This window comes from Pristiophorus japonicus, chromosome 4 (assembly GCF_044704955.1).
Source record: "Pristiophorus japonicus isolate sPriJap1 chromosome 4, sPriJap1.hap1, whole genome shotgun sequence".
NCBI classification, from domain to species: Eukaryota; Metazoa; Chordata; class Chondrichthyes; family Pristiophoridae; genus Pristiophorus; species Pristiophorus japonicus.
The window spans coordinates 9,954,228-10,079,906 of NC_091980.1; the positions used below are offsets into that span (position 1 = coordinate 9,954,228).

General features: G+C 47.8%; 2 protein-coding genes and 1 non-coding gene across 3 annotated transcripts; 2 read left to right on the forward strand and 1 right to left on the reverse strand.

Annotated features, from left to right (window-relative positions):
* Positions 1 to 12,091: 12,091 nt before the first annotated feature.
* ndufa2 (NADH:ubiquinone oxidoreductase subunit A2) lies at positions 12,092 to 36,742 on the reverse strand. Its single transcript, XM_070877163.1, has 3 exons — positions 36,609 to 36,742; positions 24,066 to 24,172; positions 12,092 to 12,308 (listed from the first exon to the last, which is right to left on the reverse strand). Exons 1-3 carry the CDS (start codon positions 36,719 to 36,721, stop codon positions 12,220 to 12,222), a joined length of 309 nt encoding a protein of 102 aa, XP_070733264.1. The 5' UTR covers positions 36,722 to 36,742; the 3' UTR covers positions 12,092 to 12,219.
* Positions 36,743 to 37,099: 357 nt separating this feature from the next.
* Positions 37,100 to 106,895, forward strand: ik (IK cytokine). Its single transcript, XM_070878010.1, has 20 exons — positions 37,100 to 37,263; positions 42,547 to 42,613; positions 46,330 to 46,422; positions 50,159 to 50,218; positions 55,116 to 55,283; positions 55,966 to 56,080; positions 58,846 to 58,916; positions 61,409 to 61,455; positions 63,848 to 64,011; positions 66,241 to 66,349; positions 68,097 to 68,142; positions 73,707 to 73,923; positions 82,616 to 82,634; positions 85,304 to 85,382; positions 90,622 to 90,702; positions 91,840 to 91,897; positions 97,351 to 97,439; positions 103,311 to 103,419; positions 104,885 to 104,919; positions 106,428 to 106,895. The coding sequence occupies exons 1-20, from the start codon at positions 37,248 to 37,250 to the stop codon at positions 106,453 to 106,455; spliced, it is 1,671 nt and encodes a 556-aa protein (XP_070734111.1). The 5' UTR covers positions 37,100 to 37,247; the 3' UTR covers positions 106,456 to 106,895.
* trnas-uga (transfer RNA serine (anticodon UGA)) lies at positions 71,485 to 71,565 on the forward strand. Its single transcript has one exon. It is a non-coding gene; the product is annotated as a tRNA-Ser (tRNA).
* Positions 106,896 to 125,679: the final 18,784 nt, after the last annotated feature.

Here is a 125,679-nt window from a genome sequence, read left to right on the forward strand (position 1 = left end):
GCACTCCGAGTGCGGCTGCCAAATTTAGATAAGAGTACCATTTCAGACTGCCATTTCAACTTGATGATGATGTTGACAACAAAATTTGCATTTATATAGCTCCTTCAATGCAGAACAATGCTCCAAGGTGATTCGCCGAGCTGTACAGAGAACCGAGTGCACAAATTTCCTGGCTGACCCCCAAATTTGACACGGTTGAAATGCTAAAACTAGCAGCAGAGACTGCTGATTGTCGCTCTGATTTTTGCACAGTGCAGTAACATTTCAGACTCCCTTCGGTGTAACAATCATCAGACTATAGAGTGGCATTTAGGGACTTGCCAAAACAGCTTTTTAAGGCAAGTGTTTGCAATTTTTTTTATTACAGGCACCAAAATGCACAGATGTGAGAATGTTCTTAAATTCATCACTTTCTTTTCCCATTCGGCCAATGTTGGACTCCTAGGGTCTCCTGTCGTCCATACCATACAATGGCCATTGTTCCGCACTGAGGCTAAGGAGTTACATTTATAATAGCGATTTTCACAGAACACAATGTCCCAAGGCCTTTTAGTGCAGCTGCAATGGATACTGAACAGAAAGGAGAGAAATAAGGACCATACATTTATGCAACGCCTTTGACAGCCTCGGGGTGCACCAAAGCACTTTACGCCCAATGCATTACTTTATGAAGTGTAGGCACTGTTGTAATTTAGGGAATCGTGGCAGCCAATTTGCACAAAGCAAGGTTCAACAAACAGCAATGTGATAATGTTCAGCTAATGTTTGCTGAGTTGGTGGAGGGATAAATGTCGACCAGGACACTGGAGGGAACTCTTCTGCTCTTCGAAATAGAGCAATGGGAATTTTTACATCTATCCATGAGGACATACAGAGCCACGGTTTAACAACAGCACTTCCGGTAGTGCACCGCTCCCTCAGTACTGCGCTGGTCTCCAGTCACCCTGGTTAACCCTTGCCACTGGACCAAGACCTAGCTCTGTTGAGCCTGTGCGGTGGCTGGTGTGCAACGGTCACCACATGCTAAAAAAAAAAATCCACGCACAGGCATCTTTTACCCTTCGGGTCCTTCATCGAAACACCTGTGAATTCGTGGAAGCAAGTCATCCTCGTTCGAGGGACCGCCTATCATGACTGCACTGGAACGTCGGCCTAGATTTTTGAGCGCAAGTTTCCACTGTGGCACTTGAACCCAGAACCTTCTGACTCAGAGGCTTGGGATGCCGACTTGAGTCACAGACACAAAAAGATACAGAGATAGGCTTTGAGAAGCATTATGAAGGTAGGCAGAAAGGGAGACAGAGAGAGAGAGTTCCAGAGTGCAGAGGCTGAAGACTGCTACCAATAGTGGAGAAGAGGGTGCATGCTAGGATGCAGGATGAGGAACCAACAACTTGCAATTATACTGTGCCCTTAATGTAGTAAGCCATAAAGGAGCAGCAAGCGACGGCCATGGGCAGCTTGGAGACATACCACGGCAAGGTACAGCGCAAGCTGGTGCAGGAGGGCGACGGCATCAAGATCCAGGTCGGTAATTGGAGCGTGAGCAGATAAACATAAGAACATAAGAATTAGGAACAGGAGTAGGCCATCGAGCCCCTCGAGCCTGCTCCGCCATTCAACAGGATCATGGCTGATCTGGCCGTGGACTCAACTCCACTTACCCGCCCTCTCCCCGTAACCCTTAATTCCCTTATTGGTTAAACATAGAAACATAGAAAATAGGTGCAGGAGTAGGCCATTCGGCCCTTCTAGCCTGCACCGCCATTCAATGAGTTCATGGCTGAACATTCAACTTCAGTACCCCATTCCTGCTTTCTCGCCATACCCCTTGATCCCCCGAGTAGTAAGGACCTCATCTAACTCCTTTTTGAATATATTTATTGGCCTCAACAACTTTCTGTGGTAGAGAATTCCACAGGTTCACCACTCTCTGGGTGAAGAAGTTCCTCCGCATCTCGGTCCTAAATGGCTTACCCCTTATCCTTAGACTGTGACCCCTGGTTCTGGACTTCCCCAACATTGGGAACATTCTTCCTGCATCTAACCTGTCTAACCCCGTCAGAATTTTATATGTTTCTATGAGGTCCCCTCTCATTCTTCTGAACTCCAGTGAATACAAGCCCAGTTGATCCAGTCTTTCTTGATAGGTCAGTCCCGCCATCCCGGGAATCAGTCTGGTGAACCTTCGCTGCACTCCCAAAATCTATCTATCTGTGACTTGAATACATTCAATGAGCTAGCCTCAACTGCTTCCTTGGGCAGAGAATTCCACAGATTCACAACCCTCTGGGAGAACAAATTCCCTCTCAACTCGGTTTTAAATTGGCTCCCCCCGTATTTTGAGGCTGTGCCCCCTAGTTCTAGTCTCCCTGACCAGTGGAAACAACCTCTCTGCCTCTATCTTGTCTATCCCTTTCATTATTTTAAATGTTTCCATAAGATCACCCCTCATCCTTCTGAACTCCAACGAGTAAAGACCCAGTCTACTCAATCTATTATCATAAGTTAACCCCCTCATCTCCGGAATCAGCCTCGTGAATCGTCTCTGTACCCCCTCCAAAGCCAGTATATCCTTCCTTAAGTAAGGTGACCAAAACTGCACGCAGTACTCCAGGTGCGGCCTCACCAATACCCTGTACAGTTGCAGCAGGACCTCCCTGCTTTTGTACTCCATCCCTCTCACAATGAAGGCCAACATTCCATTCGCCTTCCTGATTACCTGCTGCACCTGCAAACTAACCTTTTGAGATTCATGCACAAGGACCCCCAGGTCCCTCTGCACCGCAGCATGTTGTAATTTCTCCCCATTCAAATAATATTCCCATTTTCTGGGTTTTTTTCCAAGGTGGAGAGCGTCCGATCGAAAAGAAGGCGCGGAAGAAGACGAGACATCTAGAGGCGGGTCCCCTCAGTGCGCCAGAAAGTTTGACCACCGCGCTCAGCCCAACCCAGTCACCGGCGAGCGCGGGGTGCCCTGAGCCCGTGCCCGAGCCCTTGACCAATACCGCAGAGGGGCTCGGGCTCGGGCAAGATAAGGAAAAGGGGGGGGGGCGGAGCGGGAGGCCTCGGCAGACATGGAGGTCTCCCTGCCTCCGCGCACCCCCAGGAACAAAAGGAGGCACCGCCCCAATGAGGCGGAGGGGGAACAACATCCCTCCGCGGAGGAGGCGGTGCCCGCCGCGTGTCCCGCGTCCCCCACCAGCGCCCCCAAACTGCGCTGTTGGCGCGAGGAATCTGTCCCCGGGGAGGGTGAGGCAGTCGAGGCTGCCCAGCCGCTGCCTCCTGGGGATGGCGTGGAAGATGCCCGTCGTGGGGGGCGTGGGGCCAGCGGAAGAATGCGTAGCCGCCGGGTCGAGCGTCCCGGGGACTGAGGCGGGCGGGGCCGAAAAGGCCGAACCTGAGCCCGCCCAGCCAATACCCAACTTCCCCCGGGATTTGCTCGACTCGGCAGAAACTGAAAATGCCAATTTTATTGAATCCGTACACGCTGGGCTGGGGGGTGGCGGCGGGGAGGGGGAAGAACAACAACCCTCGCCCCCTACTGTGGAGCTGGGGGAATTGGAGGACCTGGAACATTACTTTGACCAGGTCTCTCCCTGTTCCCCGGTTCCTGGGGCAGAGGGGGAACCCCTTCCGCTGTCGCTTCCCGACCCAGCACCAATTTTAAAAGAGCCCAGTGGGGACTCCTCTGCCGACGATCCTGGGGGTGGGATCGGGGCAGAGCCAGGGCCAGATGGAGCGGCCGGGCCGTTTGCCGTATCTCATGCGGTCGACGGGCCGGCTGCTAGCGGCGACCTCCCGGAGGGGGACGGGGACTCGGTGGAGGACGCGGGTGAAGATCTCGAGTCCATCGCCAGTGAGGCGGTGGATCTGCTCGCGGCCGCCACTGAGACCCTCCTCATTCCCGTAGAGGAACTCCGGGACTTTTTGGTCCAGTGCCGGGGTCGCCGTGACCAAGCCCATCTGGCCCTGGAAAGATGGTCCGAGCCGGGGCTGCTCGTCGCGTCCGTCCGCGCTACCGCTAAAACCATGGCTGCGGGCGGCCCTTATCAAAGGCTCAGGGCCTTGAGCTGCGCCGGCTCAAAAAGTTCCTCGCTGGGCTGCTGAAGGAGTGGAGGTCAACAAACGACTCCACTCCTCCCCCACAATAGGTTAGGTAGAGGTTGCACTATGCTCTAGTCATGAAGATAACCATAGCCAGCCTCAACATCAACGGCAGCAGAGAGGCACGCCGTAGATTTAACAATTTTTCGCTCCTGCGGGAAGGGAAATATGCGGTGTGCTTCCTGCAAGAAACCCACAACGTTCCGGGAGACGAAGCCACGTGGCTCCTGGAATGGCAAGGAGAGGTCCGCATGAGCCACCTCACCGCCACTTCTAGTGGGGTGGCCATCTTGCTGGGCCCGCATTTTCAGCCAGAGATCTTGGGGGTCGAGGAGCCCGTGCCAGGCCGCTTGCTGCACGTAACGGTTCGCCTGGGGGACGTGACGCTCCATCTCGTGAACGTGTACGCCCCTCAGCCCGGCCCGCAGCAGACGCGCTTCTTTGAAGAGGTGTCCGCTTTTCTTGGCTCCGTCGACGTCGGCGACTGCATTGTCCTCGGGGGGGGGGATTTTAACTGCACCCTCGATGGGAGGGACCGCTCCGGTGCCCCGCAGTGCATGACGGCGATGGAGAAGTTGAGGGACCTGGTCGGGTCCTTCGACTTGGTGGACGTCTGGCGAAATCTCCACCCCGACTCCAACGCCTTTACTTGGGTGAGGCCTGGAGTAGGATGGTCTAGAGTCGACCGCCTTTACGTGTCTCGGGCGTACGTTTCCTGCGTCCCGGCGGCCTCCATGCGGCCGGTGCCGTGTTCGGACCACCACCTGGTGTGGGCGGAGCTCGCTTCGCTCCGCGCGAGGACGGGGTCCGCGTACTGGCACTTTAACAACCGGCTGCTGGAGGACGTGCGGTTCCAGGACTCGTTCCGTCGATTCTGGTCCTACTGGAGAAGGAAGCAGGGGGGCTTCCCCTCCTTGAGGCTATGGTGGGACGTGGGCAAGGCTCACGTCCGCGTCTTCTGTCAAGAGTACGCGAGGGGGTCGACCAAGAGGCGGGCGGCCAGGGTCGGGCGCCTAGAAAAAGAGGTGCTCGACCTGGAATCCCGTCTCGGTCAAGTCGTCCAGGACCCGGCCCTGCGGACGGTGTACGAAGCGAAGAAGGCCGCGCTGAAGGACCTGCAGCTCGTCGGGTCCCGAGGCGCGTTCGTGAGGTCGCGGATCCGGTTCCTGCGGGATCTGGACCGCGGCTCCCCCTTCTTCTACTCGCTGGAAAAAAGGCAGAGTGTCCGTAAGCAGCTCTTGACGCTGCTGGCCGACGACGGCTCTCTCGTCTCGGATCCGGAGGGCGTCAACAACAGGGCCCGTGAATATTACGGGGCTCTGTTCTCTCCGGATCCGTCCAGCGAGGAAGCGCGTAGAGTTTTGTGGGAGGACCTGCCGAAGGTCAGCCCGGAGGGCGCCGAAAATCTGGAAGCTCCGCTAAGCCTGGCGGAGCTGACCGGTGCCCTCGACCGGCTCTCGAGGGGAAAATCCCCGGGGCTGGACGGGCTGACCGTGGAGTTCCACAGGGCGTTCTGGGACGTCCTGGGGGGCGACTACGCGCAGGTCCTGGGGGAAAGTCTGGCGACCGGGGAGATGCCCCTCTCTTGGCGCAGGGCAGTCATCGTCCTGCTGCCTAAGAAGGGCGATCTCCGCCTCCTTAAGAACTGGCGCCCGGTATCCCTCCTCAGCACGGACTACAAAATTTTCGCCAGGGCGATGTCTTGCTCGCCTTGGTGCCGTGCAGGACCACATGATCCACCCCCACCAGTCCTACACGGTCCCGGGCCGGACAATCCACGACAACATCCATCTGGTCCGGGACCTCATCCATTGTTCCCAGGAGGCTGGTCTGTCGGTCGCATTCCTATCCCTCGACCAAGAGAAGGCGTTCGACAGGGTGGATCACGACTATCTGCTCGGAACTCTGCGCGCTTTCGGGTTCGGGACGCATTTCGTCGCCCGGATCCAACTTTTGTACGCCGCCGCGGAGTGTCTGATTAAGGTTAACGGGTCCTTGACGGCGCCCCTTCGCTTTAGGAGAGGGGTGCGCCAGGGATGCCCCATGTCCGGCCAGTTATACGCCGTTTGCGTGGAGCCTTTCCTGCGCCTCTTGCGGACGAGGTTGACGGGACTGGCTCTGCAAGGGCCAGGCGTGGAGGTCGTCCTCTCGGCTTACGCCGATGACGTGCTCCTCGCGGTAGAGGATCCCGCTGACCTGCGGAGGATGCGTGAGTGCCAGGAGATTTACTCGGCCGCGTCCTCCGCCAGGATCAACTGGGAGAAATGTTCCGGACTCCTGGTGGGTCAGTGGCGGGTGGACTCCCTGCCGGAGGAGCTCAGGCCTTTTGCCTGGAGCACGACCCATCTCCTCTATCTGGGAGTCTACCTTAGCCCCGACGAGGGAGCCAGGCCGGCGAACTGGCAGGAGCTGGAGGCCAAGGTCGCCGCTCGCCTAGGGCGCTGGACAGGACTGCTCTGAGTGCTGTCCTACAGGGGTCGAGCGCTAGTCATAAACCAGCTGGTGGCCGCAATGTTGTGGTACCGGCTGGTCACTTTGACCCCTCCCCCTGCGTTTGTCGCCAAGATACAGAAGAAGCTGGTGGACTTCTTCTGGAACAACAGGAAGCACTGGGTCTCTGTTGCGGTCTTGAGTCTCCCGCTTGAGGAGGGCGGTCAGTCGTTGGTGTGCGTCAACACCCAGCTCGCGACTTTCCGTCTTCAGACCCTGCAGAGATACCTTTACGTCGAGCCCCTTCCTAGGTGGTGCGCTCTGGCGACGTATTTCTTCCGCCAGCAGCGCGACCTCAACTACGACACGCAGCTCCTGTTTGTGAACTTGGGGGGTGTCAGGACCGCCCTCCGGGAGCTGCCTGTCTTTTACAGGGACCTCATCAGGGTCTGGAACAAAGTCTCCACCAAGCGCAGCTCTCCGCCGGCTGGAGTGGCGGCTGTCCTGCAGGATCCGCTGCTCGGGAATCCGTACCTCCACGACCGAGGTTTTATGTGGCGGTCGGAAGAGAGGGCTGTGGCTGGTGAGGTGACCAGGGTCAGGGACCTGCTCGATGGCGGAGGAGCGGGCTGGATGGCGCCAGAAACGCTGGCGCGGCGCCTAAATTCTGCCAACGTCCGCCACCCGGCCGATGCCATCGAGTCGCTAAAAACAGCTCTGGGCCCTGACTCCGTTAGGTGCATCGAGGAGGCTCAAGCACGTGGGGAGATCCCGTCCAAACTGACCCCCGTCCGGACGGAATTCCTCATCGGCGCCAAACCCCGGAACCTCCCTCGGGGGCCGGCGCCTCACAACTTGAGCTGCCTCGGGGAAATCCCCTCCGTGCCTTTCAGTTCCGCGCGGAGGGGTTTCTTGTACGGGCTGCTCCTGCACACTCTCAACTTTGCCATCCTCGCCTGCCGTCCGGACACGCCATGGCGTACCATCTTGCCATCCGGAGGAGGCGGGGGTCCCCGATGGAGGGCACTCTACGCAGGGGTCCTCCCACTATTCGTCGGGGACTTGGCCTGGAGGGTGGTGCACGGAGCAGTGCCGTGCAACAAATTTTTAAGCCGGTTCACGGACTCCCAGGCCGCCTGCAATTTCTGCGGTCTGGAGGAGTCCGAGTTCCATGTTTTTATTGAGTGCACGAGGTTGCAGCCCCTGTTCCATTATTTGAAGGGGCTGCTCCTGAAATTCTGGCTGCACTTCAGTCCCACTCTCCTGATCTTTGGGCACCCTGTGCGGAGGGGAGCGGGTAGGTCCGAGGGCCTCCTCGTAGGACTGCTCCTGGGCACGGCCAAGGGTGCCATCAGCCGGTCCAGGCAGCGGGCGGTCGAGGGGGTCGTTCAACCTGACTGCCTGCCTCTCTTCCGCTCTTACATCCGGTCCAGGGTGTCCTTGGAGATGGAGCACGCGGTGTCCACCGGTACGCTCGCGGCCTTCCGCGAGAAGTGGGCACCGGAGGGACTGGAGTGCATCATCACGCCCGGCAACCAAATTTTAATTTGATTTTACGTTTTAAAGTTTAATTTGTTTTAATTGCCGGTGCTTTTAGTGTCCCCTTCCCTTTTATAGGAGGCACTAGGGAAAAATTGTGATTTTAGTGCCCAAAGAAAAACCAAAAAAAAAAGAAAAACACAAAAAAAAACCAAAAAAAAGGAAAAAAAAGGGCCTTGTAAATGTCTGGTGTGTCACCCAGGTCGGGTGGCACGGTTTAATGTTTTATGTTTTGCAGGTAGACTCTAAAAGAGTTTCATGCACAAGGACCTAAAAGAGTTTCATGCACAAGGATCCCCAGGTCCTTCTGCACCTCAGCATGTTGTAATTTCTCCCCATTCAAATAATATTCCCTTTTACTGTTTTTTTTTCCCAAGGTGGATGACCTCACACTTTCCGACATTGTATTCCATCTGCCAAATCTTAGCCCATTCGCTTAACCTATCCAAATCTCTTTGCAGCCTCTCTGTGTCCTCTACACAACCCGCTTTCCCACTAATCTTAGTGTCATCTGCAAATTTTGTTACACTACACTCTGTCCCCTCTTCCAGGTCATCTATGTATATTGTAAACAGTTGTGGTCCCAGCACCGATCCCTGTGGCACACCACTAACCACCGATTTCCAACCCGAAATGGACCCATTTATCCCGACTCTCTGCTTTCTGTTCGCCAGCCAATTCTCTATCCATGCTAATACATTTCCTCTGACTCTGCGTGCCTTTATCTTCTGCAGTAACCTTTTGTGTGGCACCTTATCGAATGCCTTTTGGAAATCTAAATACACCACATCCATCAGTACACCTCTATCCACCATGCTCGTTATATCCTCAAAGAATTCCAATAAATTAGTTAAACATGATTTCCCCTTCATGAATCGATGCTGCGTCTGCTTGATTGCACTATTCCTATCCAGATGTCCCGCTATTTCTTCCTTAATGATAGTTTCAAGCATTTTTCCCACTACAGATGTTAAACTAACCGGCCTATAGTTGCCTGCCTTTTGTCTGCCCCCCTTTTTAAACAGAGGCATTACATTAGCTGCTTTCCAATCCGCTGGTACCTCCCCAGAGTCCAGAGAATTTTGGTAGATTATAATGAATGCATCTGCTATAACTTCCGTCATCTCTTTTAATACCCTGGGATGCATTTCATCAGGACCAGGGGACTTGTCTACCTTGAGTCCCATTAGCCTGTCCAGCACTACCCCGCTAGTGATAGTGATTGTCTCAAGGTCCTCCCTTCCCACATTCCTGTGACCAGCAATTTTTGGCATGGTTTTTGTGTCTTCCACTGTGAAGACCGAAGCAAAATAATTGTTTAAGGTCTCAGCCATTTCCACATTTCCCATTATTAAATCCCCCTTCTCATCTTCTAAGGGACCAACATTTACTTTAGTCACTCTTTTCCGTTTTATATATCTGTAAAAGCTTTTACTATCAATTTTTATGTTTTGTGCAAGTTTACCTTCGTAATCTATCTTTCCTTTCTTTATTGCTTTTTTAGTCATTCTTTACTGTTGTTTAAAATTTTCCCAATCCTCTAGTTTCCCACTAACCTTGGCTACCTTATACGCATTGGTCTTTGATTTGATACTCTCCTTTATTTCCTTGATTATCCACGGCTGGTTATCCCTTCTCTTACCGCCCTTCTTTTTCACTGGAATATATTTTTGTTGCGCACTATGAAAGAGCTCCTTAAAAGTCCTCCACTGTTCCTCAATTGTGCCACCGTTTAGTCTGTGTTCCCAGTCAACTTTTATCCAACTCTGCCCGCATCCCACTGTAGTCCCCTTTGTTTAAGCATAGTACGCTCGTTTCTGACACAACTTCCTCACCCTCAATCTGTATTACAAATTCAACCATACTGTGATCACTCATTCCGAGAGGATCTTTTACTGGATCATCGTTTATTTTTCCTGTCTCATTACACAGGACCAGATCTAAGATAGCTTGCTCCCTTGTAGGTTCTGTTACATACTGTTCTAAGAAACAATCCCGTATGCATTCTATGAATTCCTCCTCCAGGCTAACCCGTGCGATTTGAGGTGACCAATCGATATGTAGGTTAAAATCCCCCATGACGACTGCCATTCCTTTTTCACATGCCTCCATTATTCCCTTGATTATTGCCCGCCCCACCGTGAAGTTATTATTTGGGGGCCTATAAACTACACCCACCAGTGACTTTTTCCCCTTACTATCTCTAATCTCCACCCACAATGATTCAACATTTTGTTCATTAGAGCCAATATTGTCTCTCACAACTGCTCTGATATCATCCTTTATTAACAGAGCTACCCCACCTCCTTTCCCTTCTTGTCTATCTTTCCGAATTGTCAGATACCCCTGTATGTTTAATTCCCAGTCTTGGCCACCCTGCAACCATGTTTCTGTAATGGCCACCAAATCATACCCATTTGTAATGATTTGTGCCATCAACTCATTTACTTTATTTCGAATGCTCCGTGCATTTAGGTAGTGTTTTAATCCTAGTTTTTAAACCATGATTTTTAGTTTTGACCCCTCCTGCAGCCCCTTTATATTCAGTGGCCCTTTTTGTTTTTTGCCTTGGGTTTCTCTGCCCTCCACTTTTACTCATCTCCTTTCTGTCTTTTGCTTTTGTCTCCATTTTGTTTCCCTCTGTCTCCCTGCATTGGTTCCCATCCCCCTGCCTTATTAGTTTAACTCCCCCTCGGACATTGGCTCCGGTCCTGCCCAGGTGCAGACCGTCCGGTTTGTACTGGTCCCACCTCCCCCAGAACCAGTTCCAATACCCCAGGAATTTGAATCCCTCCTTGCTGCACCACTGCTCAAGCCACGTATTCATCTGCGCTATCCTGCGACTCCTACTCTGACTAGCACGTGGCACTGGTAGCAATCCCGAGATTACTACTTTTGAGGTACAGCAGGATCAGCGAGGTCGGGCCGAAGGAGCAGCGAGAGATTGTGGAGGGACGTGATCGGGGCTCGGGGGAGGAGCGAGTTCGGGCCCGGGGCAGCCCACACTGCGATATGTGCGCGCACTAGGTCTGTGCAGCAGAGCAGGTCTCCAGTTCTCTTGGTTAATCCTTGCCACTGGACCAAGACCTAGCTCTGTCAAGCCCATGTGGTGACTGGTATGCAATGGCCACCCCACGTTAAAAAAATGCATGCACAGGCATCTTCCACCCTTCAGGATGTAGTTCGGGTCCTTCATTGAAACACCTGTGAACTCGTCTTTTTTTGGGCATGGAAGCAAGTCCTCCTCGTTTCGCGGGACCACCTATGATGATGATGAAGCCATCCCAAGGCACTCCACAGGAGTGTTACCAATTTGAAACCAAGTGATCAAAAACTTGGTCAAACATAGGAAATAGGTGAAGTAGGCCATTCGGCCCTTCGAACTGCACCACCACTCAACATGATCGTGGCTGATCATGCAACTTCAGTACCCCATTCCTGCTTTCTCTCCATACCCCTTGATCCCTTTAGCTGTAACAGCCACATCTAACTCCCTCTTGAATATATCTAACGAACTGGCCTCAACAACTTTCTGCGGTCGAGAATTCCACAGGTTCACAATTCTCTGAGTGAAGAAGTTTCTCCTCATCTCGGTCCTAAATTACTTACTCCTTTCCTGAGACTGTAACCCCTGGTTCTGGACTTCCCCAACATCGGGAACATTCTTCCTGCATCTAACTTGTCCAATCCCGTCAGAATGTTATATATTTCTATGAGATCCCCTCTCATCCTTCTAAATTCCAGTGAATATAAGCCTAGTCGATTCAGTCTTCATATGTCAGTCCTGCCATCCCAGGAATCAGTCTGGTGAACCTTCGCTGCACTCTTTCAACAGCAAGAATGTCCTTTGTTTTAATGTGCTATGTTTTAAAGAGGAGAGCTGGAGAGTTTTAGGGAGGCCATTCCTGAGCTGAGGGTTCAGGCAACTGAAGGGACGGCCGCCATTGGTGGAGCGATGGAAACCGAGGATGCACAAGAGGCCAGGCAAGTGGAAGATGAGCACACAGCACACAAATCCATGTTAAATTAGATTTATTTTACAGTTGCATTTGGGAAATCAGACAAGGCCAACAGAAGCATTCCCGCGCCACTATATATTTTTTTAATTTAACTTTGTCCTTCACGGTCCGTTTGCTCTGCAGTTCACGGCTTGCTAACTAGAGACTCCAGTGCCTTTGCCACTTGCTCGGCGTTCAAATTATCCAACGGTAAACTTCTCTCTCTTCCAAACTCTGAAACAAGAGGGAAATAAAGGAAAACAGGCAGCACAAGCAGATTAATAATGCTCCGTCTCATTTACTGCAGAGTTCAGTCTCCAGTCAAGTGTCGTGCCTGGGGAAAATAAAAATAACATGACAGATTTTGCCTTGGCTTGTGCTTTCCCTCCTCCCCCCCAGTCGAGGGGGGAGGAGGGAGAGATGGAAAAAGAACATATTTCTATAGCCTCAAGATGCTCAAAGCGCTTTGCAGCCAATGAAGTATCTTAAAAACAATACACTTCAAATGTAGGAAACATGACAAGGACTTTGCGCACAGCAAGCTCCCACAAACAGCAATGTGATAATGACCAGATAATCAGGTCAGTGGAGTGGTGGTTATGTTACTGGGCTAGTAATCCAGAGGCCTGGACAAATGATTTGGGGGCATGAGTTCAAATCCCACCATCGGAGCTGGGGAATTTAAATTCAGAGGGCGACAAAGGAGAACAGGGCGACTACATTCGACATCACAGGAAAGCAGAGAAGTGAGTTTTTCTCTCTTTTCTTGCTTTAAATTAAGGGCCTTAAATTAGGGGTCAGGATTAAAAACAATCTAATTAATTAAATACATTATAGATGGTAGGGCAGGCAATGTGTCACTGCTGCAACATGTGGGAACTGGTGGACACCATAAAGGTCCACGACGACCACATAAAAACAGAGAAATTTACAGCGCAGGAGGCCATCCAGCCCATCATGTCCGCTCCGGCCGGCAAAAAGCCACACGGCCCTTGGTCAGCAGCCCTAAAGGTTACATATGAACAGTGACGGAAAGGCAAAGAGCACCCAGCCCAACCAGTCCGCCTCACACAACTGCGACACCCCTTATACTGAAACATTCTACATTCCACCCCAACCGGAGCCATGTGATCTCCTGGGAGAGGCAAAAACCAGATAAACACCCATGCCAATTTAGGGAGAAAAAATCTGGGAAAATTCCTCTCCAACCCATCCAGGTGATCGAAATTAGTCCAGAAGATCACCCTGGCCTTATTCGATTCCCTACAGTACTTACCATTATATCTGCGTCGTCCAACAAAAGGTCATCCAGTCTAATCCCAATTACCAGCTCTAGGTCCATAACCCTGCAGGTTACGGCACTTTAAGTGCCCATCCAACCATCTCTTAAAAGTGGTGAGGGTTTCTGCATCCACCACTCTTCCAGGCAGCGAGTTCCAGATCCCCACAACCCTCTGCGTAAAGAAGCCCCCCCTCAAATCCCCTCTAAACCTTCCACCAACCACCTTAAAACTATGCCCCCTTGTAATTGACCCCTCCACCAAGGGAAATAGACCCTTACTATCCACTATGTCAGGCCCCTCAATATTTTGTACACCCCAATGAGGTTTCCTCTCAACCTCCTCTGTTCCAATGAGAACAAACCCAGCTGATTCAATCTGTTCTCATAGCTAAGATTCCCCATTTCAGGCAGCATCCTAGTAAATCTCCTCTTCACCCTCTCTAATGCAATCACGTCCTTCCTATAATACAGCGACCAGAGCTGCATGCAATATTCTAGCTGTGGCCTAACCAAAGTATTATACAATTTAAGCATAACCTCCCTGCTCTTATATTCTATACCTCGGCCAATGAAGGCAAGCATTCCGTATACCTTCTGAGCCACCTAGCCTGCTACTTTCAGGGATCTGTGGACAAGCACTCCAAGGTCCCTTTGTGGCCGACCGCTTAATGTGTATACCCTTTCCTTATTAGCCCTCCCAAAGTGCATCACCTCACACTTCTCTGAATTAAATTCCATTTGCCACTGCTCTACCCACCTGACCAGTAGATTGATATCCTCCCACAGCCCACGACTTTCCTCTTCATTATCAACCACACAGCCAATTTTAGTGTCGTCTGCAAACTTCTTAATCATACTTCCTATATTCAAATCTAAATCGTTGATATATACCACAAAAAGCAAAGGGCCCAGTACTGAGCCCTGCAGAACCCCACTGGAAACATCCTTCCAGTCACAAAAACATCCATCAATCATTACCTTGGCTTCCTACCTCCAAGCCAATTTTGGATACAACTTGCCCTGGATCCCATGGGCTTTAACCTTCATGACCAGTCAACCATGTGGGACCCGAACAAAACCTTTGCTAAAGTCCATATATACTACATCGTACGCACTACCCTCATCGAACCTCTTGGTTACCTCCTCAAAAAATTCAATCAGGTTAGTCAAACATGATCTTCCCTTTACAGATCTGTGCTGACGGTCCTTAATTAATTCTTGCCTTTGTAGCACATCTGCCTGCAGCAAGTGTCTGCAGCTCGAGGCACTTCGGCTCCGCATTAATGAGCTGGAATCCGAGCTGCAGACACTTCGACACATCAGGGAGGAAGAGTTACCTGGACGTCCCGATCCAGGAGCTAGTCACACCAATTAGAGTAATTAATTCAAATTCGTTGCGTGGTCAGGGACAGGAGGGTGTGACTACAAATGAGGAAGGTATGGAGACTCAGGATGGAGGAGCCTCAGCCCTTGCTCGTGTCCCGCAGTTTCGAGACTCTTACTCTCTGTGTGGACGAGAGCAGGGAGGATGAGCAAACTGACCACATCACCGTGGTACAGGGGGCCATTCAAGTGAGAGGAGTAAAAGGAACCATAGTGGTAGGAGACAGTATAGTTAGGGGGACAGATACCGTTCTCTGCAGCCGAGAGCGTGAATCCCGAAGGCTATATTGCCTACCCGGTGCCAAGGTTAAAGACATCTCCTCTGGGCTGCAGAGGAACTTGGGAGTGGGAGGGGGAAGATCCAGTTGTCGTGGTCCACTGACATAGGTAGGACAAAGAGAGCGGTTCTGCTGAGGGATTATGAGCAGCTACGGGCCAAATTAAAAAGCAAAACCACAAAGGTAATAAGCCACGAGCAAATTTGCATAGGGTAAATAAGATCAGAGAGTTAAACACACGGCTCAAAGACTGGTGTGGGAGACATGGGTTTTGGTTCGTGGGTCACTGACACCAGTACTGGGGTAAGAGGGAGCTGTTCTGTTCGGACTGCTCCACTTAGATCGTGCTGGGACTAGGGTCCTGGTGAATCGAATAACTAGGGCTGTAGAGAGGGCTTTAAACTAAATAGTCGTGGGGAGGGTTCAACTGAGCGAAAATTTTAAAAGTCAAAAAATAAGGCGGCAATAGAACAGGATAGCACTGGGGGAATTGAAAACCAAAGCGTGCCAGCGAGAGACAGAATGTACAAACATAAAAGTGTATCAGAAAGTGGGGTCAAAGCAGGAAAAAAATGGTTAAAAAAAAAAAATTTAAAAGCTCTTTATCTGAATGCACGCAGCATTCATAACAAAATAGATGAGTTGACGGCACAAAGAGATACAAATGGTGATGAGCTGATAGCCATTCCAGAGACATGGTTGCAAGGTGACCAAGGCTTGGAACTAAATATTCAGTTTTATTTGACAATTACGAAGGACAGACAGAAAGGAAAAGGAGGTGGGGTAGCTCTGTTAATAAAGGATGAGATCATTGTGTTAGTGAGAAATGATACTGGCTCAGAAGATCAAGATGTTCAATCAGTTTGGGTGGAGATAAGGAATAATAAAGGGAAAAAGTCACTGGTGGGCATAGTCTATAGGCCCCCTAACAGTAGCTACACTGTTGGACGGAGTATAAATCAAGAAATAATGGAGGCTTATAAAAAAGGAACAGCAATAATCATGGGCGATTTTAATCTTCATATTGATTGGACAAATCAAATTGGCCAGAGTAGCCTTGAGGAAGAGTTCGTAGAGTGTATCCGGGATAGTTTCCTTGAACAGTACGTTGCGGAACCAACCAACGAGCAGGCTATCTTAGATCTGGTACTGTGTAATGAGACAGGATTAATAAACAATCTCCCAGTAAAGGATCCCCGAGGAATGAGTGACCATAACATGGTTTAATTTCAAATTCAGTTGGAGGGTGAGAAAGTTGGATCTCAAACCAGTAATAAGACTATAAAGGTATGAGGCAGAGTTGGCTAAAGTGGACGGGGAAAATAGATTAAAGTGTTGATGAGCAGTGGCAGACATTTAAGGAGCTATTTCATAACTCTCAACATAAATATATCCCAATGAGAAGGAAAGACTGTAAGAGAAGGGATAACCATCGTGGCTAACTACGGAAATAAGGGATGGTATCAAATTGAAAACAAGGGCATACAATGTGGTCAAGACTAGTGGGAGGCCAGAGGATTGGGAAACTTAAAAGCCAGCAAACAACGACTAAAAAAAAAAATGAGAAGGAAGATAGATTATGAAAGTAAATTAGCACAAAATATAAAAACAGAAAGTAAGAGTTTCTGCAGGTACATAAAAAGGAAAAGAGTGGCTAAAGTAAATGTTCGTCCCCCACAGGATGAGACTGGGGAATTAATAATGGGGAACAGGGAAATGGCAGAGACTTTGAACAAATATTTTGTATCAGTCTTCACAGTAGAAGACACTAAAAACATCCCAATAGTGGGTAATCAAGGGGCTATAGGGAGGGAGGAACTTAATACAATCACTATCACTAAAAAGAGGTAGTACTCAGTAAAATAATGGGACTAAAGGTGGACAAGTCCCCTGGACCTGATGGCTTACATCCTAGGGTCTTAAAAGAAGTGGCTGCAGAGATAGTGGATGCATTGGTTGTAATTTACCAAAATTCCCTGGATTCTGGGGAGGTCGCAGCAGATTGGAAAACGCAAATGTAACGCCCCTATTTAAAAAAAGGAGGCAGACAGAAAGCAGGAAACTATAGACCAGTTAGCCTAACATCTGTCACTGGGAAAATGCTGGAGTCCACTATTAAGGAATCAGTAGTAGGACATTTGGAAAAACATAATTCAATCAAGCAGAGTCAGCATGGTTTTATGAAAGGGAAATCATGTTTGATAAATCTGCTGCAGTTCTTTGAGGATGTAATGAGCAAGATGGATAAGGGGGACCAGTGGATGTGGTGTATTTGGATTTCCAGAAGGCATTCGATAAGGTGCCACATAAAAGGTTACTGCACAAGATAAAAGCTCACTGGGTTGGGAGTAATACATTAGCATGGAGAGAGGATTGGTTAACAAAACAGAGAGTTGGCATAAATGGGTAATTTTCCGGTTGGCAAGCAGTAAGTGGTGGCGTGCCATGGGGATCAGTGCTGGGGCCTCAACTATTTACCTCAATCTATGTTAATGACTTCGATGAAGGGACCGAGCGCAATTTGCTGATGATACAAAAATGCGGCAAACCTGCCCCACCCACCTTTCCCACAACGACTATCTGTCCCACCTGTGACTGGAACTGTTCAACTACCCAAGGACTCATTTTTAGAGTGGAAACAAGTCTTCCTCGATTCCGAGGGACTGCCTATGATAATGGGGTGGGAAAGCAAATTGTGAGGAGGACACATAGAAACATAGAAAATAGGTGCAGGAGTAGGCCATTCGGCCCTTTGAGCCTGCACCACCATTCAATAAGATCATTCACCTCAGTACCCCTTTCCTGCTTTCTCTCCATACCCCTTGATCCCTTTAGCAGTAAAGGCCATATCTAACTCCCTCTTGAATATATCCAACGAACTGGCATCAACAACTCTCTGTGGTAGGGAATTCCACAGGTTAACAACTCTCTGAGTGAAGAAGTTTCTCCTCATCTCAGTCCTAAATGGCTTACCCCTTATCCTTAGACTGTGACCCCTAGTTCTGGACTTCCCTAACATCGGGAACATTCTTCCTGCATCTAACCTGTCCAGTCCCGTCAGAATTTTGTACGTTTCTATGAGATCCCCTCTCATCCTTCTAAACTCCAGTGAATAAAGGCCCAGTCGATCCAGTCTCTCCTCATATGTCAGTCCTGCCATCCTGGGAATCAGTCTGGTGAACCTTGACTGCACTCCCTCAATAGCAAGAACGTCCTTCCTCAGATTAGGAGACCAAAATTGAACACAATATTCCAGGTGAGGCCTCACCAAGGCCCTGTACAATTGCAGTAAGACCTCCCTGCTCCTATACTCAAAACCCCTAGCTATGAAGGCCAACAAACCATTCTTCACCGCCTGCTGTACCTGTATGCCAACTTTCAATGACTGATGTACCATGCCACCCAGGTCTCGTTGCACCTCCCCTTTTCCTGATCAGCCGCCATTCAGATAATATTCTGCCTTCGTGTTTTTGCCCCCAAAGTGGATAACCTCACATTTATCCACATTATACTGCATCTGCCATGCATTTGCCCACTCACCTAACCTATCCAAGTCACCCTGCAGCCTTTTAGCGTCCTCCTCACAGCTCACACCGCCACCCAGCTCAGTGTCATCCGCAAACTTGGAGATATTACACTCAATTCCTTCATCTAAATCATTAATGTATATTGTAAATAGCTGGGGTCCCAGCACGGAGCCCTGCGGCACCCCACTTGTCGCTGCCTGCCATTCTGTAAAGGACCCGTTTATCCAGACTTTCTGCTTCCTGTCTGCCAACCAGTTCTCTATCCATGTCAGTACATTACCCACAATACCATATGCTTTAATTTTGCACACCAATCTCGTGTGTGGGACCTTGTCAAAAGCCTTTTGAAAGTCTAAATACACCACATCCACTGGTTCTCCCTTGTCCACCCTGCTAGTTACATCCTCAAAAAATTCTAGAAGATTTGTCAAGCATGATTTCCCTTTCATAAATCCATGCTGACTTGGATTGATTCTGTCACTGCTTTCCAAATGCGCTGCTATTTCATCTTTAATAATTGATTCCAACATTTTCCCCACTACCGATGTCAGGTTAACCGGTCTATAATTACCCGTTTTCTCTCTTCCTCCTTTTTTTAAAAAGTGGCGTTACATTAGCTATCCTCCAGTCCATAGGAACTGATCCAGAGTCGATAGACTGTTGGAAAATGATCACCAATGCATCCACTATTTCTAGGTCCACTTCCGTAAGTACTCTGTGATGCAGACTATCAGGCCCCAGGGATTTATCGGCCTTCAATCCCATCAATTTCCCGCCTAATAAGGATTTCCTTCAGTTCCTCCTTCTACTAGACCCTCGGTCCCCTAGTATTTCCGGAAGGTTATTTGTGTCTTCCTTCGTGAAGACAGAACCAAAGTATTTGTTCAACTGGTCTGCCATTTCTTTGATCCTCATTATAAATTCACCTGAATCTGACAGCAAGGGACCTATGTTTGTCTTCACTAATCTCTTTCTCTTCACATATCTATAGAAGCTTTTGCAGTCAGTTTTTATTTTCCCAGCAAGCTTCCTCTCATACTCTATTTTCCCCTTCCTAATTAAACCCTTTGTCCTCCTCTGCTGAATTCTAAATTTCTCCCAGTCCTCGTGTTTGCTGCTTTTTCTGGCCAATTTATATGCCTCTTCCTTGCATTTAACACTATCCTTAGTTTCCCTTGTTAGCCACGGTTGAGCCACCTTCCCCGTGTTATTTTTACTCCAGACAGGAATGTACAATTGTTGAAGTTCATCCATGTGATCTTTAAATGTTTGCCATTGCCTATCCACCGTCAACCTTTAAGTATCATTCGCCAGTCTATTCTAGTCAATTCACGTCTCATACCATCGAAGTTACCTTTCCTTAAGTTCAGAACCCTAGTCTCTGAATTAACTGTCACTCTCCATCTTAATAAAGAATTCTACCATATTATGGGCCTCGCACAAGATTGCTAATTAGTCCTTTCTCATTACACATCACCCAGTCTAGGATGGCCAGCCCTCTCGTTGGTTCTTCAACATATTGGTCTAGAAAACCATCCCTAATACAGTTCAGGAAATCCTTCTCCGCTGTATTGCTACCAGTTTGGTTAGCCCAATCTATATGCAGATTAAAGAAGGAGCGGCGAGAGATTGTGGAGGGATGATCAGGGCTCAGGGGAGGAGCGAGTTCAGGCCCGGGGCAGCACGGGCCAGCCCACACTGCGATATGTGCACGCACTAGGTCTGTGCAGCAGAGCAGTCTCCAGTCGTCTTGGTTAATCCTTGCCACCAAGCCCGTGTGGTGGCTGGTGTGCAACGGTCACCCCATGTTAAAAAAATCCACGCACAGGCATCTTCCACCTTTCAACATGTAGTTCAGGACCTGGAATATTAGGTCCTTCATTGAAGCACCTGTGAACTCATCGCTTTTTGGCCTGGAAGCAAGTCATCCTCGATACAAGGGACCGCCTATGATGAAGATGATGGATGAGCGGGTCTTGGTGCGAGTTAGGACACGGGCAGCCATGTTTTGGAGGATTTCAAGTTTACGTAGGGTAGAACATGGGAGGCCAGCCAGGAGTGCGTTGGAATAGTCAAGTCTAGAGGTAACAAAGGCATGGTCGGGGGATTACACAGCGGATGAGCTGAGGCAAGGGTGGAGACGGGCAATGTTAGAGGTGGAAGTAGGCAGACTTAGTTATGCTACGGATATGTGGTCGGAAGCTCAGTTCAGGGTCAAATATGTCGCCAAGGTTGCAAACAGTGTCGTTCAGCCTCAGACAGATGTTAGGGAGAGGCATAGAGTCAGTGGCTAGGGGATGGAGTTTGTGGTGGGGACCGAAAACAATGGCTTCGGTCTTCCCAAAATTTCTGCTTATTCACTGAATCCCACAATGTTATTTTTGAAAGAAATCATATCTAATTTGCATTGGGATGAATCAACACCTGCTGCTTCCACCATGCTGGGCTGGGTTTTCCGTTAATGCGTCTGGATCCGTCTCGATGTTTGTGATGATAGAAACATAGAAAATAGGTGCAGGAGTAGGCCATTCAGCCCTTCGAGCCTGCACCACCATTCAATAAGATCATGGCTGATCATGCATTTCAGTACCTTATTCCTGCTTTCTCTCTATACCCCTTGATCCCTTTAGCGGTGAGGGCCACATCTAACTCTAAATGAAGTGGAGGTCGGACAAGCAATGACAATTTAGAGACCGTCTGTAATTTGTGTTTTCCAGTTTGTTGATTTATTTTCTCTCCCACACAGAACAGGGCAGCGAGGAGCTTTCTGTAGTATTTGCACGTTTGCTTTTAATTAGGTTGGACCTTACATTGCCCCCAGCCCCCTAACCCGCTAAAGATTATTTACACCTTTACTGTTGCATTGCAGCTAAAAGCTGTACGGGACAAGACATTTTCCCCAAGCGGTTATTGGCAACACTTTAAACAGAATAATATGTCATAACAACAAGTATTTATATCACATCTTTAATGTAGTAAGACATCCCAAGGCGCTTCACAGGAGCGACTACCAAACAGAATTTGACACCAAACCACACAAGATGATGCTGGGACAAGTGACTAAAAGCTTGGTCAATGACGTCGGTTTTAAGGAGCATCTTAAAAAGGAGAGAGAGGTAGAGAGGTTTAGGGAAGGAACTGCAGAGCTTGGGACCTAAGCAGCTGAAGGCACGGCCGCCAATAATGAAGTAATTAAAATCAGGGATGCGTAAGAGGCCAGAGACGGAGAAAGATTACAAAGTGCTGCAGTACAGCGGGACCTGGTTGGCAGACAGGAAGCAGAGAGTCGGGATAAACGGGTCTTTTTCAGAATGGCAGGCAGTGACTAGTGGGGTGCTACAGGGTTCAGTGCTGGGACCCCAGCTATTTACAATATATATTAATGATTTAGACGAAGGAATTGAATGTAATATCTCCAAGTTTTCATATGCCACTAAACTGGGTGGCGGTGTGAGCTGTGAGGTGGATGCTAAGAGGCTGCAGGGGGACTTGGACAGATTAGGTGAATGGGCAAATGCATGACAGATGCAGTTTAATATGGATAAGTGTGAGGTTATCCACTTTGGTTGCAAAAACAGGAAGGTAGATTATCTGAATGGTGACAGATTAGGAAAAGGGGAGGTGCAACGAGACCTGGGTGGCATGGTACATCAGTCATTGAAGGTAGGCATGCAGGTACAGCAGGAAGTAAAAAAGGCAAATGGCATGTTGACATTCATAGCGAGGGGATTTGAGTAGAGGAGTAGGGAAGTCTTACTGCAGTTGTACAGGGCCTTGGTGAGACCACACCTTGAGTATTGTGTGCAGTTTTGGTCTCCTAATCTGAGGAAGGACATTCTTGCTATTGAGGACTGACATATGAAGAAAGACTGGATCGACTAAGCTTATATTCACTGGAATTTAGAAGAATGAGAGGGGATTTCATAGAAACATATAAAATTCTGACGGGACTGGACAGGTTAGATGCAGGAAGAATGTTCCCAATGTTGGGGAAGTCCAGAACTAGGGGTCACAGTCTAAGGATAAGGGGTAAGCCATTTAGGACCGAGATGAGGAGAAACTTCTTCACTCAGAGAATTGTGAACCTGTGGAATTCTCTACCAAAGAAAGTTGTTGAAGCCAGTCCGTTAGATATATTCAAAAGGGAGTTAGATGTGGCCCTTACGACTAAAGGGATCAAGGGGCATGGAGAGAAAGCAGGTATGGGGTACCGAAGTTGCATGATCAGCCATGATCATATTGAATGGTGGTGCAGGCTCGAAGGGCCGAATGGCCTACTCCTACACCTACTTTCTATGTTTCTATGACCTGGGGGTACTTGTGCATGAAACACAAAAGGATAGTATGCAGGTACAGCAAGTGATCAATGGAATCTTGGCCTTCATTGCAAAGGGGATGGAGTATAAAAGCAGGGAAGTCTTGCTACAGTTATACAGGCTATTGGTGAGGCCACACCTGGAATACTGTGTGCAGTTTTGGTTTCCATATTTAAGAAAGGATATACTTGCTGTGGAGGTAGTTCAGAGAAGGTTCACTCGGTTGATCCCGGGAATGAGGGGGTTGACTTATGAGGAACGGTTGAGTAGGTTGGGCCTCTACTCATTGGAATTCAGAAGAATGAGAGGTGAGCTTATCGAAATGTATAAGATTATGAGGGGGCTTGACAAGGTGGATGCAGAGAGGATGTTGCCACTGATGGGGGAGACTAGAACTAGAGGGCACGATCTTAGAATAAGGGGCCGCCCATTTAGAACTGAGATGAGGAGAAATTTCTTCTCTCAGAGAGTTGTAAATCTGTGGAATTCGCTGCCTCAGAGAGCTGTGGAAGATGGGACATTAAATAAGTTTAAGACAGAAATAGAGTTTCTTAAACGATAAGGTTATGGGGGAGTGGGCGGGGAAGTGGAGCTGAGTCCATGATCAGATCAGCCATGATCGTATTAAATGGCAAAGCAGGCTCGAGGGGCCTTGTGGCCGACTCCTGCTCCTATTTCTTATGTCTGGGAGAGTTGTAGGGCTGGAGGAGGACAGAGATAAGGAGGGGCCGAGGCTATAGAGGGATGAAACGGTGGGGGGGGGGGGGGGGGGGGTGACGGGGTGACAGGGGCTTCAGAGGGGGTGGCATCGTAGGCGGACAGGAGGTGGGGGGGGGGGGGGGGTGACAGCCATCAGAGGTGGGGGTGGGGGATGATAGAGGACATCGGAGGAAGTGCAAAATAAAATTACCGAGCCAGGACGAACATTCCTTCCATGTCTTGACAGGATCGTTTCTCAGCACCAGCAACAATTTTCATATTAAAGGTAAAACAAAAACATTTTTTAATTGTATAACTAAGTTTTAGACAGGAAAAGTACTTGTGCAGTGCTACAGGGCGGCCGTGGAATTTTGATAACATGAGGGGGGGCGGGCCTCAGAAGCGAAGGAAAGGTTAGAAGCCCTGGTCTAAGCCACATCACTCCGTTCTCCCGATTTAATGTGCTATTGGTGCTGTGACCCGAGTACATGCAGTTGGTTACTCACCGTATCGAGCCCACACTTTAGCCTGTATCCCAGAACATTCTCGGATCAGAATGGGAAAATCTGGATTCGCCTTCTTCAGCGTGACATAGTGCTGCTCGACAAAATCCCTGATTGAACCAAAACACCGACAATAACTCCACAGTTTTATAGAATCACAGAACGATGCAGAACTGGAGGCCATTCAGCCCGCCGTGCCTGTGCCTCTTTGAAAGAGCTGTCGAGTTAGTCCCACTCCCCCGCTCTCTCCCCATAGCCCTGTAAATTTCCCCCCACTTCAAGTATTTATTCAATTCCCTTTTGAAAGTTACTATTGAATCTGCTTCTACCTCCCATTAAGGTAGCGCGTTCAGATTGTAACAGCACGCTGCATAAATGTTTTCCTCACGTCGTCCCTGGTTCCTTTGCCAATTACCTTAAATATGTGACACCCTTCTGCCACTGGAAACAGTTTTTCCTTAGTTACTCTATCATAACCCTTATGTTGAAAATTCAATCAATAGCGATGGATAGACATGGATGAACTGCAGCACACCGGGTAACATCAGCACCATCAGCTTTTCAGTATTGCGCCTGCGAAAGTCTGCAATTTACCTCACCTATTTTATTGTTAATTCTCAGGATGTGGGTGTCGCTGGCAAGGCCGGCATTTATTGCCCATCCCCAGTTGCTCAGAGAAGGTGTGGTGCGGTGCCGGCGGACAGCTAATGTTGTACATTTGTTTAAAAAGGGAGAAAGGGATAGACTGAGTAATTACAGGCCAGTCAGCCTAACCTCAGTGGTGGGAAAATTAATGGAAAAAATTCTGAGGGACAGGCTAAATCTTCATTTGGAAAGACACGGATTAATCAAGGACAGTCAGCATGGATTTGTTAAGGGAAGGTCGGGTCTGACTAACTTGATTGAATTTTTCGAGGAGATAACCAGGAGGGTCAATGAGGGCAGTGCGTATGATGTAGTCTATATGGATTTTTGTAAAGCTTTTGATAAGGTCCCGCATGGCAGACTGGTCACGATCCAGTAAAAGCCCATGGGATCCAGGGCAAAGTGACAAGTTGGATCCAAAATTGGCTCAGTGGCAGGAAACAAAGGGTAATGGTTGATGGGTGTTTTTGTGTTTCCAGTGAGGTTCCGCAGGGCTCAGTGCTGGGTCCCTTGCTTTTTGTGGTATGTATCAATGACCTGGACTTGAATGTTGGGGGTATGATTAAGACGTTTGCAAATTAAACTAAAATAGACTGTGGTTGATAATAATGAAGAAGAAAGCTATAGATTGCAGGAAGATATCAATGTACTGGTCAGGTGGGCAGAACAGTGGCAAATGGAATTCAATCGGATAAGTGTGAGTTAATGCATTTGGGGAGGTCTAACAAGGCAAGGGAAGACACATTAAATGGTACAACACTGAAATGTGTAGAGGATAAAGGGACCTTGGAGTGCAGGTCCACAGATCCCTCAAGGTACAGGCCACGTAGATAAGATGGTTAAGAAGGCATATGGAAAGATGTGATTGCACTGGAAAGATGCAGAGGAGCTTTACAGGAATGTTGCCTGAACTGGAGAATTTTAGCTATGAGGAAAGATTGAAGGTGCTGGGTCTATTTTCTTTGGAACAGAGGAGGCTGAGAGGAGACCAGATTGAGGTGTATAAAATTATGAGGGGCCTGGATAGAGTGGATAAGAAGGACCTGTTTCCCTTGGCTAAGGGGTCAACAATCAGGGGGCATAGATTTAAAGTAATCGGTAGGAGGTATAGAGGAGATATGAGGGGAAATGTCTTCACCCAGAGGGTGGTGGGGGTCTGGAACTCACGGCCTGAAAGGGTGGTAGAGGCAGAAAGCCTCAACACATTTAAAAAGTACTTGGATGTGCACTCGAAGTGCCGTATCCTACAGGGCTACGGACCAAGAGCTGGAAAGTGGGATTCGGCTGGGTAGCTCTTGGTCGGCCGGCGTGGACACGATGGGCCGAAATGGCCTCCTTCCGTGCTGTAAATTTCTGTGATTCTATGACTCTAAGGTGGTGGTGGGCCTTCTCCTTGAAAGCTTTCTCGGCCAATTCAGAGAACAGTGAAGAATCAAACATTGGTGTGGGACTGGAATCACATATACTGGGTCAGAGTTCTTTTCCGAAAGCGACTTCAGTGAACCCGTTGGGTTTTTTTTTAAATGACAATCTGACAGCTTCATGGTCACTTTTACTGAGACCAACTTTTTTATTTCCAGCTTTTTTTTTTTAAAACTGAAAATTCTCAAACTGCGATGATGGGAGTTGTAATCACATACCCTGCATTACTAGTCCACTAACATAACCATTGCACTGCCATAGCCCACAAACCTTGGTGGTGCCCTGCACTGCAAACCGAGACCAATCATGGGCGTTACGCGAACAAAACGAGTTACTCAAAAATACAGCATTCCTTTAACTTATTTTTACAAAAGGTTTTAAAATACCAAAGGACTGCATTGTGCTAAAAAGTACATCACAATGTTGTCTTCTGAGACGATTATAAAGAATTTATATAGCCCCGTTAATGACCTCAGGACATCCCAAAGCTCTTTAGAGCCAATTAAGGCTTTTGATCTGTTGTAACGTTAGAAACCCGGAAGCCAATTTGTGCACTGCAAGATCTCACAGCAATGAGATAAATGACAAGATCAGCTATTTTAGGTCATGGCTGATGAATAAATATTGGCCTCGACTATTTACAATCTATATTAATGACTTGGATGAAGGGACCGAGTGTAATGTAGCCAAGTTTGCCGATGATACAAAGATGGGTGGGAAAGCAAGTTGTGAAGAGGACGCAAAGAATCTACAAAGGGATATAGGCAGGCTAAGTGAGTGGGCAAAAATTGTCAGATGGAGTATAATGTGGGAAAATGTGAGGTTATCCACTTTGGTAGGAAAAATAAAAAAGCAAATGATTATTTAAATGGGGAAGAGATTACAAAATGCTGCGGTACAGCGGTACAGAGGGACCTGGGAGTCCTTGTACATGAAACACAGAGATTACCATGCAGGTACAGCAAGTAATCAGGAAGGCAAATGGACTATTGGCCTTTATTGCAAGGGGGATAGAGTATAAAAGCAGAGAAGTCCTGCTACAACTGTACAGGGTATTGGTGAGGCCACACCTGGAGTGCTGCGTACAGTTTTGGTCTCCGTATTTAAGGAGGGATATACTTGCATTGCAGGCAGTTCAGAGGAGAAGGTTCACGAGGTTGATTGCTGAGATGAGGGCGTTGTCATATGAGTTGAGCAGGTTGGGCCTATACTCATTGCAGTTTAGAACAATGAGAGGTGATTTTACTGAAACATAAAGGCTTTTGATCTGTTGTAACGTTAGAAACCCAGAAGCCAATTTATGCACTGCAAAATCTCACAGCAATGAGATAAATGACAAGATCAGCTATTTTAGGCCAACATTCCATTTGACTTCCTGATTACTTGCTGTACCTGCATACTCACTTTTTGTGTTTCATGCACAAGGACCCCCAGGTCCCTCTGTACCGCAGCATGTTGTAATTGCTCCCCATTTAAATAATATTTTGCTTTTTTATTTTTCCTACCAAAGTGGATAACCTCACAAACAACCTTCTGGATATAAAAGTGGTCAGAGGGTCTAGTAAGGAGGAGGAACTGAGGGAAATCCTTATTAGTCGGGAAATTGTGTTGGGGAAATTGATGGAATGGAAGGCCGATAAATCCCCAGGGCCTGATGGACTGCATCCCAGAGTACTTAAGGAGGTGGCCTTGGAAATAGCGGATGCATTGACAGTCATTTTCCAACATTCCATTGACTCTGGATCAGTTCCTATCGAGTGGAATGTAGCCAATGTAACCCCACTTTTTAAAAAAGGAGGGAGAGAGAAAACAGGGAATTATAGACCGGTCAGCCTGACCTCAGTAGTGGGTAAAATGATGGAATCAATTATTAAGGATGTCATAGCAGTGCATTTGGAAAGAGGTGACATGATAGGTCCAAGTCAGCATGGATTTGTGAAAGGGAAATCATGCTTGACAAATCTTCTGGAATTTTTTGAGGATGTTTCCAGTAGAGTGGGCAAGGGAGAACCAGTTGATGTGGTATATTTGGACTTTCAGAAGGCTTTCGACAAGGTCCCACACAAGAGATTAATGTGCAAAGTTAAAGCACATGGGATTGGGGGTAGTGTGCTGACATGGATTGAGAACTGGTTGTCAGACAGGAAGCAAAGAGTAGGAGTAAATGGGTACTTTTCAGAATGGCAGGCAGTGACTAGTGGGGTACCGCAAGGTTCTGTGCTGGGGCCCCAGCTGTTTACATTGTACATTAATGATTTAGACGAGGGGATTAAATGTAGAATCTCCAAATTTGCGGATGACGCTAAGTTGGGTGGCAGTGTGAGCTGCGAGGAGGATGCTATGAGGCTGCAGAGTGACTTGGATGGGTTAGGTGAGTGGGCAAATGCATGGCAGATGAAGTATAATGTGGATAAATGTGAGGTTATCCACTTTGGTGGTAAAAACAGAGAGACAGACTATTATCTGAATGGTGACAGATTAGGAAAAGGGGAGGTACAACGAGACCTGGGTGTCATGGTACATCAGTCATTGAAGGTTGGCATGCAGGTACAGCAGGCGGTTAAGAAAGCAAATGGCATGTTTGCCTTCATAGCGAGGGGATTTGAGTACAGGGGCAGGGAGGTGTTGCTACAGTTGTACAGGGACTTGGTGAGACCACACCTGGAGTATTGTGTACAGTTTTGGTCTCCTAACTTGAGGAAGGACATTTTTGCTATTGAGGGAGTGCAGCGAAGGTTCACCAGACTGATTCCCGGGATGGCGGGACTGACATATCAAGAAAGACTGGATCAACTGGGCTTGTATTCACTGGAGTTCAGAAGAATGAGAGGGGATCTCATAGAAACGTTTAAAATTCTGACGGGTTTAGACAGGTTAGATGCAGGAAGAATGTTCCCAATGTTGGGGAAGTCCAGAACCAGGGGTCACAGTCTAAGGATAAGGGGTAAGCCATTTAGGACCGAGATGAGAAGAAACATCTTCACCCAGAGAGTGGTGAACCTGTGGAATTCTCTACCACAGAAAGTTGTTGAGGCCAATTCACTAAATATATTCAAAAAGGAGTTCGATGTAGTTCTTACTACTAGGGGAATCAAGGGGTATGGCGAGAAAGCAGGAATAGGGTACTGAAGTTGCATGTTCAGCCATGAACTCATTGAATGGCGGTGCAGGCTAGAAGGGCCGAATGGCCTACTCCTGCACCTATTTTTTTTGTTTTTATATAAGATTCTGAGGGGGAAGCTATAACAAGGGAGCATAGTCTCAGAATAAGGGGTCGCCCAGTTAAAACGGAGATGAGGAGGAATTTCTTCTCTCAGAGGGTCCTGAATCTTTGGAATTCCCTGCCCCAGAGAGCTGTGGAGGCTGGGTCATTGAATACATTTAAGGTGGAGTCAAGGGTTGTGCGGAGAGGCAGGGAAGTGGAGCTGAGGCCAAGATCAGATCAGCCGTGATCTTATTGAATGGTGGAGCAGGCTCGAGGGGCCAAATGGCTGACTCCTGCTCCTATTTCTTATTAGGACACCGGGGAGAAGTTCCCAGCTTTTCTTCGAAATAGTGCCATGGGATCTTTTACGTTCACCCGAGAGAGCAGACTTTAACGTCTCATCCGAATGACTGCCCCTCCGACAGTGCAGCACTCCCTCAGCACTGCACTGGAGTGTCAGCCTGGATTATGTACTCCAAGGCATGGAACGGAACGTGAACCCGAACCCGCAACCTTCTAACTCAGAGGGGAAGTGCCACCGACTGAGCTACGACTGACACCTGTGAGTATTTTAAGACTATCTTGCTGGAAGGCTACGCGCTGCCCAATCTTGTCCACCCTTTTCCCGTAGTAGGTTTAAACTTGCAAACAATTTATCCTTTCTGTAACTGGCAGAGCAGCTGACATCACGCCACTGCAGTATTACCTGCAAAGCTGTCACAAGAAAATATCAGACCAAAAGTGCATGGACAAAAACATTTGCTCAATCGCTTTTACCCTGTGCTCGCTGACCTACATTGGCTTCCTGTCACGCAACGCCTCGACTTCAAAATTCTCATCCTCGTTTTCAAATCCCTCCATGGCCTCGCCCCTCCCCATCTCTGTAACCTCCTTTAGCCTCACAACCCCCGAGATCTCTGCGCTCCTCTAATTCTGGCCTCTTGATCATCCCCAATTTCAATCGCTCCACCAAATGGCGGCCATGCCTTCAGCTGCCTGGGCCCCAAGCTCTGGAATTCCCTCCCAAAAGCTGTCCGCCTCTCTACCTTGTTTTCCTCCTTTAAGATGCTCTTCGACCAAGCTTTAGGTCGGTCTTCTTCCCTAATGGCTCCTTATGTGGCTCACGGTCCAATTTTCTTCGATAATGTTTCTGTGAAGTTCCTTGGGATGTTTTACTACATTAAAGACGCCATATAAATGCAAGTTGTTGTTGTTGCTGTGTTGGTTAAGTGCAGCATGTGGATCATTTATCCCAACAGCCAGTTTCTTACACTACATCTCTGCTTCTCGTCGTTCCTCTCTGGATCTCCCTTCTCTTCAGTCCCTCTTTCACAGACAGTCCTCCACACCGCCTATAGAACAGCCATGGCCCAACCAGAGCTGGCTCATAATTTCCCCAAGGAAGGCAGTGCAGCAAAACCGCAAGGTAGTAGGAATGGTTATTAAATTAGTACTGCCCACTTTAAACACGAGGAAAGAACATGGTAAAAGGTTACTTATAAATCAGAAATGAGTTGTAATAAGGGTAAAGTTATGGGAGAGATTACACAAATTTAGAGTTGGATTTCCTAGAATTTAGAAAGTTAAGGGGCGATTTGATCAAAGTTTTCAGGATATTAAGGGGAACAGAGAGGGTAGATAGAGAGAAACTATTCCCTCTGGTTGGAGAGTCTAGGACCTGGGGGCATAGTTTTAAAATTAGAACCAGACCTTTCAGGAGTGAAATTAGGAAACACTTCTACACACAAAGGGTGGTAGAGGTTTGGAACTCTCTTCCACAAATGGCAATTGGTGTTAGATCAATTGTTAATTTAAAAAGATTCATAGTTTTTTGTTAACCAAAAGTATTAAGGGATATGGGCCAACGGCAGGTATATGGAGTTAGGTCACAGATCAGCCATGATCTCATTGAATGGCAGATTAGGCTCGAAGGGCTGAATGGCCTCCTCTTGTTCCTATATCCTATGTTCCTATAAATTCATGACCTTAAGTTATGTGCATCAGCTTGGTTCTGAATCTCTGGATTATCTTACAACAGTGACTACACTTCAAAAGTACTTCATTGGCTGTAAAGCGCTTTGGGACGTCCAGTGGTTGTGAAAGACACCATATAAATGCAAGTTCTTTCTAAGCCTATCACACCAGAACTAGAGCTGATAATCTTGGCTGAAACTCCAGTGCTACACTGCGGAGATGCCACACTTCAAATTATACATTAACCGGAGGCTCCATCTGCCTGTTCCGGTGGACATAAAACCTCCAACATAAGAGCTGGCAGTTCAGTCAATGTCCGATCAACATACCTCCCTCAACCAATCCCTCAAGGAATGAGATTAACTGATCGTTTGAGGGTCATTGCTGGTATAGAATGGCTGCTGTGTTTGTCTATGTAACAATTACAGCACTTCAAAAATAATTCCTCGTGTGAAGCACTTTGAGAAATGTTGATAAAATGTGATATGACTCTATCTAAATCATTTTTTTTTCAAAAACAAGTTAACTTGATTCCATCTCTTCTACCGCAATTTAGACAATACGAATGGGCATATATATATATATTTATAGAGCACCATATCACATTTGCAAAAATCCCAAAATGCGTCAAAAGGAACCAGTTACTTTTGAAGTGTAGTCACTGTGTAGTCACCTGGAATACTGCGCGCAGTTTTGGTTTCCATATTTACGAAAGGATATACTTGCTTTGGAGGCAGTTCAGAGAAGGTTCACTCGGTTGATCCAGAGATGAGGGGGTTGACTTATGAGGAAAGGTTGAGTAGTTTGGGCCTCTACTCATTGGAATTCAGAAGAACGAGAGGTGATCTCATCGAAACGTATAAGATTATGAGGGGGCTTGACAAGGTGGATGCAGAGAGAATGTTTCCACTGATGGGGAGGACTAGAACTAGAGGGCATGATCTTAGAATAAGGGGCCGCCTGTTTAAAACAGAGATGAGGAGGAATTTCTTCTCTCAGAGGGTTGTAAATCTGTGGAATTCGCTGCCTGAGAGAGCTGTGGAAGCTGGGACATTGAATAAATTTAAGACAGAAATAGACAGTTTCTTGAGCGATAAGGGGATAGGGGGTTATGGGGAGCGGGCAGGGAAGTGGAGCTGAGTCCATGATCTGATCAGATCAGCCATGATCTTACTGAATGGTGGAGCAGACTCGAGGGGCTGTATAGCCTACTCCTGCTCCTATTTCTTATGTTCTTATGTTATACAATCTTACAGCACAGGAGGAGGCCATTCGGCCCATCGTGCCTGTGCCAACTCTGTGAAAGAGCGATCCAACTCCCCCGCTCTTTCCCCAAAGCCCTGCAAATGTTTGCTTTTCAAGCATATATCCAATTCTCTTTTGAAAGTTCCTACTGAATCTGCTCCCACTGCCCTTTCAGGCAGTGCATTCCAGAACACAACAGTTGTTATATAGCCAATTGCAGCAGCCAATTTACAGACAGCAAGATCCCACAACCAGAATACAAATGAATGATCAGTTAATCTGTTTTTGATGCTGTTGTTTGAGGGATGCACATTGGTCAGGACACCTGGAGAGCTCCCCGCTCTTCTTTGAAGTAGTGCCACAGGATCTTTTCTGTCCACCTTAGCATCCCATCCATAAGACAACATCCCCGGCAATGCAGCACTCACTTGGTGCTGCATCATGGTTGCTTCACACACGGGCTGTGAGCTTTTACAGCCCTTATCTACATGGGTGCTGAGGATTTAGATAACCCTGGGAACCTTAAAATGACCTCCCACAAACCTCTACGACTTCACACCCCTCACCCAATCCCCATTCACCCAAACCTTCACCTTAACACGATAACCCCACCGCTTCAGCCAAATCCCTTCACAAGACTTTCCCTCTTTATCCCAACTTCCCGACCCTAACCTACACTCACTCCCGCCCTTTAAAATCCCTCGTCCTTCACTCAGAGCACCTCACCATTCCCCAGTCATCAAGATTCACAGCGCGGCCCTGGACAACGTGGACCACTTCCCATATCTCGGGAGCCACCTATCAGTAAGAGCAGGTATTGACGCCGAGATCCAACACCGTCTCCAGCGCGCCATTGCAGCCTTCGGCCACCTGAGGAAAAGCGTGTTTGAAGACCAGGCCCTCAAAACTGTTACCAAACTCATGGTCTACAGGGCCGTAATAATACCCGCCCTCCTGTATGGCTCAGAGACGTGGACCACATACAGTAAACACCTCAAGTTGCTGGAGAAATACCACCAGCGATGTCTCCACAAGATCCTACAAATCCCCTGGGAGGACAGACGCACCAACGTTAGCGTCCTCGTCCAGGCCAACATCCCCAGCATTGAAGCACCGACCACACTTGATCAGCTCCGCTGGGCAGGCCACATTGTCCACATGCAGACACGAGATTCCCAAAGCAAGCGTTCTACGCAGAACTCATCCACGGCAAACGAGCCTAAGGTGGGCAGCGGAAACAATACAAGGACACCCTCAAAGCCTCCCAGATAAATTGCGACATCCCCACTGACACCTGGAAGTCGCTGACCAAAGACCGCCCTAAGTGGAGGAAGTGCATGCGGGAGGGCGCTGAGCTCGAGTCTCGTCACCGAGAGCATGCAGAAATCAAGCGCAGGCAGCGGAAGGAGCGTGCGGCAAACCAGTCCCACCCACCCCTTCACTCAACGACTATCTGTCCCACCTGTGACAGGGACTGTGGTTCTCGTATTGGACTGTTCAGCCACCTAAGATCTCATTTTAAGAGTGAAAGCAAGTCTTCCTCGATTGCAAGGGACTGCCTATGATGATGAGAATGGCTGCTGTGTTTGTCTATGTAACAATTACTGCACTTCAAAAATAATTCCTCATGTGAAGCAATTTGAGAAATGTTGATAAAATGTGATCGGGCTCTATCTAAATCACCTTTTTTTTCAAAAACAAGTTATGATGTTGTACAAGACAGCAGTTAACTTGACTCCATTTCTTTTACCGCGATCTGAACAATACGAATGGGCATATATATTTATACAGCACCATATCACATTTGCAAGACATCCCAAAGTGCGTCAAAAGGAACCGGTTACTTTTGAAGTGTAGTCACTGTTATACAATCTTACAGCACAAGAGGAGGTCATTCGGCCCATCGTGCCTGTGACGACTCTGTGAAAGAACAATCCAACTCCCCCGCTCTTTCCCCAAAACCCTGCAAATATTTGCTTTTCAAGCATGTATCCAATTCTCTTTTGAAAGTTCCTATTGAATCTGCTCCCACCGCACTTTCAGGCAGTGCATTCCAGAACACAACAGTTGTTATATAGCCAATTGCAGCAGCCAATTTACAGACAGCAAGATCCCACAACCAGAATACAAGATGAATGATCAGTTAATCTGTTTTTGGTGCTGTTGTTTGAGGGATGAACATTGGTCAGGACACCTGGCGAGCTCCCCGCTCTTAGAAACATAGAAAATAGGCGGAGGAGTAGGCCATTCAGCCCTTCGATCCTGCACCACCATTCAATATGATCATGGCTGATCATTCACCTCAGTACCCCTTTCCTGCTTTCTCTCCATACCCCTTGATTCCTTTAGCCATAAGGGCCATATCTAACTCCCTCTTGAATATATCCAATCAATTGGCATCAACAACTCTCTGCGGTAGGGAACTCCACAGGTTAACAACTCTCTGAGTGAAGAAGTTTCTCCTCATCTCAGTCCTAAATGGCCTGCCCCTTATCCTTAGACTATGTCCCCTGGTTCTGGACTTCCCCAACATCGGGAACGTTCTTCCTGCATCTAACGTGTCCAGTCCCATCAGAATTTTATATGTTTCTATGAGATCCCCTCTCATCTTTCTAAACTCCAGTGAGTACAGGCCCAGTAGATCCAGTCTCTCCTCATATGTCAGTCCTGCTGGCCCAGGAATCAGTCTGGTGAACCTTCGCTGCACTCCCTCAATAGCAAGAACGTCCTTCCTCAGATTAGGAGACCAAAACTGAACACAATATTCCAGGTGAGGCCTCATTCTTTGAAGTAGTGCCATAGTATCTTTTCTATCCACCTTAGCATCCCATCCATAAGACAACATCTTCGGCAATGCAGCACTCACTTGGTGCTGCACCATGGTTGCTTCACACACGGGCTGTTAGCACCCGTGTGGATAAGGGCTGTAAAAGCTGTTGATTTAGATAACCCTGGGAACCTTAAAATGACCTTTCACACCCCTCTACGACTTCACACCCCTCACCCAACCCTTATTCATCCTAACCTTCGCCGTTACACGATAACCCCACCGCTTAAGCCAAGTCCCTTCACAAGACTTTCCCTCTTCATCCCACCCTCCCTACCCTCACCCCAACCCCTCCCTTGCAAACCCCTCAACCTTCACTCAGAGAGCCCCTCGCCCTTCCCCCAATTCCCTAACCCTTCACCCCCCCCTCGCCCTTCACACCCGACGACCCCCCTCGGCCTTCACACCCGACGACCCCCCTCGCTCTTCACCCCGACGACCCCCCTCGCCCTTCACCCTTCACCCCGACGACCCCCCTCACCCTTCACCCCGACGACCCTAACCATTCACACCCGACGACCCCCTTCACCCCGACGACCCCCCTCACCCCGACGACCCCCCTCACCCCGACGACCCCCCTCGCCCTTCATCCCGAGACCCTAACCATTCACCCCCGACGACCCCCCCTCGCCCTTCACCCCGATGACTCCCCTCGCCCTTCACCCCGACGACTCCCCTCGCCCTTCACCCCGACGACCCCCCTCGCCCTTCACCCCGACGACCCCCCTCGCCCTTCACCCCGACGACCCTAACCATTCACACCCGACGACCCCCTTCACCCCGACGACCCCCCTCACCCCGACGACCCCCCTCGCCCTTCATCCCGAGACCCTAACCATTCACCCCCGACGACCCCCCCCTCGCCCTTCACCCCGATGACTCCCCTCGCCCTTCACCCCGACGACTCCCCTCGCCCTTCACCCCGAGACCCTAACCATTCAACGACGACCCCCCCTTGCCCTTCACCCCGACGATTCCCCTCGCCCTTCACCCCGACGACCCCCCTCACCCTGAGACCCTAACCATTCACCGACGACCCTCGCCCTTCACACCACATCGCCCCCAATACCTCTGACCCTTCACCCCAGGTGCCTGTGTGTGTGTGTGGGTGGGTGGGTGGGTGGGAAGCCCTGAGGTAGTCCGCCCTTCACTGGGACTGCCGCCCTTGGGACCGCTGCCCCCGGCAGTGCCCTCCCCGGTCGTTTCCCCCGCCCGCGCTGTCACCCACCTGGCCCCCTGGCTGGCCGCTGAGCTCTGGCACAGGTGGATCCGTACCTCCCGCAGCCTCTGGCTCAGTTTGGAGCCCAGCCCTCTCACCACAGCAGCCGCCGCCGCCGCCATCTTACCCCAGCTCTGCCACCTCGCCCCGCCCCCACCAATCACAACTGGCCGCCTCGTGATGGACTACGGGCACCGGCCAATCAGCGGCGAGGCGACCCGCCCACCACCCAATGGCGGGGGAGATGAAGAATGATTAACGTGGCAGCGGACCAATCGCCAAGGGGAACGGCGACGGCGCAATCACCAATCGGAGCTGTGGAAGGACGGGATGATTGATGTGAAGCCTGACCAATTGTAATTGAGATATTGGAAGGAGCCAGACCAATGGGAGCAGTTGGAGGGCGGGAGCTAAGGGGAAAGGTCACCCGCGATGATTGACATGCCTGCTGACCAATGGAAATTGAGACTATTGACGGGGCTTCACCAATCATATTGGAGAGGCGGGATCGAGCGAAGTGTCGGGGGTTAGTTGGATAGGCGCTGAGCTGGGAGGAGTCGCCGAGTTTGTGTTTGCATTGTTTTTTGGAGCAATAATAAAATAAATCGTCTTGTGCTGCTCACTGAGCGGATCGGGAAGGTGGGCACCATGCCGGAGAGAGACAGTAAGTGGCCGGCGCTGCGCTGCGTCCCCGCGGCCGGGTGCTGTAGGCCCGAGGCTGTGGCTCGGAGTTTGGAGAGCGGGCCCGTGTGGTTCCCTCAGCCGCGGCTCAGTGGGCAGCGCTCCCGCCTCTGTGTCAGAAGGTCGTGGGTACACGTCCCGCTCCAGGGATCTAGGCTGACACTTCCTCAGCACTGCCCCTCCGACAGTGCGGCGCTCCCTCAGTACTGCCCCTCCGAAAGTGCGGCACTCCCCCAGTACTGCCCCTCCGACAGTGCGGCACTCCCTCAGTACTGCCCCTCCGACAGTGCGGCGCTCCCTCAGTACTGCCCCTCCGACAGTGCGGCACTCCCTCAGTACTGCCCCTCCGACAGTGCGGCACTCCCCCAGTACTGCCCCTCCGACAGTGCGGCGCTCCCCCAGTACTGCCCCTCTGACAGTGCGGCGCTCCCTCCGTACTGCCCCTCCGACAGTGCGGCGCTCCCCCAGTACTGCCCCTCCGACAGTGCAGCACTCCCTCAGTACTGCCCCTCCGACAGTGCGGCGCTCCCTCAGTACTGCCCCTCCGACAGTGCGGCGCTCCCTCAGTACTGCCCCTCCGACAGTGCCGCGTTCCCTCAGCCTTGCACTGGAGTGTCGGCCTGTATTTTTGTGCTCAAGTCTCTGGAGTGGGAGACGAGAGTGCTACCCACTGAGCCACAGCTGACACTAAAGAGACATTAAGCCGAGTCCCTGTCTGCCCTTTCAGGTTCCAAAACCGTGAGAGAGGTGGTCTGCATCTCCACCCTGGATCATAAGATGACAATGTTTAGTTTTTATAACAACAACTTATATTTATATAGTGCCTTTTGATGTAGTCAAACGTCCCAAGGTGCTTTACAGGAGTATTATGGGATAAAAAATTTGTCACCGAGCTGCATAGCGCAGGTGCCCAAAAGCTTGGTCAAAGAGGTATGTTTGAAAGAGAGGTAGAGAAGCGGAGTGACTTAAGCGGGAGCTCCAGAGCTTGGGACCGAGGCAACAAAAGCTTCTATTGTATATTTAGTTTTTTTTTTCTCTCATTCCCATCTTTTTTACACTGATACTGAGATGCCACTATTGAGCATAACATTTTTTGTGATTTTAGTAGGTTTTTTTCCCCTTATTATTTTCTCTCTCTCATTTTTACTAATCGTGATTTTGTTTGAACAGTGTAGCTTAGGGGGTGATATAGAAGTGTTTAAAATTGTGAAAGGATGGTGTAGTATAGATTGCAACAGAGTTCTTCCGATAGTTTAGGGTCAAGAATGAGAGATTGTAGGTTTAAGATTAAGTGTTAAGGAAATTGATGGGATTGAAGGCCGATAAATCCCCAGGGCCTGATAGTCTGCATCCCAGAATAATTAAGGAAGTGGCTCTAGAAATAGTGGATGCATTGGTGATCATTTTCCATCAGTCTATCGACTCTGGATCAGTTCCTATGGACTGGAGGGTAGCTAATGTAACACCACTTTTTAAGAAAGGAGGGAGAGAGAAAACGTGGAATTGTAGATGGGTTAGCCTGACATGAGTGGTGGGGAAAATGTTGGAATCAATTATTAAAGATGAAATAGCAGCGCATTTGGAAAGCAGTGATTTATGAAAGTCAGCATGGATTTATGAAAGGGAAATCATGTTTGACAAATCTTCTGAAATTTTTTGAGGATGTAACTAGTAGAGTGGACAGGGGAGAACCAGTGGATGTGGTGTATTTGGACTTTCAGAAGGCTTTTGACAAGGTCCCACACAAGAGATTGGTGTGCAAAATCAAAGCACATGGTGTTGGGGGTAATGTATTGACGTGGATAGAGAACTGGTTCGCAGACAGAAAGCAGAGAGTCGGGATAAAAGGGTCCTTTTCAGAATGGCAGACAGTGACTAGTGGGGTGCCGCAGCGCTCAGTGCTGGTACCCCAGCTATTTACAATATACATCAATGATTTAGATGAAGGAGTTGAGTGTAATATCTCCAAGTTTGCAGATGACACTAAGCTGGGTGGTGATGTGAGCTGCGAGGAGGATGCTAAGAGGCTGCAGGGTGACTTGGACAGGTTGGTGAGTGGGCAAATGCATGGCAGATGCAGTATAATGTGGATAAATGTGAGGTTATTCACTTTCATGGCAAAAACACAAGGGCAGAATATTATTTGAATGGTGGCAGATTAGGAAAAGGGGAAGTGCAACGAGACCTGTGTGTCATGGTACCTCAGTCATTGAAAGTTGGCATGCAGGTACAGCAGGCAGTGAAGAAGGCAAATGGTATGTTGGACTTCATAGCTAGGGGATTTGTGTATAGGAGCAGGGAGGTCTTACTGCAGTGTTCAGGGCCTTAGTGAGGCCTCACCTGGAATATTGTGTTCAGTTTTGGTCTCCTAATCTGAGGAAGGACGTTCTTGCTATTGAGGGAGTGCAGCGAAGGTTCACCAGACTGATTCCTGGGATGGCAGGACTGACATATGAGGAGAGACTGGATCGACTGGAGTTTAGAAGAATGAGAGAGGATCTCATAGAAACATCTAAAATACTGACGGGATTGGACAGGTTAGATGCAAGAAGAATGTTCCCGATGTTGGGGAAGTCCAGAACCAGGGGACACAGTTTAAGGATAAGGGGTAAGCCATTTAGGACTGAGATGTGGAGGAACTTCTTCACTCAGAGAGTTGTTAACCTGTGGAATTCCCTGCCACAGAGAGTTGTTGATGCCAGTTCGTTGGATATATTCAAGAGGGAGTTAGATATGGCCCTTACGGCTAAAGGGATCAAGGGGTATGGAGAGAAAGCAGGAAAGGGATACTGAGGTGAATGATCAGCCATGATCTTATTGAATGGTGGTACAGGTTCGAAGGGCCGAATTGCCTACTCCTGCACCTATTTTCTATGTTTCTGTGTAAGTGAAATATATTTTAGAAGAATGCAGGATAAACCACTTTTGCACAGAGAATTTAGAAGCTATGGAATTCATTTCCAGGTTTAATGTTAGAGGTGGAAAATTAAAGAAAGACTTGCATTTATATCCTGACTTTCGCAACCTCAGGACGTCCCAATGTTCTTCACAGCCAATGAAGTTGTACTGAAGTGTAGTCACTATTGTAATGTAGGTAACACGGCAGCCAATTTGTGCACAGCAAGCTTCCCCCCCCCCCCCCCAAACAGTATAAGAACATAAGAAATAGGAGCACGAGTAGGCCATATGGTTGCTTGAGCCTGTTCCGCCGTTCAATAAGATCGTAGATAATCCGATCATGGACTCAGCTCTACTTCCTCGCCCGCTCCCCATCTCCCCTTATTCCATCCTTTAAGAAATTGTCTTTTCTGTCTTAAATTTATTCAATGACCCAGCCTCCACAGCTCTATGAGGCAGCGAATTCCACAAATTTACAATACTCTCAGAGAAGAAATTTCTCCTCATCTCAGTTTTAAATGGGCGACCCCTTATTCTAAGGTCATGCCCTCTAGTTCTAGTCTTCCCCCATCAGTGGAAACATCCTCTCTGCATCCACCTTGTCAAGCCCCCTAGAGGCCCAACCTACTCAACCTTTCCTCATAAGTCAACCCCTTCATCTCTGGAATCAACCATGTGAACCTTCTCTGAACTGCCTCCATAGCAAGTATATCCTTTCATAAATATGGAAACCAAAACTGCACGCAGTATTTCAGGTGTAGCTTCGCCAATACCCTATACAACTGTAGCAAGACTTCCCTGCTTTTGTACTCCATCCCCTTTGCAAGAAAGGCCAAGATACCATTGGCCTTCCTGATCACCTGCTGTACCTGCATACCATCCTTTTGTGTTTCATGCACATGTACCCCCAGGCCCTGCTGTACTGCAGCACTTTGCAATCTTTCTCGATTGAAATAATAACTTGCTCTTTGATTTTTTTCTGCCAAAGTGCATGACCTCACACTTTCCAACATTATACTCCATCTGCCAGATTTTTGCCCACTCACTTAGCCTGTCTATGTCCTTTTGCAGATTTTTTGTGTCCTCCTCACGCATTGCTTTTCCTCCCATCTTTGTATCGTCGGCAAACTTGGCAATGTGATAGTGACCAGATAATTTGGTTGAGTGATGTTGGTTGAGGGATAAATATTGGCCAGAACACCAGGGGGAACTCCCCTGTTCTTCTTCCAAGTAGTACCTTAGGATCTTTTGCAGCCACCTGAGAGGGCAGACAGGGCCTCAATTTAATGTTTGTATTAAAGACATTAATGCAATTGGACTCAACAGCAAGAAATACCGCACAGAAGGAGGCCATTCGGCCCATCGTGCCTGTGCCGGCTCTTTGAAAGAGCGATCCGATTAGTCCCACTGCCCTGCTCTGTCCCTGTAGCGCTGCAGATCTTTCCTTTTCAAGTATTTATCCAATTACCTTTTCAAAGTTACTCTTGAATCTGCTTCTGGGCAGTGCATTACAGATCTTAATTCGCTGTGTTAAAAAAAAATAGCAATAGTAATTCTTCTCTTCCCACTGGTTCTTTTGCCAATTACATTAAATCTGCGTCCTCTGGTTACTGACCCTTCTGCTACTGGAAACCGTTTCTCTTTATTTGCTCTATCTAAACCCTTAACAAAAGAAGAGCTTTTATTTTACTACTCTCTGGAGTTTAGAAGAATGAGAGGTGGTCTTATTAAACCACACAAGATTCTGAGGGGTAGATGCTGAGAGGTTGTTTCCCCCCGGGCTGGAGAGTCTAGAACCAGGGGTCACAGTCTCAGGATAATACTGAGATGCGGAGAAATTTCTTCACTCAGGGTGGTGAATGTTTGGAATTCTCTGCCCCAGCGGGCTGTGGATGCTGAATCGTTGAGTGCATTCAAGACAGAGGTCAATAGATTTTTGGATACTCGGGGAATCAAAGGATCTGGTGATCGGGTGGGAAAGTGGAGTTGATCTTATTGAATGGCAGAGCAGGCTCGAAGAGGCTGTATGGCCTACTCCTGCTCCTAATTCTAATATTCTCATTTGGGGTTAATCTGAGGCCAGATTCTCGAGGTGAAAGGTAGTTGTTTAAGTATTTTTGCCTCCCAATGCCCCTCTGTGTGTTGGTATTTGAAATGTTGTCTAATGTAAACATAGAAACATAGAAAATACGTGCAGGAAAGGATGTTTTTAACCCTCTCAGCTCATGTCCAGCTGGGCTGTACGCAGTCAACCCTCATCCCCAGAAAACCTTCACTTCTCCTCCAGTTGGGATTTAAATTTAGTGTGTCTATAAGCAGAACCAGGGTGAATTTTCTTTAAACAGCTTTTCTCGGTTTCTTTCTACAGGTGAACCGTTTTCGAATCCTCTGGCACCGGATTCACACGAGGTGGAGGATGCCCGGTCGCTGAATCAGTGAGTGTTGCCCACAGCTGGGGAAAAGGAGGTCTCGGTGCTTTAATAGAATCGTACAGCACAGCAGAGGCTCTTCAGCCCATCGTGCCTGTGCTGGCTCTTTGAAAGAGCTGTACAATTAGTCTCGCCCCCCCATTGCTCTTACCACATAGCCCTGCAAATTTCTCCTTTTTAATGTGTACATTTCCAATTCTCTTTTGAAAGCTACAATTGAATCTGCTTCCTCCACCTTTTTGGGCAGCGCATCTTAAGCGTCAACATCGAAAAATTCTCCTCATCTCCCCTCTGGTGTCTTTAATCTGTGTCCGCTGGTTACTGACCCTCCTGCCACTGGAAACACTTTCTCCTTTGCAATCGCAGTGTGATGTGTCCGACACTGCACGCTACGCTGTTCATTTGTAGTCTGGTCTAGAGGGTATTGATTTGAAATGAACTAACCTGAGGCAAGATTAAAAGGAATATTAGCGGGTGCAGTGGCGTAGTGGTTATATTAACTGGGCTAGTAATCCCATGACGCAAAATCGAAATACTGTGGATGCTGGAAATCTGAAATAAAAGCAGAAAATGCTGGGAACACTCAGCAGGTCAGGCAGCGACTGCGGAGAGAGAACCAGAGTTAACGTTTCAGATCAATGACCTTTCATCAGAACTGGAAAAAGAGATGTAACAGGTGCAGGGGAAAAATAAACATGCCCCCTATATTCAAATCGAGATCATTGATGTGTATCACAAAGCAAGGGACCTAGTACTGAGCCCTGCGGAACCCCACTGGAAACATCCTTCCAGTCGCAAGTTGATCAAGAACTCCAAGGCCACAATGGTGCTGGATTTCAATGACGTGCAGAATCCCTTTATAATGTTTGTAATTCATTCAGGAAACTCAAAACGTGTAGAATGCAAAGTTTAAGTATTCCACATGAATTGTAGAATTTTAAAAACAGTCAAGTTCCAAGATGTGTGTGTGGCAATAGGACCCGGGTCTCGCTCACGAGCTGCATTGATTTTCCAAACTCATCTGGTGCATAGATGGGCGGTATTCAATAGGGGCCAAGATGTGCCCCTAAGGCTTCTCTTTAACATAGAGGGCCAGCTCTAATGGGTCAGTTTATGTTGGATTTTACAGAGCCTAGTAGGGTTTGCCATGATGTGGCAGACCTAGAGGGTAGAGGAAGTAGTCACCTTGGATGATGATGATGAAATTTATGAACTAGGAGCATGAGTAGACCATACGGCCCCTCAAGCCTGCTCCGCCATTCAATAAGATCATGGCTGATCTTTGACCTCAACGCCCGATCTCAATATCCCTTGATTTCCCCTAGAGTCCAAAAATCTATTGATCTCAGCCGTGAATATACTCAACGACTGAGCATCCACAGCCCTTTGCGATAGATAATTCCAATATTCACAACCCTTTGAGTCAAGAAATCTCTCCTCATCTCAGTCCTAAATGGCTGACCCCTTCTCCTGAGACTGACCCCTAGCTCTAGACTCTCGTCATCTACCCTATTTAGCCCCCTAGTTGCTGGAAGGGCATGATTTTTCCCTGATGAAGCAGCCTGCCCAACCAACCAATGCCCCTTTTATACTACATGTTGATGCCACTGGTGGGGAGACAGACCCCTCAGGAACTTTACTGCTGTGCCAAAGCAGAGAGGGAGCCAACATGCCCACTGGCACCTTCAGTGCAGCGCAGGGTTCCCTCCAGATCACCAGAGTCAGGGGTACTACTGTTTGATTCCCTTGGGGAGGGCGGTGGGGAGTGTGTGTGTGTGAACTGGTAGGGCGACGCCTCACCCCATGCTCGACCAGAGGTTGGGGGGTGGGGGGGCATTCTTGTTTTCGGCAGTGATACCCTCGAGGTGGCGTTCTCAGTAGGAGCATACGCAGTTCGGGAGACACGGCCTGATGCCTCTATAGGGAGCGGTAGCATAGTGATTGTTACTGGACGATGTAATCCAGAGGCCTGGACTAATGATCTGGAGTACGTGAGTTCAAATCGCCACCATAGTGAATTTAAATATCGTTAATAAATCTGGAATAAAAAACTGGTATCAGTAATGGTGACCATGTAACTACCGGATTGCTGTAAAAACCCATCTGGTTCACTAATGCCCCTTTAGGGAAGGAAATCTGCCGCCCTTACCCGGTCTGGGCCTATATGTGACTCCAGACCCACAGCAATGTGGTTAACTCTTAACAGTCCACTGAAATGGCCCAGAAAACCACTCATATTTAAGTGCAGTTATGGACGGGCAATAAATGTTGGCCTACATCCAGCTACGCCCACATCCCGTTTTAAATCAAGATTTCGGAACAGTTTCAAGTGTATTCTTGGGTCACCTTCCTGCCCAGAGGGATCTAGTAATCTGTTTTTTTTTTTATTCATTCATGGGATGTGGGTGTAGTATCAAAAGTTTGATTGAAATATTCACAAAATATATGCTCATTTTATACCAAAGGGAGATGATTATAAAACATGACAGATACAATTATGATTAGGAATTATGCAGGTGCCTTTGTATATGCTATACAAAGATTGCACTGAAGTATCATTCTCATCTCTGACCATGCCAGTGTCACCTAGATGCGCATTTTCATTCATGTTTCTGACAATAACCTGTCACCGGACCCCACCAGTCACCATCTCATTCCACCTTCATGTCTTCATCCATTTTATTTATGGCCCATCCCCAGTTGCCCATGAGAAGGTGGTGGTGAGCCGCCTTCTCGAACCGCTGCAGTCCGTGTGTTGAAGGTGCTCCCACAGTGCTGTTAGGGAGGGAGTTCCAGGACTCTGACCCAGCGACGATGATGGAACAGTATATGTCCAAGTCAGGTTGGTATGTGAGTTGGAGGTGATGGTGCTCCCAAGCGCCTGCTGCCCTCGTCCTTCTATGTGGCAGAGGTCGCGGGTTTGGGAGGTTCTGCCGAAGTCGTCCTTTGTTGAGGTCCCAGACCTGCTGAGCCTGGGATGCGAATGGGCAGCACCTGTAACACAGAGGGGGAAGAAGAGACAACGTTATGATGCTTCCCCCTACCCAGCAGTGAGATGGGGAGGCTATTCACCTGACCGCTCATATTCTGGGAGGGGAGGCGAGGCGGTTCCCCTAAAGGGCCGCGAGTTTAAGCATAATTAATAACGAAAGGTTCTGATAGCATGGATAATAAAATGCTAATTCTTCTGGTTGGAGACTCCATGACAGTGGGCCATCGCTCGTTTAGTAGCAGTTTTTAATTGAAGATAAGGTTAGTGGAAATTTCTTTACGCAGGATTCATTGGAGCATGGAATGTGCTTTGCCACAGGCGAGGGACCATTGTATCCTTTAAGGGAAAGTTGGATACGTAGTTTAAGCAGAGGAAGATACAGGGCTATGGGGAGAGAGCTGGGCGGTGGGATTAGTTTTGGTTTGCTCTGCTCTAGCAAAGAGCTGGCACAGGCACACTGGGCTGAATGGCTTCTCTCCCTGCAGTGGATTTCTGTGGTTTTATGGCTGAGGTACCTAAAGGCTGTCTTTGGAGATGATGGGGTAGTTCACTTGTTTGGGGATTTACAGATCGAGAGCTCTGTCCTCTATTTTCCAATTATCGAGCATGCAATCGGATCGATCTGTATGTGTGTCTCCGGTGGTGCAGTTGGTGATGTAGCTGCAGAATGTCAGCCGTATGGAGGAATGTTGTCACACCGTCATTTAAATTGCAATGTTGCTTTCCACAGATCCAAGCTGACCAATGAGGACTTCCGAAAGTTGTTGATGACCCCAAGGTCGACACCATCATCAGCCCCACCTTCAAAAACCCGCCAACATGAGTGAGTATAATTGGATGGTCAGTGGTTTGAAGAAGTTTTCATTTGGGTTGACTTTGAGATTAAACAAAACAATTGTTGGTTTACAGTTAACTTCCAGCAAAATTTGTTTTACGTGGCCTCCTTTAGTTGCCATAATTGTTTTAAAACCGACACAAAGCTCGGGTTTAATCTTTTTTGTTTTACTTTTTTTGGGTTCAAGTCCCACTCCAGGGACTTGTACACATAAATCTAGGCTGACACTCCCAGTGCAGTCCTGAGGGAGCGCTGCACTGTCAGAGGTGCCGTCTTTCGGATGAGCCGTTCGACCGAAGTCCGTCTGCTCTCTCGGGTGGATGTAAAAGATCCCACGGCACTATTTTTGAAAAAGAGCAGGGGAGTTATCTCCGGTGTCCTGGGGCCAATATTTATCCCTCAATCAACGTAACAAAATCAACTATCTGGTCATTATCACATTGCTGATTGTGGGAGCTTGCTGTGCGCAAATTGGCTGCCGCGTTTCCTACATTACTACAGTGACTACACCCCAAAAGTACTTACTTGGATGTAAAGCGCTTTGAGACATCCGGTGGTCGTGAAAGGCGCTATATAAATCCAAGTCTTTCTAAAAATATTGGTCCCGTAGGTTTTTTTTCCCTCTTGTGAGGAAGTGCCAGACCTCCGAGGGGTGGGTGGGCGGACTGGGTGTTTGGGTAGGTGGTTGATTTTGCAACTGGAGGCTGAAGCAGCCAATGTGACTACTAGAGGTATCTTCACCTGATGCCTGGGATGATGTTCTCCACAGACCTTAAGGAAGGATATACTTGCCATTGAGGGAGTGCAACGAAGGATCACCTTGCTGATTCCTGGGATGGGTGAATTGTCCTATGAGGAGAAATCAAGTAGACTCGGCCTACGTGGCGTATTAAGTTGGAAAGTGTGAGGTCATGCACTTTGGCAGAAAAAAAATCAAAGAGCAAGTTATTATTTAAATGGAGAAAGATTGCAAAGTGCTGCAGTACAGCAGGACCTGGGGGTACTTGTGCTTGAAACACACAAGGATAGTATACAGGTACAGCAAGTGATCAGGAATGCCAATGGAATCTTGACCTTTATTGCAAAGGGGATGGAGTATAAAAACATGGAAGTCTTACTACAGTTGTACAGGGTATTGGTGAGGCCACACCTGGAATACTGTGCATACATTTTGGTTTCCATATTTACGAAAGGATATACTTGCTATGGAGGCAGTTCAGAGAAGGTTCACTAGGTTGATTCCGGAGATGAGGGGGTTGACTTATGAGGAAAGGTTGTGTAGGTTGGGCCTCACTTAATGGAATTCAGAAGAATGAGAGGTGATCTTATCGAAATGTATAAGATTATGAGGGTGCTTGACAAGATAGATGCAGAGAGGATGTTTCCACTGATGGGGGAAGACTAGAAGTAGAGGGCATGATCTTAGAATAAGGGGCCGCCCATTTAAAACTGAGATGAGGAGAAATTTCTTCTGAGGGTTGTTAATCTGTGGAATTTTCTATCTCATAGAGAGCTGTGGAACCTGGGACATTGAATAAATTTAAGACAGAAATAGACAGTTTCTTAAACGATAAGGGGTTATGGGGAACGGGCAGGGAAGTAGACCCGAGTCCATGATCCGATCAGCCACGGTCTGATTGAATGGCAAAGCAGGCTCGAGGGGCCGTATGGCCTACTCCTGTTCCTATTTCTTATGTTCTTATGCTCGTATGTTCTCTCGAGTTTAGAAGACTGGGAGGTGACCTCATTGAAACACAACATTTCCAGGACTTGACAGGATAGATGCATGGAGGGTGTTTCTTCTGGCTGAGGAGTCAAGAACCAGGGGTCACAGTCTCAGGATAAGGGGTCGGCTATTTAGGACTGAGATGAGGAGAAACCTCTTAACTCAGAGGGTGGTGAATCTTTGGAATTCTCCCCCAGAGGGCTGTGCAGGGTGAGTCGTTGAGTATATTCAAGACAGAGATCGCTAGATTTTTGGATATTAAGAGAATCAACAAATATAGGGATAGTGCAGGAAAGTGGAGTTGAGGTAGAAGATCAGCCATGATCTTATTGAATGGCCTAATGCTATGTCTGATCTTATAATCACTCTCACCTCCTCAAGATAAAGCTTCTCAATCTGTGACTGGGTGTTCCTAAGGGAATACCAATCATGAGAGATTGCCAACCTGTTACGGGGAGGGTGGGAGGGAGAGCGAGAGAGAGGAAAAGGGACAACAGTACACATCCTTCCCCCCCCATCCCCCCCCCCCCCCCCCCCCCCCCCCCAAGTGTAGAACCCCTTCAGTTTCTCAGTCCCAGTATCCCTAGAGCGCATTTGGGCATTCGGACTATGGTAGGTGAATTTTGCATATAAAGAAAGACTTGCATTTCTATAGTGCCTTTCACGACCACCAGATGTCCCAAAGCGCTTTACAGCCAATGAATGTACAATGTAGTCACTGTTGTAATGTGGGAAATGTGGCAGCCAATTTGCGCACAGCAAGCTCCCACAAACAGCAATGTGATAATGACCAGATAATCTGTTAAATTTTGTTAAACAGTTTTGATTAGGTGTTTAAACATAATTTGAGAGTGCCATCCAATTTAGTGGGTAATCCCACCCAGATATTAATATAAAATTCAGCAGCGTCTAATATTTAAAAAGCAGGGCAAGCTCTGCGAGGATCCCAGGCAAAATTCCCTCTTTTTTTTTTCCCGGCACGGGCCCTTTAAATTTGCTGCGCAGCATCTTCTCCGGCATCGACAGCTAGTGAGTGGCAACACGACCACGTAGCTATGGGGGAAACTTTGATCCCAGGGTATAATCACAGGCAACCCTAGCGAGCAGTGCAGTGGACTCCCATTAAATTGTGACCTGCGCTATCGTCATTACCTCTCTCGGAGTAGCTGGCCAGGAAGGCTGAATCAATTGGCAGGTCCAGAAGTTATGTACAAGATTCCAAGCATGTCCATGGTGTGTGCTAGATGGCAAGATAGTAGTGCAGCCACTTAAGATTATAGTAACTGAAGGAATTGAGGAGAAACTTCTTTTTCCAGAGGTTGGTTAGATTTTGGAACTCTCGAGGAGTAGTTGAGACGAATAGCATAGAGCCATTTATGTAAATGAGGGAGAAAGGAATAAGAATTAAGAGCAGGAGTAGGCCGTGCGGACCCTCAAGCCTGTTCTGCCATTCAGTAAGATCATGGCTGATCTTCTACCTCAACTCCACTTTCCTGCACTATCCCTATATCACTTGATTCCCTTAAAATTCAAAAATCTATCGATCTCTGTCTTGAATATACTCAAAGACTGAGCCTCCACAGTTCTCTGGGGGTAGAGAATTCCAAAGATTCACCACCCTCTGTGTGAAGAAATTTCTCCTCATCTCGATCCTAAATGGTTGACCCCTTATTCTGAGACTGTGACCCCTGGTTCTAGACTCCCCAGCCCGGGGGAAACATCCTCCCTGCATCGACCCTGTAAGAATTTTAGGAAAGATGTGATTGTACTAGAGGTGGTTATGCTGATGGGGTGAGATGAAGTAGGTTGGGAGGAGGCTGGCATGGAGCATAAACACCGGCACGGACCTGTTGGGCCGCTTTGAACATTCTATGTAATATGTGATGTATTGCAGGATCTTAATCTGACCATTTCCCATTGCGGTTTAATGGTTCTCTGATGGGGAAGGTGGGCAGGTTGTACGTTTGTAATCTAATGTTTGGTACTGTCTTTCCCCAGGATGCCAAGGGAATACAACGAGGAGGATGATCCCGCTGCCCGCAGGAGGAAAAAGAAAAGGTATGCTTGACGGGATTGGCTTCAAATAGCAAAATGGTCGTCCAGTCTCCGTGGTCAGGAATTACCTGTAGAATGGAGAAAGTCGTTTGCGAAGATTCATATTAGACACATTATTCTGATCAAGTGGTCTTTTATTTTTCCTCACCCCTCCCCTCCTAATTGAGCAACATAGGTGAAGGGTCAAAGGCCAGAGTGCAGGACACCACGAAGAGTAAGAGGGATGCAGACATTAATTGAGAGGCATTGGTTAGAAAATGGCAAGCTTGGGTTTTAGAATTGGATCTTAGGAGGAAATGAGGGAGGCAAGAAGTTCTGCAGTGCTCAGAATTACAGGAAAGATGTGATTCCACGCGAGAGGGTCCAGAGGAGATTTCCGAGGATGTTGCCTGGACTGGAGAATTTTAGCTATGAGTAAAGATCGGCTGGGGATGTTTTCTTTGGAACAGAGGCGGCTGAGGGGAGATTTAATTGAGGTGTATAAATTAATGATCGAGTGGATAGGAAGGGCCTCTAGTGTGCCAGCGCAGCCTTCGGCCACCTGAGGAAGAGTGAGTGTGTTTGAAGACCAGGACCTCAAATCTGGCACCAAGCTTATGGTCTACAGGGCAGTAGTGATACCCGCCCTCCTATATGACTCAGACGTGGACCATATACAGTAGACACCTCAAAGCGCTGGAGAAATACCACCAGTGCTGCCTCCGCAAGATCCTGCAAATCCACTTGGGGGATAAACGCACCAACGTCAGTGTTCTCGATCGGGCCAGCATCGAAGCACTGACCGCACTCGATCAGCTCCGCTGGGCGGGCCACATCGTCCGCATGCCCAACACAAGACTCCCAAAGCAAGCGCTCTACTCGGAACTCCTACACGGCAAGTGAGCCGCAGGTGCGCAGAGAAAACGTTTCAAGGACACCCTCAAAGCCTCCTTGATAAAGTGCAACATCCCCACCGACACCTGGGAATCCCTGGCCCAAGACTGCCTTAAGTGGAGGAAGAGCATCCGGGAGGGCGTTGAGCACCTCGAGTCTCATCGCCAAGAGCATGCAGAAACCAAGCGTAGGCAGCGGAAGGAGCGTGTGGCAAACCGATCCCACCCACCCCTTCCCTCAACTACTGTCCGTCCCACCTGTGACAGAGACTTTAATTCGGCGTAGGCAGTTAGGCTCCTACAGCAGTGCCTGGTCTCCAGTCGTCTAGGACCCCCTTGCCACTGGATCAAGACCTTGCTCAGCTAAGCCCGTGTGCAGCGACCACCCCACGTTAAAAGAACTTGCGCACAGACATCTTCCACTTCGTTAATATGAAGTTCGGGACCTGGAACGTCAGGACCCTCGTGGACAACTCCAACAGCGACAGGTCAGAACGCTGCACTGCCATAGTTGCCCAGGAACTTAGCCGTTTTGACATAAGACATCGCCGCCTTAAGCGAGACCCGGCGGGCAGGGGAAGGCCAGAAGGCCAGCTCAAGGAACATGGTGGAGGCTACACCTTTTTCTGGAAAGGAAAGCCAGAGGAAGAATGCTGCCTTCATGGGGTCAGCTTTGCCGTCAAAAATGAATTCGCCACCTGAACTCACTTTTAAAGTGGAAGCAAATCTTCCTTGATTCGAGGGACTGCCTATGATGATGATGATGGATAGGAAGGACCTATTTCCCTCAGCAGAAGGGTCAATAACCAGGGGGCATAGATTTAAAGTAAGGACACGACTGCTGCCAACAAAATAAAGTAGTTGCACATGCACAGTTCCAATAGTTTCTTGGCTGTTCTCACGGACTTCAGCAGTCACTGTGATATATTCATGTGGTTTGTGAAATAACAACAACTTGTATTTATATAGCGCCTTTAACATAGTGAAACGTCCCAAGGCGCTTCACAGGGGTATAATGTGATAAAAAAATTGACACCAAGCCGCATAAGTAGAAATTAGCGCAGGTGACCAAAAGATTGGTCATAGAGGTATGTTTTAAGGAATGTCGAGGGAGGAAAGAAACCTAGAGAGGCGGAGAGGTTTAGGGAGAGAGTTCCAGAGCTTGGGGCCAGGCAACAGAAGGCACGGCCACCGATGGTTGAGCGATTATAATCAGGGATGCTCAGGGGGGCAGAATTGGAGGAGCGCAGATATCTCTGGGGGGGTTGTGGGGCTGGAGGAGATTAGAGATAGGGTGGGGCGAGGCCATGAAAGGATTTGTGAACAAGGATGACATTCTTGAAATCGAGGCGTTGCTTAACCAGGAGCCAATGTAGGTCAGCGAGCACAGGGAGTGATGGGTGAGCGGGACTTGCTGCGAGTTAGGACATGGGGCAGCCGAGTTTTGAATCACCTCTAGTTTACGTAGGGTAGATTGTGGTAGGCCAGCCAGGAGTGTGTTGGAAGAGTCGCGTCTAGAGGTAAGAAAGGCACGGATGAGGGCTTCAGCAGCGAATGTAATTATTAGAAGTAAAGATACTTGCTGATTCCAGTAATTTCGAACGGGTTTCTGGTGGGCGATGTGGTGATTTGAAGGTGGGATTTGGCTCGGATCCAAATTTCACGCGTGGCGCTGATGCGTTCGAGACGCCAAAGCTTCAGGAGCTTGCCAACGGTCAGCATCCACCCAGCTTTAAATTTAAGTCATAACAGACGTGGCTGATGGTAATATTTAACATTAAACTAACAGTAGGGAGAGGGGGTGGGGCAAAGAGATCGCTGCCGTCGAACTGAACCTGGGGAGAAAGTTAACATTCATGCGCTGCTGTCTGAGCCGAAAAGAAAATTAAAATTAAAATTTGAGTTGTTTCTGTCAGCTTATGTCGAATTGGTGTTTCTTGTTTGGAACTGGTGTTTCTATCGGATTTATGAAAGTTGACATTTATGCGAGGATTCAGCACAGCTTCTGGTAGCTTTTGGTTCATTGGCAGCAGTCACTCTGTTAAAGTTATTGGTAGAAGGATGAGAGGGGAGTTGAGGAGAACTTTTTTCACCCAGAGGGCGGTCGGGGTCTGGAACTCACTGTCTGAAAGGGTGGTAGAGGCAGAAACCCTCATAGCATTTAGAAAATACATGGATATTCACCTGAAGTGCCGTGACCTACGGGGTTACAAACCAAGAGCTGGAAAGTGGGATCAGGCTGGGTAGCTTGTCGGCTGGCGCGGACACGATAGGCCGAAATGGCCTCCTTCTGTGCTGTACATTTCTATGAATTGGAAGACTGGGCAATAACATTTTGATTTCAATATAATAAGGAGGCAGAGACTGTGTAGGGCGGTGTTTTTTGGAGGTTGGGAAAAAGAAGAGAGGAAAGTTCAGAGAAGCCAGGATCATAGTAGTATCAGACACGGGAGAAATAATGATGGACAGAAATAAGTTTTACACGATGGGCGAGAGCATGGTCGTCTATCAGAAAAGTCCTCTTCTGTTCTAGACCAATGTACGGAAGAGGTGTCGGAAGAAACTTTCACTTTGTAATATCCTGGCCGTGGCTTCTATATTCAGCATGTGCCACAGGATGAAACTTGTATTAAAGGAAACTGCATTGTAGAGCAGCATTGCAAGCCTTGATTCGTAATTGAACATCCTGGACATGATAAAGTTTATAGTGGCGAGCTTTGCTCAATCTCTTCTATTTAAAAATATAAATCTATTTTTGTTAGTTTTGTGAGTAAAGTGTTCATGTTGGAGAAGGAACAACTTTCCATTTCAGGCACCCAATGGCTGCACCGAGCCAGGTCCAGTCCAATTAGATCGTAGAATCATACAGCACAGGAGGATGCTGTTTACCCCGTTGTGTCTGTGCCGGCTCTTTGAAAGAGCTATCCATTAGGCCCACTGCATTTCCCCTGCAATTTTATCCCCTTCAAATATTTATCCAATTCTCTTTTGACGTTACTATTGAATCTGCATCCACCAACCTTTCAGCAGTGAATTCCAGATCAAAATTTCGTCCATCAGCTTTCGATGTAGACTAAAGCTTCCTCTACTGTGCCCCTTGTCACGTGCCTCAGGTGCAGTCTTCCACTGCGCCCCTCTATGCTTCCAGTTTTTAATTTCCCACACTCGGCACCCTATTGACCCTCTGAGTGAAATTTAAGGGCAGGTTTAGGCTGTGGCTCCTTGTCCACTAAAAACTAGATAGAGGCTGTCTGAACACGCTTCGTTAAGACCCCTCTAGCTAGCAGACGGAGGAAGGATATTGTAATGTATTTGCTTCATGGGTCCTTTGCTTAAGAATTCATAGCAACACATTGCTATTAAGAACAAGGTGGTTTATTAGCAAATGGTTTAACAATCACACTACACATTACCAGTTCATCCACCAGGCTCACAACCACCTGTCTCATCGTGGATCCACTGAACCCAACAGGCTGGGGTTTTATTGAGTCTTGTGGACATCACGTGACTGGCTAAGCCACTCCCAACTCAACAGCTCTACAACTATTTTTGTTGTATCTGTAAAACAAATGTAAATCAAATGCCCCCTTATTAAACAGGCACAAAAACCAACAATTTAAACAAATGAAACTTTAAACGGTCAAATAAAAATTTTGTTGCCAGGGGTGACGATGCACTCCAGTCCCTCCGGCGCCCACCTCTCGCGGAAGTACGCGAGCATACCGGTGAACACCGCGTGCTCCATCTCCAGGGACACCCTGGCTCGGATGTAACCGCAGAAGAGAGGCAGGCAGTCGGGCTGAACGAGCCACTTTGGCCATCAACAGCTCTCTACAACTATTTTATTGTAATACTTTAATCAAGTGCCCTCAACAGCTCTACAAACCTGTGAGCATACTCACAGGTGCATATATTGCAGATACTTTCACCCCCTGTGTACTGAGCTGGGTTTGAACCCGGGTCCAAGAGACGGAAATCTCGGCGCCTGCCGTCATTCAACTGACCTTTTCCTCAATTTCACATTTCAGCTATTACGCGAAGCTACGGCAGCAGGAGCTGGAACGAGAGCGCGAGCTGGCGGAGAAGTACCGCGACCGAGCGAGGGAGAGGCGAGACGGCGTGAACAAAGATTACGAGGAAACCGAGCTCATCAGCACGACGGCAAACTACAGAGCAGTCGGGCCGACGGCAGAGGCGTAAGTAATTGAAGCGAGATGGGGGTTCATTTACCCTTCCGAGACACTGGCCCTGTCGCCACCACTTCCAGCGTCTGTGTCTAAAACGGGCAGTCGCTTTATATCGTCCAGAAAGCGACAACCATTCTCCATTTCAAAGTTGACTGTTGTAGCGTCTTAGGTGCTCTCTGTGCATTAAGGGCAGCAACAGCGGTGCGGGTACGCACTGGTTCGCACCCTGTTAAGGTGCACTGAATGCAAGAGCAATCGTAATTAAATAGCAACTCGCTAATGTTCACTTACCTCGTGTGTACACCAGCCCTTCTAATTCCCATCTTAAGTGGCGTGGGGTTGCCGTTTGTTCTAAGCACTGACTAATTTAAATAAAAACTGCAGGTCCGAGTGGAGCTGGAAACAAGAACTTGTATCTATATAGGGCTTTAACATAGTAACACGTCCCAACGTAACTTCCGACGGTCGCTGTGGCTGCTATAAAATCGTCTTTTTTTTTTTAAAGTCACAAATTTCTACTAAGGCAATTATTTTCTTGATTTGAAAGGGAAATCACTTTGACCGAACATCATGCCTGTAATCTTGTTTGTTTTTTATTCTGAGAGAGGCCAGGAGTTTCCACCGTTGCCTGCAGCTCATTCTTTCTTTCTTTCTTTCTTTCTTTCTTTCTTTTTGTTTCTGTTCGCCGCAGGGACAAGTCTGCAGCGGAGAAACGGCGTCAGCTGATCCAGGAATCCAAGTTCTTGGGTGGTGACATGGAGCACACTCACTTGGTGAAAGGGTTGGACTTCGCCCTGCTGCAAAAGGTCGGCACTTGTCCGTTTGAGATGGGGAAAGAGGGCTAAAGTCCATGAGGAGGAATTGCATCAAAGGTTGCCTGAGTGCAAAAGAAAGAAAGACGTGCATTTATATGACGCCTTTCACAACCACCGGACGTCTTTGCAGCCAACGAAGTACTTTTAGAGTGTAGTCACTGTTGTAATGTAGGAAACGCGGCAGCCAATTTGCACATAAGCAAGCTCCCACAAACAGCGATGTGATGATTGATCTGCTTTTTTGGTTATGTTGACTTGAGGGATAAATATTGGCCCAGGCCATTGGGGATAACTCCCCTGCTCCTCTTCGAAATAGTGCCATGGGATCTTTTACATCCACCTGAGAGAGCAGAAAGGGTCTCGGTTTAACGTCTCAGCCGAAAGACAGCATCTCCGACAGTGCAGCACTCCCTCAGCACTGCACTGGGAGTGTCAGCCTAGATTTATGTGCTCCAGTCCCTGGAGTAGGACTTGAACCTCCAACCTTCTGACTCCAAGGCGAGAGAGCGAGAGAGCCATGGGATCTTTTACATCCACCTGAGAGAGCAGACTGAGCCACAGCTGATACTGTGTAGCTGAAGTACAAGGCACAGTTTTCCTGCCATCAGCTCCCTTGGAATCACTTTGTTCCTTAAATGTCAGCCGTGGCTTGGTGGGTAGCCCTCCTGCCTCTTCAGTTGGAAATTGGCTGCCGCGTTTCCTACACTACAACAGTAACTACAACTTCAAAAGTACTTCATTAGTTGTAAGGCACTTTGGGACATCCTGAGGTCATGAAAGGAGCTACATAACCGCAATCCACTTTGTTTCTGTAGCAGTGAGTTGCCACAAGACCCAGTGGGTCCACCCCTGGCTGGGACCATGCCTGGTGAGAATATAGCGGCGCACTCCCAAAACCAGAGCTGCAAAGGGGGTCGGATTGTGGGGAAATGGTTTTGACAAAAAGTGTGATGAGAAATTGGGCAATGCGAATGTACATGTGTTAAGTTATTAATAGCGGCAGTCTGGGCTGGGAGGGTGGGAAGGGAGGTCAGCAGGGAGAGAGGCAGTCGGCGGGCCGAGGGGGTCGGCGAGGGAGGGGATGAGGAGGGGACGACGGGGAGAGGGAGGGAAGGAGGGAGGGGGGTCGACGGGGAGAGGGAGGGAGGGGGGTTCAGCGGGGAGAGGGAGGGGGGGGTTCAGCAGGGAGAGGGAGGGTTCAGCGGGGGGGAGGGAGGTTCAGCGGGGAGAGGGAGGGAGGGGGGTTCAGCGGGGAGAGGGAGGGAGGGGGGTTCAGCGGGGAGAGGGAGGGAGGGGGGTTCAGCGGGGAGAGGGAGGGAGGGGGGGTTCAGCGGGGAGAGGGAGGGAGGGGGGGTTCGGGGGAGGGAGGGGGGTTCAGCGGGGAGGGGGAGGGAGGGGGGTTCAGCGGGGAGAGGGAGGGAGGGGGGTTCAGCGGGGAGAGGGAGGGAGGGGGGTTCAGCGGGGAGAGGGAGGGAGGGGGGTTCAGCGGGGAGAGGGAGGGGGGTTCAGCGGGGAGAGGGAGGGAGGGGGGTTCAGCAGGGAGAGGGGGTTCAGCGGGGAGAGGGAGGGAGGGGGGTTCAGCGGGGAGAGGGAGGGAGGGGGGTTCAGCGGGGAGAGGGAGGGAGGGGGGTTCAGCGGGGAGAGGGAGGGAGGGGGGTTCAGCGGGGAGAGGGAGGGAGGGGGGTTCAGCGGGGAGAGGGAGGAGGGGGTTCAGCGGGGAGAGGGAGGGAGGGGGGGGTTCAGCGGGGGAGAGGGAGGGAGGGGGGTTCAGCAGGGAGAGGGAGGGAGGGGGGTTCAGCGGGGAGAGGGAGGGAGGGGGGTTCAGCGGGGAGAGGGAGGGAGGAGGGTTCAGCGGGGAGGTGGGGGGGTTCAGCAGTGAGGGGGGTGGGGGCGGGTCAGTCGTGAGAGGGGGCGGGGGCAAGAAGAGGCGGAAAGAGGAGCGGGAAGGTGAAGAGGAGAGGCGAGATTGCACATCATCCACCTCCATGGAGAAGTGAGATGACTGGAAGCAAGAAACACAACACACAGCCACCTCCGAGGGCTGCATTACTCCTCCCCTCTGCCGTCTGTCTGTGACCCTTTGCTCTATCTCCCATCCAATGCACACAGGCTCTTGCAGCACCAGGTGCTCTCAATCCTGGCCCTTATCTCTGGTTCTTATTTTGAATTCTTCAACCACCGCCACTGAGGTGCCATGTTTCCATGAGCTCGGCTGCCCAAGTTGGGTGCTGGGAGCTCCAGGCGTCGGCTGTTGGCGATGCCGTGGATTCTGCAGAAGCTCGTGCGTCAAACCTTCCCGCATCATTCGCTTCAGTGCTATAGCTCATCGGCTGAAGGATCACTTTTTAGCTGATTTGTCAAGTTCATTGCGCCAATCTGGGCCCCATCTTCAGTGTGGACAGTGGGATTTAGCAACCAGAAAAAAGCCTTAAAATGGGAAGAGAAAGGAAAGACGGGCTAGAGCAGAAGTTGGGTTTTGAAACTTCATAAACAATCTTAAAAGGGACCTTTTAACTCGTTGTGTTACAATAATAATTAACTCCTGACATCTCTCTTAACTTTTCATTGGGAGAGGGATTCTTTGTTTTGATGGAGCTGAGTTTCTCCAGCTGCTGGCCGTGTAAGGGTTAATGCTGTTGTTCACCAACATTTTCACCCTTTGGTGCATCTGACTCAAGTTTGTTTCTTGTGAGCAAATCGTATTCGGGCAAGATTTCAGAGTCTTAACTAATTCCTCCTGATTTTTTAAAAATTAGGTCCGTGCGGAAATCACCAGCAAAGAGAGAGAAGAAGAAGATATGATTGAGAAAGTTCAGAAGGAAGTGAAGTAAGTGATTTGAAATGATGTTATGACAGTAGAGAAAGGAAGCAGTTTGGTAGGGTTGAAGACCAATATCACACTTTATTTAAATCTTAAAGCTGTGTACAGTTTTAGTCTCCTTACCTAAGGAAGAATATATTTGCCTTTGGGGAGTTGCAACGAAGGTTCACCAGACTGATTCCTGGGTTGGGGCAGGTTGTCCTATGAGTAGAGATTGAGCTGACTAGGCCTCTATTCCCACGAGTTTAGAAGAATGAGAGGAAATCTCATTGAAACGGATAAAAAAGGGGCTTGACTGGGTAGACGCTGGGAGGATGTTTCCCTGGCTGGAAAGTCGAGAACTAGAGGGTCACAGTTTCAGTATAAAGATGTCGGCCATTTTGGACTGATATAAGCGGAAATTTCTTCACTGAGAGGGTGGTGAATCTTTGGAATTCTCTATCCCAGAGGGCTGTGGAGGCTCTGTTTTTGAGTATATTCAAGACGGATCAATAGATTTTTGGATATTAAGAGAACCAAAGGATATGGGGATAGGGCGGGAAAGTGGAGCTGAGGTCAAAGATCCGCACGATCTTATTGATTGGTGGAGCAGGCTCGAGGGGCCGTATGGCCTACTCCTGCTCCTATTTCTTATGTTATTATGTTAATATTTAAAGGAATAAGGAAACAACTAAGCAAATTGAATGGAAGAAATTCACAAACACTGAAGTGGAGGACAAGTAGAACACTTTTAAAGGCACAATGTTGAGCATGCGGGATAAACACATAGCCTAGCATCAACAAGCTCAGACTAAACAAGCAGGACCCTAAATGGATTAACCAAGACAAAGTGAATTGGGAGAATAATTTCACATTTTAACTGGGAGAACTGGGGAAGGGGTTCACTGGGATGAATGTAGCAACATGCAGAAACATGTTAAAGGGTCGATTGGAAGAGCAAAGAGGGACCCAGAGAAAACACAGAGCTACAGAGGCAAAATGGAAGTAACAGCAAGAGGGCAGTGGGAGAAGTGGTTAGAGCCACAAATGGATGGCAATTGAGTTGAAACTTAGGATAAGCAGAAGGTGGTAAATATTTTGTACCAAGTGTTCACATGTGAGTGGCTTAGCCAGTCACATAATGTTCACAAGACTCAATAAAACCCCAGTCAGTTGGGCCCAGGTCATCCACGATGAGGTATGCAGTTGTGAGCCTAGTGGATGAACTGGTAATGTGTAGTGTGATTGTTAAACCTTTGTTAATAAACTAACTAGTTCTTAATAGCAATGTGTTGCTATTAATTCTTAAGTAAAGAACCGATGAAGCAAGGGAAGATATGCCAAAATTTCATGTCAACCGACACTTTAAACAGCTGATTGATCAGGGGATCAATTTCTCTACCCCATGTGCTGATCGGATCCTTGGCCCCCTTAATTCTGCTTACTTTTTAAAAATGTATTTCATTTTTACTCGCTACCGAACTCTGAACAGAATGGTGTGACTGGTGCTCATTGACACTTTAAATAGTTGAATCACCAACACCATATTGAGGGGAGAGACTGAACTAAAAGGGCTAAATTAAGAGGACAGGTTGCATAGACTAGATTTGTATTCCCTTGAGAACAGAAGATTAAGAGGGGGTCTAATTGAGGTATTTAAAGGATTTGATGGGGTAGATAGAGAGCAACTAATTCCACTGGTGGGAGAATCCAGAACAAGGGGGCATAACCTTAAAATTTGAGCCAGGCCGCTCAGGGGTGATGACAGGAAGCACTTCTTCACACACAGGGCTGTGGAAATCTGGGACTCTCTCCGTCAAAAAGCTGTTGAGGCTGGGGGTCAGCTGAAAATGTAATGGTTGATGGATTATTTTGTTGCGTAATATTATTGAGGAATATGAAACCAGGGTGCGTAGATGGAGTTAAACATAGAAACGTAGAGAATAGGTGCAGGAGTAGGACATTCGGCCCTTCGAGCCTGCACCACCATTCAATATGATCATGGCTGATCATGCAACTTCAGTATCCCATTCCTGCTTTCTCTCCATACCCCTTGATCCCTTTAGCCGTAAGGGCCACATCTAACTCCCTCTTGAATATAGCTAACAAACTGGCCTCAACAACTTTCTGTGGTAGAGAATTCCTCAGGTTCACAATTCTTTTAGTGAAGAAGTTTCTCCTTAAGATAGAGAATGGCCATGATCTCATTGAATGTCAGAACAGGCACAAGGGGCGGAATGGCCTGCTCCTGATCCTATGACACTACACATCAGGAATTGCCCACACTGATCAGTCAGGGCTGCATATAAGTTTTAGTTTCACAATAAGTGGACCCCACCCGCTGCTATAAACATGAGCAGACCCAAGGGAGAGCTGGCTGGAATTTGAATGTTTTAGTCATGCCTTTCGGTGGGAGCCAGATTTGTCTTGATCTTTGAAGTGAAATCATCCCTTTTTGGAAGAATTACCGCAGAGAACTTTCAATACGAATGTTAATATTTTTTTTAATTCTCTTTCAGAAAAGATGAAGACCCGGAAAACAAAATCGAATTTAAGACTCGTTTAGGTAAGCCGCAATAGTTTTGGACATCTTGGGGAATGTGTATTATTAGTGCTCCTAATAATTTCAGTAATGACCTTGCATGGTACAAAAGCTGCTTGCCGGATCACCAAGCTGCCAACATCTGAGCCCGTTTTAAAGAGGGTGGCCTGGGTTTTCTGACTGCATTGCCAACACTACTATACAAGACCCTAAGAAATAGGAGCAAGAGTAGTCGGCCATACAGCCCCTCGACCCTGCTCCACCCTTCAATAAGATCATACCTGATATACTACCTCATCTCCACCTTCTGCCTCACCCCCCCTTGATTGCCTCAGTGTCCAAAAATCTAGCGATCTCCGTCTTGAAGAGAGTTCCGAAGATTCGCAGCCCTCTAAGTGAAGAAATGTCTTCTCGTCTCAGTCCGAAATGGCCGCCCTCATATCCCGAGACTATGGTCCTTAATTCTAGACTCCCCGGCCAGAGGAAACAGGTCCTCAGCATCCGCCCTTTCACCCCTCTCAGAACCTTGTACGTTTCAATGAGATCATCTCTAATTCTCCTAAACTCGAGAGAGTATAGGCCCATTCTACTCCATCTTTCCTCATGGGACAACCCTTTCATCACAGGAATCAATCTAGATAGTGTATATGGGACTAAAAGGCAACTGGAATGTTGGCCTTTATTGCAAGTGGGATGGAATATAAAAGCAGAGGAGTCCTGCTACAACTGTACAGGGTATTGGTGAGACCACACCTGGAGTACTGTGTACAGTTTTGGTCTCCGTATTTAAGGAAATATATACTTGCTTTGGAGGCAGTTCAGAGAAGGTTCACGAGGTAGATGAGGGGGTTGACTTATGAAGATAGGTTGGGCCTATACTCATTGGAGTTCAGAAGAATGAGAGGTGATCTTATTGAAACATATAAGATAATGAGAGGGCTCGACAAGGTGGATGCAGAGAGGATATTTCCACTCATAAGGGAAACGAAAACTAGGGGTCATAATCTCAGAATAAGGGGCCGCCCATTTCAAACGGAGATGAGGAGGAATTTCTTCTCTCAGAGGGTTGTAAATCTGTGGAATTCTCTGCCCCAGAGAGCTGTGGAGGCTGGGTCATTGAATATATTTAAGGCGGAGATAGACAGGTTTTTGAGCGATAAGGGAGTAAAGGGTTATGGGGAGCGGGCGGGGAAGTGGAGCCGAGTCCATGATCGGATCAGCCATGATCTTATTGAATGGTGGAGCAGGCTTGAGGGGCCAAATGGCCTACTCCTGCTCCTATTTATGTTCTTAAAATAATTCAATTATGGGGACAGGTTGCATAGACTAGGCTTGAGTATAGAAGATTAATGGGTGAACTAATCAAGGTGTTTAAGATTAAAGGATTTGATAGATTAGATCGAGAGAAACTTTCCTCTGGTGGGGTGAGTCCAAAACAAGGGGACATAACCTTAAAATTAGAGCCAGGCCACTCGGGTGATGTCCGAAAGCACTTCTTCACACAAAGAGCAGTGGGAATCTGGAAGACTCTTTCCCCCAAATTGAAATTTGATGGATTTTTGTTGGGCAAGGGTATCCAAGGTGGGAAGCTGGAGTTAAGAGACAGATCAGTCATGATCGCATTGAATGGGGGAACAGGCTCGGGGGGGCTGAACGGCCTCCTCCTGTTTCTAACAGCAACCCATTCGTTTTCAAGTAGGTCGCCATGGGCGTTCTGATCAGAAAACCCAGGCCGGTGTCTCGACATCGGGCACAGCACATCAATCCACGGCAAACTCTGTTTATTCCCTATTCGCCAATATTCCTGTTAATTTTTCTTTGGGTGCGTGGCCACTTTCTGGTCCGGGATTCTCTGGTCCGGAAAGATCCGTGGTTCGGCATCGGTTTCCCGAGCATCCTGGCTCTCGGTGATCAGAGCGCAACTGCCGCTTTGCGTGGGTGGCGTCCCGGTTTCCCGGCTCTCGGTGTTCATTGCTGTGGAGAGAGAGAGAGCGCGCGAGGTCCAAGCTTCGCAGCCTGAGCCGGAGCGCGGCAGAGGCGTTCAGGAGCCCGGGCGCTGACTAACCGGTACCGGTATGCCGAGGCTCGGCGTGACCTCCCATGGTTTGGAAAATTCTCTGTTCAGGTCCCAAGGGTGCCGGACCAGAGAGGTCCAACCGGAACTGCGAACGCGCGGTTTTTCTCATCGAAGAGCCGGCTGCGTGGGAGGTGCAGAGAACATTATAGGGAACATTGCAGGTCACGTATAATACTGCCCGAGTACAATCCCCCACCACTTACCCAGTCCGTGCTAATCTCAGACAGCCATCGCCATCGGAGTCACTTACAAAGGCCCCGTTTAAACCCCGTGCTATTTTGTGCTGCTCAGTATTTAACTGATTGAGGAGCTCATTCGCGACCTTGTGTTTCTCTCCAGGACGTAACGCATACCGTATCCTGTTTAAAATTAAGCCCCAGGAGCGCAACGAGCTGTTTTTGCCGGGGCGCATGGCGTACGTCGTGGATCTGGACGATGAATACGCGGACACTGATGTACCGACCACGCTAATCAGGAGCAAAGCCGACTGCCCGACAATGGAGGTGAAGCTTAGCCGTGCGACAACGGGCATTTGCAATTGGTCTGGAGGGGCTTTAAAGGGGCTTTGAAACTTTAGGCAGTTTTAAGTTTGTGCTGGGTTTTGAGAGAATGTTGTCCGGAATGCGTCTGAATCGCTCCCCCCACCCACCCCATGTACGTGGAGCCCTGTGTCTCCTGTAGGTTGATGTCAAATCTGGAGTCCCGGTGTTGTGCTGTGTAAACATAAACGGTAGAGACAGAAAGTACCTGATAGATGTATCCGATATCATTTCATAGCACCTGAAATATTATGGGTCAAATCTTCTGGGAAGAATAACAGTGTGTTAGTGACGCACGGCATTATTAATGCACAAATCGGCCAGAAGGTTCAGAGGATGAAGAGATATGCGTGAGTTGCCAATCTCCAGAACTTCCTGGACGATTTACGCTGCTCCACCGTTGCCTCGCACAAACGGCATCTCACCATCAACCCCCCCTGATACTTTTAAGAACTTGCTGGGTTTGCCCCTTAACTGCCCATTAAACGCGCCACAGAAACTTAGAAAAAGGAAGACTTGCATTTATTTAGCGCCTTTCACAACCACCGGATGTTTCAAAGTGCTTTACAGCCAATGAAGTACTTTTGGAGTGCAGTGACTGTTGGAATGTGGGAAACACGGCAGGAAATTTGTGCACAGCAAGCTCTCACAAACAGCAATGTGATAATGACCCAGATAATCTGTGGGTTTTTTGGTTTGAGGGATAAATATTGGCCCCAGGACACCGGGGATAACTCCCTTGCTCTTCTTCAAAATCGTGCCGTGGGATCTTTTACGTCCACCTGTGAGTAGGCTGTGCCTCGGTTTAACATCTCATCCGAAAGACGGCTCGTCTGACAGTGCAGCGTTCCCTCAGCGCTGCACTGGAGTATCAGTCTAGATTTTTTTTTGTGTGCTCAAGTCCCTGGAGTGGGACTTGGACCCACAACCTTCCAACTCAGGCAAGAGTGCTACCCACTGAGCCACAGCTGACACTTGGGGCTCACCATTAACAGTGCAAATATCCTTTTAATGACATGATAAATGTTCATGCAATCCCAATCAATCTCTCCAGCCCAGAAAGGAACAATTGAAACCATTGAGTCTCATTCCTGCACGTAGTAAATTGTTGGAGATTTTTAAGTTTTTACGTTATTTTATTTATTTTCCTTCCTGCCTCATTTCTCTTTCTGTACCTGATTTGACTCATGTTCGCCCTCCTTTTCAGTCGTCACTCTGTTTCTTTCTCAATCCTTGGTTAAGGAGATACACTGTCTGTCCCGTCATTCACTGAGGTCCCAGATGCCCTGTCGCCTGCTACCAGCTTACACTTCCTGCACATTACGGCACAATTTATATAATAAAAGATAAGAACATAAGAAATAGGAGCAGGAGAAGGCCATACGGCCCCGCGAGCCTGTTCCACCATTTAATACGATCATGGCTGATCTGATCATGGACTCGGCTCCACTTCCCCGCCCGCTCCCCATAACCCCTTATTCCCTTATTATTTAAGAAACTGTCTATCTCTGTCTTAAATTTATTCAATGTCCCAGCTTCCACAACAGCTCTCTAAGGCAGTGAATTCCACAGATTCTGAGAAGAAATTCCTCCTCATCTCAGCTTTAAATGGGCGACCCCTTATTCTAAGATCATGCCCTCTAGTTCTGGTCTCCTCTATCAGTGGAAACATCCTCTCTGCATCCACCTTGTCAAGCCCCCTCATAATCTTATATGTCTCGATAAGATCACCCCTCATTCTTCTAAATTCCAATGAGCAGAGGCCCAACCTCCTCAACCTTTCCTCATAAGTCAACCGCCTCATCTCCAGAATCAACCTAGTGAACCTTCTCTGAACTGCCTCCAAAGCAAGTATATCCTTTCGTAAATATGGAAACCAAAACTGCACGCAGTACTCCAGGTGTGGCCTCACCAATACCCTGTATAACTGTCGCAAGACTTCCCTGCTTTTATACTCCATCCCCTTTGCAATAAAGGCCAAAATTCCATTGGCCTTTCTGATCACTTGCTGTACCTGCACACTAACCTTTCTCATTAAGATGCGGGGAATAAATCGGTGCATGGCCGCAAGATGCCCCGCTTGAACAAGATTTGGCCCCATTGGGATTGTGCACTGCGTTGATTTTTGCGTGGCTTGTGCCATCTTTGAACTTTGTGTCGCCTTGCCATGATCAATCTGTACTTTGTCTTCAGGCACAGACAACCTTGACCACGAATGACATTGTGATCAATAAGCTGACTCAGATCCTGTCCTACCTGCGCCAGGGAACTCGTAACAAGAAGTTGAAGAAGAAGGATAAAGGTAACGTCACAACAAAATGCAGGATACCGCGGGAAGGCTTTTAAAACCAACCTTCCCGTTTAGCCGCGCGACTGTCTCGAGGTCCCGCGCAGCCGGTAAGCCGGCTTCCCGATGTACTAAACCGCGCACGGCGGAAGTTTGAATGGGCTGTGCGGCCCGTTAAAGGGGCCTCGTGGCCCCCAAAAAATTAGTGGGAACGGTAGTGCGTTTGATGTACAAGTACAACGTCTCCAGTCCAATCCCGGGACTGAGACCATGCCAATTTTCAGATTTTAACGGATTTCGGACAAGAAAATCAAGAGCACGTACGTATGCTACCGAGACAGGCAAAGTACTAATGTTGGTGTGGGTCGGGCCAGGTCAAGGGTCACTTGGCAAGGCTCGGACCGCCGCACGCCATTTAAAACATAGCGGCGAAGTCGATAACTAGTCCGCCCCGATGGTTTTTGGACAATAATTCCGTATTTTATTTTACTGATTATCAAAAGGGATTTTCTCAAAAATGTTCGGACAATTGCGATTTTCGGACAGCCGGATTTGAGACGTTGTCCCTGTAGTCTATGTGGATTTTAGCAAGTCGTTTTGATAAGGTCCCACATGGCAGACTGGTCACGAAATTTGTGATTCAGGTCAAAGTGGCATGTTGGATCCAAAATTGTCTGAGGCAGGAAGCAAAGGATAATGGTTGATGGGTGGTTTTGTGACTGGAAGGCTGGTTCTAGTGGAGTTCCACAGGGCTCAGTACTAGGTTCTTTGCTTTTTGTGGTATAAATGATTTAGACTTGAATGTAGGGGTATGATTTTACCAGGCACAATAATTTCACGGATATTTGCTGTCAGAAGTTGGGCCCAACTCTATGTCCGCGGAGGCCCATTTTTTCGGATTCGTACAATTTGTCAAGAGAATCCTTGTGCAGCCCCTACAGGCGTGTACAAACCTCGTACGCACCCGTAGGGGCCGCAAATTTAGCCCCACTATGCAGAGCTAACACTGATCTGCGATAAGTTGTGATGTAGAGCTAACACTGATCTGCGAAAAGTTGTGATGCAGAGCTAGCACTGATTTACACAGAGTATAATCGCAGGTTAGGACAACGTCTGAATCTCTACATTGTGGAACTGATCATTATCATTTTACTAATGTGTATTTATGCCATCCTGCTGCAGCTGAATTTCTAATTATTCAGTGTTGCCAGGATTTTAGTCAACGGTAATGGTCCGTGAGTGTGAGAGGCCTGCTTTTACCGGCTTAAGAGTTTTAAAAAAACATAAACAACATTTTTTCATTCACTTGGACATTAAAACCCTGTGCAATTTATTTTTAGCCCTGCTTAAACATGTAAATGTATTTTTCAAAAAATTTTATTTTTGTTTTAAATATTTAATTAAATTTAAATGTTTATTTTATTTATTTGATGTGTAGAGGTATTTTTTTATGTGGTCCCCATTCATACTTATGGGAGTTCTGTACATACGGAATCCCCATAAGCATGAATGGGGATTACCTTCTTTGGTTGGGCTGGCCCACGTGATCTCGGGGGCGTTTGCGAACCGCGTGTTCCCCTGGGATACGCAGGCCTACACGAAGAGGCCCAGGAGCGCAAGTCGCCGGGAAGCCTCCGACCACAAATTCGGCCCAATAATGCTCCTAAATAGATGCAAAATGGGAAAATAAATTCTGATCCTCAGGTTCATAATCGATATAATAATGCACTACTAATTTTTTTTTACCTGCTTTATATCCCAGGTAAATTGGGAGCTGATGAAAAGAGACCACCAGAGGCGGATATAAGGTAATTTTTATTTATATTAAAAAAACATGGGACAGTTCTTTCTGTTGGGAGGGAGAGCATGTGAGAGGGCTCCTTTAAGTGGTTGAGGGCCAGATATTTTAAAGTTCCCAAAGACTAACTACCAGCATCAAAGGTGTGCGTTTGTGCCACAAAAGTGACTGCCGAACGTTGAATATGATATCTGTGGGCGCAATCCTACAACAGGGCTGTCTCATCAAGCACTATTGGGTAAAGGAAAGAACTTACATTTATATAGTGCTTTTCACAGCCTCAGGGCAGCCCAAAACGCTTCACAGCCAATGTGGGAGCCAAGCTCCCACAAACAGCAGTGTGGTAATTACCAGATAATTAGTTTTTTTAAGTGGTGTTGGTGGAGGGATAAATATTGGCCAAGACACTGGGGAGAACTCCCCCGCTCTTCTTCGAAATAGTGCCATGGGATCTTTTGTGTCCATCTGAGAAGGAAAACGGGGCTCGGTTTAACGTCTCATCTGAAAGACGGCACCTCCGACAGTCCAGCACTCCCTCGGCACTGCACAGGAGTGTCAGCCTAGATTTATGTGCTCAAGTCCCTGGAGTGGGACTTGAACCAACAACCTTCTGACTCGGACGAGAGTGCTGCCCACTGATCCCTAGCTGACACATTGCCTTTCTTTCGGACATGCACATGTAGCTGCCACGGTCCTGCAAAAACAGCAGTTTAATCAGTGACCAAATAACCTGTTTCGATGTTGTTGGCCGAAGGAAGAACGTTGGCCAGGGCCACCAGGACAACTCCCCATTCCTCTTTGAATAACGGCATGGGATCTTTGGGCAGGCAGGCCGTGCCTCGGGTGTAACATCTCATCGGAAAAACGGCACCGCTGATCACGTGATAACCCTCAGTGCTGCCGAGCTGTTCTCGAACCATTGGCTCGAGAACAGCTGGAGCTCGCCCATCAAGTCTGGGTGATTAATTGAGCGACAGGCACTTGGAGGACAGCTGCTTTGCCACTCGCTCTGAGCAACTTGGTTATTTTAAAAGATTTTCATGTCAAGATGAAGTTTAGACGGTGTATGCAAATCAGAACCATACAGAGAAAAGTTCCCATGGCAAGTCACGGAGGAGGAGGACGACGAGAGTCAAACGAACATGCTATGTCGACAGTTTTCTAATGAGGCCGACAGCTGTGAATAAAGAACCAAGGGTGAAGTATAATCTGACCTGGAAGGCAGAAAAGAACACTGCTCTGGAACAAACACCTGATTTGTAGCTCCGACAACACTGCTGGGTTGGGCCAAGAGAGAACTGACTGCTTGTGAGGCCAGAACACAGAATCTTCTTCATTCTGGCCACAGCTAGCTCCGAAGGCTTGCAGGTGTCAGCCCGTGGCTCAGTGGGTAGCACGCTCGCCTCTGAGTCAGAAGGTCGTGTGTTCAAGCCCCACTTAGCTACTGGGTACGGTAGAACAGTGGTTATGTTCCTGGAGTAGTAACCCAGAGGCCGAGGCTAAAATAGAATCAGAGAACGGTTACAGCACAGAAGGAGGCCATTCGGCCCGTCGAGCCCATGCCGGCTCTCTGCAAGAGCACTTCAGCCAGTCCCACTCCCCTGGCCTTTCCCCGTTGCTCTGCAATTTTTTTTCCATCAGGTACTTATCCAACTCCCTTTTGAAAGCCACGATTGAGTCTGCCTCCAGCGCCCTCTCGGGCAGCGCATTCCAGATCCTCACCACTCAAGAGTTTTTTTTTTTAATTTTTCCTCATGTCGCCTCTTGGTCCTGCTAATCACCTTAAATCTGTGTCCTCTGGTTCTCAACCCTTCTGCCAATGGGAACAATTTCTGTCTATCTACTCTGTCTAGACCCCTCATGATTTTGAACACCTCAATCAAATCTCCTCTCAACCTTCTCTACTCTAAGGAGAACAAGCCCAGCTTCTCCAGTCTATCCACGTAACTGAGGTCCCTCATCCATTCTTGTAAATCTTTTCTGCACCCTCTCTAAGGCCTTCACATCCTTCCTAAAGTGCAATGCCCAGAATTGGACACAATACTCCAGTTGAGGCTGAACCAGTGTTTTATAAAGGTTCACCATAACTTCCTTGCTTTTGTACTCTATGCCTCTATTCATGAAGCCCAAGATCTATGATCCTTTTTAACCACTTTCTCAACCTGCCCTGCCACCTTCAACGATTTGTGCACATATACCCCCAGGGTCTCTCTGTTCATGCAGCCCCTTTAGAATTGTTTATATTGCCTCTCTTCATTCTTCATACTAAAATGTATCACTTTGCACTTTACTGTGTTAATTTACCACGTCTCCACCCATTCTACCAGCCTGCCTATGTCTTCTTGAAGTCTATCACTATCCTCGTCACTGTTCACTATACTTCCATGTTTTGTCATCTGCTCTGTACACCTCAGTCATTAATATATATCAAGAAAAGCAGTGGTCCCAGTACCGACCCCTGGGGTACACCACTGTATACCTTCTCTTTCCCCACCCCCCCCCAGTCTGAAAAACAACCGTTCACCACTATTCTGTTTGCAGTCACTGAGCCAATTTTGTATCCATGCTGCCACTGTCCCTTTTATTCCATGGGCTTCAACTGTGATGGCAAGCCTATTACCCTGTATCTGGCACTTTATCAAATGCCTTTTGGAAGTCCATGTACACCACATCAACCACATTGCCCTTATCAACCTCTCTGTTACGTTATTAAAAAACTCAATCAAGTTAGTTAAATACGATTTGCCTTTAACAAATCCGTGCTGGCATTCCTTAATTAATCCACACTTGTCCAAGTGACAGTTTTGTCCCGGATTATCATCTCTAAAAGCTTCCTTACTGCTGAAGTTAAACCGACTGGCTTGTAGTTGAGCAAGGGTGTAACATTTGCAATTCTCCAGTTCTCTGGCACCAGCCCTGTATCCAAGGAGGATTGGAAAATTGGGGCCAGTACCTCTGCAATTTCCATCTTTACTTCCCTCAGCATCCTAGGATGCATCCCATCCAGTCCTCATGACTTATCTATTTTATGTACAGCCGTCTTTCTAGTACCTCTTCCTTATCAATTCTTATCCCATCGAGTATCTCAACGACCTCCTCTTTCACTGACTTTGGCAGCATCTTCTTACTAATGATCTGGAGCCGTGAGTTCCAATCCCACCACGGCAGCTGGGGAATTTAAATTCAGTTAATTAAATAAACCTGGATTTAAAAAGCTGGTCACCGTAATGGTGACCATGAAACTACCGGATTGTCATAAAAACGCATCTGGTTCACTAAAGTCCTTTGGGGGAGGAAATCTACCTTCCTTACCCGGTCTGGCCTATATGTGACTCCAGACGCACAGCAATGTGCTGTGACGGCCGAGTGGTTAAGTTGTGGGCTTGAAACCCAATGGGGTCTCCCCGCGCAGGTTCGAACCCTGCTCGCAGCGACAAACCTTTTAAACCACAGATTAATCAAAGTCAGTCAGCATGGATTTGTTACGGGAAGATTGTGTCTGACTAACTTGATTGAGTTCTTTGAGGAAGTAACAAGGAGGGTCGATGAGGGCAGTGCGTTTGGTGTAGTTTACATGGATTTTAGCCAGGCTTTTGACAAGGTATGTCCCACATGGTAGGCCAATCAAAAAAGTAAAAGCCCATGGGATCCAAGGGAGAAAGGCAAATTGGATCACATTGGCTCAGTGGCAGGAAGCAAAAGGTAATGGTTGATGGGAGCTTTTTGTGACTGGAAGGCTGTTTCCAGTGGGGTTCCACAGGGCTCAGTAAACGGTCCCTGACATTTTGTAATATATATTGATTTAGACTTAAATGTTGGGGTTATGATAAATAAATTTGCAGATGATACAAAAATTGGCCATGTGGTTGACAGCACTGGGTAACCTCTAGACTGCAGGAAGATATTGATGAACTGGTCAGTTGGATAGAAAAGTGAATTCAATCAGGGGAAAGTGTGAGGTAATACATTTGGGGAGGGGCAACAAGGCAAGGGAGTACACAATAAATGGGAGGATACTGAGAGGTGTGGAGGAACCGAGGGACCTTGGAGTGTGTGTCCACAGATCCTTAAAGGTAGCAAGATAGGATAAGGGAGTTAAAAAGCGTACAGAATGCTTTCCTTTTTTAACCGAGGCATAGAATACAAGAGCAGCGAGGTTATGTTTGAACTGTATAAAACACTAGTTAGGCCACAGCTGGAGTACTGCATGCAGTTCTGGTCACCACATTATAGGAAAGATTTGATTGCACTAGAGAGGATACAGAGGAGATTTATGAGAATGTTGCCAGGACTGGAAAACTTTTAACTGAGGGAAGATTGGATAGGTTGGGGTTGTTTTCCTTGGAACGGAGGAGATGGATGGGAGATTTAATTGAGATGTATAAAATTATGAGGGGCCGAGATAGAGTGGATAGGAAGGACCTATTTCCCATAGCAGAGGGGTCAACAATCAGGGGGCATAGATTTAAAGTAGTTGGTACCAGTATTATAGGGCAGATGAGGATACATTTCTCTTTCTTTCCCCCCCCCCCCCCCCCAAGAGGGTGGTGGGGGTCTAGAACTCACTGCCTGAAAGGGTGGTAGAGGCAGAAACCCTCACCACATTTGAAAGGTATTTGGATGTGCACTTGAAGAGCCATAATCTATCGGGCGACGGACCTAGTACTGGAAAGTGGGAGTAGTAGGCTGGGTAACTCTCTTTCGACCGGCACAGTCACGATGGGCCGAATAGTCTCCTTCTGTGTTGTAATTTTCTATGATTCTTAACTGCCCTCTGAAATGGCCTAGCAAGCCACTCCGTTGTACCAAACCGCTGCAAAGAACAGCGATTCAAGAAAGGGGCTCACTACCATCTTCTCAAGGACAATTAGGGATGGGCAATAAATGCCAGCCTTGCCAGCGATGCCCACATCCCAGGAATAAATAAATAAATGAGAAAAATTCAGTCTCGAACACATTATCTAGGCTGACACTACCAGCATAAGACGGAGGAAGTGCTGCACTTTGGAGTCTTTCAGATGAAACATTAAGCCTAGGCCCCACCTGCTCCCATGACAACATTACAACAGTGACTACACTTCAAAAAGTACTTCATTGGCTGTAAAGTGCTTTGGGAGGTTGTGAAAGGCGCTATAGAAATGCAAGTTTCTCTCTCTCTCTCTCTCTCGCCTTTCTCTCTCTCTCTCGCCTTTCTCTCTCCTTTCTCTCTCTCTCGCCTTTCTCTCTCTCGCGCCTTTCTCTCTCTCTCTCTCGCGCCTTTCTCTCTCTCTCTCTCTCTCTCGCGCCTTTCTCTCTCTCTCTCTCTCTCTCGCGCCTTTCTCTCTCTCTCTCTCTCTCGTGCCTTTCTCTCTCTCTCTCTCTCTCGCGCCTTTCTCTCTCTCTCTCTCTCTCTCTCTCACCTTTACTTTTCTTTTACTTTTTTTCTTTCTCTCAAATTCTGAGTGCAGGACATTTTGAATAATAGGATTGTACCAATCTGTGTTTTAGGAGAAGCCTGCTTGACTTTTTGCAGAATGTTTTGACTATTCTCTGATCATGAACTGCCGTGCATTTACTTTTCTCATCTACTCTCAGCATCTTTGACGACATTGGCGACTATGTGCCGACCACTGCGAAGGTCGTTCGAGAGAAGGAGCGCGAAAAGTACCGCGAGAAGGAGAGAGAAAGAGAGCGGGAACGGGAACGGGAGAGGGAAAGAGAAAGGGAGCGAGAGCGGGAGCGGGAAAGAGAACGGGACGAGGAGAAAAAATCCCGACACAATTACTTTGAGAAGCCGAGAGTGGACGATGAGGTAAGCTCTAATCGGTCAGTGTGAAGTGCAGCCCGAGGGCCACGTTTCAAAAGCAGTGGAGCTTGTAATACAGTCCGGAGGGGGGCGGGGGGCACTTGTAGCTTAGCTGCCCCTTCACTTGTGGCCTGCAGCAGATCTGATCCTCCATGACAATGGAGGCAGCTCGTGTTTGGAGCAGCTGGAGGGAGTTTTAAATAAAGCTAGCGATAACATAGCGATAACAGCAGACCTGTCGAGGGGACAAAATGAAAAATATAAAGTCATGAAATTATGACGATCGCAAGGATGGAGGACGGTGATTGGTTCTTCCATATTAGTTGAATCACTGGGCATGGAATAAATTTTAAAGAAAGCTTAAAAACTGATTTAATTTGCTTCAATTGCTGATTTTCTCATTTTAACTTAATTTATAATTATGGTATATATATAATTTTGTTTAATTATAATTAATCTTTATTCTACTGATTTTACTATTGTATACTCCTTATTGTATTATTTGCAATGTAATTTGAATTTCTTTTTAGGTTTTTCACCTGAGTCTTTCTGCGTGCACGTTGTGGCTGCCACTTTGGACCCGAGCCTTTAACCTCTTTTTACATTTCCTTCTCTCACTTTTTCTCTCTTTCCCTCAATGGTCAATATCTTACATGTTAAGTGCCTTGGGACGTTTTACTACTGTTGTGTCCTCAAGTCGCTGGAGATATATCACCAACGATGTCTCCGCAAGATCCTGCAAATCCCCTGGGAGGACAGGCGCACCAACATCAGCGTCCTCGTCCAGGCTAACATCCCCAGTATTGAAGCACTGACCACACTCGATCAGCTTCGCTGGGCAGGCCACATAGTTTGCATGCCAGATATGAGACTCCCTAAGCAAGTGGTTTATGCGGAGCTCCTTCATGGTAAACGAGCCAAAGGAGGACAGAGGAAACGTTCTAAGGACACCCTCAAAGCCTCCCTGGTAAAGTGCGACATCACCACTGACACCTGGGAGACCCTGGCCGAAGACCGCCCGAGGTGGAGAAAGTACATCCGGGAGGGTGCTGAGCACCTCGAATCTCAACGCAAAGAGCGTGAAGAGGTCAGGCACAGGCAGCAGAAGGAGCGCGCGGCAAACCAGTCCCAGCCACCACTTCCCTTGACTAATGTCTGTCCCACCTGTAACAGGGTCTGTGGCTCTCGTATCGGACCGTTCAGCCATCAAAGAACTCACTTTGGGAGTGGAAGCAAGTCTTCCTCGATTCCGAAGTACTGCCTATGATGATGAGATGCTTCAATAATGACTCCACGAGGCAATGTGTTATACTTGAACCGTTAGTCCTTTATTAGTTAACTCCAGAGTGAGGATCACACCTGGCGGCCTGCCTTTTATTTTACATTGGGCCAGACACACCTGTACAGGTAACCTACAAGTCTCCCACTGCTGTGCCCTCTGGTGGCACACCTTGTGATAGTACCAACAGTAACCATGTAAGGTACATGACAACTACGTTAAAGGCGCAATATAAATAAAAATTGTTGTGTTCTGGGCCTCGATTCACTGTCTCTCGGGCAGTGGGGTGGGGTCTGACACTCAGCACTGTTCCCTTTCCGGCAAGTTAAGGGAATGCTGTGAGCAAACAGGTCTATCTGTTCACCCCCTTCCCTGTGTGAGGATTGATGCTCCCATCCCTCCACAGTACATTGTGTTGGCAGCATTCCTCGGGGGTGGGGGGTGGGGGGCCTTAAGCAAGCCACTGGTGCTCGCGACAGAAAGTTACTGAGTAACTCGAGTGTAAGTTTTGTTACAGAGCTGTGATGATTAATGAGATTTTATATATTTATTTTTCAAACACTGAAAAGTTGAATAAAAGCAGCTCTTCGCTCACTTTTCTTTTGCACGTAGTGGTACCTATCTAACAAAATTGGGTGTTCTTTTGAGGTCAAATCAATCATGTAAAATTTGGCAGAGCTCTTGTTTAAAACCCATGAGCTATTAATAGATTTTGATTGAAACATATTGAAGTAAATACAGCACAGTGAGGGACGCTAAGTTATCAGGTAAGACAGGAATGGCCTAATTGCAAAAGAGAAAAACTTGGGAGTCTGAAAATAGTTTGAAGCTTGGCGTACTGTGACAGTTTAAGTTGAAAGAGTGATCACTTCTAGTCCATTCCCAATAAGTCGTATATGAAAGGGTAACTGTTAACTTGTGGGGGAGACCAAAACTAGGGACCATAAACACAAGATAGTCACTAATAAATCCAACAAGCAATTCAGGAGAAACAGCTTTACCCAGAGAGTGGTTAGAACATGGAACTTGCGAGCACGGAGTGGTTGAGGCCAATAGTATAGATGCATTTAAGGGGAGGCTAGATGAGAGGGAAAGGAATAGAAGGATGCTGATAGGGTGAGATGCAGTAAGATGTGCCGTGTGGAGTATAAACACCGGCACACACCTGTTGGGGCCAAATGGCCTGTTTCTGTGCTGTACGTTCCATGTATTTCTATACAACCATTGTCTTTAATCGTACTGCTGCAGTCAGTCACCGGTGTTGACCCGGGTTTTGTGCTGTATTCGTTTGTCTGCTGCTGAATCTCATGACAAACACACCATCCAATCTGCACACTGCCCTTGGGGCAGCGCAGTCTGCTTGCATTGTGCCAGATGCTTCTTGTCTGCTAACTGGAGCAGGATTTGCCTGTCAATGCTTTAGCCTTGAAAAATATCCGACATTAAACTTGTAATCTCCTGACACAAGAGACGGGTTGATAGGTATGTAAGCTCAGGTACTGAGGAAGACTTTCTTTGAATTGAGATCTTGCAGTGATTGATCCTATTTTAGGATGACCCATTTCGCAGCGTGTTGTACGCCTGGGCAGCTGAGCACAAGGTGACTTTTGAGTTGAGGCAACAAATCGTCATCGTGTAGCAAAAGGTTTAGTGGTACTTCACGGAGAAGGAGACGAGTCAAATCCCAAACAGGAGTGTAACGCAGCCAAGTTTGCTGACGATACAAAGATGGAAGGAAAAGCAATGTGTGAGGAGGACACACAAAATCTGCAAAAGGACATAGACAGGCTAAGTGAGTGGGCAAAATATTTGGCAGATGGAGTATAATGTTGGAAAGTGTGAGGTCATGCACTTTGGCAAGAAAAATCAAAGAGCAAGTTATTATTTAAATTGAGAAAGATTGCAAAGTGCCGCAGTACAGCGGGACCTGGGGGTACTTGTGCATGAAAACACAAAAGGATAGTATACAGGTACAGCAAGTGATTAGGAAGGCAATTGGTATCTTGGCCTTTATTGCAAAGGGGATGGAGTATAAAAGCAGGGAAGTCTTGCTACAGCTATACAAGGTGTCGTGTATGTAGACCATGTACACTAACTGTAGAGTCACATAAGTTGTGCCACCAGAGGACACTGCGGTGGGAGACCTGAGGGTGACCTGCATAGGCTGCAGGGCCCAGTATAAAAGGCTGCCCACCACGCTTGTGCCTCACTCTGGAGTTACAATAAATAGGACGACAGTCACAATGGTTCAAGTACAATACTAGACCTCATGGAGTCATTCATAAGAGTATTAAAGACATAACACAATATATTGATGGGCCACAACCGGAGTACTGCGCGCAGTTTTGATTTCCATATTTACGAAAGGATATACTTGCTTTGGAGGCAGTTCAGAGAAGGTTCACTCGGTTGATTCCGGAGATGAGGGGGTTGACTTATGAGGAAAGGTTGTGTAGATTGGGCCTCACTCAATGGAATTCAGAAGAATGAGAGGTGATCTTATCGAAATGTATAAGATTATGAGGGTGCTTGACAAGGTAGATGCAGAGAGGATGTTTCCACTGATGGGGGAAACTAGAACTATAGAGGGCACGATCTTAGACTAAGGGGCTGCCAATTTAAAACAGAGATGAGGAGAAATTTCTTCTGAGGGTTGTAAATCTGTGGAATTTGCAGCCTCAGAGCTGTGGAAGCTGGGTCATTGAATACATTTAAGACAGAACTAGACAGTTTCTTAAACGATAAAGGGATAAGGGGTTATGGGGAGCGGGCGGGGAAGTGGAGCTGAGTCCATAATCAGATCAGCCATGATCTTATTGAATGGAGGAGCAGGCTCGAGGGGCCGTATGACCTACTCCTGTTCCTACTTCTTATGTTCTTATGTATGTAGGAGTTGGGCAAACAGTTAGGGAGGCAAAAACAGCTGTGATGGAAGAGGCATGTTTTGTGATGGACGGAGGACATTCCACTGATGGAGCAGGAGAGCGGGGGTGCCAAAATAGATTGCAGTAGAGTCAGGAGGGCTAAGGTCACCCCTCTCACTCCTTTGTGGCCCCTGCCTTCCCTGTACCATCAGTCGGGCATCCTCCGCTCATCACAAAACCTGCCCTCGCTCACCATATTGGCCAGGACACCAGAGAGAACTCCCCTGCTCTTCGAATAGTGGCCATGGGACCTTTTACGAGAGCAGGGACGTCAGGCTGAAGGAGGTAGGATGGAATGAGGCACTGGAAGGATTTGTAAATGAAGTTTGAAAGCACTTACGCCTTTCGCAATCTTGAAATATCCCAAAGCGCTTTACACCCAATGAGGTGCTTTTAAAGTGTAGTCACTGTTGTAATGTAGGAAACATGGCAGCCAAATTGCGCACAGCAATGTGATAATTACTTAAAATATACAGCACAGAAACAGGCCATTCGGCCCATCCATTTATGCCGGTGTTTATGCTCCACTCGAGCCTCCTCCCAACCTTCCTCATGTAACTCTATCAACATAACCCTCTATTCTTTTTCCTCCTATGCTTATCTAGCTTCCCCTTAAATACATCTATATTATTTGCTTCTACCACTCCATGTTTGCGAGTTCTAAATTCTCTCCACTCTCTGGGTAAAGAAGTTTCTTCTGAATTCCCCATTGGATTTCTTGGTGACTATCTTATATTGATGGTCTTTCGTTATGCTCTTCCCCACAAGTGGAAACATTCTCTCTCTATCCACTTTATCAAAACTCTTCATTTTAAAAAGATCTCTAATAGATCACCCCTCGGCCTTCTCTTTTCAAGATGGGTATATTACTGATGGGTATAACATAGAAACATAGAAAATAAGTGCAGGAGTAGGCCATTCGGCCTTTCGAGCCTGCACCGCCATTCAATAAGATCATGGCTGATCATTCCTTCAGTACCCCTATCCTGCTTTCTCTCCATACCCCTCGATCCCCTTAACCATAAGGGCCACATCTAACTCACTTTTGAATATATCCAATGGCATCAACAATTATCTGCAGCAGGGAATTCCACAGGTCAATAACTCTCTGAGTGAAGAAGTTTCTCCTCATCTCAGTCCTAAATGGCCGACCCCTTATCCTAAGACTATGTTCCCTGGTTCTGGACTTCCCCAACATCGAGAATGTTCTTCCCGCATCTAACCTGTCCAGTCTCGTCAGAATCTTATATGTTTCTGTGAGATCCCCTCTCATCCTTCTAAATGCCAGTGAATAAAGGCCCAGTTGATCCAGTCTCTCCTCATATGACAGCCCAGCCATCCCTGGAATCAGTCTGGTGAATAACCTCGCAGTTCTGCTATCATTCTTGTAAATCTTTTGCGCACCCTCTCCATTGCCTCTATATCCTTTTTATAATATGGCGATCAGAACTGCACACAGCTAATGACCAGATAATCTGTGTTAGTGATGTTGGTTGAGGGATAAATATTGGCCAGGACACCAGAGAAAACTCCCCTGATCTGTTTCGAAGAGTGGCCATGGGATCTTTCACGTCCACCTGAGATCAGGGCAGACGGGGCCTCGGTTTAAGATCTCGTCCAAAAGTCGGCACTTCCGACAATGCAGCACTCCCTCAGTACTGCACTGGAGCGCTGGCCTAGATTTTTGTGCTCCAGTCTCTGGAGTGGGGCTTGAACCCAGTAAGACAATATGCAGCAACCACTTACTTAAGTTTCCGGAGGCAAGAAAGCAGAACATCAGAGTTTAGCATTCAAGTCTCTGAAATTGGTGAGCCAGGGAGCCAGTGGAGCTCTGTGTGTGCTGCGGAGCTGAAAGAATTTGGAGAGAAACCGATTCAAAGCAATTGGCAAACTAAGCTGACGCGGATCCAAAAATTACATGTTTACTGTTGCTGTTGAGAGTGCAGCCATACTGAATTTGTGAACATGGTGGGCCGCCCCGACCTGTGAGAGAAAACCACCGCAGGTCGGGGATATAAACAGAGCTGGAGCGCAGGGCCCTGGAACATCGTGGGTGGAGGTTCGGCGAATGAGGGTACGGGGCCCAAGGACAGCACGGGCCAGCCCACACTGCGATATGTGTGTGCACACGGTCCGTGCAGCAGAGCTGGTCTGCAGTCATCCTGGTTCAACCCTTGCCACTGGATAAAGGCCTAGCTCTGTCAAGCCCGTGTGGTGGCTGATGTGCATGTTAAAAAAAATCCACGCACTGACATCTTCCACCCCCTCAATTGGAGTTCAGGACTGGAACGTCGGGTCCTTGTGAACTCTTGTGGAAGCAAGTCATCCTCGTTCGAGGGACTGCCTGTGATGATGACTGAATTTGTGTGCAAAATGTGTACTTTATATTGGAGGTTTAGAATCAAGAGGGTGCAGAGATCTTCAGTAAAAGTGTGGCTCCTAACATGGCATAATGGGCCCAAGTTTCCACATGATTTGCACCTGATTTTTAGGAGCAACTGGTGGAGAACGGACTATCTTAGAAATCGCAATTCTCCACATTTTTTTTTCTGCAGTTCAAGTCAGGTAGAACAGTTCTACTTTGGAACAGAATTTTTTCTTCAAAAGGCGGTGTGTCCGGCCACTGACGCCTGATTTCAAAGTTTCCACAGTGAAAACGTACTCCAAACTAAGTTAGAATGGAGCCAGTGAAGATTTTTGTAGAACTGAGAAAACCTGTTCTACACATTAAAAAATCAGGCGCAGGTTACAAATTAGGCGTCCAGAACGAGGTGGGGGGGGAAGGGAACTCATTAAATTCTACAATAAATCCTTATTTATACTTCTACAAATATTATACAAATAAATCCAACCTGAATAAACATTTATAAGCCAAGAAAAGATTAAATAAACCATCTTCCTACCTGTGTGAAAGTGCTTCAGCCAAGGAGAATTCTGCAGCCGTTCGTGCCGCTGAGCGGGAGGGGGTGGGGGGTGGGGGAGAAAGCCGTTCGTGTCGCTGAGAGAGAGGGAGGGAGGGACACGCGGGTCGGGTCAGTCGGGCGGGGGGGGGAAGCGGGTGTCGGGTCCGGTCTGGAGGCAGGGGATAGCGGTTGTCGGGGGCGGGGAGCAGGAGCTGGCCGTAGGAGGAGCCTTACTCACCCAGTGAGGCCATTCAGCCAGGGCTAGGGGCCACGTGCTTCGGGCCCCTCCCACACAGTTCGGCGCCTGGAGCTACTGCACTTGCGTGTCCACTGTAGCGCGCATGTGCAGAGGTCCCGGCACTGTTTTCAGCGCAGGGACCTGGCTCCGCCCCCCCACAGCTCGTGCTGGCTGCGCCGAGGGCCAGAGGACCTACAGGTAGGTGGAGAATACAGAGGATTTTTTTAGGCGCGAAAAACGGGCGCCCAGCTCGGAGGGGCGCCCGTTTTTTTTCTTGTGGAAACTTGGGCCCTATATTTCTATTTCGGAACAATATCCAAGTGTGAATTCCTTATTTGGGATGGGTGTGTTTAAAAGCTTCATAACCACCTGGTTTTGCCTCAGGACCCAAATCAGAGCCCGCAGGCCTCCGCCCACCGCCCGGATGAGCGGGGTCACCGGCCGCCATCTTGGATAGGGCGGGGTTCGAGGCGGGACAGGAACAAAGAGTGGGCGGGGTTTCACAGTCTCTGTCAGTTTGATTGGACCACATGTTTCTCCTCCTATTAGTGGCCCCTGAAAGGGAGCCTTGTTATGCTGGTTCTTGTCTGGTGACCCTATGTCACCTGATTGGTCCATCAAAAAAGGCCCAGTAACCAGAAGAGAAAATCACTAACTCATCGATTTTATTTTCACTCTGCACACAGCGGGTGTAGAACTGAACCCAACCAGAGCAGAGGTAGGGAGAAAACTGGGAGTGGAGGAAAATATTTTGGGGATGGTGCGATGGGTTTGGATTTCGGCACAGGGAGGAGGGAGAGCGTGTGGGCTGGGGATTTACAGCTTTGGAGGTACAAGAGAGGAAAGAATGTGCCATAGAAAGTGTTATTAAGGTCAAAGATCAGCCATGATCTTATTGAATGGCAGAGCAGACTCGAAGGGCTGAATGGCCGACTCCTGCTCCTAATTATTATGTTAATATTTGTAATCCATAAAGATATGTTGTAGTACAGGATCTAATTTGAGACTAGTGCCTATTATGCGTCCTTTAAACTTTTTTTTCTTGCCGTAGTTTACGAATGTGTAGCACAGTCTTCAAAATGCCAAACACTTGGGAATAAGAGGGCAAACTTCACGAAATTCAATCTTTTAATCGTGCATTATACTGCTCGCTCGCTCACTCACTCACTCGCTCGCTCTGTCTGTCTCTTTTCCTTTCTCTCTCTATCTCTCTGTCTTTCTCTGTCTTCCCCTCTGTCTCGCTCTCGTTCTTATGAGCCCATTATTGTAGTTGGTTAGTTAACGTGTGCGTGCTGAGTAATTATTCTGACTGTAATAATCCTAATTTATTTCTATTTCCTTTTCTTTCAAACAGCCAGTAGAATTGGAGACTGGTGAGTACTTTCTTATGATGAATTATCACGTATGGTGTCTGAAGATTAGTCTGAGGTAGGGTGCAGCCCCATGCTTTGCTGCCTTGTTTAGATTACAGTACTAAACTCTCAATTAATTTTCCCTTTCCCCTTTTTTATTTTCACCGGTCACACATCATTAAAGATTCTGAGGGGGATTGACAGGGTAGATGCTGAGAGGTTGTTTCCCCTGGGCTGGAGAGTCTAGAACTTGGCACCATCTCAAGATAAGGGGCTGGCCATTTAAGACTTGGATGTGGAGAAATGTATTCTATCTGGGGGTTGTGAATCTTTGGAATTCTCTACTCCAAAGGGCTGTGGCTGCTCAGTCGTTGAGTATATTCAAGGCTGTATATTTTTGGACTCTCGGGGAACCAAGGTATATGAGGCTCGGGCGGGAAAGTGGAGTTGAGGTTGAAGATCAGCCATGATCTTATTGAATGGCGTAGCAAGCTCAAGGGGCCGTATGGCTTACTCCTATTTCATACGTACTTATACAATCGTAGAAGTTTAGAATCATCGAAAATAGTACACCCATAGAATGAAGCCATTCAGCCCATCGGACTGGTGCCAGCTCTCTGAAATGCATCACCACCATGGCGCTGTCAGTTCTGTTTAGTTACAAATCATTTATGTTTGAGTGCAGGTGTGATTTTTTTTTTTTTACAATATAAATTAACAAAATAATTATCTGCTTGTGGATCATACAGCATGTATTATTTAGTTCAACAGTCCCTGCAGCACAGTGATACTGGCCTTGGCATTTGATTGTACACAGGATTCCATTTATTAAAGGCCAGACGGTCTTTGGGTTCAAATCTAACTGAGCCCGATGGTAGAATGAATCACTGAATGCCCCCTCTGTCTGCTGACTGTAAGGCTCTATGAAATGTGGGTTTTGGCAGCTTCGATCCAGAACCTTGTGGCCACGTAAGCACACTGACAAATTGTTCATTAGGAACGCTAGTGTAGTGGTTATGTCACTGAACTATTAATCCTGGACCCTGGACTAATTGCAGAACCTGAGTTCAAATCCCCTCTTCTCCACCATGGCACATTGAGAATTTGAAATTTTTTTGTCGAAAATATCTGGATATAAAATACCTGGGGCTGGAAATTGCCCTCCGCACCGTTTGGGGTGGATGATTCGAATTAGTCGAATTTTCACCGGCAGGAGTCGGAGGGAAGAGGCAGAAAATTCGTCACTTTAACTATCACCGCCTCACAGCGCTTTTGGGGTGGGGCGGTGTCTGTCACCGCTGCGCTGAGCACGCCAACGTGGCGGTGATGAAGTCAGCGCGACGCAGAAATGCCACTTAAAGGGGAGGGACGCTGCGAGGCCTAATGAGGCCTCCTTGGCGCTCACTTTACAGCTTCAGAAGGAGGCCATTTTGGCCCATCGTGTCAGTGCCGGCCGACCAAGGGCTATCCAGCCTAATCCCACTTTCCAGCTCTTGGTCCGTAGCCCTGTAGATTACGGCATTTCAAGTGCGCATCCAAGTACTTTTTAAATGAGGTGAGGGTTTCTGCCTCTACCATCATAGAAACATAGAAAATAGGTGCAGGAGTAGGCCATTCAGCCCTTCGAGCCTGCACCGCCATTCAATGAGTTCATGGCTGAATATGCAACTTCAGTACCCCATTCCTGCTTTCTCTCCATAACCCTTGATCCCCCTAGTACTTTCAGGCAGTGAGTTCCAGACCCCCACCACCCTCCTGGATGAAGAGATTTCCCCTCAAATCCCCTCTAAACCTCCTACCAATTACTTAAATCTATGCCCCCTGGATGTTGACCCCTCTGCCAAGGGAAATAGTTCCTTTCCATCCACTCTATCTAGGCCCCTCATAATTTTATACACCTCAATGAGGTCGCCCCTCAGCCTCCTCTGTTCCAAAGAAAACAAACCCCAGCCTATCCAATCTTTCCTCATAGCTAAAATTCCCCAGTCCAGGCAACATCCTCGTAAATCTCCTCTGTACCCTCTCCAGTGCAATCACATCCTTCCTGTAATGTGGTGACCAGAACTGCACGCAGTACTCCAGCTGTGGCCTAAATAGTGTTTATATACAGTTCATGCATCACCTCCCTGCTCTTGTATTCAATGCCTCGGCTAATAAGGGAAAGTATCACGTATGCCTTGTTAAACATCTTATCTACCTGTCCTGCTACCTTCGGGGATCTGTGGACCTGCACTCCAAGCACATGGACATGCTAATAATTGATTTAATTTGCTTCAATTGCTAATATTATAGTATATATTATTTAATTTTATTATAATCTTTATTATACTGATTTTACTATTGTATACTCATTGTATTATTTAAAAAGTAATTTGAATTTTTTTTTAGTTACTTCTGTCTGCGTGCGCATTTTGGCAGCTGCTTCAGACCTGAGCGTTTAACCTCTTTTTACGCTTCCTTCTCACGCCTTTTCTCTCTTTCCTTCAATGGTCAATATCTAACGTGTTGTAACATTGTTGTGAAGCGCCTTGGGACATTTTACTACGTTTAATGCACTATATAACTAAAAGTTGTTATTTTTGTTCCTCTACACTTCTCAGTGTCCTGCCATTTAATGTGTATTCCCTTGCCTTGTTGGCCCTCACACTACTCACTCACACTAATGTCTCTCTCACTCTTGTTTTCTGCAGGCCCTGGGACAGCAAAGGATCTGATCAAATCGATCAATGAAAAGTTTGCAGGAGCTGGAGGATGGCAGGGGGCAGAATCATATCTTTTCTGTGCGACAGTATTTTCCAAAGGCAAAATACTGCGGTTGCTGGAAATCGGAAATATAAACAGATAATGCTCAGCTGGTCAGGCAGCCTCTGTGGAGAGAGAAGCAGGGTTAACGTTTCAGGCTGGTGACGTTTCGTTAGAACTGGAAAATGTTACAGGTTTTAAGCAAGTACAAAGGCAGGGAAACTTCGGGGGGTAGTGGGGAGGAAATAACAAAGGTGAAAGGTCTGTGATCGGGTGGAAGACAGACGTGATTAAATGCACAGCAGAATCATTCACATCATGGCTAGATTACAGAAGCTGGGGTTGTTCTCCTCAGAGCAGAGAAGGTTGAGGGGAGATTTGATCGAGGTGTTCAAAATCATGAGGGGGCTAGACGGAGTAGATAGAGAGAAACTATTCCCATTGGTGGAAGGGTCGAGAACCAGAGGACACAGATTTAAGGTGATTAGCAGAAGAACCAAAGGCGACATGAGGAAAAACCAGCGGGTGGTTAGGATCTGGAATGCGCTGCCTGAAAGGGTGGTGGAGGCAGATTCAGTCGTGGCTTTCCAAAGGGAATTGGATAAGTACCTGAAGGACACACATTTGCAGGGCTACGGGGAAATGACGCGTGAGTGAGACTAGCTGATGTGCTCTTGCAGAGAGCCAGCACGGGTTCGACGGGCCGAATGACCTCCTTCCGAACCGTAACCATGCTATGATTACCAGGAAATGCTGTCCGAAGGTACGGGCACAGTGGTTATGATCTGAAATTGTTGAACTCAATGTTGAGTCCAGTAACATAGAAACATAGAAAATAGGTGCAGGAGTAGGCCATTCGGCCCTTCGAGCCTGCACCGCCATTCAATAAGATCATGGCTGATCATTCACCTCAGTACCCCTTTCCTGCTTTTTCTCCATACCCCTTGATTCCTTAACCGTAAGAGCCATATCTAACTCTTGAATATATCCAGTGAACTGGCATCAACAACTCTCTGCAGCAGGGAATTCCACAGGTTAACAACTCTCTCTGAGTGAAGAAGTTTCTCCTCATCTCAGTCCTAAATGGCCTACCCCTTATCCTAAGACTATGTCCCCTGGTTCTGGACTTCCCCAACATTGGGAACATTCTTCCCGCATCTAACCTGTCCAGTCCTGTCAAAATCTTATATGTTTCTATGTGATTCCCTCTCATCCTTCTAAACTCCAGTGAATAAAGGCCCAGTTGATCCAGTTTCTCCTCATATGACAGCCCAGCCATCCCTGGAATCAGTCTGGTGAACCTTCGCTGCATTCCCTCAATAGCAAGAACGTCCTTCCTCAGACGAGGAGACCAAAACTGAACACAATATTCCAGGTGAGGCCTAACTGAGGCCCTGTACAACTGCATTAAGACCTCCCTGCTTCTATTTTCAAATCCCCTAGCTATGAAGGCCAACATACCCTTTACCGCCTGCTGTACCTGCGTGCCCACTTTCAGTGACTGATGAACCGTGACACCCAGGTCTCGTTGCACCTCCCCTTTTCCTAGTCTGCCACCATTCAGATAATTATTCTGCCTTTGTGTTTTTGCCCCCAAAGTGGATAACCTCATATTTATCCACATTATACTGCATTTGCCATGCATTTGCCCACTCACCTAACTTGTCCAAGTCACCCTGCAGCCTCTGAGCGTCCTCCTCACAGCTCACACCGCCACCCAGTTTAGTGTCATCTGCAAACTTGGAGATATTACACTCTATTCCTTCATCCAAATCGTTAATGTATATTGTAAAGAGCTGAGGTCCCAGCACTGAGCCCTGCGGCACTCCACTAGTCACTGCCTGCCATTCTGAAAAGGACCCGTTTATCCCACTCTCTGCTTCCTGTCTGCCAACCAGTTCCCTATCCACATCAGTATGTTACCCCCAATACCATGTTATTGGGGGTAACATACTGATGTGGATAGGGAACTGGTTGGCAGACAGGAAGCAGAGAGTCGGGATAAACGGGTCCTTTTCAGAATGGCAGGCAGTGACTAGTGGAGTGCCGCAGGGCTCAGTGCTGGGACCTCAGCTCTTTACAATATACATTAACGATCTCTTGTGCGGGACCTTATCAAAAACCTTTTGAAAGTCCAAATACACCACATCCACTGGTTTTCCCTTGTCCACTCTGCTAGTTACATCCTCAAAAAATTTCAGAAGATTCGTCAAGCATGATTTCCCTTTCATAAATCCATGCTGACTTGGTCCGATCCTGTCACTGCTTTCCAAGTGCGCTACTATTTATTCTTCATGATTGATTCCAACATTTCCCCCCACTACTGATGTCAAGCTAACCGGGCTATTTTCTCTATCCCTGTTTTCTCTATCCTTTTTTTAAAAAGTGGTGTTACATTAGCTACCCTCCAGTCCATGGGAACAGATCCAGAGTCGATAGACTGTTGGAAAATGATCACCAATGCATCCACTATTTCTAGGGCCACTTTCTTGAGCACTCTGGGATGCAGACTATCAGGCCCCGGAGATTTATCGGCCTTCAATCCCATCAATTTCCCTAACACAATTTCCTGACTAATAAGGATTTCCTTCAGTTCCTCCTTCTCGCTAGACCCCGAGTCCCCTAGTACCTTCGGAAGGTTATTTGTATCTTCCTTCGTGAAGACAGATCGAAGTATTGATTCAATTGGTCTGCCATTTCTTTGTTCCCCATTATAATTTCACCTGAATCTGACTGCAAGGGAGGTAGGTTTGTCTTTACTAATCTTTTTCGCTTCACATATTTATAGAAACTTTTGCAGTCAGTTTTTATATTCCCTGTAAGCTTCCTCTCGTACTCTCTTTTCCCCCTCTTAATTAAACCCTTAGTCCTCCTCTGTGAATTCAAAATTTCTCCCAGTCATCAGGTTTGTTGCTTTTTCTAGCCAATTTATATGCCTCTTCCTTGGCTTTAACACTATCCTTAATTTCCCTTGTTAGCCATGGTTGAGCCACCTTCCCAGTTTTATTTTTACTCCAGACAGGGATGTACATTTGCTGAAGTTCATCCATGTGATCTTTAAATGTTTGCCATTGCTTATCCACTGTCAACCCTTTGAGTATCGTTTGCCAGTCTATTCTAGCCAAATCACGCCTCGTACCGTCGAAGTTACCTTTCCTTAAGTTCAGGACCCTAGTTTCCGAATTAACTTTGTCACTCTCCATCTTAGTAAGGAATTCTACCATATTATGGTCACATTTCCCCAAGGGGCCTCGCACAACAAGATTGCTAATTAGTCCCTTCACATTACACATCACCCAGTCTAGGATGGCCAGCTCCCTGGTTGGTTCCTCGACATATTGATCTAGAAAACCATCCCTAATACACTCCAGGAAATCCTCCTCCACTGCATTGCTACCAGTTAGGTTAGCCCAATCAATGTGTCCATTAAAGTCGCCCATGATTACTTGCTGCACAACCAGTAGGTTGTAAAGTGCCTAATTGAAAGATGAGTTGCTGTTCCTCGAGCTTCCTTGGAACAATGCAAGAGGCCGAGGGCAGAGAAGTCAGAGTGGAGCGGAGAATTAAAAGTCCAGGAGATCACTCTGGCCATTAAATTACCTGCAGTACCGACCTTCTGTAAGAGGTCATCTCTGCCACAGCCAGAAACAAATCCAGCTTTCGCTCGAAGGGATTCAGTGAGTCTGCATCCACCACATGGAACAGCAGCGTGTTCCAGAGGTCTACTGATCTCTGGGAAAAGAACCACCTCCTGACCTCTAACCTAGATCTAGCCTTATACAACTTAAATTTGTGATCCCTGGTTCTGCCTAACCTATTTAATTGAAATAAACGGTCAGCTGGAACACTGTCTATTCCCAGATTTTTGAGCAATAAGGGAGTAAAGGGTTATGGGGCGCGGGCAGGGAAGTGGAGCTGAGTCCATGATCAGATCAGCCATGATCTTATTAAATGGGGGAGCAGGCTCGAGGGGCCAGGTGGCCTACTCCTACTCCTATTTCTTATGTTCATTATCATAAACCTCAATCATATCTCCCCTCCCCGCCTAAGTCTACGCTGCTCTAAGGTAAAGAGTGCCAACTCTTTTAACCTACCTTGATAACTAAGATGCTTCAAACTTGGAATTAGTCTAGTGGCCCGCTTCTGCACCTTTTCCAGAGCCTCAATATCACCCACTATGTGAGGAGACCAAAACTGGACACACTATTCCAAGTGCGGCCTGACTAAGGTCTTGTACAAGGACAGAACAGTACGCCTCGTCTTATACTCAATTGTCCTATGGATACACCCCAACGCCCTATTTGCTCCAGCTATCGCTGCATGGTATTGCTCGTATACCTTTAAGGATGTATGCACTAGAATGCCCAAATCTCTCTCTCTCTCTCTCTCCACCATCTTTAGTTCCTTTCCCTGAAGGGTGTATGAATGGTGAGCATTTGCCCTTCCCACATGCGTAACAATTTCAAAATTCTCATCTTTGTTTACAAATCCCTCCATGGCCTCGTCCCTCCCTATCTCTGAAATCTCCTCCAGCCTCACAACCACCACCCCCTACCTACCCCCCCCCCCCCTCCCCGGAGATGTCTGCGATCCTCAAATTCTGCCCTCTTGAGCATCTCTGATTATAATCGCTCAACCATCGGTGGCTGTGCATTCTGTTGCCTGGGCCCCAAGCTCTGGAACTCCCTCCCTGAATCTCCGTCTCTCTACCTCTCTTTCCTCCTTTGAGACGCTCCTTAAACCCTACCTCTTGGACCAAGCTTTTGGTCATCTGCTGTAATTTGTTATGTGGCTCGGTATCAAATTTATTTGTTTTGTCTTAAAACCCCACTCCTGTGAAACATCATGGGCGTTTCACTACGTTAAAGGCGCTATATAAATACAAATTGTTGTGTAGTTATAAACAAAATTTGACACGAGCCACTAGGAGATAGCAGGGCAGGTGACCAAAAGCTTGGTCAAAGAGGTAGATTTTAAGGAGTGTCTTAAAGGAGGAAAGTGAGGCACAGAGGTTTAGGGAGGGAATTCCAGAGCTTAGAGCCCAGGCAGCTGTTAACATCCTTGAACAAAAGTAGAATTGATTGGCTGCAACATGAAACGTGCAAGTCATTTTTCTTTAAATAAATTTTCATTTAAAAGAAATTGTGCTCTGCTTAAGGCAAATCGCCTAGTCCTTTTCCTTGCACTGTTTGGTATCTCCCTAGGGATAGCCTCATTGAGCTAACTACATTCAGGCGAGATAAGTGTTTCCTTAACTGAGCATCAAGGCAAAGAGGCAAGAAGAGAAGAAACGCCTTGGAGACTTCTTTGGAACAACCGACAGCTATGCGGAGTGTTACCCAGCCACGTAAGTGTTGGCACAATACGAAAGTCCTTGACTCAAAAGAACAGGGCAGTGGTGCTCTGAATTCTGGAGGAAACGTCTGCATGTGTAGAAACATATAACATATGAGCGACTTTGAAAGAGTAACAAGAAACTGTTTCCACTGACGTGTGGCTTGGTAAGCAAAGAAACACCGATTTAAGATCATTGGCAAAAGAACCAGATGAAATATTAGGAAATAATTTTACACAACCACTTGTTGTGATCTGGAACGCGCTGCCTGGAAGCAGATTCAATAGTAACTTTCAAAAGGGAATTGGATATTGTGCATACAGTCTTTGTCTCCTTATTTAAGGAGGGATATACTTGCATTGGAGGCAGTTCAGAGAAGCTTCACTAGGTTAATTCCTGGGATGAAGGGCTTGTCTTAAGAAAGGTTGGGCCTGTATTCAGTGGAGTTTAGAAGAATTCAGTGGAGTTTAAAGGTGATCTTGAAACATATAAGATTGAGGGGGCTTGACAGGGTAGATGCAGAGAGGCTGTTTCCCCTCGTGGGGGAATCGAGAACTAGGGGGCATAAGGGGTGGCCCATTTCGAACTGAGATGAGGAGGAATTTCTTCTCGGGGTCATGAATCTGTGGATTTCTCTACCCCAGAGAGCCATGGAAGCTGGGTCATGGAATATATTTAAGGTGGAGATAGACAGATTTTTGAACGTTAAGGGAGTTAAAGGATACAGGGAGAGGACAGGGAAGTGGAGCTGAGCCCAAGATCGGATCAGCCATGATCTTATTGAATGGCGGAGCAGGCTCGAGGGGCCAAATGGCCGACTCCTGCTGCTATTTATTATGTTCTTGTGCATGTGTGTACATATACATAAAAAGGAAGCATTTGCAGGGCTATGGGGAAAGCGCAGGGGCAGCGGGACTAATTGGAGAGCTCTTTCCAAGAGCCGGCACAGGCACAGTGGGCCAAACGGCCTCTTGCTGTGCTGTAAGATTCTATGATTAGTGCAAGCCTGGTAAAGGCAGGGCAGGTTAAATTTATCAAAAGATGACGCTGTGCGCCTACTGTCTGTCGTGTAGTCTTGAACTCCAACAGGGTCCCCAGGCAGCCGTGCCACTTGTGCGACTGACTGCGGTATTTTCTCTCCTGTTACAGGCTGGACGATATGGCTGTCGACAGTGACGAAGAGGTGGATTATAGCAAAATGGACCAGGTAAGAAGGTGGCGGAGAAGGTCGTGTCAGAAAATCAGTGAATGGATGGTGCTGCAACCTGTTGGACTGTGATTAACGGGTTCCTGCAGTAATGTTGCACAGTGGGATTTCCAGTGAATGAGTTTCCATTGTGAGAACTTTAAAAGCAATTAATCATCATGACAAACGGCATTTTTCATTTATATAGCACTTTTAATGTAGTAAAATACCTCGAGGCGCTTCATAGGAGCGATTGTCAAGACACCAATAGCTATACTATCACCGAGCATTAACTTGGTATAGCTTAAAAACCTACCTCTTTGATCATCTGTCCTAATATTGCCTTATGTCGCTTGTGTCTGATAACACCCTTGGGGGGCGCCTTACTACATTAAAGGTACAATATAAATGCAAGTTGATGTTTGATTAAAATTCCTTTGCTGTTTTATTAGAGGCTGAACTGGATGAGCAGAAATTTTCTCCAATTAAATATTGGGAAGACCGAAGCCATTATCTTTGGTCCCTGCCACAAAATGTGTTCCCTAGCCACCGACTCCATCCCGTTCCCTGGCATCTGTCTGAGGCTGGAACAGACTGTTCACAACCTTGGCGTCATATTTGACCCTGAAATGAGCTTCCGGCCACACATCCGCAGCACAATCAAAACCGCTTATTTCCACCTCCGTAACATCGTCTCCGCCCCTGCCTCCGCTCACCTGCTGCTGAAACCCTCTGCCATGCCTGTGTTACCTCTAGACTTGACTGGCTGGTTGGCCTCCCACATTCCACTCTACGTAACTTGAGGTCATCCAAGGCTCGGCTGCCCGTTTCTTAACTCGCACCAAGTCCCGTTCACCCATCACCCCTGTGCTCGCCGACCTACATTGGCTCCTGGTTAAGCAATGCCTCGATTTCAAAATTCCCGTCCTTCTTTACAAATCCCTCCATGTCCTTGCTCCTCCCTATCTCTAATCTCCTTCAGCCTCACAACCCCCCGAGATGTCTGCGTTCCTCTAATCCCTGATTCTAACTGCTCAACCATTGGTGGCCGTGCACTCTGCTGCCTAGGCCTCAAGTTCTGAAATTCCCTCCCTAAACCCCTCTACCTCTCTTTCCTCCTTTTAAGATGCTCCTTAAAACCTACCTTTTTGACCCTCTGCCATAGTATCTTCTTGTGTGGAACGGTGTCAAATTTATTTGTTTTGTCTTAAAACACTTCTGTGAAACACCTTGGAACATTTTACTACATTAAAGGCGCGATATAAGTACAAGTTGCTGTGAGGCATTAACCTGTTTAATGGTCAATAAAAGGCGTATTTCCAGCAGGGCTCGCTAGACGGGTGTTTTTCCCTCTTTTCGCCCTCTCCCAACTTGGCATCACTGATCATAAAAACATAAGAAATAAGAGCAAGAGTAGACCATTTGGCCCCTCGGGCCCTTAATAAGATCGTGGCTGATCTGATCATGGACTCAGCTCCACTTCCCTGCCAGCTCCCCATAACCCTTTACTCCCTTATCACTCAAAAATCTGTGTCTCTCTACCTTACATATATTCAGTGACCCAGCCTCCACAGCTCTCTGGGGCAGAGAATTCCACAGATTTACAACCTTCTGAGAGAAGAAATTCCTCCTCATCTCAGTTTTAAATGGGCGGCCCCTTATTCTGAGACTATGCCCCCTAGTTGTAGTTTCCCCCATAAGTGAAAATATCCTCTCTGCATCCACCTTGACGAGCCCCCTCATTATCTTATATGTTTCGATAAGATCATCTCCTATTCTTCTGAACTCCAATGAGTATAGACCCAACCTATCTTCATAAGTCAACCCCTTCATCTCCGGAATCAACCTAGTGAACCTTCTCTGAACAGTCTCCAATGCAAGTATATCCTTCCTTAAATACGGAGACCAAACTGTTTGCAGTACTCCAGGTGTGGCCTCACCAATACCCTGTACAGTTGTAGCAGGACTTCTCTGCTTTTAGAAACATAGAAAAATAGGTGCAGGAGTAGGCCATAAGATCATGGCTGATCATTCCTTCAGTACCCTTTTCCTGCTTTCCCTCCATATCCCTTGATCCCCTTAACTGTAAGAGCCATATCTAACTCCCTCTTGAATATATCCAGTGAACTGGCATCAACAACTCTCTGCGGCAGGGAATTCCACAGGTTAACAACTCTCTGAGTGAAGACGTTTCTCCTCATCTCAGTCCTAAATGGCCTACCCCTTATCCTAAGACTATGTCCCCTGGTTTTGGACTTCCCCAACATCGGGAACATTCTTCCTGCATCTAACCTGTCCAGTCCCGTCAGAATTTTATATGTTTCTATGAGATCCCCTCTCATCCTTCTAAACTCCAGTGAATAAAGGCCCAGTTGATCCAGTCTCTCCTCATATGACAGCCCAGCCATCCCTGGAATCAGTCTGGTGAACCTTCGCTGCACTCCCTCAATAGCATGAACGTCCTTCTTCAGACGAGGAGACTAAAACTGAACACAGTATTCCAGGTGAGGCCTCACTAAGGCCCTGTACAACTGCAGTAAAACCTCCCTGCTTCTATATTCAAATCCCCTAGCTATGAAGGCCAACATACCCTTTACCGCCTGCTGTACCTGCGTGCCCACTTTCAGTGACTGATGAACCGTGACACCCAGGTCTCGTTGCACCTCCCCTTTTCCTAGTCTGCCACCATTCAGATAATTATTCTGCCTTTGTGTTTTTGCCCCCAAAGTGGATAACCTCATATTTATCCACATTATACTGCATCTGCCATGCATTTGCCCACTCGCCTAACCTGTCCAAGTCACCCTGCAGCCTCTTAGCGTCCTCCTCACAGCTCACACCGCCACCCAGTTTAGTGTCATCTGCAAACTTGGAGATATTACACTCTATTCCTTCATCCAAGTCATTACTATATATTGTAAATAGCTGGGGTCCCAACACTGAGCCCTGCGGCACTCCACTATACTCTATCCCCCTTGCAATAAAGGTCAACATTCCCTTTGCCTTCCTGATCACTTGCTGTACCTGCATACTAACTTTTTGTGTTTCATGCACAAGGACCCCCAGGTCCCTCTGTACTGCAGCACTTTGTAATTTTTCTCCATTTAAATTATAATTTGCTTTTCTCTCTTTCACCAAAGGGGATAACCTCATATTTTCCCACATTATACGCCATCTGCCAAATTTTGCCCACTCACTTAGCCTGTCTATATCCCTTTGCAGATTTTTTTGTGTCCTCCTCACAATTTGCTTTCCCACCCATCTTTGTATCAGCAGCAAACTTGGCTACATTACACTAGGTCCCTTCATCCAAGTCATTAATATAGATTGTAAATAGTTGGGGACCCAGCACCGATCCCTGTGGCACACTTACTGCGTGCCAACTGGAAAATTATCCATTTATCCTGACTCTGTTAGTTAGCCAATCCTCTATCCATGCTAATATATTACCCCCAACCCCGTGAGCTTTTATCTTGTGCAGTAACCTTTTATGTGGCACCTTATCGAATGCCTTCTGGAAATCCAAATACTCCACATCCATTGGATCACCCCTATCCACCCTGCTCATTACATCCTCAAAGAACTCCAGCAAATTTGTCAAACGTGATTTCCCTTTCATAAAACCGTGCTGACTCTACTTGATTGAATTATTCTTTTCCATATGTCCTGCTACTACTTCCTTAATAATGGACTCCAGCATTTTCCCAATGACAGATGTTAGGCTAACTGGTCTAGAGTTTCCTGCTTTCTGTCTGTCTCCTTTTTTGAATAGGGGTGTTACATTTGCGGTTTTCCAATCCGCTGGTATCTCCCCAGAATCCAGGGAATTTTGGTAGATTACAACCAGTGTATCCACTATCTCTGCAAACACCTCTTTTAAGACCCTAGGATGTAAGCCGTCAGGTCCAGGGGACTTGTCCGCCTTTAGTCTCATCATTTTACCGAGTATTACGTCATTAGTGATTGTATTAAGTTCCTCCCTCCCTGTAGCCCCTTGATTATCCACTATTGGGATGTTTTTAGTGTGAAGGCCGATACAAATATTTCTTCAAAGTCACTGCCATTTCCCTGTTCTCCATTATTAATTCCCCAGTCTCATCCTCTAGGGGACCAACATTTACTTCAGCCACTTTTTGACTTTGTATGTACCTGTAGAAACTCTTACTATCTGGTTTTTATATTTCATGCTAGTTTACTTTCAAAATCTATCTTCCCTCTCTTTATTATTTTTTTAGTCGTTCTTTGCTGGCTTTTAAAAGTTTCCCAATCCTCTGGCCTCCCACTAGTCTTGACCACATTGTATGCCCTTTCAATTTGATACCATCCCTTATTTCCTTATTTAGCCATGGATAGTTATCCCTTCTCTTACAGTCTTTCCTTCTCATTGGGATATATTTTTGTTGCGAGTTATGAAATATCTCCTTAAATGTCTGCCACTGCTCATCAACCGTCCAACACCTTAATCTATTTTCCCAGTCCACTCTAGCCAACTCTGCCCTCATACCTTTGTAGTCTCCTTTATTTAAGCTTGGGACACTGGTTTAAGATCTCTTACCCTCCAACTGAATATGAAATTAAACCATGTTTTGGTCACTCATTCCTCGAGGATCCTTTACTAGGAGATTATTTATTAATCCTGTTTCATTACACAATACCAGATCTAAGATAGCCTGCTCTCTTGTTGGTTCCACAACATTCTGTTCAAGGAAACTATCCCGGGTACACTCTATGAACTCTTCCTCAAGGCTACCCTGGCCAATTTGCTTTGTCCAATCAATATGAAGATTAAAATTGCCCATGATTATTGCCATTCCTTTTTTACAAGCCTCCATTATTTCTTGATTTAGTGTAGCTACTGTTAGTGGGCCTATAGACTATGCCCACCAGTGACTTTTTCCCTTTATTGTTCCTTATCTCCACCCAAACTGATTCAACATCTTGATTTTCTGAGCCAATATCGTTTCTCATTAACGCACTGATCTCATCCTTTATTAACAGAGCTACCCCACCTCCTTTTCCTTTCTGTCTGTCCTTCCGAATTGTGAAATACCCCTGAATATTTAATTCCAAGCCTTGGTCACCTTGGAACCACGTCTCTGTAATGACCATCAGATCATACCCAATGGTATCTATTTGTGCCGTCAACTCATTTATTTTGTTACAAATGCTGCGTGCATTCAGATAAAGAGCTTTTAAATTTGTTTTTACCATTTTTTCCTGCTTTGACCCCACTTTCTGATTCACTTTTATGTTTATACATGCTGTCCCTTCCTGTCACACTCTGGTTTTCATTTCCTCCATTGCTACCCTGCTCTCTCACTCTCACCCGCATCCTTGGCTGCGATCGGCTCACTCGGTACAGATCGGGAATCAATCCAGGGTCCTTTCCCATGTACTTTCTGCTTGTGGAGCGAGCTCTTCGGAAATGCCAGAGACTATTGTGCGATCGCAACTTTAATTCCTTTCTTTTGCAGGGCAATAAGAAAGGGCCCCTTGGGCGCTGGGATTTCGACACACAAGAGGAGTACAGTGAATACATGAATAACAAGGAGGCGTTGCCCAAGTAAGTACACATTGCTTTCAGATAATTTATCTTCATCATAGGCAGTCCCTCGAAACAAGGATGACTTGCTTCCATGCCAAAAAAGGATGAGTTCATAGGTGTTTGAATGAAGGACCTAATATTCCAGATCCAGAACCACATGTTGAAGGGTGGAAGATGCCTGTGCGTGGATTTTTTTAACGTGTGGTGGCTGTTGCGTGGAGCTGAGGTCGAAGATCCGCCATGATCTTATTGATTGGTGGAGCAGGCGTACTCCTGCTCCTATTTTTTTATGTTCTTGTGTTGCACACCAGCCACCACACGAGCTAGGTCTTGGTCCAGTGGCAATGGTTATCCGAGATAACTGGAGACCTGCTCTGCTGCACAGATCTAGTGCGCACATAGCGCAGTGTGGGCTGGCCCGTGCTGCCCCTGGCCCCGAACTCTCACCTCTCCTGGTCCCCGATCACATCCCGCCACAGTCTTTCGCTGTATCAGCCCACGCTCCAATCACCGACCCAGACCTTGATGACGTCACTCTTTGCTGCCGTCGCCCTCCTGCACCAGCTCGCGCTGTACCCTGTAGTGGCATGCCCCCATGCTGCTTCCAGGGCCTCTGCACCTCCGCTCCCTTTATGGCCCGGGAGCAACGTGAAGGCCCCGACCTGCGTGAGAACACCAGCGGCAGGTCACACAATTCATCAGCTTGCTGATTGCTGAAGTCAGGTTGCCATCAGTCCTGAAACATACACAATTCTTACAGGGCTTGGCAGGTAGATGCAGGGAGGATGTTTCCTCTGGCTGGGGAGTCTAGAACCAGGGGTCACAGTCTCAGAATAAGGGGTCAGCCATTTTGGACTGAGATGAGGAGAAATTCCATCACTCAGAGGGCGGTGAATCTTTGGAATTCTCTGTCCCAGAGGGCTGTGGAGGCTCAGTCTGTGAGTGTATTCAAGACAGAGATCAATAGATTTTTGAAGATGAAGCGAATCAAGGGATATTGGGATAGTGCAGGGAAGTGGAGCTGAGATAGAAGATCAGCCATGATCTTATTGAATGGCAGAGCAGGCTCGAGGGGCCGAATGGCCGACTCCTGTTCCTAATTCTTATGTTCTTATGAAGTAACCCGGAACGTTACTGAACTGAACACTCTAGCTGTAGAGTGTCTGAACTTCAGCCCATGGACCACAGACGGCTCTTGACATCCGTTCTATTTGTGCTTACATTTCTCATTTCTTGTTATGTTCTGCTGAGACCTGGACAGCATCCAGGCCTGGGCTGATAAGTGTTCAGTAACATTCGCGCCAAAAAAGTGCCCGGCAATGACCATCTCCAACAAGTAAGACTTAACCCCCGCTTCTTCCCCCCGCCCCCCCCCCCATGTCCCTTCACATTCAATGGCATTGCCATTGCTGAATCCTCCATCACCAACAACCTGGGGATCACCGTTGACTATAAACTGAACTGGAGCAGCCACATAAATGCCATGGTTGCTAGAGCGGGTCAGAGGCTGGGTATTCTGCGGCGAGTGTCTCACTGCCTGACTCCCCAAAGCCTCTCCTCCACCTACAAGGCACAAGTCAGGAGTGTGATGGAATACCCTCCACTTACCTGGGTGAGTGCAGCTGCAACAACACTCAAAGAAGCTCGACACCATCCAGGGCAAAGCAGCCCGCTTGATCGGTACCCCCTCCACCACCTTCAACATTCCCTCCCTCCACCACCGGCGCCCCGTGGCTGCAGTGTGCACCATCTACAAGATGCACTGCAGCAACTCCCAAACCCGCGACCTCTACCGCCGCCTTCTTTCTTAGGCAGTCCCTTGTGTATCGAGGATGACTTGCTTCCACTACAAATAGGGACGTGTTCACAGGTATTTCACTGAGGGACCTGATGTTCCAGGTCCCGACCTACATGTTGAAGGGTGGAAGATACCTGTGTGTGGGTTTTTTTAACATGGGGTGACCGTTGCACACCAGCCACCACACGGGCTTGACAGAGCTCCGTCTTGGTCCAGTGGCAAGGGTTAACCAAGACGACTGGAGACCAGCTCTGCTGCACTGACCTAGTGCGCGCACATATCGCAGTGTGGGCTGGGCCCGTGCTGCCCCTGGGCCCTCGGCTCTTCTGGGCCCCGATCAAATCGCTTCACGATCACTCGCTGCTCCTGCGCCCCAACCTCGCCGCTCCTGCTGTACCTGCCCACGCTCCAATCACGACCTGGATTATGGTGGCGTCCAATCTATTCGTCCTCTTCACTGCCGTCGCCCTCCTACACCAGCTCGCGCTGCTCCTGGAGTGGTACGCCACCACGCTCTGTCGCAATCTCGACCTCCGATAAACGACTCCAACACCTTCAGCTCCGGCGGAAGTTTCTTTAATTTACTTGCTAGCAAGAGAAAGGTCACACTCAGTCAATGGCTTAAGTGAACACCTCCGCAATGGTACAATTTCACGAGATATTTATACAGTAAAACCCAAGTTATGGCCTCTCCGTGTATTGGCTCTGTCTCGCAGTCAGTGAATACAGATAGAGTGTTAATTACTACATCCTTGTCCTGACATGGTTTCCAGATATTTCCTTTTGTCAGGGTTATTAGTTGGCCAGCCGGACATTACTTGATGAGAGTGTGGTAATGAGCTATTACCTGCCTTGCATTCCTGATCAGTTATCTTTTTGCATCAAATGGATGAGGTCTCGACAAGAGATAATGGCTGGTAGTTTGAGTACTTTGAACAGGGTGGGGTGGAGTGGAACTGGTGTATTATAGACAATAGGAGAGCACCATGAGGGGTACTCGTCTCAGCAGGACTTGTCTCCTAGCTGTCTGGTGGCTATTGGCCATTTCAAGCCAGGTTTAGCTGTTGATGCAAGCCGACTGCTTTATGCAGAAATTTCTGGAAGGACCAGGACTCCATTTTGTTATGTATTGCAAAGGGCACAAAAATACCGCGTGGTATCAGCTTAGATAAAAATGCATTTCCACAGCTCACCGCTCCTTTCTACCACCTAGAAGGACATGGGCAGCAGGTACCTGGGAACACCATCACCTCCAAGTCCCACGCCATCCTGACTTGGTCATATATCACAATGCCTTTATCGTCGCTGGGTCACAATCCTGGAACTCCCTCCCTAACAGCACTGTGGGAGCACCTTCACCACACGGACTGCAGCGGTTCAAGAAGGCGGCTCACCACCACCTTCTCAAGGGCAGCAAGGAATAGGCAATAGTGCCCACAACCCGAGAATGAATTGGGTGTCTGGAGGCTAGTAAAAGGTTGTCCTTCAAGCTGTTGTTTTATTGATAAGTAAGTCCTGTCAGAACACAGAGATGTGTATCAGCAGCTCGAGAAATATGCAAATTCAGCGAGTGCTCCGAGCCTCCTGCATCCCTGCAGCCTGTGGAAACAATTTGGACACCTTACAGTTTCTGAGATGTCAGTATTCCTATTATTTTTTGGGTGGTGTGCAGCCCATTTCAAAATATTGTGCATACATGATTTTGTCCTATTTAAAAGCCGCTGAGGTGACTGCGAGGGCACTGCAGGGAGTCGCGCAGCTTGAAGGGAACATTGCTAACTATTCCAGTTAAAACCAATCGGACTGGGGTTTCCACTTTGTGCAGGTGCATCGGGAATTTGAACAGGAGTCCTGAGGGGTGAGGGAGAAATTGGGTGCTCTTGCATCCCCCGTTAGCTCCCATGGGGGCCGCTAATGCCTTTGCGACCGAGCACGGCGCTGACATCGACTCATCAGAACATAAGAAATAGGAGCAGGAGTCGGCCATTTGGCCCCTCGAGCCTGCTCCGCCATTCAATGAGATCATGGCTGATCTGATCATGGACTCAGCTCCACTTCCCCACCCGCTCCCCATAACCCTTCACTCCCTTATCGCTCAAAAATCGGTCTCCGCCTTCAATATATTCAATGACCCAGCCTCCACAGCTCTCTGGGGCAGAGAATTCCACAGATTTACAACCCTCAGAGAAGAAATTCCTCCTCATCTCAGGTTTAAATGGGCGGCCCCTTATTCTAAGACTATGTCCCCTAGTTTTAGTTTCCCCTATGAGTGGAAACATCCTCTCTGCATTCACCTTGTCGAGCACCCTCATTATCTTATATGTTTCAATAAGATCACCTCTCATTCTTCTGAATTCCAATGTGTATAGGCCCAAACTACTCAATCTTTCCTCATAAGACAATCCCCTCATCTCCAGAAGCAACCTAGTGAACCTTCTCTGAACAGCCTCCAATGCAAGTATATCCTTCCTCAAATACGGAGACCAGAACTGTACGCAGTACTCCAGGTGTGGCTTCACCAATAACCTGTACAGTTGTAGCAGGACTTCTCTGCTTGTATATTCTATCCCCCTTGCAATAAAGGCCAACATTTCATTGGCCTTCCTGATCACTTGCTGTACCTGCATACTAACTTTTTGTGTTTCATGCACAAGAACCCCCAGGTCCCTCTGCACTGAAGCACTTTGCAATTTTTCTCCATTTAAATTATAATTTGCTTTTCTATTATTTCTGCCAAAGTGGATAACCTCACACTTTCCCACATTATACTCCATCTACCAAATTTTTGCTCCGGCCATGTGAGGTGGAAGTTTAGCAGCGGCGCTACGGTGTTGCGCCCCGATCTCGTGCACCCGGAGACCGTGACGTTATCGCCGCACGCATCGTCCCGGACCCCAAATTCACTTCCGCCCCCTGCAGGCGTGAATCAGGCGGCCGGCCGGCTGCTTACCGGGGCGATGATTAAAGGCGAGGTGACCAAGGTAAGTATTTTAAAAAGCAACTTTGCTTTGTTGCCATTTTCTTTGCGGGTTCCCGCACACGATCGTTCAGCCTGGTGCTCTGCGTACCGGCTGATCGCGCGGGATCGTCACTCCCTGGGTGGTCCATGTAGGTGTCATTTAAATTGCTGAGCCTGCAGCGATGGCCCTTCCCTTTAAGGGAGGGAATAACCCTTTGTACATGGCAGCGCTGCACAGCCCAGTGTGAATCGCTGCTGAGGTCTCTTTTTCTCTTTCCCCCCCCCCCCCCCCCCCAAACATCCTTTAGTGCTCCACTTCCTTCTGGGAGCACTAAAGCCAATTATTTTTGCACGCTGGGAAGCAGTAGCGCCAGACGTTAAGTTTCCTGACTTTCAAAAGTTACCGCCCTCAAACGGGGCGATCATGAATTTAGCCCCCCCCCCTGTTTTCTTCACGTCAAAAGCTGTGCTAAATCTCAGACTGCAACACGTCCAGCAAACGCCTGTGTGCACGGCTCATACAAATGTCTATAGCCTTCTCGCACTTTCCCCTTCCGTAAAACCATTGCCCCTCCAGTACAAGTTGTAACAATGTAAGACTTGCATTTATATAACTCCTTTCTCCACCTCCGGACGTACCAAAGCGCTTTGCAGCCAATGAAGTACTTTCGAAGTGTAGTCGCTGTTGTAATGTAGAAAGCGCGGCAGCCATTTTGCGCACAGCATGCTCCCACAAAGAGCAATGTGATAATGACCCGATCATCTGGTTTACTGATTTTTGGTTGAGGATAAATGTTGGCTCGGACACTGGGAAGAACTCGCCTGCTCTCCCAATAGTACCGTGGATCTTTTTTTACGTCCACCTGAGAGAGCAGTCAGGGCCTCGGGTTTAATGTCGCACCTGCAACAGTGCAGCATTCCCTCAGTACTGCACTGGGAGTGTCGGCCTGGATTTTGTGCTCTCATCCCTGGAGTGGGCCTTGGATTCCAGTGTACAAGTCCGCTCTGCGTATCAGCAAGGGAGCATGAAAGTCACGTTCCTTATTGGTTTTTGATGTAGTTTTCTTTAAGAAGCCTTTAATTTAATGAAATTAATTTCTCTCTCTCTCTCTCTCTCTCCCCGTCTCTCCAGAGCTGCTTTCCAGTATGGTATCAAGATGTCTGAGGGACGCAAAACCCGACGTTTCAAAGAAACGAATGAGAAAGCAGAGCTGGACCGTCAGTGGAAGAAGATCAGTGCGGTATGTGCTCTCCTCGAACCCTTCAGTGGTACAAAGTTGTACCTCCGGGGTCACCAGAACACAGGCGGGAAGCAGCCACTCTGCATTTCTGTTTGCAATTGGTTCCTGAATCATAGAAATTTACCGCACAGAAGGAGGCCATTTCGGCCCATCGTGTCCGTGCCGGCCGACCAAGAGCTCTCCAGCCTAATCCCACTTTCCAGCTCTTGGTCCATAGCCTGGTAGGTTATGACGGGGCATATAAAATTCTGACGGGATTGGACAGGTTAGATGCAGGAAGAATGTTCCCGATGTTGGGGAAGTCCAGAACCAGGGGTCACAGTCTAAGGATAAGGGGTAAGCCATTTAGGACCGAGATGAGGAGAAACAATTTCACCCAGAGAGTGGTGAACCTGTGGAATTTTCTACCACAGAAAGTAGTTGAGGCCAGTTCGTTGGATATATTCAAGAGGGAGTTAGATGTGGCCCTTGCTGCTAAAGGGATCAGGGGGTATGGAGAGAAAGCAGGAATGGGGTGCTGAAGTTGCTGATCAGCCATGATCATATTGAATGGCAATGCAGGCTCGAAGGGCCGAATGGCCTACTCCTGCACCTATTTTCTATGTTACAGCATTTCAAGTGCACATCCAAGTACTTTTTAAATGCGATGAGGGTTTCTGCCTCTACCACCCTTTCAGGCAGTGAGTTCCAGACCCCCACCACCCTCTGGGGGAAGAAATGTTACCTCATCTCCCTCTAATCCTTATGCCAATTACTTTACATCTGTACCGCCTGATTATTGACCTCCTGCTCAGGGAAATAGGTCCTTCCTGTCCACTCTATCTAGTCCCCTCGTAATTTTATACAACTCAATCAAATACCCCCTCCGATTTCTGGAGCGACCGGTTCTTATTGTGTTGTCACCTGTCTCCCAGTTCTCCAATGTATATGCAAAGCCACTCGCATTGAAAGAAAGTAACGAACAAACGACTTTACAGCCAATGAAGTATTTTTTGAAGTGTAGTCACTTGTAATGTGGGAAACGCGGCAGCCAAAATGTGCACAGCAAGCTCCCACACACACAGCAATGTGATGACCAGTGAATTTGTTTTCGTGATGTCGATTGAGGGATAAACATTGGCCCCAGGACACCGGGGATAACGCCCCAGCTCTTTCAATAAGTGCCTAGTGATCTTTTACGTTCACCCGAGAGGTCAGACGGGCCTTGACATTCTTCCTAAAGTGTGGTGCTCAGAACTGGACATCATAATCCAGCTGAGGCCTAACCAGTGATTTATAAAGATTTAGCAATAATTTCCATAATCCCTGGCGTCCTTCTGGTAAACCCTGTGGATAAGAATAGAAGTGCAGGACCCGGATCAGTCAACACCTGCTTTATTTCCATATGAAGGTATAACGTCATCTCATTGGAGAACTCAACCAAGACCAAATAAAAGCAACAAACATATTTTTCTCTCCCTTTCAGATCATTGAGAAGAGAAAGAAGTTGGAGGCGGATGGGTAAGTGGTAAAGGCATTCTTCAAAGATTCTAAATTGCTCTCTTTTTCCCCCCCGCCCCCTTAATTTTGTCACCGCATCGCCTTAAGCTGCAGAAGCGTGCTGGGTTATGACTGCTCTCGTAGTCGAGATTATCTGCTCAAGTCTCTGGACTACGATTTGAAGCCGTGACTTTCTGACTCCGAGGCGAGAGTGCTACCCACTCGGCCACAGGCTGACGCCAAACTCGAGGGGAGAAAAAGAAAAGACTCAATTGATCATTTAGACCCCGACTGCTGAGTCAGAAAGTTGTGGGACTTGAGCACAGCACCTGCACTGGCACTCCCTCCTGTGGCTCACCCAAGTGGCTGTCGGCTGTGTAAATGTCGACTGGCTGTTGTGCTATGGGCCGAGCCTGAGCCCCGCCTTAGACGCACCCACACCTTCCGGCAGGTTGCCGCCGGGTAGAACCGTAGAGGTTTGCAGTGCAGTCGGAGACCATTCGGCACGCTCGCCTCTGTGCCGGCTCTTTGCTAGAGCAATCATAAACGAATTTTGCTGCCCCGCACGCGCTCTCTCTCCCGCCCCCCCCCCTCTCGTGTTCTTAGTCTGCTTCAAGTTGTGAGCAGGACCCCCCGTGTCCAGCGGTGTAACAATTACTTTAAATCTATGCCCCCTGGTGATTGACCCCTCTGCTAAGGGAAATAGGTCCCTCCTATCCACTCTATCCAGGCCCCTCATAATTTTATACACCTCAATTAAATCTCCCCTCCATCGCTCCTATTCCAAAGAAAACAAACCCAGCCTATCCAATCTTTCCTCATAACTAAAATTATTCCAGTCCAGGCAACATCCTTATAAATCCCCTCTGTACCCTCTCTCGTGCAATCACATCTTTCCTGTAATGTGGTGACCAGAACTGCGTGCAGTACTCTAGCTGTAGTCTAACTAGTGTTTTATATAGTTCAAGCATAACCTCCCTGCTCTTGTATTCTATGCCATGGCTAATAAAGGCAAGTATTCCGTATGCCATCTTAACCACCTTATCCACCTGGCCTGCTACTTTCAGGGATCTGTGGACCTGCACTCCAAGGTCCCTTAGTTCCTCTACACTTCTCTGTGTCCGACCATTTAATGTGTATTCCCTTGCCTTGTTAGCCCTCCCCAAATGCATTTCCTCACACTTCTCTGGATTGAATTCCATTTGCCACTGTTCTGTCCACCTGACCAGTACATTGATATCTTCCTGCAGTCTGCAGCTTTCTTCATTATCAACTCCACAGCTGATTTTAGTGTCATCCGCAAACATCTTAATCATACCCCTTACATTCAAGTCCAAATAATTTGAGATATGCCACAAAAAGCAAGGGACCCAGCACTGAACCTGCGGAACCCCACTGGAAACGGTCACAAAAACACCCATCAACCCATTACCCTTTGCTCCCTGCCTCTGGGGCAATTTTCGAGACAACTTGCCACTTTGCCCTGGATCCCACGGAAAATGAATTGTGTTGTGTGTTTGGTTTGCCAGTGTTGAGGTGAAGCGACCGAAGTACTGAGGCTGGAGTGGTCGGGGAGCCGCGTGATGTCACCATTCCTACATTCCGCCATTCCCCATTCCTCGGCGGCAGTGATTTGTGTGTGTCCTGCGTAAACACCTCGATGCCTTCTCCGTCTCCACTGGGTGAAAGAGCGGCAATGGTCTGTCGCAGCTTCGAGCGTTTAAAGAGTCTTCACAAAGTGTAAAACTCTGGTTACCGCATCCCGGTTTAAAAATGGAGGCTAGGGTGAGGGGGGGGGGATGCGGAGTGATTTACAAAGTCTTTCATTTTGAGACGGTCTGAGATGAATCTATTTGGAAGGGTGGAAATGTTATTTTTTTTTTAAATGCTTGTAACGGCCAATTCCTGTGTGACGTTTGATGTCTTTATTTGCATTTTGACCCTTGTGTAGCTGTGAAAACTGTAAAAAAAATAAATCTCTCGAGATTTTTAATGGATTGAAGTGAGTGTGTTGTGCACTTTGTGGAAAGTCCGTGTGCCCAGAATCCACGGGTTCCGATTACGACCTCACGGTTAAATTTATAGAGCCATTTAAAGCACATCAGATTCTGAGGGGGATTGACCGGGTAGATGCCGAGAGGTTGTTTCTCCTGGGCGGGAGAGTCTAGAACCAGGGGTCACAGTCTCGGGATAAAGGGTCGGCCATTTTGGACTGGGATGAGGAGAAATGTCTTCACCCAGAGGGTGGTGAATCTTTGGAATTCTCTGCCCCAGAGGGCTGTGGAGGCTCAGTCGTTGAGTATATTCAAGGCCGAGGTAGATAGATTTTTGGACTCTGGGGGAATCGAGGGATTATGGGGATCGGGTGGGAAAGTGGAGTTGAAGATCAGCCATGATCTTATTGAATGGCGGAGCAGGCTCGAGGGGCCGAATGGCCTACTCCTGCTCCTAATTCTTACATTCTTATAGATACAACCCTGACTCCTGGACCCAGATGATGTTGAAACCACTGGGTATGGAATGTGGAAAAGATCGTAAACACCGTGCACAGCGGCCTTCAGCATCTGAGAGAACAGACTGAATTGAACTGCCCGATCAATGATCTTCACCAAAAACGTTAACCTCTCTTCAGATGCTAATGGGACTGCTATATATTTTCAGTCTCGTATAGGACTGTACAGCCACCTAAGAACTCATGTTAAGAGTGGAAGCAAGTCTTTCTCGATTCCGAAGGACTGCCTATGATGATGATATTTCCAGCATTTTGTGTTTTATTACAGATATCCTTTTGCAATTTTTTTTTCCTTTTTTATAGGTCTATAGGATCATACAGCACAGAAGGAAGCCATTCGAACCATCATGACTGTGCCGTCTCTCAAAGAAATATTTGACAGACCCAGCACTGACGCGATGGGCTGAGTGGCCTCCTTCCGAGCTGTGTGAATCGAGTAAAACCAGCCATTGTGCCAGTAACTCTCACTCTCCCAGGTGAAAATGGCAAGTCAGTTGCACAATAGGCCCACTTATTATCGCTTTGACTCACAGTGGAGCTGATTACAATTAATAAAGCCTCGATAGCATCTCTCTGAACTGACAACCAGCTTGCTTTTGCAGTTCGGACGAAGGGTTCGTTGACCTAAGAACATAAGAAATAGGAGTAGGCCTACGGCCCCTCGAGCCTGCTCCGCCATTTAATACGATCATGGACTCTGGTCCACTTCCCCGTCCGCTCCCCATAACCCCTTATTCCCTTATCAATTAAGAAACTGTCTATCTGTCTTAAATTTATTCAATGACCCAGCCTCCACAGCTCTCTGAGGCAGCGAATTCCACAGATTTACAACACTCTCAGAAGAAATTTCTCCTCATCTCAGTTTTAAATGGGCGGCCCCTTATTCTAAGATTATGCCCTCCAGTTCTAGTCTCCCCTATCAGTGGAAACATCCTCTCTGCATCCACCTTGTCAAGCCCCCTCATAATCTTAAACGTTTCAATAAGGTCACCTCTCATTCTTCTGAATTCCAATGAGTAGAGGCCCTATCTACTCAACCTTTCCTCATAAGTCAACCCCTCATCCCCGGAATCAACCCAGTGAACCTTCTGTAAACTGCCTCCAAAGCAAGTATATCCTTTCTTAAATATGGAAACCAAAACTGTACGCAGTATTCTAGGTGTGGCCTCACCAATACCCTGTATAGCTGTAGCAAGACTTCCCTGCTTTTATACTCCATCCCCTTTGCAATAAAGGCCAAGATTGCATTGGCCTTCCAGATCACTTGCTGTACCTGCATACTATCCTTTTGTGTTTCATGCACAAGTACCCCCAGGTCCCGCTATACTGCAGCACTTTGCAATTTTTCTCCATTCAAGTAATAACTTGCTCTTTGATTTTTGCTGCCAAAGTGCATAACCTCACACTTTCCAACATTATACTCCATCTGCCAAATTTTTGCCCACTCACTTAGCCTGTCTATGTCCTTTTGCAGGTTTTTTGTGTCCTCACACATTACTTTTCCTCCTATCTTTGTATCGTCGACAAACATTACACTCAGTCCCTTCTTCCATGTCGTTAATATAGATTGTAAATAGTTGGGGTCCCAGCACTGACCCCTGTGGCACTCCACTAGTTACAGGTTGCCAACCTGAGAATGAACCATTTATCCCGACTCTGTTTTCTGTTAGTTAGCCAATCCTCTATCCATGCTAATATATTACCCCCAACCCCATGAACTTTTACCTTGTGCAGTAACCTTTCATGTGGCACCTTCTGGAAGTCCAAATACATCGCATCCACTGAAACGTTAACTCTGTTTCTCCCTCCACAGATGCTGCCTGACCCGCTGAGTGTTTCCAGCATTTTCACATTTGTGTTTCACATTTCCAGCAACCGCAGTGTTTTACTTTTACAGTCTTGCCTTGTTCCAAGTGGTGCACATTGCCCCGACCCCTGGTTGTGCGTGGACAATGCTATCTGATTTGGAATGGTTCAGCTGACTTTCCTGCCGCTGTGGCCTTGTCCCGGTGCTGTAACGCGCCCAAGTTGAGCTACCTGTGAGCAACAATCGTCCAGATAATCTGCTCTTGGTGAGGGATAAATATTGGCCCCAGAACACCAGGGAGAACTCCCCTGCTCTTCTTCCAATAGTGGCCGTGAGATCCTTTACATCCATCTGAGAGAGCAGAAGGGGCCTCGGTTTGAAGTCTCATTCGAAAGACGCCACCTCCGAAAATGTCAGCCTAGATTATCTGCTCAAGTCTCGGAGTGCAGTTTGAACCCACGACCTTATGACTCCGAGGCTAGGTAATGCTGCAGCGTGAGAGTATTTATCTCCCAAGTGTGTACGATAAAGGGCAATTGTGCCATTGAGTCCGTTCTATACTGGCATGGTGTAACTCCTTCGCACCATTCCCCCCCCCGTCTCCTAATCAGCCGTGCTAATTACCTGAGGGGGGCAAAGAACAAACCTTGAACCAAACTCTTGGAAATTCCTCTCCGCCAATGCCTATGAAACTGGTTTCAGGACATCACTGTGCCTGAGTATCACATCCACCCAATGACCCACCTACCTTCTCTCTACTGTGATCTTCGTTGCCCTCGGGAACTCTTCCAGATCCTTTCTGAGTGCCATTGCTAGATTCTGTTTCAATCAAATTTCGAGGTGAACATCTCTCTTTTCCAGAAGGCTGTAGGTTTGAAGCTGCACGCCAGGACTTTGAATCGTACAACACAGAAGGAGGCCGGTTGGGCCCAGCGTGTATGTTACCGGCTCTTTGATAGAGCTGTCACATTAGTCCCACTCCCGCCCCCTGCTCTTTCCCCATAGGCCTGCAGATTTTTCCTCTTCCAAGTATTTCTCCAATTCCCTTTTGAAAGTTACTATTGACTCTGCTCCCACCGCCCTTTCAGGCAGCGCGTTCCAGATCGCAACAACTCGCTGCGTAAAAAATAAAATATGTCTTCTTCATATAATGTAGCCTGCCGATCCAAGGTGGAACTACACAGTAGGAGGTTCCATCCTTTGGATAAGATGTTCAACTGACGTTGCATTTATCTGGTTCAGACAGACGTTCAACGGATCCTCTGGGAATAGGTCGATCACCACCTGATTGTGGCATCTTGCTGCATACAAAATGGCTTCTGCATTTTCCAATGTACACAGTCACAACAGTTCAAAGTAATTGTACAGGTAATGTTTGAGAGTCGAGCTTGCATATATATATGTAGCGCCTTTTCACAACCTCAGGACCTCCCAAAGCACTTTACAGCCAGTGAATTCTATTTGACGTGTAGTCACTGTTGTAATGCGGGAAACATGACAGCCAATTTGCGCACAACAAGCTCCCACAGACAGCAATGCGATCATCTGTTTTAGTGATGTCGATTGAGCGATAAATATTGGCCCGAGGACACTGGGGAGAACTCCCCTGCTCTTCTTCGAGATAGCGCCGTAGGATCTCTTACATCCACTTGAGAGAGCAGACGGAGCCTCGGTATAACGTGGTGGGGGTGGAGGAAGAGAGACAGTATGAACCAAAAAAAAACTGCCTGCACTAGCAGCAGAGAAATGTACTGGACTGAGTCTGGGAATGGGAAGGATGGTGATTTTAACATCATTGACGGGTAGAGTTGCTAACCCTGGTTGGGTGTAATTTCTCCTCTTGTGCCTGTTTTTGCCAATTATCTTCTGTCTGTGTCCTCTGGTTGCCGAACCCTCCTACCAGTGGAAACAGTTTCGCCTCATCTACTCTATCTGTCAGCCGTGGCTCAGTGGGTAGCACTTTTGCCTCAAGTCAGAAGGTTGTGGGTTCAAGTCCCACTCCAGAGACTTGAGCACAAAAATCCAGGCTGGCACTCCCAGTGTCGGAGGGGCCATCTTTCGGTTGAGACGTTAAACCGAGGTCCGTCTGCTCTCTCAGGTGGATGTAAAAGATCCCGTGACACTATATCAAAGAGGAGTTATCCCCGGTGTCCTGGGGCCAATATTTATCCCTCAATCAGCATCACTAAAACAAATTGGTCACTAAGAACATAAGAAATAGGAGCAGGAGTAGGCCCGCTCCACCATTTGCTAAGATCATGGCTGATCCGATCATGGACTCAGCTCCACTTCCCTGCTAGCTCCCCATAACCCTTTATTCCCTTATCGCTCAAACATCTGTCTAACTCCGCCTTAAATATATTCAATGACACAGTCTCCTCAGCTGTCTTGGGCAGAGAATTCCACAGATTCACAACCCTCAGAGAAGAACTTCCCCCTCATTTCAGTTTAAAATGGTCGGCCCCTTATTAGACTATGCCCCTTGGTTTTAGTTTCCCCTATGAGTGGAAACATCCTCTCGGCATCCACCTTATCGAACCCCCTCATTATCTTATATGTTTCGATAAGATCACCTCTCATTCTTCTGAACTCCAATGAGTATAGGCCCAACCGACTCAACCTATCTTCATGAGTCATCCCCCTCATCTCGGGAATCAACCGTGAACCTTCTCTGAACAGCCTCCAATGCAAGTATATCCTTCCTTTAAATACGGAGACCAAAACTGTACGTAGTACTCCAGGTGTGGCCTCACCAATACCCTGTACAGTTGTAGCAGAACTTCTCTGCTTTTATACTCCATCCCCCTTGCAATAGGAAGAAAGAGACAGGGTGAACAAAGGAACTGCCTGCACGAGCAGCAGAGAAACACACTCGACTGAGTTTGGGAATGGGAAGGATGGTGGGGCGGACAGAACAATGGCATCCTCTGGTTGCCGACCCTTCTAATCTAGTGGAAAGTTTCTCTTTATCTATTCTATCTAGTCAGCCGTGGCTCAGTGGGTAGCACTTTTGCCTCTGGGTCAGAAGGTTGTGGGTTCAAGTCCCACTCCAGAGACTTGAGCACAAAAATCTAGGCTGACACTCCCAGTGCAGTACTGAGGGAGTGCTGCACTGTCGGAGGTGCTGTCTTTTGGATGAGACGTTAAACCGAGGCCCCGTCTGCTCTCTCAGGTGGACGTAAAAGATCCCATGGCACTATTTCGAAGAGGAGTTCTCCCTGGTGTCCTGGGTCAATATTTATCCCTCAACCAACATCGCGAATGCAAATTGGTCTTTATCACATTGCTGTTTGTGGGATCTTGCTTTGCGCAAATTGATTGCTGCGTTTCCCACATTACGACAATGACTACACCTCTTGGCTATAATGTGTTTTGGAACATCCTGAGGTTGTGAAAGCGCTATGTAAATCCAGGTCTTCCAATCAAAACCCTTCATAGTTTTGAACTACCCTTATTAAATCTTCTCAATGTTTTCTGCTGTAAGGAGAACAATTCCAGCTTCTCCAGTGTCTCAGCCCTGGTACTATTGCAGCACTCGCATTACTGGGCTATCGTATTCTCCAGGCCCTGACTACAGATACTCTTTTATTCATATAAGGATTGTAAGCTGGCTTTCTGGAGAAAGAATGGGGACACCCAGATAGCCATTACTGCCAGTACAATATCTGCGATCAACTTGGGGTCTCGTGTCAGGGATACACTTGACCATTATTGCTCCCCTGCTCAAGGTAAGATGAGTTTATCCATTCTGCCCCTCCAGCCTGTACTGCCATTCAATCAGATCATAGAATCATAGACATTTACAGCAGGGAAGGAGGCCATTTCGGCCCATCGTGTCTGCGTCGGCTGAGAAACAGCTACCCAGCCTAATCCCACTTTCCAGCTCTTGGTCCGTAGCCCTGTAGCATACGGCACTTCAGGTGCACATCCAAGTACTTTTTAAATGTGGTGAGGCTTTCTGCCTCTACCACCCTTTTCAGGCCGTGAGTTCCAGACCCCCACCACCCTCTGGGTGAAAACATTTCCCCTCAAATCCCCTCTAAACCTCCTACCAATCACTTTAAATCTATGCCCCCTGGTTGATGACCCCTCTGCTGAGGAAAATGGTTGTGCTTATTTGTATTGGCTCCGTCCTTTGTCTATGATTGGTCCCCTTGGAGGATAAGCCACACCCTGAAGTTTCACAGGAATGTGTCACTGGAACCACCCATCCCAAGGTCTCACTGACTTTGCAAATTGTAACTCGATCCACTTTGACTTCCTGAAGTGTTAGAGGACAGAGCTCTCCAGAAGTCAGCAAGGGCCAGCCAAAGCACCTTACCCCAGTCCAAGTACATCCCTCGCCCTGCCAAAGCACCTTACCCCAGTCCAAGTACATCCCTCGCCCTGCCAAAGTACCTTACCCCAGTCCAAGAGCATGCCTCCCCCAGTCCAAGAGCATGCCTCCCCCAGTCCAAGAGCATGCCTCCCCCAGCCAAAGTACCTTACCCCAGTCCAAGTGCATGCCTCCCCCAGCTGAAGTGCCTTGCCCTAGTCCATTGCATCCTTCCCCTGCCGTCCCTCCCCCGCCCCCCCACCATAGATGGGGCAGGCATTGTGTACAGATTGTTAGCAGGTTTATTGGGTATGAAGTGAATAGTGACAGTGTCGTGACTTCTGGATATCATCCACTCCAACGAGGGTTGGAAGAACATGATCTGTCTTTCCTGAGATCCCTCTCTCCCCTCCGATTTCCACCCCCACCCTCCAGCCTCTCTCTTCCCTCCAGGTACTCTCTCCTCTCTCTCGATCCCTTGCTCGCCGCCACCGCTCTTGCCCGACCACGGGCCCTCTCGGCCCCAGGCCAGTCGTTCTTGGTCGCAGGCCGGCCGCGGGGGGTAGCCGGAGAGGAGAGAGATCGAGGGCCAGGACCTGAGTGGGCGAAGAGAGTCGGGGCCTCAGGTCCTGGTTCTCGGCACCACGTGGAGGGAATGGGGAGGGTGGAGCTTGACAGGGGGCTGGGCTTGAGACGCATGTCTGTCAAAAAAAGTTACACTGAAGGACAATATAGGTTCTTCCTGTTCACTCTATCTAAACTGTTCATGATTTTATACTTCTTCTTAGGCAGTACCCTGGAGTCGAGGATGACCTGCTTGCACACTTCAATGAGTTCTAAGGTGACTGATGACATCAATGCGGGCCAGGTCCCGAATTTCATTATAAAGGGTGGAAGATGCCTGTGCGTGAATTCTTTTAATGTGGGCTGGGTGTTGCACACCAGCCACCACACAGGCTTGACAGAGCAAGGTCAAGGGTCCAGTGGCAAGGGGATCCAATACGACTGGAGACCAGTTCTGCTGCACGGGGCATGCACGCACGCACATACATATATACTGATCCCCTCCCTCCCTCCCTCACTCAGGTCCTCCCTGGTTTTCAGAGATCGCAGTGTAGTACGATTCTATTAAAGCACCGAGACCCCCTTTTCCCCAGCTGTGGGTAACACTCGCTGATTCAGTGATCCAGCATCTTCCACCTCGTGTGAATCCGGTGCCAAAGGATTTGCAAATGGTTCACTGTCTCCGGCGTAATTTTATACACCTCAATAAGGTCTCCCCTCAGCCTCCTCCGTTCCAAAGAAAACAACACCAGCCTATCCAATCTTTCCTCATAGCTAAAATTCCAATCAGGCTGATCTGTACCTCAGCTACATTTATCCGCTTTGATCCATAATCCCTCGATACCTTTGCGCAAAAAAAAAATCACCCTTTCATTCCACAGCCGTTGCTTTCTGTGACTTCAGACAAGTGGCCATTCATTGTGTGAATGAAGAATTTCATCTGAATGAGACAGGCCAAGCAGCCCCAGATTTAATCCTCTGTCTTGTGAGTTTAGAAAAAAAAAGAGTCTTGCATTTATATAGCGCCTTTCATGACCACCAGACATCCCAAACAGCTTTACAGCCAATGCATTACTTTGTGAAGTGTAGTCACTATTGTAATTAGGAAACGCGGCAGCCAATTTGCACACAGCAAGCTCCCACAAATCGCAATGTGATAATGATCAGATAATCTGTTTTAGTGATGCTGACTGAGGGATAAACATTGGCCCAGGACACCGGGGATAACTCCCCTGCTCGTCTTCAAAATAGTGCCATGAAATCCTTTGCAGCCACCTGAGAGCAGACGTGGCCTCAGTTTAATGTCTCATCCGAAAGACAGCACCTCCAGCAGTGCAGCACTCCCTCAGTATTGCTCTGGAGTGTCAACCTGGATTTTTGTGTTCAAGTCTCTGGAGTGGCACTTGAACCCACAACCTTCTAACTCAGAGGTGAGAGTGCAACTCACTGAGCCACAGATGATCTCGGGTGGTAAGGGTGTTACAGTTCACCTCAATGGTTCCTCATTACATAAGAAATAGGAGCAGGAGTAGGCCATTTGGCCCCTCGAGCCTATTCCGCCATTCAATAACATCATGGCTGATCTGGTCTTTTCTGAGCGAAAGGGGAGTCAACGGTTATGGGGAGCGGGCAGGGAAGTGGAGTTGAAGCCAAGATCAGATCAGCCATGATCTTATTGAATGGCGGAGCAGGCTCGAGGGGCCAAATGGCCGACTTCTGCTCCTATTTCTTATGTTCTTATGTCTTGGCCTCAACTCCACTTTCCTGCCCGTTTCCCATGACCCTTGACACCCGCGTCATTCAAAAATCTGTCTATCTCAATCTTAAGTCATCCAATGACCCAGCCACCACAGCTCTCTGGGGCAGAGAATTCCAAAGGTTCACGACCCTCTGAGGGAAGAAATTCCTCCTCATCTCCGTTTTAAATGGGCGACCCCTTAGTCTGAAACCATGCCCCCACGTGGGGAAACATCCTCTCTGCATCAACCCTGTCGAGCCCCCCCAGAATCTTATATGTTTCAATTCGCTGGATGTAATACATGTGGGTTTGGTTTTGTCGTCCCCGCTGTGGTTAAATAGCCTGCTGCCACCACGAACAGAGCCAGATGCATGAACGAAATACCATTACCAAAGATGCAACGGTCAAGGTTGGAGAAATATTTTTTGAACAGGGAAGGTTGTGAGAACATGGAGTGACCAATCAGGAACAATGGCAGGTTCACAATAGCTTTAAAAAAGGAAAGTGGATATTTGAGGAAGAAAATATGAAAGGGTCGGGGAACAATGGACTGACTAAGCACAGGCACGATGGGTCGAATGGCCTCCTTCTGTCGGGTAAAATTCGACAATTCTACTGGAGGGGAGTGGAACCACGAAACACAGAGCAAATGTGTAATATTCTTCACAACTTCACGAACACAACATGGCTCCATCATGTGACTTTTATTGTATTTACATAAGAACATAAGAAATAGGAGCAGGAGTAGGCCATACGGCCCCTCGAGCCTGCTCTGCCATTTAACACGATCATGGCTGATCTGATCATGGACTCAGCTCCACTTCCCCGCCCGTTCCCCATAACCCCTTATCCCCTTATCGTTTAAGAAACTGTCTATTTCTGTCTTAAATTTATTCAATGTCCCAGCTTCCATCGCTCTCTGAGGCAGCGAAGCCCACAGATTTACAACCCTCTGAGAGAAGAAAGTTCTCCTCATCTCAGTTTTAAATGAACGGCTCCTTATTCTAAGTTCATGCCCCCTAGTTCTAGTCTCCCCCATCAGTGGAAACATCCTCTCTGCATCCACCTTGTCAAGCCCCCTCATAATCTTATACATTTCGATAAGATCACCTCTCATTCTTCTGAATTCCAATGAGTAGAGGCCCAACCTACTCAACCTTTCCTCATAAGTCAACCCCCTCATCTCCAGAATCAACCTTGTGAACCTTCTTTGAACTGCCTCCAAAGCAAATATATCCTTTCGTAAATATGGAAACCAAAACTGCATCAGCAGTTACATTACCACAACAGTCCACTTGGTGGAGCAGTATATTACAGCAAATGAAATGATAAACAGCGCGGGCAGCAAAGCCGTACCAATTTGTGAATAAGATTTGTGCATGGAATAAGCAGGTAAAACTCTGGCCTGAGAATCGTCACGATGGCAGCTTCAAGCACATTGTTTGCGTATAGTCGCTTGCCCGTCCTATAGGGTGGCCAACCCTCCAGGATTGTCCTGGAGTCACCATGCATTGAAGATTAGCCTTTCGGACACTGCCATGAGCAAACAGCAGAGATTTGGATGGACTGAGGTTTACAGAGGGTGGAGGATTGACAGTTGGCCAGGAGGGCGCTGGATTAGTGACGTCTGGAGGTGGCAAAGGCACGGACGAGGGTTGCAGCAGCAGATGAGCTGAGGCAGGGGCGGAGGCGGGCGATGTTACGGAGGTGGAAGTAGGCGGTCTCGGAGAGGGAGAGGATGTGGGGTCCGAAGCTCAGCTGGGTTGTACAAACAGTCTCGTTCCAGCTGAGACAGCGCCCGGGGAGGGGAGTGGAGTGGAGTGAGTGGCAAGTATACAGGGATTGTGACAGGAGGGGGCGTTGAGCTTCATTGGAACAGTGTAGGAGGCCGAGGACGGAGATGTCAGAGTGCGAGTAGAGCGGGCAATTAAAATGACAGGCGACTGGAAGCTTAACGAGGAACAGCATCTCATCTTTCGTTTAGGCACTTTACAGCCTTCTGGACTCAACATCGAGTTCTACAATTTCAGTCCAGAACCTCTGTCCATATTTTGCTGTATTTCCTCTTTTTTTTTTAAAACCCCCACCCGATCTTATGTAATTTTTCTCTCTCTCTCTTTCCCATGGCTGCTGACCATTACTCTGCCATTCACACCCTATCTAGACTCATCTCTTTCTAACTTCTGGCATTACCATCTCAAGTCGGCCCAGGTCAGGGAGGCCATGATGCTCCGGGTCCCGCCGCTCTAACCCTTATCCTTCCCGACCCGTGGGGCTGTTCTCTCGGTCGGGAAGTATAAGGGCTGGAGCAGCGTACCACTGCAACACCCAGCGCGAGCTGCTCCAGGTATGTGACGGATTCGAGGTGGGCGACTGGGCGACGTCATCAGGTCGTTGTCTGGAGCGCGGGCATCGGCGGGGCCCAGGTACAGCAGAGGAGCTGGTAGGTCGTGGCCGAGTTGCCGCAAGAGATCGTGGCTGAGATTCGGTGGGAGATCGTGGCGGAGGTGCGGCGAGTGTTTTACATAAGAAGCAGGAACAGGAGTAGGCCATACGGCCCCTGCTCCGCCATTTAATACGATCATAGCTGATCTGATCATGGATTCATGTCCACTTCCCTGCCCGCTCCCCATAACCCCTTATCAGTTAAGAAACCGTCCACCTCTGTCTTAAATTTATTCAATGACCCAGCTTCCACAGCTCTCTGAGGCAGCGAATTCCACAGTTTTATCCTCTGAGAGAAAACATTTCTCCTCATCTCAATTTTAAATGGGCGGCCCCTTATTCGAAGACATGCCCCCTAGTTCTAGTCTGCCCCATCAGTGGACCATGCCGCCTAGTTCTAGTTCTAGTCTCCCCTCTCTGCATCCATCTTGTCAAGCCCCCTCATAATCTTATACATTTCGATAAGATCACCTCTCATTCTTCTGAATTCCAATGAGTAGAGGCCCAACCTACTCAAACTTTCTGCATAAGTCAACCCCCTCATCTCCGGAATCAACCGAGTGAACCTTCTCTGAACTGCCTCCAAAACAAGTATATCTTTTCATAAATATGGAAACTAAAACTGCACGCAGTATTCCAGGTGTGGCCTCACCAATACCCTGTATAGCTGTAGCAAGACTTCTGTAAGCGGTTTTGATCCTAGCCCAATTTCTAGACGGACGGTTCGAATCGTCCCCGCCTTGCGAAAGTTCTAGATCCGGGAATTATTATTCAGAGTGTAAATGAAATGAGTCACGGACAGGAATGCCTCGGGGAAAAATCATATTTATTTTATTTGGTCTAACATACACTGGCTAAAAACATGCACCACTAAAATGTCTCTGTGGAGAATAAAATCCAGGTTACAAACAGCATACATACAGTACAGAAATGAGACCTAGTAACATGCAGTAATTCCCTGGTGGATTCTAACTCTACCCCTACCAATAAATTACCCAGTTGAAGCTTCCTCCCCAGAATAGCCCTGAAAAGCTTCACTTCTGAGAAAACCCTGAGCCCTTAGTCTCACCCAGCTTGGGACACTCGTGATCATGCTCACCACTACACACACAGTTGGTTTCCTCGCTCAGCTCAGCTGTGGGAAGTCACTGCCTGGTCTTCAGTCTCAGTGGCTTCTTCTGCAATACTGCGGGCTTCTTCCTCTGGTACATATATCGACCTTGGTGGAGCGAGAGAGAGAGAGAGAGCTCTCTCTAGATTTTTTTTAATTTCAAAATATACTTTATTCATATAAAAATTTGCACAATACATTGGAAAGCAGTTCAGTACATTTGGATGCTGATGGCAGTTCCGTTCAATACATTTGCTTGCTTTACATTTCGAGGTACAATCCAGGATACATTGTAATACAGTCATCAAATTACGTTACATGTGGCACTATACGGTACACGGAGTGGGTGAGGGTACAGTTACATTTCTTTCCAACATACATTACTAAACAGAACTTGCATTATACATGGCACTACATAGGTTTTTTCAGATCATGGTGCTCTATACAAAAAGTTTACAAGTACAACCCGAGGGGAGTTTTATACTGATTCCAGCCCCTGGGTTTACTTTGGCGGAAGGGCTTTAAACTGTGGCCCTTCCCCACCGTGCCTTTGTGGCGACTGCACCAATTTTAAGTGCGTCCCTCAGCACGTAATCCTGGATCTTGGATTGCGCCAGTCTGCAACACGGAGACGTGGATATCTCCTTGCTCTGGAAGACCAGCAAGTTTCGGCAAGACCAAAGAGCGTCTTTGACCGAGTTGATGGCCCTCCAGCAGCAGGTGATGTCTGCCTCGGTGTGTGTCCCTGGGAACAGCCCGTAGAGCACAGAGTCCTGTGTTACGGAGCTGCTCGGGATGAACCTCGACAGCAATCACTGCATCTCCTTCCAGACCTGCCTTGCAAAGGTGCAATCCTGAAGGAGATGGATGACAGTCTCGTCCACCACAGCTAACTCGGGGGCAGAGTGCCGTGTCTCTGAAACCCCGGCTGTGCATGAAGGATCTGACGGGTAGGGCCCTTCTCACCGCCAACCAAGCTACATCTTGGTGCTTGTGTGAAAGCTTTGGTGATGAGACGTTCTGCCAAACAAGTCCGACAGTCTGCTCGGGGAACCACCCGACAGGGTCCACCCTCCTTCTTTCGTAGGGTGTCCAGGACCTTACGTGCTGACCACTGTTTTATGGCCTTGTGGTCAAAGGGTTTTTTTCTGAAAACTTTTCCACGAAGGACAGGTGGACAGGTATGGTCCAGCTGGTGGGGGCGTTTCGCGGCAGCGTGGCCAGACCCATCCTTCGCAACACCGGGGACAGGTAGAACCTCAGCACGTAGTGACACTTGGTGTTTGTGTACCGGGGGTCTGTGCACAGCTTGATGCAGTCGCACACAAAGGTGCCCATCAGCATGAGGGCCACGTTCGGAACATCCTTTCCTCCATTGTCCAGAGATTTGTACATTGTGTCTCTGCGGACACGGTCCATTTTGGACCTCCAGACAAAGTGGAAGACGGCCCGGGTGACTGCCGCGGCACAGGAGCGAGAGATGGGCCAGACCTGTGCCACGTGCAGCAACCCCGAGAGCAGCTCACTCCTGATGACCAGGTTCTTTCCTGCCATGGAGAGGGAGCACAGCTTCCACCATCCCAGTTTTTGTTTCACTTTGGCGATATGCTCCTTCCAGTTTTTGACGCACGCCCCATCCGCTCCGAACCATATTTCCAACACCTTCAGGTAATCTGGCTTAACGGTGAAGGGAATAAAGGATCGGTCGGCCCAGTTGCCAAAGAACATGGCCTCGCTCTTGCTGCGATTGACCTTCGCTCCCGAGGCCAGTTCAAACTGGTCGCAGATTGTGAGCAATCTGTGGACCGACTGCGGATCCGAGCAAAAGATGGCGACGTCGTCCATGTACAGGGAGGTCTTGACCTGAGTGCCTCCGTTGCCTGGGATCGTCACCCCTCTAATGCCGGCATCCTTCCTGATGGACCCAGCAAAGGGCTCGATACAACACACAAACAAGACAGAGGAGAGAGGACAGCCTTGCCTGACTCCAGATCTGATCGGAAAGCTTTCAGTTTCCCACCCGTTGATTAGAATTGTGCTACTGATGTCTGTGTAGAGCAGTTGGATCCAATTGTGGATACCCTCCCCAAACCCCATTTTTGGAGAGCACGTCCATCAGGTATGTGTGCGATATCCTGTCAAAGGCCTTCTCCTGGTCTAAGCTGATTAAGCGGGTGTCCACCCTCCTGTCCCGCACGTAGGCGATCGTATCCCTGAGTAGCGCCAGGCTATCAGAGATCTTCCTGCCGGGGACAGCGCAGGTCTGGTCCGGGTGAATCACCAGCTCAAGAGCAGGCTTGACCCTGTTGGCGATGACCTTTGACAGGATCTTGTAGTCCACATTGAGCAGCGAAATGGGCCGTCAGTTTTTGATTTCCTCCCTCTCCCCCTTCTGCTTGTAGATGAGGGTGATGATGCCTTTCCTCATCGATTCTGACATGCTGCCGGCCAGAAACATACCCCCGGACACCTCCAGCAGGTCTGGGCCCATCCAGTCCCACAGAGCGAATACAACTCGACCGGTAAGCCATCGCTTCCGGGAGTTTTATTCGTCTTGAAGGACCGGACGGCCTTTGTCAGCTCGTCCAGAGTTAGCGGCTGGTCCAGACTCTCCCGCTCACTGTCATCTAAGACCTCCGAGATAGACGACAAGAAAGACTGGGAGGCCGCGCGGTCTGTGGGCTTGACGTCGTACAGCCCGGCATAGAAGGATTTGCTGATCTTCAGCATGTCAGGCTGTGAAGACGTCACAGAACCGTCTTCTTCCTGTCGGCCGGTGATCACAGAGCTCCCCCTGTGTACCTTCTGGAAGAAGAAGCGCGAGCACGTCTCATCCTGCTCGACGGAGCGGACTCTGGAGCGGAAAATGATTTTGGAGGACTCTGAGGCAAAGAGCGAGGCTTGCTGGCCCTTCACCTCTTCGAGTTCCTCCGCGACATCGACCCCCATCGATTGCAGCAGGAGCAGGTTTTGCATACTCTCCTGGAGTTGGGACAATTCCCTCTGTCTCCCTCTCGCCTCCTGAACACCTTTGAGGATGAAGAACCTCTTGATGTTCGTCTTGATTGTTTCCCACTAGTGCATCGGGGAATCGCAGAGGGGCTTTACGGTTCTCCAACCTTTGTAATCCCTCTTGAGTTCCTCAACATTTTCCGGAGTCAACAGTTTCACGTTCAGCTTCCATATCCCTCTGCCAACTTTCTGGTTTTCCTGTGGGCGACAGTCGGCCAGTAGGAGGCAGTGGTCAGAGAAGAACACCGGCGTGACGTCGGTGGATCTGACCTTGAGCGTGTGGGACACAAACAGGAAGTCTATTCTGGAACGGACGGACCCGTCTGGTCTCGACCAGGTGTATCTGAGCGGTGCTCCATCTGCAGGGTTGCTGAAGATGTCGCACAGCTTGGTGTCTTTTACTGTGTCCATCAGGAGTCTGGACGTGGCGTCCAGTTTGCTGTTGGCTCTGCTGGATCGTCCAGCCGCATCGATGATGCAGTTGAAGTCACCGCCCAGAATGACCGGCCTGGACGTTGCCAGTAGCAGTGGGAGCTGCTGGAAGAGGGCCAGCCGCTCATTCTTGTGAGCTGGTGCATAAACATTTATTAGCCTTCGAGGGGAATTTTTGTACATTACGTCTGCTACGAGGAGGCGGCCACCCACCACCTCCTTAACTTCGGTGATGGTGAAGTGGTCTCCCCGCAGCAGAATGCCTATAAAAGGGGTCAGAGGGTCTAGTAAGGAGGGGGAACTGAGGGAAATCTTTATTAGTCGGGAAATTGTGTTGGGGAAATTGATGGGATTGAAGGCCGATAAATCCCCAGGGACTGATGGACTGCATCCCAGAGTACTTAAGGAGGTGGCCTTGGAAATAGTGGATGCATTGACAGTCATTTTCCAACATTCCATTGACTCTGGAACAGTTCCTATCGAGTGGAGGGTAGCCAATGTAACCCCACTTTTTAAAAAAGGAGGGAGAGAGAAAACAGGGAATTATAGACCGGTCAGCCTGACCTCAGTAAACATAGAAACATAGAAACATAGAAAATAGGTGCAGGAGTAGGCCATTCGGCCCTTCTAGCCTGCACCGCCATTCAATGAGTTCATGGCTGAACATTCAACTTCAGTACCCCATTCTTGCTTTCTCGCCATACCCCTTGATCCCCCTAGTAGTAAGGACCTCATCTAACTCCTTTTTGAATATATTTAGTGAATTGGCCTCAACAACTTTCTGTGGTAGAGAATTCCACAGGTTCACCACTCTATGGGTGAAGAAGTTCCTCCGCATCTCGGTCCTAAATGGCTTACCCCTTATCCTTAGACTGTGACCTCTGGTTGTGGACTTCCCCAACATTGGGAACATCCTTCCTGCATCTAAACTGTCTAACCCCGTCAGAATTTTAAATGTTTCTATGAGGTCCCCTCTCATTCTTCTGAACTCCAGTGAATACAAGCCCAGTTGATCCAGTCTTTCTTGATAGGTCAGTCCCGCCATCCCGGGAATCAGTCTGGTGAACATTCGCTGCACTCCCTCAATAGCAAGAATGTCCTTCCTCAGGTTAGGAGACCAAAACTGTACACAATACTCCAGGTGTGGCCTCACCAATGCCCTGTACAACTGTAGCAACACCTCCCTGCCCCTGTACTCAAATCCCCTTGCTATGAAGGCCAACATGCCATTTGCTTTCTTAACCGCCTGCTGCACCTGCATGCCAACCTTCAATGACTGATGTACCATGACACCCAGGTCTCTTTGCACCTCCCCTTTTTCTAATCTGTCACCATTCAGATAATAGTCTGTCTCTCTGTTTTTACCACCAAAGTGGATAATCTCACATTTATCCACATTATACTTCATCTGCCATGCATTTGCCCACTCACCTAACCTATCCAAGTCGCTCTGCAGTCTCACAGCATCCTCCTCGCAGCTCACACTGCCACCCAACTTAGTGTCATCCGCAAATTTGGAGATACTACATTTAATCCCCTCATCTAAATCATTAATGTACAGTATAAACAGCTGGGGCCCCAGCACAGAACCTTGCGGTACCCCACTAGTCACTGCCTGCCATTCTGAAAAGTACCCATTTACTCCTACTCTTTGCTTCCTGTCTGACAACCAGTTCTCAATCCATGTCAGCACACTACACCCAATCCCATGTGCTCTAACTTTGCACATCAATCTCTTGTGTGGGACCTTGTCGAACGCCTTCTGAACGTCCAAATATACCACATCAACTGGTTCTCCCTTATCCACTCTACTGGAAACATCCTCAAAAAATTCCAGAAGATTTGTCAAGCATGATTTCCCTTTCACAAATCCATGCTGACTTGGACCTATCATGTCACCTCTTTCCAAATGCACTACTATGACATCCTTAATAATTGATTCCATCATTTTACCCACTACCGATGTCAGGCTGACCGGTCTATAATTCCCTGTTTTCTCTCTCCCTCCTTTTTTAAAAAGTGGGGTTACATTGGCTACCCTCCACTCCATAGGAACTGATCCAGAGTCAATGGAATGTTGGAAAATGACTGTCAACGCATCCACTATTTTCAAGGCCACCTCCTTAAGTACTCTGGGATGCAGTCCATCAGGCCCTGGGGATTTATCGGCCTTCAATCCCATCAATTTCCCCAACACAATTTCCCGGCTAATAAGGATTTCCCTCAGTTCCTCCTCCTTACTAGACCCCCCGACCCCTTTTATAACCAGAAGGTTGTTCGTGTCCTCCTTCGTGAATACCGAACCAAAGTACTTGTTCAATTGGTCCGCCATTTCTTTGTTCCCCGTTATGACTTCCCCTGATTCTGACTGCAGGGGACCTACGTTTGTCTTTACTAACCTTTTTCTCTTTACATATCTATAGAAACTTTTGCAATCCGTCTTAATGTTCCCTGCAAGCTTCTTCTCATACTCCATTTTCCCTGCCCTAATCAAACCCTTTGTCCTCCTCTGCTGAGTTCTAAATTTCTCCCAGTCCCCTGGTTCGCTGCTATTTCTGGCCAATTTGTATGCCACTTCCTTGGCTTTAATACTATCCCTGATTTCCCTTGATAGCCACGGTTGAGCCACCTTCCCTTTTTTATTTTTATGCCAGACAGGAATGTACAATTGTTGTAGTTCATCCATGCGGTCTCTAAATGTCTGCCATTGCCCATCCACAGTCAACCCCTTAAGTATCATTCGCCAATCCATCCCAGCCAATTCACGCCTCATACCTTCAAAGTTAGCCTTCTTTAAGTTCTGGACCATGGTCTCTGAATTAACTGTTTCATTCTCCATCCCAAT

What these genes read in the sequence shown, in the direction of transcription:
- ndufa2 (XM_070877163.1), bottom strand. Translation starts at nt 36,721, where the DNA reads ATGGCGGCGGCGGCGGCTGCTGTGGTGAGAGGGCTGGGCTCCAAACTG. An exon ending in GCGGCCAGCCAGGGGGCCAG is followed by an intron (nt 24,173 to 36,608) that starts GTGGGTGACAGC and finishes TGGTTCAATCAG; the next exon opens with GGATTTTGTCGAGCAGCACT. An exon ending in TAAAGTGTGGGCTCGATACG is followed by an intron (nt 12,309 to 24,065) that starts GTGAGTAACCAA and finishes CTCTTGTTTCAG; the next exon opens with AGTTTGGAAGAGAGAGAAGT.
- ik (XM_070878010.1), top strand. An exon ending in CGAATTTAAGACTCGTTTAG is followed by an intron (nt 61,456 to 63,847) that starts GTAAGCCGCAAT and finishes GTTTCTCTCCAG; the next exon opens with GACGTAACGCATACCGTATC. An exon ending in GGATGGCAGGGGGCAGAATC is followed by an intron (nt 85,383 to 90,621) that starts ATATCTTTTCTG and finishes ACTGAGCATCAA; the next exon opens with GGCAAAGAGGCAAGAAGAGA.